The sequence below is a fragment of the Camelus bactrianus genome, chromosome 15 (genome assembly GCF_048773025.1).
Source record: "Camelus bactrianus isolate YW-2024 breed Bactrian camel chromosome 15, ASM4877302v1, whole genome shotgun sequence".
In the NCBI taxonomy this organism is placed as follows: Eukaryota; Metazoa; Chordata; class Mammalia; order Artiodactyla; family Camelidae; genus Camelus; species Camelus bactrianus.
The window spans coordinates 27,459,208-27,603,386 of record NC_133553.1 but is presented as its reverse complement, the minus strand read 5'-3'; positions in this window follow the sequence as shown (position 1 = coordinate 27,603,386).

Sequence of the window (144,179 nt, the reverse complement as noted above, 5' to 3'; positions counted from 1 at the left end):
ATTTCTGGTGTACAGCATAATGTCTCAGTCATACATGAACATACATACATTCCTTTTCATATTCTTTATCATTTTCATTATAAGTTCCTACAGGATATTGAATATAGTTCCCTGTGCTATACAGTATAAAGTTGTTTACCTATTTTATATGTAGTAGTTAGTATCTGCAAATCTCGAACTCCAAATTTATCTCTTCCCGCTCCCCTGGTGACCATACATTTGTTTCTTATGTCTGTGAGTTTGTTTCTGATTTATAAATAAGTTCCTTTCTGTCTTTTTTTTTTTAGACTCCACATTATAAGTGATATAATATGATATTTTTCTTTCTCTTTCTGGCTTACTTCGCTTATTATGATCCAGTTTTTCACATACTTGTTAGGATGAAGTGGTGATTTCCATGCTTCTTACGTGCTGGACAGGAAGCTGGAAGTCCCTTCATAGCTTTTTTAATACATAGTACATAGCACTTTCTGAGATAGTGAATGGACAGTACTGTCTTCTATGTCTAGCAGATAGCAGATGTTAAATAAATGCTTATTATGATTTATATGTTTGAACCTATCAGTCTAGTTTGGCAGGATTATTTGAACCCTGTCTATCAAACAGCTTATTAAATTGACCCTCTAACGTGGGCCAAATGAAAATGTAATTTGTCTGCCTCCAGTGTTTTCAGACATGGCATTGATTAAAAAGACATAGAGATAGGAGATCTGATCCAAGTTATCTTAGCCATATTGATCCACCCTTTTTGGGGATACATTTACTTAGTCGCTTGTATAAATGAATCTGCAGCATAAACCATAAAGTTCTATTCTCTTCTTCCCCTCAAATTTAATCTCAGCGTATCAACGAATGTGCTGGCGTAACATTGTGAGAGGCACTGTTCTTGTCCTACCACCAGACAACACAAAATATAGCCTCTATTTTGGGTTGATGTAGGAAGGAAAAGTAGCTCTCTTGTAATCAGTAGAGGGACTACCTGTAAGTTCAGATCAGGAAAGCCATCTGCTCACCGTTGCTGCTCTGCTACACCAAGACAAGGCTCGGGGTAGGACGCTGCCACCCAGTAAACTTCACATCTCACGATCAGGCTTATTTATACACTAGAAGCATTGACAGGGTTTTTATCCTAATTCCAGAATGTCTGTGTCAGTCCCTACAAAATCTGAGCATAACTCTTGATTCTCTAAGAACACTGTGAGCAACATGAGGGCAAGCACTGTATATCCCGTTGACATCCCTCCCACTCTGCCCCCTTTAAGGAAAGAAAAATGACAGTAAGAGACCGTCCCCAGAGTCTTGTGAGATCTAAGCAGGAACTGGCCTTTGGAGCCTACTGATGTTTGCAGGCCTTCCCCCACCTCACTTTTAGGTCCACTGACCCAGAATGTGAGTGAGAAACTGAAAAGACAGATTCCTCACACCAATAGAAAATATGAGCTATTGTTTAATGGGCCACATTCTTAAGCTTCCTGCCGATGCTACATTACTAAGAAGACAGTACAGTGAACACACCACACACACACACACACAGGTGTTATTATCGGTCATTACTTGTATCCTCATTTGAAAACAAACAAGTCTGCTCACAGCTTCCAGACCCTTGAATCCTGTTTTCAGAGCAATCTGCATTCCTGTGTCTCCTGCTCACCCCTCTCCTGATACAAACAACTGCATGGAGAGGGTGGCCTTGTAATTCGTTGCAAAAAGATGAACAGGATTATGTTATGCACAGTTTCCAATTTCTGCCAATCACTTAACTGCACTGCAGCCTACATACCTCCTGTTGCTTCTATTTATTCAGAAAAATAAAATAAATTCAAAGCCAAAAGTTAATCAGGGGCCCCAGGCCTGAGCCTGGAAAGAGCTGCCTCCTCTTGCCCTGGAGTTTCCAGGGTGAGTAGCCTGGTGGAGGTCAGCAGGAAAATAGGGTGGTTTTGCCTGCCAGCTTTATAACAAGATTATTTCCTAAATTGCAGGCAAGATTCTACATACCAAGACAGCATTTTTGTATACAGAATTATATTTTTACCTTATGTTGAAGTTTACGTATGATTTTGAAATCTATATATACCACATACATGAAAGAATAGACTTATTTAAGCAAAGGGACAGAGTTACTCCTCAGGTGACAAAGTCTGAAATCCCTGGCCATAAAAGAGAGGAAGAAAGAAAGAAATGTATAGATACTTAATAGAACTGGTTGATTTTAAACACTGAAGCCCAAGACTGCAATCTCACCAGCCTCTTTCTTCTTTAACATGTGCCAAGAAAGCCAAAAACAATGAAATTAAATGCTGTTGATTTCCCTCCGAATGGCACAAGAGCAGCAATTGTTAATGAAAAAGGCAAAGAAATCTAATTCCATTACCTACTTTTCTAGTTGAAGACAATAGTTTTCTTTTTTTCCCTCACATTGTTTGGATAACAAATGCTCTAATGCAGTATTACTTCCACACCCCCAAAACAAGCGAAAGGCAAAACAAAGAACACAAAATCAAGATGTAAGCTGTGGAGAAACTGTGGGATGAAAAACGTGTTGGGAAAAGACATCGGATAGTCCGTTCTGAAGCTCCAATCAGGAGCGAGTATCACTGAGGGGCTGTCCTGACTTGGTTGTTTCAGTCGTGGTAACGGTGGTCTCCACACCGCACTGCTGCACAGGGTGGACGGTTGGGTCTGCTCAGGAGCCTTTTCTCCCTACTGAAGAGGAGACCACGGATTTTTTGATAGACTCATGAAAATCCCAGTTCTCATGAAATCACTCAATGCTACAAAAGTCAAACCCATATTTTAACCTGGAGAATAATCAAAAGGACTTACTTTCAGATTCTGATCCTATAAAGAGAAAGACAGCAAAGGCAGAGAGACACAGAGCAAGAGAGCAGGGTGTGCTGCGGTACAGAACGGGGAGGTGTGGAATAGCATGACATAGTGAGTTGTGATCCTAGCGAATCTTTTACGGGAACGTTTCCACATCATCCCCAAATACACATAACTGAAACATGCACTGTTTATAGATACGCACCTTTATACACCTTGAGCTACCCATTTGCCCGTTATTATTGTGCACAGTCCTCACCCCCATCATTTAGTCCTTCGGTATGGACTGAAACCAATAGGTTTGCATCAGTTTCTTTCCAAAATTTGTGCTTTAGCTGTGACCAAAAAATCCACTGACAGAGAGAGTCTCTTTTAATTGAACTTAATAGTGCAGAAAGGAAGGAACATATAGGAAAACACTGTGAGGGTAGAAACTCAAAGCAATTTCAAATTTGCTTCCTTGATAAGTGACAGTGTAGACACCCCTAAACATCCGTACACATCCTCATCCCCTGACCTCTTACTGCACATCAATGTAATGACATGGGACCCACTTGGAAATAGGATTAATCAGCAAGGTCTTTATTGTATTATTATGACATCTCTTTGCTATCTGAATAGGGATGCTGAGACTAATAGAATTTGGACCAAAGCCAGAAAAAATTTCAACAGAAAACCTAGAGACCCATGAATTTTCAATTAATTGTTGGCTAGGGTAGTGTTGCCATTTATAGGCTTCACCTGTGTGGTCAGGAGAACAGAAAAGACAACGTGATCCATTGTGCCAGGCTGAAATAAGATGTAAGACGTCGTTCCACCTGAAACAGGGTGTGAGATGCTTTCCCTCTGTCCACCCCAGTCAGCTAGTCCTGCATTTGCAAGGTCAAATCCCCGAACACTTCTGCACGTAGCCCTGAAACCATTCACGGCTTAAATAGCAGAATGGGGATTCTTTACTTTTTATGAACATGAATTGTTACTTTAAAATTAAAAAACAGTAATAGTAATGATAACATGGAAATATTAGAAACTTCAATATGGGTATTAAACAAGAGGTGACATATATCAGTGGACTAAGAATGGGTGAAAAGAAGAAAGTTCTAGGAGACCTCAGGACCAATCACCATTAGGACACTCAGAAAAGGAACTGAGCTTGCAGAGTTTTTGATCCAACTTGAGTCAACAATGTGATGTGACTGTCAAAAAAAACTTCTTTAAATAAAATTAACAGAAATATTGTCCAGATCTATGAAGGTGGTGGGCCAGCCCTCGTATGTACCAGAGTGATGTATTCAATTCTGAAAACTAGAATAGAAAAAAAAAAAATGACAGCCTGTTTTGAGATGCTGGATTAAAATAGTTAAGGGTCTAGTTGCGTGATTTAGTGCACAATTAAAAGCAGAGAAGACATTTAGCTGGGGGAAGACGATTTGGATAGTCAATTGAAATTATATTGAGATATTTGAAAGTTATCTGGTAGAGGAGGAGGAGGGTATATTGCATGGTTCTAAGAGGCCAAAGTCCAGGCGACAGACGTTGTGGAATGTGAGTTCTTTACTCCATAAAAGGGGTCACTTCGATCCTTCTGGGGAGGCCATCAACTCCCTCTCACAAGCAGTGCTCAAGTAGAGACTGAGCATCCACTTGGGGAGGAGACAGCGTCAGATGGAATGAGCTTAAAGCCTCCTCCAATGCAGCAGTTCCCCTGGTCCTCCACTTCTCACTCAAGGTCGTCAAAGAGGGCAGGTCTTCTCCAGGAACTTTCATCCCTGGTTCATTTCCTTTTCATTTTCCGAAACTGCTGCTCTCAGCACAGGGTGCAGCCGCACACCATCTTCTCCTGAGTTCTTGCTCCCTGAGGAATGTGTTCCAGTTTGGGTAATTACATTCTGCCAGCCTAAATTATCCCTACAGTTTACATTGAGTAAGGCATTTTTCTTTAATATCTATCCTAAATTGTTGCACAGTGTTTCTGTGTACCAGTAAATACTACATACATGCCAAGGTAATAGTCAGAACCTTGGAAACAGCCTACCCTATTTATAGGAGAACAAGGAAAGATTAAAGCTAATTAAAATTTACTTAGATTATTCATACTCCTGCATGTTTGGGCCTTTATGCTGGCGGTTAAGGGAAATAGGCTTCATATAACCTGCACTTCTTTTCCTGGGTTTTGTGCATTTTTTCAGCTCCCATTGTTTTCCAATGCCTGCTTCACCCAACGAGCACCCCAAAATAAGTTCGTGAGCAGGAGGAAAGAGTGATGGGTCGATAATATAAAGGCGCAGTGAAGACGCTGAGGTCTGGCCTGGAAACACTCATCCTGGAGGGAATTTTTAAACACGGCTCTGCAAATTCTATCATGGTTATGCCTGCTCCAGTCACAGGCTATATCCCTTTGATATTTTCCCCCTTTTACTTGTCTGCCTCCTTGTTAAGAGTATTTATTCTCGTTGCTTTCATTGCTGACCTTGGGAGTTTATTGCAAATATTATTTCTCTTGTTTGCTTGATCTCCGTCTCACTCTCTCTCATGCACACACACACACACTCTCTGGTCTCTGACCTCATTTCTTTCATGGTCTCAGTATCTCCAGATAGTGTTTTTTCCATCTATGTATCATTTTTCCATCGATGTTTTGCATTAGGCAAGAGGCACATCTGGGTACACAGAAGCTTATTCGGAGATTGCGAGCATCAGTGAACAGTCAGCATATGCTGGTACTTACTAAGGTACGTGATAGCTAATTGATTAACTATCAATTGACTCGGAGGTGCAGGAGAGCAGGAGCTGGGTCTGCTTATCCTTGTCTTTCAAGAGTTAACACAAGGTCTAAAATAAATGATGTCCAGGAAATGTTATTTGAACTGATAAAAACTGAATGGAAGACGTGAACTGTGTGAGTGAGACTCCAAGCTTCAATATCCCAAAGGCCCCCTGGCATCTGCCCCATGTCCAGGAGCTCTTTTCTCTGATTCCCAAGCTCACTTTTCCTCCTTCAAGACAGAGCTTTACTTCTGTCCTTCTCTCTTCCCCGAAGAGGAGAAGCCTCTCTCATAAGAGAATGCTTTGTCCCTTTGAGATTTGGGTCTTTTTCCTCTGCCATTTATTGCTGGGTCAAGATGTGCTTTTATTTATTCATGTATTTATCCTTTCATCTGCCAAATACTTACGGGAATGCACTATGTTCCCAGAACTGTGCAATTTCCAGGAGGACAGAGATAAGAGCTGCACTCATGAAACATACAGTGTAGCAAAGAATACAAATAGTAACCAAATATTTATACAAAAAATTATTTAATTTCCATTCTAAGCATGAAGAGTCCAGAACGGGAAAAGAGTGTAATAGAACAAAATCCCATAGTCGTGACTTGAGGCAAACGGGCGTCTGCAAGCAACCTTGGGATGTTTGGAGGGGAACCGCTGTATCAAACCCCACCTGCACTCCACAGCCCTCTTCCATCCTCGGCTGGACAGCGAGAAGCAGAGAGCAGAAAGTCATATTCTGTGTGTCAGGGGACTTCAGTTCTAGCCTGGGCCCTGCCACAGACTCTGCGGTGGTCATAGGAAACTTCCTTCTTTTCTAGGCCTCAGAGTCTCAAAAAGTGAGGAGGGCAGGATGGCATCGCTCCCACTGTGGTCCTTCAGGCTCTGACATTTCATGCTTCTCCAGGCAGATGCCCTAACTTACGGTGAACAGCAGGCAGGTACGACTGGGCTGCCATTTAGGCCTGAAGTCGCTAATTAGGCAAGGAACTCTACATACGTTTTACTTCATCGGAACTTTAGGTAATTTTTGCTTTACAGTTTACTCTTTCCTCCACACAATTTCTCTGTCTATTCTGAACTGATTCACAAATGGCTGCAAGAATTTGGGGGCTTACATTGGCTGTTTTGCAATTCAGACAAGTGATTAGAATATTCCCAGCACATACACTTAATCAAAACAAGCCCAATTAAGCTCACTACTCCAGATTCCACCTCATTAGCTTTCTGTTCCTAAAATATAACAGATGTCATTGCTGCAGGCCCGGAGGTACAGACACATTTTTCAGCTAAGCACTTACAATGCAACCTAAGTTAGAGGAAGATTTAATTATTACCTTCATTGTCCCGGCTTCCCGTGGAAGCTCATTTTTCACTTAATAGCAAGCGCTTTCTACCTAGTTGCCCACTGCCACCAAAATAACGTCTTTCTCCTCAAAGAGCGAGTTCATAAAAAGAGTTCTTCCCATCCTCTCCTTTTTTGCCTGGTAAATTGATTTTGGTGGCTCCTGAATTTATCTGACCCCGAACTTTTTATTAAGTGGATGGAAAGAGGAAGAGCAGAATAGAGTGATTCCTTCTCCTTGCTTGGTCACACGTGGGCTGGCGTATTGGCTGCTCCGGCGCCCACACTCAGAGCGGTGCACAGCTCTGTTTCTTCCCGCTTCCCTCTGCACAGTGTTGTACCACTGCACTGAGTTTGCACTGCAAGTCCTTTTCTCTGTTTTCTCCTTCTCAAGGCCATCAGCTCTTCCCAGCCCGGGCTCCTAACCTGTCTTGCTCCGTAGCCCCAGCTCCAAGCACACGCTGGCATATACTGGGTAAGGAAAATAAATAAAAGAGGGAACTGGGTCAAATTCTGCTCAGTGCAACAATAGAAACAAAAATGCTTTATGCGAGAGCAAGAGTTGATAGCTGATTCTTAGGAGTGAAGTAACCAGTGATTGTCCAACAACCAGATAGCTGTGAATCTCCGTCTTATACAGCAGCCACTGATTCTATCAACTTTCTAATCAATGTCAGCACTAGGTCACTTTTTTTTTTTATTATATATACTCTTAGTTATTGTGGAAATGCCACGTTTTGAGATTCCACCATTCAGGGAAGTAATAAGCATTCCAGCATGGAGCACATCCACGCAGCCCCCGGGTCTACTCTCACGGCCCACAAGAAGTACATCGCGCCCAGATTCCTGGTCGTGGTGAATCTGGCACCTTCCACGTTTCAGAACTGGGTTTCATCTGTGGCTGTGTCTCTTTTTACTTCTCCCCTCATTTTGTGTTTCTAGATAAGTACTTATTCTCTGAAGAGGCCCTACATTGTTTTCTTTCTGGAAACAGTACACAATAAGAAAGACTCCAATATAGCCACACACCATGGATGCAGATGACTGTGGGCTTAGAACTTACAGTCTAGTGGGGAGTTAACCAGATGCATACCAGACAAACACACACAGCGACATCACACACACACAAAAAGATTTGTGATTTTAAAAACTGACAAGAACGTATACATCCAAATGAGTCTCTTTCTCTTCAACAGAGTCTCCTTGATGAGTGTAGAATCATTCCAAAAACGTTGACCTCGGTCAGAACACTCCAGAGCCTCCCTTATAAATTTTCTAAGAAGTCACGTATGAGTTAGCTCAGGCTACTGTGACAATAGACTGCAGATTGGGTGGCTTAAACAACAGGAATTTTTGTCACGATTCTGGAGGCTGGAAGTCCAAGATCAAGATGCCACCCAGTTCAGTTCCTGGTGAGGCCTGCTTCCTGCCCCCTTCTCAACGTGTTCTCACATGGCCCCATTGTGTGTGCAAAGAGAGAGGGCCACTGAGCTCCTGAGTATCTTCTTAGAAAGGCACTAATCCCACTGGACCAGGGCCTCAGCCTTAGGACTTCATTTAACCTTTATTCCCTCCACAAAGGCCTTAGCTCCAAATGTCACCCACCAGGGACTAGGGCTTCAACAGAGGAATATTTTTGAGGGACAAAACCTTCAGTCCATAGCAGGATGGTTTAAGAAAAGTAATACAAAATTTCAACCGGATTGCCTTGAAACATTGTGTTTCAAGAAGAGAAAACATTGCTTGCTCTCTTTAGTTACCCTTATTCATCTGACTTACTTGCCTGACTTGGCTTCAAATAATCTTTGGCACTTTCTAATATTGAAATTCATCAACATGGACAAAATTATCACCAGGGAAGAAAGCTGAAGAACGTATCACAGAGCCTGAAGACAACGTTCAAGGAGGAATCCAGTATTTATTTGGGAAGAGGGTAATACTGATGCAGTTAGTGCACAGGCATCCAGGTTAACGACAGCATCGTAGGGAGAAGCGTTTAATGGGACTGAAAATGTGTGGTATGTTTACAGAGGCAACCAGTGGCCTGTGTGTACAGTTACACCTCCTAGTCATAACACTTCCACAACAAACCCGTAATTAAATAGCAGCACGTCGTATAACAGGCAGCAGGGCACAGTGAAGTTAAATTCCAGTGCCATTATTTTTAAATTCCTTGAAAGTAGGACAGTATTTGTCTTGTTCATAACTTTATCTCCAGGGCCTAGAATAAAGCTGAGCAAAGGGTAGGCACTTAATAAATGCTTATTGAATTGAATTGATAGGTAATTCTCGGAAAGGCCAACTAATTGGGTTCTGTTAAACCTGAAGCCTCCTTAATATAAAGCAAGGATTGCAAAACTAGCTCCCTCGGGTTAAATCTGGCCTGTTTTTGAATGGCCTGTGAGCTAAGAGTAATTTTTACATTTTTTAAAAGGTTGGGGAAAAAAATCAGAAGAAGAATAAAATTCTGTATCACTTATATAAAATTCAAATTTTAGTGTGCTTTACTGGAACATAGTGTCAAGATAATGATTTTTATTAACAAGTCTAGATTTAGTAAGGAGAGATTTTATTCAACAGGATTACTGCCAGGCAGGGGAGTGGGGGACTACTGCAATATGGAAAGGGGAACTTTTGCAATAGAATAAAGGCTCTGAACATAAAATCACCATCTCAAGGGTTAGGAGAAAAGGGATTTTCTCTTCTAGAAGGGGATGGACAGGTTAGAAAGAACTGAGTGTGGGGAAGTGATTTAAAAGGGTGATCTGATCGGACCGCAGATGGAACAGCAGACTATTTCCTGCTGAGGCCAGCCTGTTTTCTTGGGGCAGCCCTTAAGGAGGGACTGTTGCTGGCTCTGGCTGACGGCAGCCTGAAGGCAGCCTGAAGTTCAGAGACCCAAGGGAAGCTGAGAATCTTAACCAAAGTTTTGTTTAAAACCACTTTGCTCCCATTCATCAGTGAGGACAAAACAGTTCAGCTAATTATTTATGCGGCAAAAAATAGAAATCTGGAGGCTTTGTGGCTAGCTCTGTCACCAGCAAACATGGGGCATCCCTGAGTCTTACCTAAATTGCAGGGGAAGGTGGTTCTTTGCAGCAAGCCAGTTCCTAGAAGATGGCAGGATGAGGGGTTTCCTAACCTTTCTGTTTTCCAGGATCCCACGGCTCGGGTAAAACTCAACCTTGTCGGTAGCCGTGCCCATCCATTCTGTATTGTCTGTGGCTGCTTCCGCGCTGCAAGGCAGAGTTGAATAGTTGCACAGAGCCCTATGGTCCTCAAAGCTATTTACTATTGCCATGTTACAGAACAAGTTTATTGACTCCTATATAAAGGAATTGTGGGCGGGGGGGGGGAGGAATTCTGGTTCAACTGGTAATAATTGGGAATGATGTAATATACTAAAATAAAAGTAGCTTAGCAAACTCAACCTCCCAGACTCCAGTGAGGTCTCCAGGAAGACATTCCGTTCTGACTCCTGCCTCAGGAAGTAGCCTCCTCCCGGTGCCCATGACACCCTCCTGTGCCTGCCTCCTGGCACTCACTCACTGTGTTGTTAATGCCTGTCTCCTCCCCAGGTACTTAATTCCTTGAAAGAATAAGATTTTGCCTTCTTTGAATTCTTAACACCTAGAACACCACCTGGAAATCCGGAGCATGAAGAAAACAACACAGGAACAAACAAACTTTGATATTCAAGTCATTACTAACAACCTATTGCCAAAGACAAGTCTGGCTCCAGGGAGAAGGGAGGAGCAACCTTTCATCACACCGTGCATATGCAAACAGCTCCTGTTGGAGCGCTCAGAAACACTTTGTTCTCTTTAGTAGGTTAAATATGCCTCTCCACAAACGTGTTAACATCCTTCCTTTGCTTAGCAAATCCTCTTTTCATGATCTGTTCAAAGGTAAACTTCCTCCCCAGGTTGGGTTATCATCGCCTCTGTATCTGCGTGCATGTGTTAAGCTCATCTCTCCCATTTTAAAAAGAAACTACCCTCCAGCCCCTACATTCACCTCAAATGTCAACTAACTTTTCTCTTCACTTTCATAGCCAAATATCTTTAACAAGTCATTGACATCGTCCCTCCGAAAACTTATTTCTACCTTCAGTGACTTTCTGGATACCAAGTCTCCTTTGCCAGCTCTTAAAGGCTGATGTTTCTCCAAGCTTCCAGGTGGGTTCTTTTCTAACGCTATGCAGTCTTCTTGAACAAGCTCACGTCCATGACCTAAAGGACTATCTAAGGCTCATGGTAGACAAATCAGTGCTTCCAGATCTTAAGAGCGTCTGTGAGTTCAGGGACTACAAGCACACCTCGCCTCTTAGACACCTTTACTTGGATGGTCCAAAGACACTTAAAACTTAACACCTCTACAACAGAACTGAAGCCCTCTTTCCCAGGCCCCAGGTTCTGCATCTTGGATTTCCTGTCTCAGTTAATACCACCATTGCCTCCTGCGGATTATCCAGAATGTCCCTCATAGAATTAGGCACCAAGCCTATTGACTTTACCTCCTAAATGGTCCCCAAATAGCTTCACATCTCACCATCCTGCCTGCCTCCATAGTGCTTCTCATAACAATACCTGTACCTGGTTTTAATCCCTGTAACAACCTCTTAACACGTTTCCCAGCCGTCTGTACTGCTCACTGTAGGACACTTTTTCCTTCATTCTACAACGCAAATTTGATCAAGGCACACATAAGCTTAAAAATACTTTTGGATAAGTCCAAACTCCTTCATATGATTTTAAAGAACCTTCCAGACTCCTGTCTTGCTTTTCCCCCCACTCTGCACCCTGTCACACATGCTAGCCTCCAAAAGTCCCCACACAAAAGAATTCTGTTTTTCGAGTATGTCTTTCTCTAGCCTCTAATCCTTTTTTACAGAATGTTTTATCCTTTCAGGGTCCCTTTTCCCTACCCAAATCTTCCCTTTGTTCCCCTCAATATGGATTCGTCATCCATCTCCCAGCTTAGAGATCCATTTCTCTAAGAAGTTTTCTGTGTGGCTTCTGCCCCACCACCATGTCTGCTGGGGTCCTTCCCATCTCTCTCAGAACCCTGTATTTCTCCCCCCACAGCACATATCACATTGTGCTTTAATTGCCTATATCCTCATCCAAGTCACACATAATTGGCATGTTTGCTGAAATCAGAACACATGTTTGGAATTGTCTGTCATGTATTCCTAAAACTATTACACCACCTGGCGCATAGTTGGTATTCAGTAAGTAAGTGTAAAATAAATGGAAAAATGACATCTTCTTTTCTGTGCTTCAATGGAAATTGGGGGGAAAAAAACCCTCCCTTTTGCCTCATTCAAAATAACTGGCACTGATTATTCTATAAGCGATCCATTTATAGGCCCACATCTATTGAAATAACTTGAAAAAACTAAAAAGCCTGTGGGATGTGAAAGAAGATTCTACTCAGAGAGTCACTGTTGTTTGGCTATTGTCACTGTTCGTGTTGTTTTCTAGATTAGTCCTGTTTCTTTGATTGACTTTAGTAACTGGGGATAAGGTCTTAAATGACAGGGCAAGATGTTTATAAATGCTAACTGAAGTGTAAGGATGCTTCAGAATTGCTCCATGAAAGTAACTGCCTCCCTCCTCCTGCACCTCTCCACTCTCTTCTTTTTGAAGCCCACCTGAAATGTGTTATCTTGCCTCTGCTTCCCTCTCTTCAGAACCCACATGCACGCCATAAGCATTTCATCCACTGCTGGCAAATCGCTAGAAAATTGGAACAGAACTTTTAAAAAGATACAAATCATCGTAGGTTTGGCATCCCCCACATCATCCATTTCAGCTGATTTGCTATTAGCATCTGTGACGAGGCTTGGAGGTGGCTGCCAAACCCTGAATGTCACTGAGATGGAATTTAGCTGGTGGGGCTGAAGCCAGGCTCATTACTGTTCAGATTGTGAAGCTCCATGATTGTCCTCTCTCGCTAAGCGTGCCTCCGGTTGAGCACAAAAAGCATAGATTGCTTTGCAAAATCCATCTTAATTAATCATAAATAGTGCCTGATGGGAAGATTGCTGCTTTCATCTTAGTTAAATAAAACACAATCACTAAATCCTTTTCTTGCTCCAGGTTTTCACAGTATTGTGCAGGTTGCCTCCTTACATGTTTGAGATGCTAGGAGGTCTAATCGCATCAGTGTGTTACTGATAGCCTCATTAGGCCGTGCCATCAAGAGCTGTTCCCGGCCCCTTCTCCACCGGCAGAGCCAAGTCCCAAAGAGTTAAATGGGGACACTGGAATGGCAAAACAATTCCACTCCTTCCCAGCAGCTAATTAAGAAGGAGGGTAAAGCACCGTGCTAAAGATTTCAGTGAGTTTGCCTCGCAGCTCTTCAAGGGTGACCTTGTAGCAAACGGTGAAAGTAACGAAGAGAGTCACTGTTGTGTGGTGAATGATCATCAGGAAAGTTCAAATGCTACCGAATGGGTGGCTAAGTGTGCGTGCTTTCTTCCCTGCCCCTCCAAACCCACAAAATTTCCTTTCTGTACAAATATAGAAAGCAAATAATGAAGAACTCAACAATCTACTTAAATGGACAATATATAATCAGCCTCATGCACCAATAATATAAATGCTACATATTGGGGCATAAAGACAGCAGTTTACCATGGGGCACCCATGGAATATAATGGGCCTGTGTGTCTGCATAATGAGTGGTGTAACTGCCCTTCTTTCTTGCCAGCCTCTATTTATAGAGCTAAAAAAAAAGTTAAAAATTCAATTTCCTATCTTCTCTTGCAGCTTAAGATGAGGACCTCTGATGCAGTTCTGATCAATGAAATGTAAGGAGAAATCTGCTAATACCATTCTGTCTTCCATCTTCTTCCTGCCTGAAATGAGGAAAAGTGGCAGTCCTTGGAACCAGCAAGACAAAAGCTACACACTGAGGATGGGAAGGCAGGAAGAAAGAAGGAGGCTGATTCTTGATGCCATCTGGACTAGCCTTACAAACCCTGGATTTCCTATGCCCAGATCTCTTAGTACATAGCATAAACTCCTGTGTGTTTAAGTTACTATTCATTTAGTCATCTGTTTCATACAACAGAATCCAATCCTTTCTGATGGAGAATACAAATGACTTATTATTACTTCCTGCCTTTTTTCTAAGACCTTCATATCTTGTTTACTTCATGGGTTCAAACTGTATATCTGAGTATTGACAGAACAGTACCATGTAAAAAGAGATCAGATCTAATTCATCTTTTCCTTTGAAAATACATGCATTCTTAACATTCAGGAATTAATGTCCTGAACACTTCATCCAATTCTCAAATTCACAAATCCCATTTGTACCAGCCAGAGTCCAGTCAGGAAAACAAAAACTACCCTATGTACTTCAACAGAGGGAATTTAACATAGGGGATTTAATATGAGGAAAGAAGAGCCATCACTGAGGTAACCAAGAGACCAGCAGGGAGCAGTTACCACTCCCAAAGCTGGAGGGACAAGAGAGAAGTAAGCAGAACTTAACAGCCCAGAGGAGAGCCTCAAAGAGTTGGTCAGATCTTGAAAAGGAGACACTTCCTGGCACGTGAACACATTTACGATCACACAGGATGCCAATGGAGTTTGCATGCAAGCCTCTGAGGAGGGAGGAGGTGGCCCTGCCAGGCTGCTCTGGTCCTTCTATTGGGGCGCGATGAGGCTTCTTCCAGGGGTGCTGCAAGATGCCGGGCCTACTGCTGTGGCTGGGCTAACCTGCACTGCCTGAAGGGCTGCTGCTGCGGGGGTCATGCCGATAGACCTGTGAGCACACAGGAAAAAGAAAATGCCTCCTCCCCTCCTTCTCCCTTCCACTCTGCCCCTGCAGCCTCCTGTCGGCCAGACCTAACAGGAAGCAGCTGGAGAGAGTCTGGGAAATGTAGTTCACAATGTTCCAGCCCCAGCATCACATCCCAGAACAGAATATAAGGGGGTAGATGAGCAATTGTGACACTATAGACGAAGAACTGGCACAGCAGAAAATGCAGTGAAGAATGACTGAAGCACCAAAGTGACCCCACAGTGACAGTATTAACACAAAACGAAAGCCATTTCTGAAAATATTAGGTTATTCTTCCATAAAAACAAACTTCTACTTTTCTGGTCAAAAATTGCCAATAATTTAAACATTTACCAATGTTATTCTTCTCTTTCTTTTTTTTTCAAAATTAATGCATAGTCATTGTAGGAAGATTCAAAATGGTTACGCAAAAATCAGAAAATAAAATCTATCTTCAATTTTATTATTTATATTTCTGACATAAATACTGTCAAAAAGTCCACATCTTTAATAAACATAGATAAAATTTATTACAACCCACCAAGCACCATTTTAAGTGCTCTGCATATAGCATATCTTTAAATCCTCAAAACAACTCTATGAGTTAGATATGAATATTATCCACATTTTGAAGATGACAAAACTGAAGCCCAGATAGGTTGAGACCACCCAAGATCATAAAGCTAGTAAGGAGTGGAACTGAGATTCAGATCTAGGCAATCAATCTCTAGAAACTGTATGCTTAACCATTACCCTGTATTACTCCTTTCCCTATATTGTCTTGGGTGATTTAAATTCCCCTTTTGCCACCACATATAATAAATATTTCTTTTACTTAGTAACATAAAAGGTGTAAGTATCATTATCCTTATTTCCTTAGGCTTAAATCTTAGACATGAAATTATAAAGTCAAAAGATTTGCTATATTTCAAAATTTGGAAAAATATCTAGTTATTCTTGAAGGTTATAATTAGTTATAATCTCAAAAGTATATTGTGAGAGTTCTGTTGCCAAGCCTTATCAAAACAATAATTTAGCTTTTTCACTCTTTGGTAGTTTGTGTTTCTCTATTGTATGCCCATTATACATTTTACAAATACCCTAAATTTGTCCTCATGGGTCTCATACTTTTTCTCATTAACTCCTGGGCAACTCCTTCAAGTTGATCTTCTAATTCGTTGATTTGTTTTTCTACAGAATCAATGCTGCCATTCACAGGTTTCTTTCCAGTTTTAAATTCAGCAGCCATATTTTCAACTTCCAATTAATCATTTCTGACCTCAGATTGTTTCATAATTATAAATTCATTTCCAACCAAAAGTCAGCAGAAGGAAGGAAATAATGAAGATCAGGGAGGAAAGATAAATTCATTTCCTAAGAGGTATAAAAACATTTCACATCAGGTTTAGAATGTGAATTAGACATTTTCTCAGAATTTTTTTCCTGTCTCTTATTAGAAATTATTTACAAGGATGTATGTGCTCATACTTTCTCATTATGAACTGAAAAATTATTACGTATGTCTGGTAATTTTCTAGTTACTTCTTCCCATGGACTAAGATACAAATGTGTCCAGTTATGATGGGTCTGTTTGAAATCATGGGTGCCTCTATTCAAGGATTTCCAGCAAAGATAAATGGAAAAGAAAGAATTTTTAATTTAGTATAGCTTTTCTTTGCCCTATTACAATTCTACAGCCTTTAGAAATAACAAGACCCCTCAATCATCAGCCAGCAAATACTTCACCAAAGAACCAAGAATTGTCTTTTGCACCATGAAAGAATAAGAAATGTATATATTGGTCTCTGCCCCTGGTCCCTAACAGAGAGTTCCTTTAGGAACTTACAGGGTTTTAACCCCTGTAAACAGGGGTGTTAGGAGAATCTTTCGTTCCAACATTTAATCTTTGGCCCCAGTTTCTGACACAGAGTTCCTAAATCTTTGGTATTTCCTGGGTGATAGCGCTGTCTTTTGCTCTAATGAGGTGACTCTTGGTGAGCTTCTGGATAAGGGTTGGATCACCAGAAAGACCAAGCTATAATTAGAAGTCTGGAATTTTCAGCCCCATCTCCCATTCTCCAGAGAAGGGAAAGGGACTGGAAAAGAGGTTAATAATCAATCATGCTTACATGATGACGACTCCATAAAAATCCTAATAGTATGGGGTTCAGGGAGCTTCTGGGTTGGTGATCACGTGTACATGCCAAGAGGTATGCACACCCCGACTCCAGGGGGACAGAAGGGCCTGCTCTTGGGACCCTTTCAGACCTTGCTCTTTATATCTTCATCTGGCTATCATTTGTATCCTTTATCATAGCCTATTATATTATATTGTATTATATTATATTACATTATATTATATTACATTATATTATATTATGGGTAGCCTTGTGAGGTGAAGGGGATAAAAATGAAAATGCCATTCTAAAGTATACTGATGAGACTGAGATTAAAAGCCGTGTGATGTCCATCAGAGAAGTCAAACTTAATTGTCAGGAAGCAGTAGAGAATACTGTTTTCAAAACACCAAGAAAAGTTTAAGTCATCTTGGCTCCTTGCAAGTGCTAAGTGAAGTCTGTATCTATCTTGGGTATTCTTGGATATTCTTGCTCAAGGAAACAGACATGTGCAACAGGTCTCCACTGGTAATTTTCCAAGGCAAGTTAACTTGTTTAAACATGGAATTATCAACGTGTCCTACAAGTTCCTACTTAGATCCTTCAGGCCCTCCCCTTGCCACTGAAGAATGGCTTTACTAGTCATTACTAGTAGCTGCAACAAGGCAATGTGTGATTATTTAGAAAGTATCATAAAACAAATTCCCTTAAAAGAAGGAAGGCAATGAAAAAAAGAGGAAGAATCTTTGAGGATTTAGGTTAAGGGGTCATCATGATGATATCCTGTACGTTAAATAAAAGAATCCTTTCTTATCTCACAATCTAGTCCATCTTCTCAACAAACACAAGACACATTTGTCACTAGAATTGTAGCACAAATTAAATAATAATAATGAGCTTCATAACTGTTGGAAATCTGCCCAACACTAAAGATGCAAAAGATGAAAGAGGACTGTGATAATGAATAAGAACATAAGGATAAAGGATAAACTTCAGCAAACAAAAAGCTTAAACTGGGAAAGTCACCTCATGCTGTCAATAATAAAATTGGGCCCATCATGGAATCTGCCAATGTGCAAATACAGTTGTTCATCAAACCCGCCAAGTCAAATAAGAGCTAAAATGATGGTCAGATGATGGGTACAAATCCATCCCCATTACCCACCTGGATGTCTATGAAAAGTGACTTGAAATAATGTCTAATTCACATATGCCAATAAAAGATTACTAACAGGGCTGATGCAAATCAAAGTGCATTCTCAACTTGAAGACCAGACAGGAAGTATTCTTTTTTTCTATTCTTCAGTTTAGATCTCAGCACAACTTTTACACTCCTCTGAGGGCAGTGATCCAAGCAGTTGCATTACCACGTTTATGAGAGTTAGCCCATTCTCTGAACAGATCCGGCTCTGAATGTGCCCTCAGGTACATTAAAGTTAACACTCAGAGTGGTGGGAGATGGGAAAAGGAGCAAAAAATGGGCAAGACAGGGTTTTGCTGGATTAATGTGACTATGTTAGAGTCAGGAACAAAATCATATAAACTTAGAATGTAAACTCTATCTACCCGTCTTCTGTCATGGAAATCCATCCAGTATTGGGCCAGCTGGAAAGCATATCATATACTAAGTTGAATTTCAGCGTGGGTCATGACATCTCAAATTGGGATCATATTGGTCACCTCCTTTGAAAGTAATCAGTTGGTTGGCTGGGTTTACACGGAGGAATCCAGGGTACGTAAGCCCCCTTAGCTAGTATTCTAAGTCAAAATGTTACTTTGGATCTAAACATGACATTTCAATCAGTCAGAAGCAATTATTACCCATTTACCCAAGACCTTGTGGTCAAAGAAATATAAGGATGCTCTTGGGGGGATCACAATCTAATTGATAAAATAAGAAAATAATAACTTTAAGAAAAAACAGCAAAAGCAGGCCATTATAATTCAGTTATTAGCTATGTGTTAGAGACTGCACATCGTCTTAGAGTTTAGGAAAGGTGATTGCAGCATTAGGCTAGCACAACCAGAGAAACCTGAATTGCAGTGGTAAGATCTGAATGAAGCCTTGATCAATAGGACTTGATTAAGTAGAAGGAGAGAATATTTTAGGCAAAAGAAATAACACTAGCAGAGGCAAGGAGAGAAGAAGAGGGAGAATAATTCATTTTTAAATTTTTTTTTACTTTACACTGAATAAGCACTTCCTTGCCTCTTGACTTTTCTGCATTGTTTTAACAACTATCTGAGAACTAGTTAAATGATGAATGGCCCCAGAAAAAAAAAGGTGGAGCATATAAATGAGTGATAGAAGATTTAAAAAAAGAGAAAATCATCAGGAGGCGTAACCATAAAAGGAAAATTAAATTGCTGGGACTACATAATGGATTCAAATTTTCAATCACAAACTGATATATGCAAAATTGTAACTTATTTTTCTATAGTCAAATGTAATTTCTATCATTAAGCTCCCATTTCTGCTCAGTAGCAGAAAACTGGTACCAGGTCGCTTTCAGGTAAATTTCTTCCCATTCAGGCACTTCTCAGTCAATTCAGGTTTATAATGTAGCCGTATTCAGACTTTTAAAATCACTCTCAGATTTTATTCTCTCTCTCCCTTTCCCCATATTGACTCAAATCTCTAGGAAACTTAAACAACTGCCATTGCAAAAGTAATAATGGAGGGGGAAAAAAAAAAAAAGAGGAGATCTATTCCATAGTTTCTTTATGGTTACATCATAAGCTGACCTTCTGTGAGATATACGTGGTCTTATGTGGTTATGCTGACGCCCACTGAGGTGACCAGTCATCCGGCCAAGGGTTTGGCTTGATGGTCTCTGTTCCTGTTACTTTACAGGTGTCCTAGGTCCTACCTAGAATAATTTGTAGACCCTGTATGGTTATTTGGACTCTTCCTTGTTCATATTCTCAGGTTTTCCATGCTTTTTCAGTCCTCCCTCAGCCCTTCTACACTTTTCCCATGGGCATTGGGAGGGTCAGCCTCTCTGCCGGCCTATCCTGAAGCCCAAGAAGGCTTTGAGTTGCCAAAATACACACACTTTGTTCCTAACAAACCACTGAGCATCTCTTTTCTAGAATTTCTGCATTACGTCCAAGAGACATATCAGCTATCACCTGCCTATCACCAGAACTCTGGGCTGGATAGGCAAAGCTCTGCTACACACTGATCCTGCTCATATTTGTCCACCCCATCCTCTTGCCCAAAATCCCCAGGGCAGGTACAAACAATGTCAGAGAGCCAATAAATGCCCTCTCCCCTTCTTTACTCCTTTCTCTGATTGGAAGAGTTTTGATTGACTTTATTCCAGAAGCTGGGTAGGAGAAGGAATTCGGACCTACCATATCTACACTCATTTTTAATTTTTGTTGCTTTATATCTAGGAATACCTCACGAAATTAAACACAAGGAATATGACATATTTATTATTTCTTCTTGGGATAGTTCAAAATTGAAAGTGTTATCAGCTCCTAAGATGAATGGTGAGAAAAGTATAACATACACGAAGGTTGTAACTCACCAGTCAGTCTACCATATGCAGGACTTTAAATATCAAAAAGCAAAATAATAAATTGAAATGTAATGGTAACTTCAGACTCAGAGAAGCTTTGAATATGATTTCTATTACTTTGGGAAAGGAATTCCATTCATTTGCTTACTCATTCACACTCATTCATTTATTCATTTAAAAATACTCATCAAACACCTGTGAGCGGCAAAGGTCCTGGATGCACCAGCAGGCAAGCTTCTTGCTCTTGTTAAATGAACATTTAATGGAGAAAAAGTAAACAAATAATTCCTAACAGAGGTTCCATGAGGAATTAGGACATTGGGATTAAAAACTCTGGAGGTGGGGGATATTTTAGATTCATGGTTAGAATAAGATTTTTTTCTCTTTAGCGTCTAATGAAGTCTAGACTTTTCGACCAAATAATGCTTGAGAAAGCTGTCTGTTTACTGCCTTACTGAGCTAGAAATACAGCTAATGAGAGTAGGCCCCACAGGCCTTCCTCCTCCTGAAATGGAACTCAGAAATGCTTGAAAACAAGGAGTGTTCCAGACTCTTGTTGTCGTGTGCTTTTGTGAGACTTTAATTGCTTTTGAATGCATATGAATGTCAATTCAAACCAGGCTAAATATGTCTTCTTGGAGACAGAGCATTTGGTCTTTCTTTCAACTTCTTTTGTTTACTTGAATCAGCTTTGTAGTTTAACAGATGTTTTTGGAGAAAATGGAGACATAAGCTTTTATAATGGTGAAAATTAAATGAGAAACAATACTCTTCACCTTCCCCCAAAACGCGCAACCCTGCAAAACTGGCAACCCACCTGCACTGCAGGAAATTTTCACTTTTAGAGGGTACACATTACTAAAATGAAAGACATTTTTTTGTGTATCTGGAGTTCATTACATATTGTTCATTTCTTTGGGGAGATACATAATTGAATGTGTAAGTGATTATCCCTTTAGCCTTGGGGAAGGATAGTGTTTCCTAGATTCATAAAATTTTCTCCCTTTAATTAAAAATAAAATTACCATAGGAATATGAATGCCTAGATTTTCTGGGCCAACCCTGCCTTCTGTTCTACCACATAAGCAAACTCCTTTCCCAACTCAACATACCTGCACACACACTCTCTCCATGCTTCTGCCGCCTTTTCTTATATGATGCTGCTCCCTTTAACTGTGGTGCCTTCTTCTTACCCTGATCCAACAATGAACATTTCTTGTGTGCTTCCCCCTTACTTGTGCCCTTGCTTCTCCAACATGATTCTAAGGTCCTCAGTGGAAGGTAACAGAATACAAATAGCACCAGCTTTGGAATCAAACAAACCTGTCCTAATTTTAACTCTGTAACTTTCTACATATGTGATCTTGGACCAGTCAATTAACCTCCCCTAACCTCAGTACTCAATTCTGTTAAATTTCCTTCTATCTCTCAGAAAGGCTCTGCTTGTAAGTTTCATTTTTGGACAGATCTGTTGTCTTTCGTGTGATTGCTGCAGGAGCTCTAGACTCTACATGCTCACCACTTCAAGTATATCAGACGGGACAGAATGTCCTACCGAACAACAAAGATTCAAAGTAACTCACAATGTTTATGTCACATTTCCAGAGCTGGACGTATTACATGAGCCAGAGGAACACTATGTGTTGATTTGTTCCTTCGTGTTCTCCACAGTTAGATCTGGGCGTTCTGTGAATTCCATCAGAAGCACATGTACTGAGCACAGAGGAAAGAGTGGTCTGTTGTAGACATTTTTTCAAACAATTGGATACAAAAATTAGTGCATAAAGAAATCAATTTGGTGAGTTGCAACCAAAAAGGCTTTTTGTTTTTGTTTTTATTTTTAGTAGATGGAACAGAAGGGGGCCGCATGGAAGAGAAAAATATGAAGAGAAGAGAAGAAAAACATCAGAGGATACCACAGGTAATAAAAGTAAGTATTACTTTATAAAAATTTTATTTCATATTGAACAGTGTCTACTAGGTTGCAAGGTTAAATACATTCTTATGGTAAGTAATATTCAAAGAATATGAAATCAGTGTCCTAGTGGAAAATTCAAATATGATTATCAAAGGAGATATGGATGCTAAACAAGCAAAAATCTATGAAAATTTACTACATCAAGGAAGATTATAATTGTGGGTACTCAACTGATATTTACTGAATATCTTTAGGATATATTTTGATAGATAAGCCTCTTGTCACTGAACAGAGTTTAATCACATCCCCTAGAAGGAGAGAGTTTACACCTCCATGGGGTAGAATTTCTGAAGGCGTTGCCAAGATACTCGAGTTAATGTTTAACTGATTCAGGTTCTTGAATGCCCTGGGCTGAGACTGGCATAAGGAGATGTTCCAAAACCAAAACCAGGTGACTGGCAAATGTGGAGACAGGTAGGAGTGGGGAGATTTATTGAATAAGCACCACCTGAGTTAACACCATCTCTCTCCCCAGGTTATACACTCTCCTGCCTCTAGTAATCCACTGTTAGCATGAACCCAAGCCAGGCACTGCCCTCAGGTTTTACATGCTCCAACTATTTTCATAATAGAGGTCTATAAAATAAAAAAATAACTCAAAAGCAGCAAAATTTACTCTGGTGGAAGAGGTAAGAAAGATGAGGGAAGAGAGGGAGGGAGGGAGGAAGGGAGGAAGAAAGATGGAAAGAATGAAGTATTTGGTAAGTTTTTCCAGATCATACACACCTAGAATAAGAAAATGACTCTTGGAATAAATTAATATGACAACATTAAGGACATAGCTGGAATTTTCACATTACATGAAGACCCACAAACACAGCCCAAATGAAAAAGCATAAAAGCCAACATTAGCCACAATAGCTTTGTAAAATGTAGTAAAAATGTAGCTATAGAGGAAAATAAACTCAATCACAGCATACATTTTAATTCTGGAGTCATTAGTAAATATTGGGTATCTTTGCGTGTGTATGTGTAAGAGTGCCAAAAATAACTGAATCTCAAGCATACTGCAGAAGATGAGTTGCACCATATAACTAGGTTATGAAAGATCTCTCCTCGCACACCCCCTCCTCCCAGCAGAGAATACAGTGATAGGAATCCTGGTACAATGAATGGCTTTGTGGATAAACTGGGGCAGAATTTCAGCCCACCTGAATTCTTTAATCAACTTTATCTACATCACAATCCCTTTCATTCATACACTATTTAATGAATTTTACTTAATTTGATCATATAAAGTCATAGACTATCAGACCTGGAAAGCATCCTAGAAAACACCCTGTTAAGTCCATGTATTTTATAAATAAGAAAACTAAGGCCCCGAGCAGTTCAGTAAAATTGGTTAATATCAAAGCAATTAACGTTAGAGAAAGAAGCAGCATTTGGGGTGACACAATGGCTAACATGTGTCTGCTATTACTTCTCTGCTGAAAAGGGCAGTGCAGGTGGCGATATTCATGGGGTGATAAGATTTCCTCGAGGGGAGGACGCTGAAATATGACTTGAGATTGGTCCAGTGGACAGTATGGTCCAGCAGCATCCACAACAATAATCAAAAGGAACAAATAGCCCACAAAGCAATTGTCAGGAAGAAAATTTTGAACAAGTTTTGATCAACGTATTGAATCTCACAACCACTGACCAGACAATTACAAGCATATATTTTGTTAGGACTGAACAACTATTAATCACTGATTCAGGAGTTTGTCCTCCAGTGAGGAAAGAAAGAAACCTCACCAAAATGGCTTTCTTTGCCTCTTAATTGCATTTGAGTTTTGAGGCTTGATAAATAAAATGATAATCCTCAAAAACGTTAAATTATAAATAAAGCCATGGAAGTTGCACTCCTCATTCAATTTAGAGAAAATTGCATCCATATGATGTGTTTATTTTTCATCATGAAACATATACCAAAAGGCTACCTTGTCTGATTTATGATTTCAAGATTTATGATCTTAAAATCCTGAGTATCTGGTCTGATGTCCTAGGTAAGGCATATGTAGTAATCAGCAAAGGTACAAACTTCCAGTTAGGAGATAAATGTAAGTCCTGGGATATAATGTACAGTGTAATGATTATAGTTAACAATACTGTACTGTATGTGCAAAAGTTGCTAAGAGACCTTAAAAGTTCTCATCAGAAGAAAAGTAAATTTGTAACTACATGTGGTGATGTATGGTAACTAACTTTATCATTGTAATAATTTTGCAGTATATATCACATATCAAATCATTGTGTTGTACACATAAAACTAATATTATGTTACATGTCAATTAGATCTTAAGAAAAGCAAAAAGAGGCATAACTCAGTATTACTGAAACTCATCTTTGCCCTTCCAGGGTGATGGGAGATACAAGTTAGAGCTAGAGAGAGAAACAGATATATACCAACACCAGGCAAGTTCCACAAATTTTATAAAAGTGACCCCACCAATGAAAATGGCAAAGGGTAATCAGAAAGCTTACTATACAGCAGCCAGATTAATTTGTTAAGAAGGATTCATTGTTCTGTGGAAAAGGAAGCAGGCATCAAAAATTCAAAGAATTGTCACTGAAAGTATTCTTTTTCTTCCAATTTTTTCTTCTTTTCAAGTTGGAAACCCAATAGTATTAAATATTTAAGGATGACATTTCTCCTAGACATTCAAGCGACCACATTTCATGAACACAATGAAAAAGAATAATTCTTAGAAATATAAATAGATGGTCATTTTTTTTTTTGGTCTCTGTTGGTGGTGTTAAAATTATTCAAGACACAATAACTTTTCGCTGAATGTCTCTCTTCACATCTGGGAAGTCTTTCAAACGCTAAACGCACATCTAAACGCTCCCCCAGAGCAGCATGGCACGCTTACTCTGAAAAAGCCCGTCAGCATTATCCCATCTTCTTGCTTCAGTGAGGCCCTGTGAAAGAGACCTCAAAGAACTCACAAGGATACGACCCTTTTTCATTGGTTGTTTATGGTTTCAAACTCTAGGCATAACCCAAACCCAGAGACGTATTTGCTTCTACTTTTGTTTGAGGACAGAGTCAAACATTCCAGTGGCCCTATTAGAAATCACGTGTCTTTTGTCCCTGAGTCTGCACGCTGTTTAAATTAACGTGACATGCACGGACTCTCCACAGGTGTCCACCCCTCCTTCAGAGTGTACTAGTTTCTACTATGTTGCAGTTCCAGTCTGGACATTTTGCAGGCAACATATAGATATCACGCATGACCTTGGCCCTCCTGTTGCTTACAGCGTAGCTCAACATTCAAGTATACTATTGATATGAAAGAGCTCACCCTTCTAGTATCTACTGGGCACTGTAAGAAATTAGTGTTATAAACATTCAAAATAAGGAAATCCAGATACAAAAAGGAGGTGGTGGGGGCAGGAAGACGAGGAGATTTAAGCTGTATCATTAAAGTTAGAAAAGCTGTCTCTCTCCTCTGGATTCTTTATGGGACTTACTGAATGTGCCTGCTTACAGTACCTGGATTCTTTATGGCATTTACTGAATACACCTGCTTATAGACTATAAGCACCCAGATCTATATCTCCCTTCCCTTAACATACGTGTGTGTGTGTGTGTGTGTGTGTGTATACCCTCAGGCTTATATTAAAGGTTTATATTGAAAATAATGCTAATCATGCTTATAAATCCTGAATCAAATAAATTATGAAGTCCTAGCGTTCAGCTGTGTTTCATTGCTATTTCAGATCTTATCAGCCCCTGAACATGTGGACAACCCGATTCCGATAGGATTATGTGATTTTCACATACTGCGCTCTAAACAAATACTGTTCACTACAACAAATATTTATTATTGAGCTCCTACATATGTGAGATACAACAATATATAAAACATTTCCCCTTACTCAGAGACCTTACTCAAGGAGAAAATGGAGAACTCCACTGTGGTGCCCTACGATAGAAGTACAAAGGTAGTGTTAGGAGAGCACAGAGGAGGGTCACTAAGTCCATATCGCGAGAGGAGTAAAGCTGGATGGATAAGACAGCAGGAAGGATAGGGGACCTCCGGGGGAAAGAACAGCATTAGCAAAGCCACCGTGTTTCCTAAACGAATAAGTAAACTAATGTGTGAGTGATGCATGAATGAATGAACAGAACTCTGAAGGGGAAGGATAATCCATACGGGGAACGTACAATGAGAACAGGTGTTACAGAGACAAATTCAATGACAGCAGAAGCCTTGGCTAGAGAAGCTTTGGGAGAAAATGCAGAGGACTTTATTGAGGCAAATGGGGTAGAGTTCTGGCTCTCTGACTAGAAGCCTGCTTCTGAAATAGGGCTGATGCTTCCTTCTTACTCTTAACCTATCTGGCCACTGTAGTTTCAGGGCTGAGGAGTCTGGGACTGACCAAGCCCTACTCCGTCAAGGCCACGTCCATTAACCTACAGGGTGTTTAGAGCTGTGGCTAAACAATGAGAAAACGTATAATGGTCCTCGACCACAGGAATGCCATCAACATAGGTTTGCACACAAACAAATGCACACACATGGGTACCTTTCTTTCCCACACACACACATACTAGCTTGTCTTAGGGCAGCTGTGGACTAAGGGAGTGAACTTCAGAGCAGAGGGTACTCATGCCAGAAGATCTAGAGAATTTGGCCTCTTTTCCTCACATTTTCTATGAGGCCAAGAGTGTAGAGACTTAGATCAGGGACATCCAAGTGGACCCTAAATCCCATCTAGCTAGGGTGTCATAATAATTACACCTCTAGGGATAATGTGGGTAGCAGTTTGCCATGGAAACTACAATGCAGTTGATTGCACATCACTGCACAGTGGCCAGAGCAGAGAATTCAGAGTCTGACTACTAGGGTTTGGATCCTCATTCAGCCTCTTATCAGCTAGGATTTTGGAGCATGTTGCCTAACTATTTTGAGCTACTCTTTACTCATCTGATGAAGCTCACCAATTGCCTCTTGAATGATGAATTCAAGACTCTACACTCTCTCCCAGTGGTTGTTCTCTGAATGCTTCCTCTCCCCTCTCTGGCTTCTCTTAAATCACACTGGGCTTGTTGCCTGGTTTTCTCCCCCCACCACTCTTTCTTTCTTTCCCTTGCTCCATTTTTTTTCTGTCCACTCTTTATGTGTTTGTATCAACTGGGGCTGTAACCTTCCTATCTCTTCCATCTCCCTCGGGGACTTCATTGTCTTCCATGACTCTACTCCACTTATGAGAAAGTGTTTCCTACACCTTTTGCCTCCGTAAACTCCAGACTCGTATATCTGACTGCCTACAGGACATCATCATAATCATAGCTGACATAAAGCAGAGCAGAGCTGATCTTTAGTTCCACTCTTCTTCTAGGTGTCATTGGAGCAAGTAAGCAATTAGGAGCAAAAGCTAGTTCAGTGACGCTGGGTTCACACGTCACATCTGGTCAATACAGCAGATTGAAAGAAAAGGAATCATGAAACAAACAAACAAACAAACAAAATCCAGCAGAGGAGATAAGAAAATCTGAGCATAATAACTGTGATGGAGGAAGCACTTCAGAGGATGTTCAAATGTATGAAACCCCACAATATTTGTATTTAAAAGTTGCCTGGTCATCTCTGAAAAATGCTCCGGAACCTAGTAAAAACTGGCAAATTAAGGAAAGAACCATATATTTCACCTATTTTTTTCCCAAAAGGAATTTACCTCAAAGTAAACAAGTGCTTAATGAAGTAAACTTTCTATCTCTCTAGGAAATATTCTAGTTATTGAATAAAGAAAGATGAAAGACTTAGAACATCACTATACCACATATATGGTACCATAACAAAACAATGGGTTAACGTGTTGATTATCAATGGTCGCTAACATCACAAAAATAAAGAAAAGTAGGTATGGTAAAACCCCTAATGAAAACAAATAGTTCTACTTCTGAAGTATTCTTGCTTAAAGATCAGAATTTGAATCTGGTCAACTCTCTAACTTCAACTCATAGGAAATAAAAAGGACAGAGGAAACGCAAGCAACAATTTCTGTGGTAAATGTGACAGGAAAACATAATCTGGTTTCTTCAACAAATGAATAGCAAAGGGAGAAAAAGATTTGAAATGGAAATTTTAAAATGGATCTAAGGGATATATCAACCAAAGTCAACGTATGTTCTTTATTTAGAATCTGATCACATAAACTAAAAATGATAGAAGCGAGCTAGCTAGATGATGATGCTGGTGATGACAATGACGATAGAGCAAGATTTGAGAAAATTTCAATATGTGCTTTCTGGAAATTTCCTAATATTAAGAAATTATTAGTTATTTTATATGCATAAAAATTGTATTGAGGTTTTTAAAAAATATTTATTATCTTTTACAAAGTCATACTCAAGTATTTACAAATGAAATGATGCGATGTCTGAGATTTATTTCAAAAGAATCAGGGATGAGGGGGAATGAATGAGGCAGAGATGAATGGTTAACTGTTGGCACTAGCAATGGGTATACAGAGTTTTCTTAAACTAATCTCCCTGCTTTTTTGTATATGTTTGCAATTTTCTGTAATGAGATTTTTAAAAAGTATTTGGAATAGTTCGATTGAGTAAAGGTTCAGACGCATCTGGAGGCTTGTTATAAAATCATCCTTAGGTTACGAATCAATTCTAGGGTGTGAGCATCTCTGACATTAACGATGGCTACAGGTTAAGTGGGGAACATAGGTACAGAGTATTATATGGGTCTTATGGTGCACTATGAGCCATTAAAGAGAAAGGAGAAATACTGCCAAAGAGCAACTGAGAGGTCTCTGATCCCCTCAAGTCAATTACACTTTATTAAACATTCTTGCATCATTAGAATCACCTCAGGTACTGATTAAAAATACAAATTCTAGAATCCAGTCAAGATCCAATGGGGAAGGAGCTGGAAAGCTATAGGTGTAACTAGCTCTCCAAGTGTTCAGCATCGCGATGTAGGAATCAAAGTGGTTAATTTCAAGGTCCAATATGATATTCAATTGGTAATGACTTGTAAGCAGTTGGAAGTTGGAGGCAGTTGGACTAACACTTGATGAACAAAGAGGAATACAGGTTTGGGAATCATTTTCATAGATTTTCAAAAATAATTCAGTAAAGGCACTCTCCAAAGGTGGTGGGGTGTGGTATGTGTGTGGTGGGAGCGGGATGCGTGTAATGACAGAACCTCCAGTAGTTAAAGGCACTCCTGACAATTTTGGGTGCCAGTCACTCAACTCTTGCCCCTCACATCCCATCTGAGAACACAGATAAGCAGGTCTAAAGCATCAGTTGTTTTGATGGCTATGAATGAAAGAATGCAATTTGGACCTGATGTCCAAATGGAGGTTCCTACTCTTTCCCTAGTGGGATTGAAGTTAATACACTTCAGGGAAAGAACACCTGATAATTGTGTCTGCTCATCTGAGCCTTCAAGAAGTTGCCTGGCCTAATCTTTTTACCGTTGAGGAGGTATGGGTTAAAGCACTGCCCCTTCTAATTGATCAAGGAGTTAGGCATCCAGAGACAGAAACAGAGAGTTGGTCCTGTTTCTATAGTTTTTCTGGCATCATGTGTCCACTTGATGACAGAATGGCCCTATGAATGTCAGGTTCTGCTCTAGGAAAGAATTAGTAAGTTATAGAAAGAGAACAGAAATGTGCCTTCCAACACACATCACTCTACCCACAGGCCATGGCAGGATTGAAAAAGTAACATTATTTGCTACTGGCACTATTTGCATATGCCTCTCTATCCTTCATCGATGTTTATTCAGTTTCTATAAAATGATATTAACAAATTCTTAGCATAATAAAGAACAGAAATGAATTTTTCAGGTTTATTCTGGTTACTTTCTGAAAGTAAGGAAAGCTACACAAAGGTGATAATTCTATTGAAAAAGAGCATCCATTAACGTTTTTGTTTTCCATTTCTTGCTGATTGAGATAATATATGTTATGTGCTCCAAGATGACCTGACAAATAAGCTGCTGATAAACAGCTTTGTTTGTTGTTGTTGTTGTTGTTGTTGAATCAAACTTGTTAAGGGATACAGCATTTGTGATAGAGTGTTATAGGTAAATTCGTTTACTTCATTAAACCTGTGAATTATAATATTTATTATGATTTAAAATGCTAAATCTGCCCTGCAGACTCCAAAAAATATACAGACATAGGTATGGGTCCTACATGGTTTTCAACATACGTTGTTTTACTAGTAAACAGTACAAAGTGCCAAGGTTTGAAATTTAATACAGAGTTTAAATCTAAGCCCCACCATTTACAACCTGTGTTGCCTTAAGCTGGTTCCTTGACCTCTCTGATTCAGGTTCTTCATCTATAAGATAATAGTTCCCTTGGCTGTGAATGAGGGATGATCATATTACATCTTTCAAAGTGTTGTTGGAAGAATAAATGGAATCACATTAGTAAAGTGTGATTAAAATACAAAGCTCATATAGTGTTTTAGAATTTTGAAATGCTCATATAGTGTTTTAGCACTTTACAGTGCTCTTAAATATATTGTATTTTCATTTTATATATTTTTAAATACCATGACTAAAGTAGGACAGAAAATTTTATTTACATTTTCCAACCATGAAGACCAATATTCAGTAAGTCACTTACTTGTGTTAGTTTTCCATTGCTGTGTAATGATTTTGCCACACAGTGGCTTAAAACAACTCACATTTGTTTTCTTGCAGCTTTTGTGGGTCATGTGTCTAAACACAGTTTAATCTGTGTCTCCTGCTGAGGGTATCACCTGGCTGCAATAAAGCTGTCATCCAAGATGGCAGCCTCATGTGAGGTTCAACTGGGACAGAACCTACTTTCAAGTCCATTCAAGTGTTGGAAGAATTCAGTTCCTGGTGGTTGTGGGATTGAGGATTTCAGTTTCCTACTGGCTGTTGGTTAGAGGCCTCCCTCAGCTCTTACAGGCCAATCTCAGTTCCTCACCATGTGTAGTTCCTCAGTAACGCCACTTGCTTCCTCAAGGTCAGCAAGGGAGAGAAAGAAACTCCATTAGGACGAGCACTGCAATGTTATGCAGTGTAATTATGTAATCTCTTACATCTCATCACTTTGCTGAATTTTATTGATTAAAAGCAAGTCACGGACTTGTCTACACTCTAGAGAAAAGGATCACACAGGGGTGTGGACATTAGGAGGTAGAGATTATAGGGCCACCTTAACAGTCTGTCTGCCACATTTACCCAAAGGCATATTTTAAGGGGCATAACGAGAATTATAAGCCAGTACTTCCAGTTCACATTTTATGGTTTTTCCATTTATACATTCAATAAATTTTCAGGAAATGTTTAATGAGTATCTACTTTGCACAAAGCATTATTCCATGTAAATGTAAATGTATTGTAAGGGCTGCTGTAATGAAAATTTATCCTCAAAGAACAGAGAATATAGGATGTGCCAAAATAATTATTCCACAATGATGAGAATGTTGAGAAAAGGAAAAATGAGTTACAACTGGCATACTTAGGAAGGCAAAAACTAGAAAAGTAGTTACACTGAATGAAGAAAAATATTTGGTTTGTAGAAATAGAGAAGGTGCTGGGAAGAAGTATAACTTTCAGTAAAAAAGTAAAAAGTTTCAACTTTGTTTAATAAGCAACACATAATAATTTTTTTTTCTTTTCAGTATTTGTTTTTGAAGAAAAGTCATATGTTCTACGCGAGGCTCTAGTTATTCTGAAAATAATGCTGCTGAAAATATACTGGAACCAAATCACAGTTAACTTGGCCACAATTGTCATTTCCTGTTCAAAGACATTTTCTAAATATGAAAAGAGAACTTGGTAAATGTTGGTTGTTTTAGTACTCTGTGACGCGCCGCGTAAAAAACTCCATGATAAACACTGGCAATGATAACTACAGTTATTTCCCCTTACATGTCTAAGAGCAAGAACATCTTAAGCCTTTATAATGTTAAGCCTTATCAGTGGAGGTATAAAATTGAAAGGCTTTAAGCTGGGGAAAGAAAAATGATTTAAGGGTTTGAATGAATTGCACAGGCCTGTAAAATGGTATTAAATCAGTTCTGAAAAGATTTGAAGAGGACACAACACCCTGAAAGTGTGTTACACTTTGGTATCATTAACCAATGATTGGACAACAGAGAAGAGGAAAATGTGAGATGAAATATCAGAATCACACAAGACACTTAAAGTCTTAAGAGGCAGGTGAACCATGATAGTTGACAATGGAGCTGTTTCTCCTCGTCATACCGATACTGATCACGTGCTTTCAAAGAAAGCGTGCTTTCAAAGCAGAACTCCCAGAGCCAGGGACTGACAGAAGAACTCAGAAAACAACAGTTTGTTTCTGAGTCTTGATCAACTCAAGAACAGTGCGGCCATGTGTAACTGAGACCACGTGGGAAATCAGACTGCAAGTCTGAACGCTAGACTATCAGTAAGGGAGAAAGCAAGGACGGTATTCAACAAAATGAATTAAACAATTTTTATTTTAACCTCTATGCCCAATGTCCTCATGTGGCCCCATCACCAGTGTTACTGACATTCAATATGGCTGCTTCCAACACTTGCATAATACATTTTCCCGTCAGGAAACATTTTAGCCAAAGATGATGACTAGTCTGTTTTAAACCTTTTCTTTCTATCCCCGCTAAAGATGACTGGTGAATATGGGCACAATGACAAGGGCTGATTTTCCCTGATGATCTGATACTGATGCCTCTTCCGTTCTAAATACTTTCCATGTTTTCATTATTTAAACTTATAAGAATCCTGTGAGTTTATGTGAATTTATTTTCTGAGAGGAAACTGAGACCTAGAGAGGTTAAACAACTTCTGTAAGCTCACAGAGCAAATAAGGATGGAGCCAGAATTAAGACTCAGCCATGGAGCCTAAGGGCCCACACTCTTCTCCACCACATTCCAAGGACAGCTGCCAACAACGCCACTAAAAACCCTTTACTTGTTAGCAGCTGGAGAACAAGGGGCCACATGTTAAGATTCCCAATAGATTAGAGGCCAGCATTATTTTTGAGTCATTGAGTTTCAGGTCCAGAAACTCTACATTTGACTTATTAAAATATCTGAGCCACCCAGTTCAGAGACTGCAGCTGTCTGTGTTACCTGAGCGTCTCCGCATTTCTATTCTTGGCTGATTCTCAAAGCTAGATGCCCGGGGAGCAAAAACTGCAGAAGTTGGGAAAAGGATACCATCACCCTTCCCTGCTGACATTTGAGGACTTTCACTTAAAAGCAGTAATAGATGCACATTTTAAAGGAGGGAGTTGATACTATTTGTTTTGTTTTTACAATGCCATAAGAGGAACACAAACCAACACGTCATGTGGTTAAGGAGAACAGTCAAATGCTAATTAGTCCAAAAATGGGTGCCTAGCATGATATGCCCTACCAGGGTGACTCCTTATGTCCTGACCTTTCCCACTAATAGAGACTTACGTGAGCATCGATCAGTCAGAGGCTCATTTCCCATAGATTCCCAAAAGTACCTGGAGCTAAAATGACACTTTAGTTAACTATAGAGCACCTAAAATGTTGCTCCTTTGAGTAGACATCTACTTTATAAGAGCTGATGCCTACCTCTGGGATGGCTAGATCACACAAAGGGAAGTCAAAACCAGGCCAGATATGAGTCAGAGCAGGTATCTGTAAGTCAAAGCAGTTGCAGCCGGATAAGAATGTGGTCAAGTTAAGAGAATGCATAGAGAGTTCCTGAGGTGAAAAGGATGCTGGTTAGAAGAGGCAGCAGGTGCTGGGGGCACTCTAGTTCAGGTAAGCAAATCTCAAGGTATAGAGATGTTATAGACTAAAGCTTCTCAAAAGTTGATGTGCATAAGAATTACCTGGAAATTTTGTTAAGATGCAGATTCGGTTCAGTAGGCTCGGAGTGGGGCCTGGGATTCTGCATTCCTAATAACTTCCCAGAGATGCTCATGCTGCTGGTCTCTAGATCATGCTTTGAGCAACAAAGCTGCAGCACAAACAGAAAGATGGGTCTCTGTGGCACTGGGCAGGAGAAAATGGAAGGCATGCTAATTTCCTAGCAGTAATAAAAAGGGCAAATCCTCAGCTAACTTTTGAAGGGAACACAATCATAGGATATTATCCTCAAAACCGAAGTGTGTATTCAGCTGGTTGTATTCACCCAATTGCTGGTTATTAAAGAGCTTTTATGCTGGACTCAGTCCTTGTGCAGCAAAGTCAACCCTCCACCCTCTGTAGAGGATATGTGGAGAATGGCATGAACAGGGGTTCCAGCGCTACAGGACACGCATTCAAGTGGAGTTTCCATTACCTACTTGCCATTTTGCCTCGGTCAAAGTTTCCTTTCGTATGAATCACTCTTTTTTTAGTTGTAAATCTGGCAAAATACTACCTCTTCTGCCATATTAATCAAGGAAGGCTAATCACTTTAAGAAACAAGCCCTAAGATTTAATGGCTTAACACAGTACAATTTCATTTCTTATCTGCATAACAGTTCAGTAATGGTGTCTGGTAGGTGGCTTTTGACACTGCAATTTAGGAGTTCAGATCCTTCAACCTAGTGACTCCTTTCTTCTCTATATGCTCAGAGTTATTTCATTTCAGCCCGAGGACAGGGAAAGCATATGGAGACGCGTGCAGGGGAAGTTTATTAGCCGTTAAGAAGTGGCACATGTAAATTCTACATGGGTTTTACTGCCTAGAACTTCGTCACTTGGCCCCATTTCACTTCTGGGGAGACTGAAAAATGTCTATCTTTGTGGTCAGGAAAAAGAGGAGATAAGTTTGGTGAATGTCTATCCATCCTATGCGTTCTCAACCAGAGAATGAAGTCTTAATGCCCTGTGACACCCACGATGTGTCATGAATTAACTTCTATGTATGCAGAATGGAGCTTTCTATGTACTCTCCTTGGAAAAGCTGAGAAAAGTATCATTCAGATGATTTTCTGCAGTGCTTGGCCAATCTTTGCTATACCTGCATACCACTGAAGGTGGCTAGAAGATCAAATGAGAAAATATATGTAAATACTCTTAAGCTGCTATAGGAATGAAAGCTGCTACAGAAGAGGAAAATAAACGAATTCAGACTAGGAGCAGGGGAATTAGAAGTAACAGTGGTAGGAGAGGCACCAGGCACTGTGCAAGGGAGTTTCCGTCTTCAACATTTCTTTTGTAATGCTTTAAACTTCCTGATCTACCTGATGACCTCTTAATCCTTCTAGAAGTCTCCCCCTCACATCACTTTCTCCATAAAGCTTTATCGAACCTTTCCCTCAAGCCCAATATGTTGCTAATTCTTCTATAAACACCAAGCAACATAATGCATCCCTCAATTGGTATCTTGCATGTGTGCAGTTATTTATTTATACAATTGCCTCCCACCAGGAACAGAAGTCACTTTGTATTCCTCCCTCTTTGCTTGGCACATATTGGGCATTTAATTCACATGTTCCAAAAAGATTTAGATTTTTTTTTTTGTCAGAGCAAAGAGTCCTGTTGCCTGGACTAACTAGAGGCTCCATAGCATGCTTGGATCCTCTGAGTTTCCAGGGCACGGTCTGCAGGAGCTACATCGTATTTCTTACCCTGATACAGTTCATTTGTTGGTGTCATCCTTAAACTGGTCCTTGAACATCCTTAAACTGGACCCAGAAAAAAAACTAATCCATGGGATTTGGGCCCCTATAACTGTCAAGCATAGTGATGCTGATTTCAGAAACTGGATTAAGCTGGTGCAAATTATCCCTGGGGGCTAAGATGTTTTTCTCAGTGCTTCCCAATTTATAATTCATGGAGCAATAAATTTGAGTGCATGATGGCTTGGACATGATGGAGGAGTACATTCTTCCATCACTGCTTCTTGTCTGAGGAAACAATTTTGTTTCCCAGAGTGGTTTGGAGCTGTAGTTTGTGTCTCTAGAAAGGCTCTGTTGAAACGATGAAGACAGAGGACTGCTTTCTCTACCACTCACTGCTGAGTGAAAGAGACGAGAATCTGTCTTGCAAACCACCTTTCTCAATTTAGTTACACAGAGAATCAAATAAATGTGTGCTTTATCTACTTGATCTCATGAATTCTATGCAAGCCTAACCCAGTGGTTGGCTGTGACAAGCCATCAGATATCTCTTCTTAATTTTATATTTCCCCATTTCACAACTGCTTGATAAATGATCATATCTGACAGCTTTTAATCCATGTAAGAGTGATCATTGGCGATGAGGGCTTTGGAAGAATTGTATGTAGACTGTCCTTCTCCTTTGCATTCCTCTACCTGTTTTTTAATCACCAGATATGCCACACACTGACAGAGTCTTTCATTACACGCTCTGTTCAGGGCTTCAGTACTTTTTACTGCTGGTACATGATAAACAGTAAAGATGTGCCCCTCTACTACAAAAACAGATTTATTAATAAATAGCTGACACTTTGTACTTTTGCAGAATATCAAAGCAATTAGTGACAACAGGAGAATGATTTTCAATACCTACGGAGCAAAATATCACATTGATTCAAGCTCAAAGCTTTCTCTAAATAACAGCTAAGGCACTGTCTACTGCATTTGGTCAATTCTTTTAAATAACAGGTGGTAAAGAAGAAAATATATCAGTAAAACTGCTTTGAATGTTTTTCCCCTTGGTTTGACTGGATATATTTGCCAATATAGAATAACTAGCAGACTAATGGCATCAAAAATAATCTTGGCTTCTTTTTTTATCTAAGTTTGTATATGTATTTTATTAACATATATGCCTCACTAATAACGTTCGTCATCTTTGGATTTCATGTAAAATTGAGATATTCATTTGACTTAAAAGCCAAGGGTTCACTGTGGGAGAAAATGGAACATTTAGATCATGAAATCTTAGATTCACAAAGTCATAGGAATATGAACCAGAAGAAATTCAAAGAGAGAGACCAGGCTAGCTTCTTCCCTGGGGAAATACGATGTTATTCCTACTCCCAACCTCTCCTAAAAACCGCAATATTACAGATGACACATTGAAGCCAGTGAAGAGAACCTGATTATCCAGTAAATAAAAATTTGTGATGGATCAAGAATTCTGCCCTCCCCAGTTCTTGGTGCTTTCCCCCAGGGAGTTTGCCTCCATTCATTCATTCATTCAGTGCCTACTAAGCTCTGGGCACTATTCTAGGCACTGGGGAGGGAGCAGAGAATAAACATAGACAACATTCCTGTCTTCATGGCCCTTTTCTTACACTCGAAGAGAAAGATCATAAATAAATAAGTGAAGAAATGGTATTTTAGGAAATGATAAATGCTTTGTAGAAAAGCAGGGCAAGCAGATTGGAGTACAGGGAGGGATGGGGAAATGCACTGCTATGTTTTGAATGTGATGGTCAAGGAAAACCGCCCTGATAAAGCAATGAATGAGTATGGACCTAAAGGAAGGAAGGATGGGAGTCTTGGGGCTCTCTGCCCAGTGACTCCAAGGTAGAAGCACACTTACTCTGCTAGCATGTGTGCAAGCTGTGTGCTTACTTCCCCCAGATTTATTTTCTCACGTTCTAGCCCCTTTCTACTTCTTCACTGAGATTCTTTTCTTGTTTCTGCCGGAGACTAAGATAGCTCCACAAATCATCCCCTGCTTCCGCCATGGACCCCGAATCTTGGAGCTGTGCCATTTTCAAGTCACTGCCTCCGCTTCTGTTCCAGCCTCTCAGCATAATTGTCAAACTCTCCCTTTTCTGTGCCTGGTTCATCTCGGGACACTTCACAGCTCCTCAGCTCAGGGGAGTCAGACACACTCCCTCCTGTCACATTCAACACTGAGGCTTATTTGAACCAATTCTGTCCCCTGAATTTTAGCTCCACCTTATGCCTAATCATCCTTTGGGAGAACGATGGTGAAAGGGCTATAGAATGCAGGTTACAAAGTGGGTCTGCACCTTCAATTGAATCACAAGTCAAACAGGCCTCTGTATTTGCTAATTACTGGGCACCCACCCTGCGCTGGGCTTCATGCTAGATGCTGGGGATTCTGAGATGCCCCTGTCCTCAAAGTGCTCACAACTGACTGTTCTCTCCCATAAGCAATCACCATGTGTCTGAAGGCAGTATGGGGGGCTGCCCACCACCCAGCGCCAGTCAAGTCCTTGCACATGTGGGTATTGGGGGGTGGGGGGATCCTGTGTATGTGTATATGTTTTAATGTGGCCAGCACTGGGCTAGGCGCTATACAAAGGAATGAAAAGTAAAATGCATGATTTCTCCTAAGGAACTGGCTGTTTAGTTGGTATAACAAATTATAAATAAATACCTGGAGTGTCATATAGCAATGTACCATGAAAACCGTACCTCAAAATCACAGTAAGGGTATTATAAAATGAAAATTATGGATTCTTGTCCTCCAGCCATCTCCCAACATTACCCTCACCTATTCTAAGGTCAATCAAATACACGTAAGGGATCAGGAACATTACTGCTCACAAGGATTCAGACATCCTGTTTCATCATTGTTTAAGAAATAAATTCTATTTTTGGAAGTATCCCTCTTTATAAATCCAGACTCTAATTATAGATTTTTTTAGGGAACGAAGGAGTTCATTAGCCAATTTTCATTTCTACTAACAATCTCAGCATTTTGCCTATATTTGTGTCTCTTTTAATCCTACGTGCTCACTATTTGGTAAAAGTTGTGGAAAATGTCTGATGCCAGACTTTTTGCTATTTTTAAAAAATCGTTTCCAAAATACTTCACCTCTGACCAGCGTTCCTATTTGAGACTCTTTCTCTGCCACTTACATTAGTCTCGTGTAAGGGAGGCTGTCCCTGTCCATCTCATTTCTCCCACCGCCCTGCGCACCCCTCTTAGTATTCCATCCATGTAAACCGCTCCACCAAGCTTCCATCCTGTTAAGTTTAAGGTAAATATGTAGAATAATATATTCAGGTATTAGCTTTCCTGGTTGAAAAGCTCTAATGAAAAGGAATACCTGTGCCAAAGCAGGAACATTAAAGTTAGAAATGGAGGCACAGCCGTGCCTATGTGGTGGGCCCAATTTTGCTCAAAAAGATAGGATCCTAACAGGTGCAGTTTCCAGGAGTCATCATTTATTTGCAGGCTAACTAGCAAATGTATTATTTATTTATCCTCACCACAAATTATTCTCTCTGATGTGATTTTGAACACCTTGGGCAATATTAAGTCTGAATTCTTATCTGCTAAAACCCAGGATTCTGTGTGCATGGCCATTATTAGCTTGTCCCTGAAGCAGCAGATATGGTGTAGGATCTTCAGGGGACCAGATCTTTCTAATGATCATTCCATGCAAATCCCAGCAATTGGCCTCGGATGACAAGTCAGATCCTAGAGCAGATGATAGTTAAGTTTCCTTTAGAATGTGAGAAAATCCTGATTCCCTTTGTTCGTGATGCCACGTGAACAGACGCTGCAGCTCACGGGAGGAGCCAGTGCGGGCTCTGCACCCCTGCTTATGGGAAAGGGTAATCCACTTACTGTTTGAGCGCCTGAAAATCACTCACTGTTAACTAAGTGGGTAGGTTAGCACCCTTCTATATACACCTTTCTGTATCTTTTTTTAAAAAGGTCAGCTTTCCCCAATTTTCCTTCATTAGATACATTTCAAAGTTTTAGCAAAGTCAATGTAAGTTTGGAGTTCATATTCTGGCCCTGTGACCCCACATCCCTGCATCGCCCAAGCATGGGTGTGAGGCCTGTTTACATGTTATGAAACATGTCCTCTCTGCTTCAAGTGTCCCTGTCTACACCACCAGTTCCTAGGAAGTAGCCAAGTACCCCTTGACTTTTGAGGAATGTAGGACAGCTGCTAACTTGGCAGGTCGTGCATTCTGCTGGGGCACTGTCTGTCCTCGCTGCCTTCCACAGTTTCCTCTCTCACTGTACTTTAATCTTGTGGGCTAGGGAGGCTGACAGTTAACCAAATGGTGAATTTGGGTGACACAAAGGAGGAAGGAAGGGTGCAGGTATGTGCTTGCCTGCTTCTAAATATCTTCTGTTAATTAGGTTGAGAAATTTTAACTAAGAATGTACTCTCTGCCATGCACTGTGCTAAGCTCCATGAGTAGCTTCAAAAAGCTTGGAATCTGTTACAGAAATATGCCTGTGAGCATGCCACACAAGCTCACCCATGCCTGCTGTTACCCCAGGTGCTTAACCTGTCTTCACAATCTCACTTTTTATCCACTTCATCATAATTACCACTCCCTTTTACATCCTCCCATATCTCCTAAACTGTGGTGCTTCAAATTTGATACAGTATGCCTCCAGATGGCTAACAAACGTAACATAAGATCTGTTTGTTTAGATTCTACTATTCATCTAAGCAGCAGCATTAAGTACCTAGTGGGATTTCGGGGAAATTAAAAGGAGCCCAGGTACTAGTCCTTTGTTCCAGATGTTCATAGCTGGTTGTGGGGACAAAGAGATGCGCACGAAATGTGGGCTAAATGTGAACACGGTGTAATAATAGAGGTGAGTCTCGCATGAGGCCAGACAAGGTAGAACAGGTGTGTGTGCTGGAGAGGCAGACGAGGCTGCAGGTGGATTTGGAAACTGAAATGTTCCTTGAAGAAATGTGCAGAACAGAGGAGAGGCTGTAAACTTTACTGCCTCAAATAACATTCGACCCTAGTGTGGTGGTATTTGTTGTTGTTTAATGAGATATACTGAACGTATCCTCCCATGATTTCTCACATCTACCTCAAAATACGTTATATATAACATGATATCAACATTCGGGATATTTTAAAATGATAGTTTTATCTCCTAACTTGTAGCCCTTTCTCTTGGCATTTTTTGAGGTTTTGTATTTGGGCTAATAGGTAAGACCACTGAGCATACTTGATTTGGGCACATCTCGTGACCTCAAAGGGAGAAGCCTTCATTAACTTAACAAGCATTAGCTTAGAATCTACACTTTATCTAAGACTGTGGTAGGCGCTATTAGACACCTATCAAACGAGGAGTCCTTGAGGCTGAGTTCAGCACTGGGTCTTGTAATGACTAGTGTTATCACTTTAAAAAGATCACTTAAACCTCCTCAGCCTCAGTCTTCTTGCCTATAAAACAGGGACTATTAGATTGGCCTCACCTTCACAATAAGGTTACTATAAATATTAAGATATAGCACAGATATAAAAAAGGCTTATAATTATTGAAGTGCTCTCATAAATTTTTCATATTTTAAAACCTACTTCCATAAGAGTAGAAAAAACTGTATTACCATAATGGATAAACTCTTCAGTTGGAATACACACACACACACACATAGTGTATATGTATACACATACATTCAGTTTTTTATATATTCAGATATATTCACAACTTTCTCTCTATATAATATACATTATATATATATATATTATGTGTATATATATATGAATGAAATGACTGGGAATCAATTCTAAGTTTAAATTTAATTAATATGCCAAAGCAATGACAGTTTCTGGAATTGCTAACAGATATGCAAGTAGAAGAATGAAATGTGTGGGGAGAATGATGCCCAGAATCCTTCCTGGCAGAGATACAAATCCATTCAGGTCTTGAAGGAAGGGAAGGGAGATGGCTTACCCCACCAAGCTGGGAACACATACTACTTGAACCTTGAGTCACTGGACTATGGTTTTGTGTCCTCAACCTAGTGTCCTAGTGCCCTTTCATAAGATCTATTTTTCAACATCCCTTTGGAAAGAGAAGTCAGCAGCCTTCTACAAGGCATCAGTTTCATGTGTTCAAGGTGGCTATATTCTTACATAAACAGGGAGGAAAAAAGGCTTCCTACAGAGTGATTGTATAAGGGCAGAGTCACCTTAGTTGTAGACTTAAGATTTAACTATCTGAAGTGAATTCATTATAACTCTATTCACTTAGAAATAAAATGTCATTTCTCATGACCCAATAAATGGAGTGTAATTACTGAAAGTACATAAATGATAGAACTGAAATTTTTCTCCTCCTGATCATGCTTATGACAAGAAGCAATTTCACATATCTCAATAACTGATAACTGGGGAGAAACACCCCAAGACAGACCAAACACTTTAGAAAGAAAGTTGACAATAAAGATCACATTAAATAATTAGTCTTTTGAGAGATCTTGGCTTTTGGACAACTGCTAAAATCCTAATGTTGAGTTTCACTGCCCCTTAGGAAACATTTAACTCACTTTGAAATTTATTTGAAGAGACAGAAACCTGGGAATATGACTTAAAATGCCTAGGTTGGCCCCTTGCCTTCTAAGCTGAGCTTTGACCCTTTTAAACTTTACCAGTGGCTTTCTATAGTTCCTTTCAGGAATTTCAGTCCTCTGTGGTGAAAAGATTATAAACAAACAATCCTCTGATTGCTTCTAATGAAAATATTTATAAAAGTCTTCATCTGACAGTCGAGTGAAGTCAAGTACACCATTCTGTGCTTATCCAGGAGCCACCAAGTCACTCCTTTATCTCCTTCAGCTTTGGACTATTGGATGCTCAATTTGTAAGCAATTATTAGAAAAAAAGATTATTCTGTGAAGTGCTTCTCCCAGAGAAAATCTTCCTAAATGACTTCTTATTCTTAAAATGATGCCAATTCCTTGCCTAAAACTGTATGCACCACTCAATGATATATGATTAGAAATTATCAGGCCAATTTTCCAAAGGTGTTTCTTCATTTGCATCAGCAAAAAGAGTACTTATAATTGTCCATGCAAATCAAGGACTTTCATATGCAAATGCTTATATGTGGATGTAATTATGCTGCTCCAATACACGGATTGTGGTTTAATCTGTTATACAAATAAGTGTGCAAATATGCATTTGTATTTTTAGTTAGAAAAAAATAGTATCCATATGTGTAACTATTGATAGGGACAGAAATGAAACAGCCAGCAAGGGTCACCTGTTATATTCCAGGTGAAATTATTTTCACAGCCAACACATTATGAACAGAACTGCTTCTTTCTTCTCACCCTCATGCCCTGTTGCAGATTCTTGATCACTGAAGCCAGACTTCATCTGCTATTATGATCAGTTGACTCTGTGTAAGATAGTTACCCTCACTGTGCATTTTTGTTACCAATGAGTCTACCCATCATCCAGCCTTCCAGATATGCTTGAACTCCATTGTTGAGTCAGATTCCTAGTAGATGCCTCAACCTCATGTAAATCAGACTATGCAACTGATGCTGGGGAAGGGCTGTTACTTGTTCTACTTAACAGAGGCCCAGTTCTAGTCCAGCTGGGATTCATGTTATACAAAAGTTTACCAAAAGCTGCCTCATCTGCCACGTACTTTTGAGAAAAGGTACCCTGGAGGAGGAGGGGAAGAGTTTTAAAAGGGATGATGTTTTGTTCTAGAAATCTAAGCCATTCAGCCAATACAAAACTAAAGACTCGTGTATTACAATAACTAACCACTCTCACTTCAGGGGACCTTTTTCTTTACACAATGAAGCAGTACAAAGAGACAAATCTATTTACTGGAGAAGATGCCAGCACTAATTGACTAGGTGGCTCATTTCAGTTTGACCCAGAGAGGATATTTCACTGGCTGGGTAAATTATGTAGACTTGTCAAACAGGGAACATTTCTCCTACTTCCCCTTATTCTCCCAATGGACAGTGAAAACTAATGACTGGAATAGATTTGCCTCATTTGACTACAGATCCTATCCTATTTCATACAAAATCTGAAAAAGAGAAAGATTTACAAGTAACAACTAGTGATCCTTCTTACTGGAAAACGTGATGATGTAAACTGTGACAATATTTTCAATCCGAAAGTGTAGCTCATGGTCTGAATAATTATATTTATCCTGCTTTCAGGGGCAAGAAGAAGCTGGGATGATGTGACCTAGAAGAAAGATATTAAAATTACTAGAATCTTTAAATGGTTTAATGGGGACAGCAAGACAGAAAATTGAAATAGCAGACATCATTAGACCAGTCACAACATAAGAGGAGAAAAATGGCTAATTCTAGTGAAGTTGCTAAGAACACCACTGGTCCGTGGGTTACATAAGAGATTCTGGGGTTTCACAGAACTATCTGGAAGAAGTGAGAGGAAGGATTGGTGAATGTACAATTTTTTTTTTGTAATTATTACTGAAATGGTATTCTTGTCTCCATACTGGTGTAGCCTAAACTCTGTGAATTATGGTAAGAGCAATATTGCCAATTTCTACCCAATCTGTACACTCAAACTTTCTAAAGTACTTCCATGAATAAAGCAACATTATTAATTTCTCTGAAATCTAAACTGATCACTGGACACTCAGACCTGGTCCTATTTCAATCAAATGTAACCCTGCACAACAGGACAAAGAGTTATAATTGGTTATCGCTGGAAGAGCTACAGGATTTCATGAAACTCAATAAATATAAAAATTCATTAAAAAATACTGGGGTAAAAAAAAGCAAAAACATCATTGAAAAAAATTTTATTGGACTCAGAACTTTCACTGTTGTAATCTTATCCCTGAGGCAGCAGGATCAGTCTATTATCTCATAAATCTGGGCTGGAAGCTACAGACCCCAGTATGTATGGTAAAGAGAGAGAGTTAGAGTAAAATAAAGATCAGATGGTAAATGAAATGCATGTGTTTGTCCTTTCAGAGTGGCATGCTGGATAAACAGAAATACAATGTTGAATCAGATATCGTTCTGCATAGACGTGTACATTTTTCATCACAGTGAGAGACATTTGTATTATGGTACGTTGCAGGTGATAGAAACAAAACAGAAGGAGATTTCTGGCTTTCCTATAGTGTGATACACTTGCTCTCCATGAAATGAGGGAAAACCACTGGCTCTACTTTACTAATTCAAGATGGGGAAATTATATAATTGCAAAAATACAGAGCAAAGTTAATCCCCAGTGTCTACAGAAACCTCCTCTTTTTAAGGACAGCTATGGAGATAAAAATGTATCATCTATTCTTGTCATTTAAGGAGATGCATTCAGATAATTTCCCAAGATCGTTCTTAATGGAACTATATGAATATCAGTCAAAAATATCACAAAATCCAATGTTAATCCCTTGTCTGATACAAGTTAAAAGAGAGTTTGATCTTGCATGCTGCCAACCAGCCCCCAGCCCTGCATTGTGCTCTCCCTCTGATTTCCATCACAGACAATTTTATCTCTCAGAAGAGCCTGAAGTATAATCACATTGTAATACAACAGGGGCTGTGTGTGCTTGTAAGCAAATACTTCTCTTTGGGAAAAACCTCTCTTGGTCTTATATCCTACTGGGACTGGCAGGCCCACCAGCTCCTGCCACTCAGCACAAATACATCTCAGCATCAAGCAGTTAATAGATACTGACACATGAAGTGTTTTGCCTTAATAGATCTGTATTTATATCTAGCTTGTTTCAAGTTCAATTTGCAAGGGAACCTTATCTTGGTTGCTATCAAATATGCTACTTACCCTGCCATTTCCACCTGACAGCACCTGATGGTACAGATCTCATTTCAACGAAACCCACAGCTGCCTTTCCCACTTGCTCCTGCCTTCTGGGCTATCACATTATCATGTCCGTACTTATACTGTTTTCTGTTCGCTTCCCCTCGTCTCCCTGGCCAACCCGATTTATCTTCAATGCTCAGCTCAAAAGTCACCTCCTCTGCCAACCCTTCCTTGGTCTCACGACCCTTGTGCAACTGACCACGCATCCTCTCTTGGAGCACTGCCTTGAACACATTTCAAACACAGCACCTGTGACACATTTTACGTTTATTTATTTATGACCTTGTCTCTCTCCAATTAGTACTTAAGATCTTTGAAGACAGGAATTGGGCTACATCTACGTTTGTATTCCTAGCACAAAGTACTGTGCCCACACGTAAGTGCTCAGCATATGCATCTTCATGGAATCTTTGCAAAAATAAGTTATATTTTTGCTTATATTAGAATTTAGTTTCAAAATAAACTCCTAAACCAAAATCTTTTCACATTAACAACCATTTTCTTCTGTACATTTTCTATCTTCATTTTTGTATTACATTTTCATAATATGTGTTCTCAAAGTTTTTCAAAGTCCTTAACTGGCTCCAAATAGCACAATCAACCTAGCAGGCAATATGGTGAACTCTGTAATCATTTATTTAGTCCCAAGACCAAATACTTCTAACCTTGTAGTAAAAGTCACTCATCACTTTTCCAAAAAGTACAGTTGATCACTCCTGTCACTCTACCAATTATCTGAACATTTGTGTGAAGTGAGTATGAATGAGCACATGATCTAATTTCCCCTCCTCTTCCCTTTGTACGTTAAGTCAGCAAACAACTGAGAGCCTACTGTGTTACATACACCACACTAGGCACTAGAGATTAGAATACCAATACAACAGAGTCCCTGTCCTAAAGGAGCTCATTTTCCAGAAAATGAATATTATCACAAAATTATTATGTTAGGTAAGATAAGAGCAGCCCCTATTCTAAAGGATCTCCTTGTCTATAAAAGGAGTTTATTGACACAAAACCCATTATGATATCTATGATAAGAGTTATGATGAAGATAAACATAGAAACCAAAGGGCAAGGAACAAGAGGACTTCAGGGGCGCCTTCCAATTATAATCCCCTGTAGAGTTCTTAGAATGATATCTGTGTGAACAGCAGTAACCATTTCCTTTGGCTCTTAAATCCACTTTTCAGTTAACACCAAAAGATCTCTTATGTTCACTAAAATGCTAATGGACCGATCCAAATGATAAAATAAACAAGAGTCCTCTGTTCTACTGGATATCAAGGCATTTTCTCCACCTTATTTGAGTCTATGGGGTTTCTTAGCCCACGCCATTTTAATTAATCTAAATATCACATTATTTTCATTAGTTGTGACATTGGATTGATAGTGAATCCAGATATCCTACTCAACTTAATTTCATTGTCAGATTGGACTGCTAATGGAGCAGTTCAGCTGAATGTGTGATAATCAGCCACAACATGAATGGTGATTTGTCCAGTGTTTGTCTCGGGAAGTCTAGCAATAAATACATTATCACTATACTTGTAGCATCCAAAGTTATAAAGCTGATTACTCTCTTAGTCAATGCTGGTGATGAGTCTTGGGTCAGGTCCATCATTTGGCCATTTAGGATAAGACTTGCATCTGGGAGAATCTTACCCAAGTTCGCTTATCCTAGGGGAAAAAAACCAATGCAGCAGCCATTGAAAATGTGTGTGTGAGTGAGTGCTTGTGGCGTGTATGGATGGATTCAAGTACAAGAAGAGATATTTGGAGTCTAACAAACACGAGAGGTTTGAAGAGTTTGGAAAGAGAGCAGAATCATGCCATATGGTGGTATAAATGAACCACTGACAGTGCTTGCATTTTATGTTCTCTCTAAAGCTTGAAATGTGGGAAGGATATAACTATGGTTAAATGGCTATGCAGACAATTTTAGTAACAGCTTCTGAAAATGGTAACCCAGCTTCTGTTCCATGCTTTCTTGCATCTCTTAAGCATTTTTGTATTAGGGGGGAAAAAGATCTATAAAATTTAAACTGTCAGTATGGGTAAGCTAAACCCAAGTGTAACCATTTTAGTTCATCTATTTGAACTTTTATGAGGCCAATTATTTATTTCAATACTCTTTCTTATTCAGAGACATAACATAGCATATTAAAATGGTTTGGCTGGGCTTGAGCTCCTGGTATAATATAGGAGATTTGGGTATTCAATAAACATTCTGAGTTAGTAATCTTTCTCCCACCAATAACTAGCACTGGGAGCTGATGTCAAAATGGAAATGCTACTTAATCACTAAACACAATTCCCTTACTTTGAATAACAGCTGGAGTCTGTCTTAAGCAACATGAGGTCTATAGATGTGTCTAGAAACTGTCAGAAATTGGCATGTATATACAACTTGTTCCACTTTATCTCTTGGGACCATAAGTCTTGTTAGTTAATCGTTCTCAGTTGAAGACCAATTATCTCCAGATTATGTCTCTTGTACGCTCTCATAAAAAACACACCAAAGCCATTAACTTACATTTGGGAATCCCTGAGCTGCATGAGATAGTTCTCCTTTTCTTATTCCCTTAGTTAATTTATTAATCCAATAAAATTTAAGAGTCCACTACAAGCCAGAAACTGTGTTAGGCACTAAGAAAACAAAAATGTATAAAATTCTAGCATGATGAAGTGAGGAGGTCAGTAAGTTTCCTCCACAGTAAGCAACTATGAAGGTGTACAAAAGTGTCAAAACAACCTTAACACTCTGGAAATTGACCAAAAGCATAGAAAAAACAAATATTTATTTATGAAGACGATAAAAATACAAACGGAAACAATGAGAATCTGTGATGTTGTTCCCCAGAACTGATCCTTTTCCTAGTTCTCCAGTGTGATAGTTCAACCAGTTTGCAGCAGACCAGGAAAACCAGCAGCCTCATGGCCACTGCAAAGGGTGTGGTGATCGCTTGATTTGGAGTGTTGTTGCTATGGGCTCACAAACTAGCTGGGGGTGTTAAAAGAGATTTCTACAAGACTAGGTGGTTTTGTAAGCCTTGATAATTTCTCCACATATCCTGGACGAACTCAAGGCTGTGTGTGGGTACACTACAGTCTAGAGTGGGAGCAAGCCACTAAAATATCCCTAGTGGCTGGAACCTAAATGCATGACCAGAGGAGACATGACAGGAATCATCATAAAATTAAAGCAGCAGAGAATTGAAATCAGTCTAAACTATGCATGTAGCCCCCACTCCACATAGATCCATGGATCCATCAGAAAAAAAAGAAGACATTGGTTTGAGATATTTGAGCACAGTCTCTTAAATCTGTCTCTGAAAACACAGGCCAACACCTTGAAATCTGAAATTAAGACTAAAAAAAAACCCCCAAAAAACAAAAAAATACTGATCAGATATATTAATGACTATACACTGCAGAGGAGAGAGAGTTCACTGATTTAGTCCAAGTGAGTTATGTTTATTAAAATAAAAGTAAACAAAAACAACAATCCTCAAGGGGAAGGATGGATCAGAACTCAGAGTTACTATACCACAGCATCTAAAATGTATAGTATTCAACTAAATATTATAACATGTGTAAAGAAAAAGAAAGCATGATCCATACTCAAGAACTAAAAAACAAAACAAAAAACACAACTTATAATACATAATGTTTCTGAGTATTCCCAGATGTTGGATGCAGTAAAGGTGTTCAAGTAACTATGATACATTTGTTCAAAGAACAACAGGAAATCATGTTTAAAGAATTAAAGGAAAGCATGTCAACAAATCAACAAATGGAGAATCTCAATAACAGAGAAATGGAAATTATTACAAAAATGAAAGTTCTCGAGTTGAAAATAACTGAAATTTAAAACCTACTAGAGGAGCTTAATGTTATATTGGATATGGCATAAGAAAGAATCACTAAACCTAAATATACATCAATAGAAATAATCCAATCTGAAGAACTGAGTGCAAAAAGATGAAAAATGAGCACAGTCTCAGAGATATATAGGATAATAGGAAGTAAACCAACAGATGTGTAATGGGAGTCACAAAAGGAGCACAGAGATTGGGTAAAAAAAAATTGACACAATAATAACAAAAATATCCCACATTCTCACAAATCTGAGAAGCTCAACAAAGTTCAAGTAAGATAAACACAAAAAGAATCATACCTACACATGCCATATTCAAATTACTGAAAGATAAAGACAAAGAGAAATTTTGAAAGCAGCAAGAGTAAAACAAGTCATCACAAACAGATGAACAATGAAAGAATAAACAGCTGACTTCTCCAAACCAACGGAGTTCAGAAGACATTAGAATGATATATTCAAAGTGCTGAAAGGGAAAAAATATACCTTTATTATATTGGAGGTATTTCAGATTTTGTTTGAAAACAAGACAATAGAGTGAATACTGCAATAAAGTAAGTCACACAGTTTTCTTAGTTTCCCAGTGCACATAAAAGTTATACTACAGTCTATTAAGTGTGCAGTAGATTACACCAAGAAGTACATATCTTAATTAAAAAACACTTTATTGCCAAAAAATGATACCCATCATTTGAGCCTTCAGCGAATTATCTTTTTGTGAGTGGGGAGTCTTGCCTCCATGTTGGTAACTGCTGACTGGTCAGGGTGGTGCTTGCTGAAGGCTGGGATGGCTGTGACAATTTCTTAAAGTAAAACAACATTGAAGTTTGCCACATCACAAACTTTTCCTTAACTTTTCCTTTCACAAACGATTCCTCTATAGCGTGTGGTATTTGAGAGCATTTTTATCCACAGTAGAACTTTCAAAATTGGGTTCAATCATCTCAGACCCTGTCACTGCTTTTTCAACTAAGATTATGTAATATTCTAAATTCTTTGTTGTCATTTCAACAATCTTCACAGACTCTTCACCTGGAATAGAGTCCGTCTCAAGAAAACATTTCCTTTGCTCATCCATAAGAAACAACTCCTCATCTGTTCAAGTTTTATCATGAGATTACAGCAATTCAGTCACATTTTCAGGCTCCACTTCTAATTCTAGGTCTTTTCGCTATTTCCAGTATTTCTGCAGTTACTTGCTCCACTGAAGTCTTAAACCCCTTGAAATCATTCATGAGGGTTGGAGTCAACTTCTTCCAAACTCCTAAAAATGTTGACATTTTGACTTCTTCCCATGAATCATTAATGTTCTTAATGGCATCTAGAATGGTGAATCCTTTCCAAAAAGCTTTCAATTTACTTCACCCAGATCCATCAGAGGAACTATAATCGATTGCAGCTATAGCTTTATAAAATGCATTTCTTAAATAATAAGACCTGAAAGTTGAAATTACTCCTTGATCCATGGGCTACATAATGGATGTTGTGTTGGCAGGCATGAAAACAACATTAATTTCTCACATCTCCATCAGATCTCTTGGGTGACCAGGTGCATTGTCAATGAACATTAATATTTCAAAAGGAACCTTCTTTTTCTAAGCAATAGGTCTCAACAGTAGGCTTAGAATATTCAGTAAACCATGCTGCAAACAGATGTACTGTCATCTAAGCTTTGTTGCTCCATTTATAGAGCACAGGCAGAGTATATTTAGCGTAAGTCTTAAAGCCACTAGGGTTTTTAGAATGGTAAATGAGCAGTGGCTTTGATTAAAGTCACCAGCTGCATTAGGCTCTAACAAGAGAGTCAGGGGCTCTCCTGTAGCTTTGAAGCCAGGCATCGATTTCTGTCTTTAAAAGTCCTAGATGATATCTTCTTCCAGTTTAGGGTTGTTTCATCTACATTGAAAACCTGTTGTTTATTGCAGCCCCCTTCATTAATTATCCGAGCTAGATCTTCTGGATAACCTGCCACAACTTCTGCATCAGCACTTGATGCTTCACTTTACATTTTATGTTATCAAAACAGCTTCTTTCCTTAAACCTTATAAATCAATCTCTGCTAGCTTCAGACTTTTCTTCTGCGTCTTCCTCACATCTCTCAGCCTTTAAAGAATGGAGGAGAGTTAGAGCCTTGTTCTGGATTAGTCTCCGGTTTAAGGGAATGTTGTGGCTGGTTTGATCTATCCAGACCACTAAAACTTTATTCATATCAGCAACAAAGCTGCTTCTTTTCATTCATGGGTTCACTGGAGTAGCGCTTTTTGCTTTTTTAAAAGAAGTCCTTATAAGAACTTTTTCTTTGCATTCACAACTTGGCTAACTGGAGCGAGAGGACTAGCATTTGGCCTGTCTTGGCTTTTGACATGCCTTCTTCACTAAGTTTAATTATTTCTAGCTTTTAATTTAAATACAACTCTTCCTTTCACTTGAACACTTAAGGGCCATTGAAGGGTTATTAACTGACCTAATTTCAATAATATTGTGCCTCAGGGAACAGAGGCCTGAAAAGAGGGAGTGAGACAGGGAAATGACTGGTCAGTGGAGCAGTCAGAACATACACAATATTTACTGATTACATTCTTCATCTTATATTAGTGTGGTTCGTGGCTCCCAAAGCAGTTATAATAGCAACATCATGACCACTGATCACAGATCACCATAACAAGTGTAATCATTATGAGCAAGTTGGAAATGTGAGAATTACTAAAACGTGACATAGAGACGAAGTGAGAAATTGCTGTTAGAGAAGCAGCACCAACAGGCTTGCTCAGAATAGGACTGCCACAAACCTCCAATTTGTAAAAACACAGTATCTCCAAAGTGCTAAAAAGTGAAGCCCAATAAAACGAAGTACGCCTGTAAATCAAGCAAGCATTCTATATGCAGCAAAGTTATCATTCAAATATGAAGCCGAAATAAATATATTCACAGATACACAGAGACTGAGGAAATCCATTTCTAGCATACTTAAATCACCAAAAAGACAAAAAGAAATCTTTCAGGCTGAAAGGAAGTGACACTTGAGGGTAGCTCAAATCCAAAAGAATAAATAAAGAGCACTGGAAATGGTAAATGCTTTGCTCTATAAATTTATATTTTATCATTTTTTTCTCTTAAATTTTTAAAATACAAAAGATGGAATAAAAGTAAAAAAAAAAGTTTTTGTGTTTGTGTTTATAATATATAGATATAACATAAAAATATTAGCACAAAAGAAGAAGGAGATATACTGGAGAAGAGAGTCTGTATTTTACTACAATTAAGTTAGCATTATTTTGAAGTAGATTGGGATATATTCAAAATATACATTGTAATTCTGAGAGCAATTGCTAAAAAAATAACTAAAGATAGGCAGTAAAAAATTAATATAGGAATTAAAATGACAGTTGTAAAGTATTGACTTTAAAAAAGATAGTAAAGAAAGGGGAAACAAAAAAAGACCAATGATAAACAAATATCAAAACTGCAGAAGTAAAACCAAACATATTACATTAAATGTGAAAAGTTTACACAACCCCATTCAAATATCATGGAAGTACAGACTGGGTAGAAAAGCATATCCGTTAACTGCTGTCTACAAGAGATGCATATTAGATTCAAAGACATAAATATGTTGAAAATAAAATAATGGAAAAATTAAATAAATAACATGTAACAGTGACCATTAAAAAAGCTAGAGTGATTATATTCATATTACATATAACAGACTTTCAGACAAGAATTTTTACAAAGATGGACATTTCATAACAATAGAAACATCATTAGAGATTATATTAAAATTATAAATACATATACACCTATCAATAAAGCCCAAAAATACATGAAGCAAAAACTGGCAGAACTGAAAGAAGAAATAGACAATTTAACAACAATAGTTAGAGATTTCAATGGCCTACTCACAAAAATTAAAAAAAAAAAAAAAAGCTAGAAAGAAATTAGCATTGGCATAATGACTAAAATGACACTATCAAACAACTTGCTCCAATCAACATCAACAGGACACATCAGCCAAAGTCTGCAAAATGCACTCTTTTCAAGTACACATAAAACATTCTCCAACTTGCTGAGCCATAAAACAATTCCCCAAAAGTTTAAAAGATTGAAAATATATGAATCATAATCTCTGACCTCTTGAAGTTAAATTGTTAATCTACAACAGAAACAAATCTGAGACAGTCCAATATACAGACATTAAACAACACACTTTAAATAACCCATGTGTCAAAGGAGAAATCATAAAACAATGTGAACTATTGGAACTATGAAAACACATTATATTTATGGAATACAGCTGAAGTCTTAGAGGTTCTGAAACTTTAAATGCCTACATCAGAAAAGAAAAAAGCCTCAGATCAATCACCTATGCTTCCACGTTGTCAAGTTATAAAAAAAGAGCAAAATAAACTCAAAGCAAGAATAAGCAAGAAAGTACTAAATATTAGAGTAAATCACTGAAAATGTTAAGAAAACAGGAACACAATAGAGAAAAATCACAAAACCAAAAGCTGATTTTAAAAAAAAATCAATAAAATTGATAAACCCTTAGGTAGGCTGACAAGAAAATAAAACAAAAGTAACAGATTGCCAAAATCAGTGATGAAAAATGGTTTATTAAAAAAACCTTATTAAGAGGTTTATAAGGAAATATTAGCTTAACTAAATGCCAATAAATTATACAAATCAGAATATATGGGTAAATTCTTAGAAAGATACACATGATCAAAATTCACTCAGAAAAAAAGAAGAAATAGAATGGAATAAACCTATAAAATTTAAGGAAATTGAAATAGTAATTTAAAATATTCTCACAGAGAAAATTTTAGGCATGGGGGGTTTCACTGACGAATTATACCAAAGGTTTAAAGAAGAAAAAATACCATTTTTTCACAAGCTCTTCCAGAAAATATACTGAAAAGGAGTACTTCCAAAGTCATTATTCATGGCCTGTGTTACCATGACAACATAAACTTACAAAGACATCCAGAAAAGAAACTACAGACCAATAGCCAGCATGAATAGAGATGTATGTATCTTAAACAAAATATTAGCACACTGAATTCAGCAGTATTTAGTAAGGATTATACATCATGACCGAGTGGAATTTATAGCAGGAATGCAAAGTTGGCTAAATATATGAAAATCAATTACTGTAATGTGCTGAAAGAAAGGACAAGACCGACATGATAATCCCAATGGATGCAAAGAGCTTGTGAAAAAAAATTCAACACCCTTTCATAATAATATTTCACTACAAACTAGGAATAGTGGTATCTTCCTTAAAACACACACACACAAAAAAAATCAAAACAAAAACTTTCATCTAACATTATACTTAATGGTGAAAAACTAAATGCTTTCCCCCAAAGGTGAGGAAAAAGGCAAAGATGTTCTGCTCTGCTCTCTTCATTTGTATTTAACATTGTACTGGCGACTTTAGCCAATACATTAAGGCAAGAGGAAGGAGGGGTGGGTGGAGAGGAACAGGGAGAAGAAATTAAGGGAATTCAAATCTGAGAAGATAAAACAGTCTTTATTTGCAGATGACATAATCCATATGTAAAGGATCCTACTCTCACACACAAAAAAACTTACTAGAATGAATAAATGAGTTTAGCAAGGTCATGAGATACAAGATTAATACCTAAAATCAACTGAATTTTAACTAGCAATGAGCAATCAGAAAATAAAATCAAGAAAACAATTCCACTCAGAATAGCATCAAAATAATAATAAACATTGGAAAAGGTTTAAAACAAGATGTACAAGATTTTATGTTGAATATCATAAAACACTGCTGGAACAAATTAAATTTAAATAAATGAAGACACATGCCATGTTCATGGATTGAAATATTTTCTCCAAATTGATCTATACATTTAATTAAATCTTTGTCAAAATCCCTGCAAGATTTTTTCATAGAAAATAGCAAGCTACATTTAAAATGAAAAGATTTAGAATAGCCAAAACAATTTTTCAAAAGAACAACAAATTTGAAGGGCTTAAATTACCATATTTGAAAATTTACTATAAAGCAACAGTAAAGGAGACAGTGTGTTATTGGCATAAGGATAAGCACATAGATCAATGAAACTAACTAAGAGTCCAAAAATATATTCTTATGCTTATGGTCAATTTTTTTGACAAAGGCATTTCAATAAACAAATGATATTGACTGGTATAATTAGACAGCCACATGCAAAAGAATGAATTTAGGTGCTTACTAAAAATGCACTTGGTATCAATCACTAACCTAAATGTAAGTGCTAAAACTATTAAAACTTTTCAAAGACAACATAAGAGTGAAATTTCAAGATTTTGGATTAGGCAAAGAGTTATTAGATACAAAGCCAAAGGCTAGATATATTTTTAAATATATGTATAGGTAAAATAGTAATTTATAATGTGCAATATTATATATTGTTATTTTATTATAGAAATAATCATAATTTATGATTATATAATATAATTCATTCTTTTACTATTTAAAATAAATGATATACTTCATTAAATTATACTTCATTAAAATGAGAAATATTAATACTTCAAAAGACACCATTAAATAAATGAAATGACAAAGCACAAACTGAAAGAAAATATTTGGAAGTTATATATCTGATAAAGGACTTCCATCCATAATACATATTATATAACATACTGTATAATGTACAATTTAATAATAGCATAATATTTTATAGCATAATAGTATATGACAACTCAAAAATAAGAAAAGTGACCTATAATTGATAAAAACTTGTACTGTATATACCAAATAACACATTCAAAGGGCTAATAAGCACATGAAAATTTGCTACACATTTGTTAGGAAATAAGTTAAACCTACAAAGAAATACCACTACATACCTAGAAGAATGATTATAATCAAAAAGTCTGACCATACTAAGTTTTGGAAAAGTTGTAGAGAAACGGAAACCCTCACACAGTGCTGTAGAAACATAAAGTGGTTATAGCCAATTTGGAAATCAGTTTGGCAATTTCTTAAAAAATGAAACATAAACTTACCATATGACCCAGCAATTCCACTCATAGTAATGTACCATAGAGAAAGGAAAACATGCCCACACAATAATTTTATACCCAAACGTTCATAGAAACATTTTTCTATAATTGTCAAAAACTAAACAATCCAAGTATCCATCAAATGTTAAGTGGGTAATATAATAAAATACGATACACATCCGCAACTATTTAGTAACATAAAGCAATGAAATACTGATACGTGTTGCAACATGTATAAACCTTAAGAGCATTGCACTAAATGAAAAAAGCCAGACAACAAAGAGTACAAATTGTAGGATTTCATTTATATGAAATGTCTAAAACAGGTAACTTTATAGATACAGAAAGCAGATCAATGGTTGTCTGACAGGGGTACCCTTTGCAGTGGAGAATGACTGCAAATGAGCTCACGGGGAATTTTTAGAGTAGTAAAGGATCACAGTGACAGTTGCACATCTCCATAAATTCAATAAATATCATTGATTTGTATACTTATAAAAAGTGAGTAAGAATCAGTCAGTTTCTGCTCTCAAACGTCACCTATTAACCATTTTGATGGATGCAGAATGAAGTACTCAGGTATGGTCTTACACAAAGGCAAAGAGCTAGGTTTTTAAAAGAAAACGGTAACACTAAAATTTAAATCCAGTATTGAAAATGACAAATTGGCATGTGCAAATCCAGTCAACATTATTTGAAGCCATGCAAATAGGACTTTTATAGATGCCCCAAAATATTTAAGTGACATGCTACTCCTTTCTGAAAGGACATAAGGTAATAGATGGTACCAACATTTTGAAGCTAGGTTAGCTCACTTCAGCATCCTTCATTGAGAACTGAACTAATGGCAAGGACTGTGTACGTTCTAAAGATTCGAGCATGACAAAGTTCAGCTTCCTTTACAAGTCCTGGCCTACTAAATACTCCTTGTGGACCTTGGGCAAAACACTTGACTCCCCTGAGTACCAGCTCCCCTCTCTGTAAAATAGGGATGCAATGAGAAAACATATGTGAACTGTATAGAAGGCAAACAGAAAATGTTTCATGCTAACTACATTTCTGAAATAAGTGGTAAGTGGCTGTGGTTTTAATAACTGTGGGTTTTTCAGGGAGTTGCAACTAAATGCTGGCTTCATTACAGGGATTTGGAGAAAGTAACAGATGTTCTTTGAACAGAAACCTGCTGAGATAAGCCATCCAAAGTGTCCAACCAGGTAAATGAAATGAGTCATGATTGACATTATTTCTCACCTGTGGAGTTCCACTGTTCCTTCCAAATTTGGAGCTTTGTTTCTGAAAAGAAGCACAACAGAATGTCAAGGAGCTGTTCCTCTCAAAGCCATAAAGCTGTCTAGGCTTCCTGGAAGCTCATGAGAGCCAGAGCTCCCAGGCTGGGAATCTGAAAAGCAGGGAGGAACTGCAGTGAGTGTAGAAGTGAAAGATCCCAGGAAGGGGAGAGGGACAGACGCCTGGCAATCCAGTCAAGGCACAATGCAAAATCCTGAGGACACACTAGTGCTCAATTAAACCCAACTGACCAAATATGTCTGAAGCTTAAGTTATGCCTAAAACTATTCCAGGACCTTGAGCTATAGAGTCAAAAATAAGACCTGGTCCCTCCCTTTAAGAAGTTCACAGATATGTAGAAGAGATAGATGTTAACAAATAATAATAAATGTGAGAAATGCAACAATTGGAATAGATACCGGGAAAGAACAGTCGATCACTTCAGGTTAAGCCACCCAATTTTACAAATTCTAGCAATTGAAAGGGTTTTTATGCATCAAGGAAAATTGCAATATAACAAACCCTAAAAGCTGATTTAACAATTGGGTTTCCAGAGAACACTTCTTTTTGTGCTATTAGTCAGGATTTGGGGGCTGGAAGTGCTAGAAATACAAAACCAAATTAGTTTCAACAAAATAGGCAAGCTTGGAGAAAGGTGGGGGTAGGTATCTCTGGGCTTCAGAGATAACCACATAACTGTGTGGTCTCAAATACCACCCAGGATTTCTTTCTACGTCCCCTTCTCTCTGTATGTCAGTTTCTTTCTCTCCGATCCGCTGCTTCTGTGCAACCAAAACCATGACTACTGTGACCTCCAAAATTTATGTTTCAAATTCTCCATGGAGAGAAGGTCTGACACTTGCACTTTCTAAATTGATTCAAAAATCTAAAGAAGCATGATTCTAACGTGGGTGGAGTTACCATCCTTGTGGCTGGAAATGTGAGAAATGTGGAGCCTTCACACCAGAATTACGTGATTGATATGGAAGAAGAGAATTTCTTAAAAGGAGGAAGGTACATTTCTCAGAAGAAGGGGCAGCTGTGTACAAGCAGAAAAAATAATCCTTTTCACTACATTGTTTTGCTTTAAATTCCAATCCATCCTTTTTCACATTTCTTGAATCTTGCCCCTGACCCCAACCCCTGTTCAATCCTGTGACAAATCTCCCATCTCTACCCACCCCATACGGACCTGTTTTAAAAGTCAGGCTTTGTAAGGACTAGGCAACATGATTTCTAGATCCCGTGCACCTTTGGGAATGGGAATATTAATTACAAAAGAGATCACAAAAGACAGAATTACTCCTGGAGAGGGAAGCCAAGGAGCCAATACTGGAGGAGCTAGTGAAACATGGAGGAAATGGAGTATAATGATGCATCCAGTAATTAAAGAGGCATTTTACGTGATCTAGAGAACACAAAACCCTCTTGACAGATATTCTGAGTAATCAACTTTCTTTACCAAGTATAAGCTCTGAGTGCTTCTGATAATACATTACATTTAATCATTTTTCCCTTTTACACATAATGGCACATTAAACACAAATAAAGAATAGTAGTGATTATCTTCCCAATGAAATATGGAGTAAAAACCATTTCTGCAATCCCAATGACTTGTTTGTCTTTAATAAGACAAGTGCATGTGGATGCATGTGTGTTGAGGAGGAGCAACAGGCAATATCAATCAATTGTATTCATAAACACAGCTTAGAGGAAGACCCTGCATAATTTAGACTCTCCCCTGGCTTGCTGCTCCTGCAAGCAGGCATGCTTATGTTGCATTACCATTTTGATTGAATGAACAGGGTCAATAATGTCACTTTTTCTCATCCAAGGAAAGAAAATTATTATGAATCCAATCATCAATCAATGGATGTAATCAGTCTGCTTAAAACACCTTGGATTCTCTATTTCTAGGAACACAATTGTAAAAGACGTAGTTTGGATTGACTTGTTAATTCTACTGCATCACAACTAAAATGTTAAAAGGCCACCTAGAATTCAACATGTGCTCTGCTATTAACAAGATTATGGCAAGGGATTCATTTGAGAAGTTAGGGTCTGCACTCTGAGACCTCTGGTATCTGCATTCATTTGCATATAATTGTTTATCCATTACTTTGCCATACCGTACAGCTACACTATTTTTCTATAATTTCTGGAGGTTAATGGCTTTTTTTCCCCCTCTAAATTCAAAGTCAACACAAACTGACACTAAAGTCAAGAAAATGTGCTTTCCAGAGTGCTGTAACAACAGTTGGCAGTCTGTACATTGTGAAAAATGTATTTGATCAAGGAACTTTTGCTAGCAGCATGCCAATGGATCCACAATGATTTTCTTGAGAAATAAAGAAATTAATCCTCATCTTCCATTTAGGGAGAGAAAACAGACTGAGACATCTTGCACCATACAAATCTCTGACTTAGCCTTCACTCAGCCTTTTGTGCAAGTAAATATAATTACTGAGCAAAAGAGAGGAACAAAAGAGCAGATTTTCAATCTCTCCCTGAATGGCCAGAATAATCAGCAGGCAGCTGGAGATGAGTGGGTTTCAATTGTAGCTATCATGTTCATGAATCCTCTGACGAGGCACAAGTGTCGGGAGACCTGGGCAGTGGGGCATGATTAAACGATGTGGCTAGGCAAACTCACCCGACACTGTCTGGATGTCTGCTCCTGGTACAAACATCAGCTACTTCCTCTCCTTCCTTTCAGTCATTGTGTATGTGCTTTTTGTTTCTTAAATAGTAATAGAGAAATAGTATTTCTAAAAATGTTTCAACTGAGTACCTCAATGTTGGAAAAAACAGATACATATTAAAAGTTATATTTAAACATACTGAGGCGTAGGTAAAGAAAGGCAAAATTGAGATGCCAAAAATGTTGCAAGTCATTGGTGAGCTAGAACTGGAGTCACAGAATGGTCTGAGGACATCTGCTAACATGAGAAAGCCTAAATTCAGCTTTTAAAAAATTGTTTTAATTGTGATTAAAATACAAATAACACAAAATATGACCTTTTAATTATTTTTAAGTGTACACTTCAGTGGCACTAATTACATTCACACTGTTGTACAACCATAATCACTATCTACTTGAAAATCTTTTCTATCACCCCAAACAGAAACTCTTACTCATTAAGCAATGACTCCCCATTACCTGCTCCTCCAGCTTCTACTTTTTGTTTCTATGAATTTGCCTTTTCTAGATATTTCATGTAAGTGGAATTGTACAATATTTGTCCCTTTGTGACTGACCTATTATTATACTTAGCATATTATTTTCAAGGTTCATCCATGTTGTAACGTGTGTCAGAACTTCATTTCTTTTTAAAGTTAAATAATATTCCATATGTATAAATGTGCCGCATTTTGTTTATCTATTCATGTGTTGATGGGTACTTGGGCTGTTTCCATCTTTTAACTATTGTGAATAATGCTCCCATGAATGCTGGTGTACAAACATCTGCTCCAGTCTCTGTTCTCAATTTTTTTTTTTTATATATACATCTACGATAGATCCAGAGTTTTAATGGGCCACATCAAATTAAGAGAAAGTAGGCATGGCGTGGAGAACCAATATCTGGAAGGAGCTTGGATTAGGGAGTCCCTAATAAATCTGAGACCACCAAGGAGCAATACCCTTGATAAGTGAAACGGAAACCATAAAACTCCTCCTGCAGAAAGCTTGCTTCATAGAACTTGGTTGTGAATGTATAGAACAGAGAGAAAAAGAAAAAGTAATTCAGAGAATTCCTAAACCAGAGCCCTGGGTCACATGGGTATGTGGCTGCAATTCACACTATCTATGTGGCCTGAAAAACCTTAAGCCAAATGGTCTTGACTTGATTGGGCTCTGAGTAATTAACAAAAACAAACACAGACTTCCTTTGTTAACTATAACTTTTCAAGAAACGTGAGCCAACAATAAAAAATCATTAAATAAGTGTAATTCACATACAAATAAAGTCAGCAGAAAAAACGTAAACTATAAAATCAACCCCAAATAGCTCCAGATGTTAGAAGTATCCAGTATTTTCCAGGTCACCTAAAATGTATAATTGAAGGAATGATCTAAAAAGGAAGCAGAGATAAATGAAGAAAGAAAAAGTATAAAATTGAGGTGAAGATACAGAGGACATAGAATAATAAGGGTCAACATATCAAATGAGAAAACAAGGAAAGAATACCAAAAAAATGTGAGTAGCAATACTTAGAGATTTCGTAGTTAAGAATTTTCTGCAGTAGATTAAAGACAACGATCCTTAAATTCTAGACAATCAACAAATCCCAAACAGAATAAAGAACAAGAGATCAATATCAAATTAAGCCAGCTGAAATGAAATTAATGAAGTTGTAGAACCTTTAAATAGATAAAGGATAAAAGTGAAAAACATATTTGCTTTTAGAAAAATGACAAGTAGATTGACAGCCAACTTTTAAGCACCAAAAACTGGAAGCCAGAGTTGCTGTGAGAAAATAACCTTCAATATTAGACTTATATAACAGAAATAATATCCAAAAACAAAAAATAAAGTAGATACTTTCAAACAAATAAAAACTGACAGAGGTCACAAACAACAGACCTTTACTAACAGAATAAGTAAAGGAGAAGACAAAGGGAGAAACAACATGATTCCAGAAGAAAGATCTAAGATGCAAGAAAGAATTGTGAAGAATGAATGCCATGTATTATACATATATACAAATGATCATTTTCTTTATAAAATAATGACTTCTAAGTGGGGTGCAGAAAAATCAAAATAGAACTAATGTCTTGAACAATAATTGTATGTAAAAAGCACACAAATAAAAGTTTACAAATTGTAAGTGCTTTGTTTCATTTGGGAGAAAAAGTTTAACATTAAATTTGTGTAGTAAAATATGTATGCTTTGACTGGGACACTGTGCTGTACACCAGAAATTGACACGCTGTAAGTGACTATAGTTCAATAAAATATATATATACATATATATAGCATATTTAGCAAATTTACAAAAAATATATAATACAATACAAAATATACAGGGAAAATAATACAATGCAATTTTCTATGACATATACTATAAAATAGACACAGAAAAAAAGAATAAAATCAGAAGGAAAATAAATTAATCTTTAAAAAGTTATGAAATGAGAGACAGAGAAGAAGAGAAGAGAAATAGCAAAAGCAAGACAAAGTGAGACCCCAAAATAACATGGCAGATATAAATCCACATACACAAAACCCATACTCAGTGTTTATGTAAGAGACAAATTTCATCAAACTGGACTTGAAAAAATCCATATATATATTGTTTTCAGGAGACACACTGAAAATTAAAGTGCTTTGGATAAACTAAATTGATGAACCTCTGGCAAAACTTATTGTGAAACAAAAGGAAAGAAGACATACAAATAACTAATATCAGGATTGAAATGACAGATGTAACAAGAGAGATTTTAAAAGCTAAGAGCCTATTATGAAATCTGTGTGCCAAAGAAATTGGAAATTTAGGTTCAGCGGAGGCATTCTAAAGAAAATACAAATTACAAAAATTTCCTAAGAGGAAATTTAAATCTCAGTGGTTCCTTAAACATTAACAAAATTCAATCAAGTAAATAAAAATTTCCCGTTTTGTGGGGAAACCATCAGGCTTCCATGGTCTTAGAGAAAAGTTCTAATAAAATTTCAAAAAAGCTGATAAGAATAAGAAAGATACTCTTGTGCTTTTACACATTTTTAAAGAACACAAAAAGACTACTACCCAGCTTTTTTATGAGGGTAGTAAAATCTTGACATCAAAACCAGAAAAGGACAATGCAAGAAAGAAAATCTGCAAGTTGATCTCATTTATGTAATAGATGCAAATTTCTAACTATCTACCAAATTCAGTAATGGATTTAAAAATGTAACACATCATTATCAAATTGGGAGTATGCAGGAATATATTTTTTTTAAACAAATGCAATTACCACATAGTCACATTAAAGAAAAAACCCATATATGATTATCTCAATTGCAGAAAATATATTCAAAAAATTCAACACCCAGTATTTGTTTAAAAAAACAAACTGTTAGCAAATGATAAATAAAAGAAAACTTTCATATCCTGATTATCTTAAAACCTTTGAATAGACATAATTTTTAACAGTGAAATATTGAAGCATTCTTTTTTTAAAAAATGGGAGAAAAACAAGAAGAAAATACCCACTACTGCCTTTTCTTTTCAACAGACAACTTTTTCAACTTTATAGTAAGACAATAAGAAACTAAAAGTGTAAGGATTGGAGAAGAGAAAAAATATATCATCATTGCTGATCACACAGCTGCTTACATAGAAACCCAAAAGTATATATCGATAAACTATTAGTATTAATGAAAGAAAGCATTCATTAATTATGTTTCTGGACCACAAGATAAATATGTAAAAATCAATGCACCAGCAATACACACCAACAATAAACAAAAATGTACGTTTTAAAAAGATCCCCTTTTAAAATTGCAACAATAAATATAAAGTACATAGGAATAAATCCAACAAAAGATTATGAATTATTTATGCACAAAGTTATAAAAGTTAACTTAAAAATTATAAAAATTTATGTAAATAAGGAAAAATGACATATTCATGAATAGAAGGAATTAAATAGTGCAAAGATTCTGTCCAAACTGATCTATAGCATCATTGAAATTCTAATCAAATGCTCAACAGAGACCCAGAAACAAAATTGATGCACATATGAAAAGAGGATATATGAAGGAGCTGGCATTGCCGTTCAATTGGGACAGAATGGATTTTTCAGTTAATTTCGTTGGGAAAATTGTATTCCCACATTTAAAAAAGTGAATCCCTACTTTCAAGCACATCCTGATAAATTAGAAACTTAAATGTAAATTCTAAAACCTTGAACTATTTAGCAGAAAATCACTGAAAGGATCTTTACAACTTTAGAATGGTGAGAATCTATCAAATAATACATAAAAATATTAGGCCTAAAGCAAAAGATAAATAAAAAAAAATAGATTTGACTACATTAAAGTTAGTAACCTGGTGAATGTGAATTAAATCCACACAAGATGCCATTTCACATCTTTCTCAACATCTTCATATTCAACCTGGCCCACTTGTTCCCTCTGATCACTTATTACTGCAGGAGAAGAGTTCCTGGGTCACAGGATATGCACACACTGGTACCTTCTAGCTACACCTGGCTTCAGGAGTGGAGGGTAGAGAAAGAAGGAAGTTGCTCAGTGTTACAGAGAAATGCCATACTGTTTGTAAAGCGGTTTACCTGTTGCATTCACATTGGCTTACATGCATGAGTGTTTGCTTTGCTCAGATCCTCACCAAGGCTGGGTATTTTCTAACTATTAAACACCTGGAAGGTGAGGCATCACCAGTTATCAGTCCTTAAAAGAAGGGAGTCAAATCTGTCTTCCATCACCACTTTCCCCTACGCATCATCCTCACACTCCTCTCCAGCCCAGTCCATCTCTTTTAGGTAATCAGTGCATGTTTACCCTCTTCTCTTGCCTTGAAAAATTTACTGTCAGGAAGGAGTATGTTTTCAGACCTCTGTGCCACAGGGATTTGTGAGTCTCAATGATGTTGAGACCTTCTTCAAAAAAGCAACTTGCCCATAGCAGAGGGAAAGGTAGCCAGTTCTCGGCTTGGGGCACAACTCACTATTCTGAACCCCGGTACAAAGAGTGGGAGAGCTTAAAGAGGCTTTGTCTCCATTACTTTAAGGATTAACCGTTTAGTTGAATCGGAGTTGCCATCGTACAGTCTAGTTTCATACAACACAGAGTGAGAAAATTCTCCTAGATTCCAGCAACAGGTCAACTGTCAGTCTGGGTTCTTGGTGTTTCCAAGAGTAATTTATCTTTGCTGGCGTCTTCCTAGGGATTTCAGTGTAAAATCAAGAGAGGCAGAGTGAGTGTTACCAGGAGCTACAGCCATAGTCTGCATACTCATTCTTGAAAGCAAACTGTCAACTCACAGAGATGGCTCCTGGGCCATACAGATTTATCCTAGTCCTAAAACCCATTTTGAGGAAGAGCAGAGCCTCAGGGCCACCTGCCAGCCTCCTCCTTTCTTATTACTCTTGCCAACCACATGACATTAGTTACGTGGCCTTGTCACAAGGCCACAGACGCCCCTGATTCTCTTGGTCTTCACACTCTAAAGAACTTTAAATGTTTGGCAGACATTGATAAACAGAGCACCCTGCTCTGTTTTCTTCATCAGATGAATACTAAAACCCTTGTCAAGGTGACAGAGCTATTAAGTGTCTATTCACACAGCAATCAGAAATTGGAGCATCAATCAGTAATCATAAAGTCAGGGGCATTTTCTCACAAAGTCAGGGATTCGGAGGGCTTTCATAAGCTAATCAGCAGGCATCAAATAGACAATCAATCTAATTAGCTGTTCACATTCGGATGGCAATCAAAGCAACACAGTGCGCTTCATTAGTAATGATATTGAGAACTGTGATCTGTGCTGTATTCAGCTAGGAAATGAATATCCCTTTTTGTAAATAGGTAAAGAGGATGAAGCTATACTATGCGCATCATGTGCCAATTCAAAGATGCAGGCACCCGATACCCAACCGATGCCTACTGTTCCTCTTCTACTGGCCTAAAAGTAAAGGAGGGGGTAGGGTATCTATCTGGAAGCCTGACAACAGTGCATCAGTAAATGGAGTGACATGACCCACCTTAGAGGAAAAATGAGGTGGAGGGAGGTGAAGGGGATGTCAATAATTATGGAAATTTACTGTTTTTTCATGACAATGTCATTGTTTACCTCTAAATTCAACCCCTCTTACTTTGAGATCCCACGACTGTTCTATTATGTATACCTTCTTAGGATAAAGCGAGCGCTAAAGCACTCCACGGTAGGCATCTTGAGAATCATCTTTCCTGAGCACTCCGTGCCTTCCACAGTAAGCAATGCCAGAGAGCTGCTGGCCATGTTGGCGGCAAAGGCCTTCTGAGACAGAGGCTGAGTCCTTCCTCCTAACTCAGAATGAAAACTGTGTATCACATATTTAGCCAGAAGATTTGAAGGTAATTAAACAGATAGACACAATCCCTGTTCCCCAGGGGCTCATCTTACCTTTGGGCAACACTAACCAAAAAAAAAAAAAGAAAAAAAAAACCTCACAAATTTAAAAAAAACAGTATGTTGTTAATGTCTAACTGCTGTGTTACAAACCTGCGTATTTTAGAATCTGAGAATTGAACATAAGGAAGAACACTGATATATCGAATATCAGAAGAGCCTTCTGGAAAAAGCTAGAGGCCAGAAGCTGGTTGCTTTCAAACTGGCGTATATGTAAACTGCTAGTGTTTCAAGAGAATTGATAGTCGTTTTTCGTGAAGGTTAGAATATGTTTCAGAAATCTGGTACAAAATGGTCACATAATGGAACTTAAAACACACACACACAGACTCCTACGCATTTTGCTCAGTTTAGCACACAATCACTCTCCATAAATCTCCATGGTCAATACATGTTTATGAGTGAGCAATGTTAACAATATTCAGGTACCAGTTCATAACATGCACCCAGCTGGACTGTAAGTAAATTCCATAAAGGGAAGGTTGCCTGCCCACGCATCTTGACGCATCTACATCAGAGTTGGCGGTGGAGGAGGGTCTGCAGTTAAACACCCCTGTACTTCCTGGCTCCACAGTCACTCATCTATAAAGCCCCCATCCCTGTTCCAGCTCTCCTGGAGGCCTCTCCACTTCTAACCTCATTCATACTTCCAGTTTCTACTTTCTAACTCCTACCTTCTAACCCAGACCTACAACAATTTCTTACACATATTCATTTACATTTTTGAATCCCTTTATTAGATTGAAAACACCTTTAGAGCAAACAATGTATCTGATTCAACTTTGTATCCACTAACATGTCTGATGAATAAATTAACGATTTTTTTTCCAGTTAGTTTTGGTTTATGTGAAAACTTGTTGTGTTCACTGGAAGGAAAGTCATTATAGGGATTTATCAAGAACACCTAGCGCCCAGAAGGCTGTGTGAGATATAAAACCTCACGTCTCTTGTCTCCAAGGAATTTCTGTGCCTATGTGTGACACATCACTCATGGAGTTACACCGCAGGGTGTTTAATATGAGGGTTTGAGAGAACAAGCATTCAAAGAACGAAAAATCTGGTTTATGATAAAAAAAAATCCTAAGAGGTATTCAAGGAGCTTGTTATGTTGAAAGAAAAATTTAAAAGGCAGGGAAATAAATGAGGACATGGTATCTTAAGGGAGAGAGCAGGAACAGGTCTTCCTTTATACAAAGAAGAACACCAGAGTCTGTAATTCCATTGAAGATATTCAAGCTTCTACACTCCAAGATAAAATTTTTCAGATAAAAAGTGCCACAAACGAACCAGGAAATAAAATCCCAGAGAGTAAAGTAATCTGTGAGTTTCATTTGTTTTCTTCCTTTTTGATGTCTTCTGCACCGAGCACTTGATGCACAAAGCCTGGGCCGCGCTGCCCCTGACGGCGGCGCTGAGCAGCAGGAAGCGGCCTGAGCCCGGGGCCCGCGGGCGCCCCCAGCGGCAGGCGCTGGAGGAGGTGCTGCAGGCTCTGCGTCTGGTTTGGGTTTGCCCTTGCAACACGCCCTGAGACGAGGCACAGTTCACTGCTGCTCAGTGCGGGAAACCTGGATGCTCTGCGGAGAGGTCTGTTGGGGCGCAGTTGCCCCGCCAGACACGGAAGTGCTGTCGCGAAGGGCGTTGTGTCTGGTGCGCACTAGTTTGCCAGGGCTGCCGTGACAAAGTATCGCAGACTGGGGGGCTTAAACAACAGAAAGGTGCTTTCTCACAGTTCCGGAGGCTAGAAATCCAAGATCCACGTTTTGGAAGGGTTGGTTTCTTCCCAGGCTTCTCTTCTTGGCTTGCAGATGGCCAAATTCTGTGTCCTCACGTGGCCTTTCCTCTCTGCCTGAACACTCCTGGTGTCTCTCTCTCTCTGTCTGAATCTCCTCTTCTTAGAAGGACATCAGTCATATTAGACTAAGGCCCACCCTAACAACCCCGTTTTAACGTAATTACCTCTTTAAAGGTAATTAAACTTCGAATACAGTTGCATTCGGAGGCACTAGAGGTTAAGAATTCAACATTTGAGGTGAGGTAGGGCTAAATCAGGAGTTTGAGATTGACAGATACACACTAATATATATAAAATAGGTAAACAACAAGGACCTACTGTATCCAGTATGTTGTAATAACCTGCAATGGAGAAGAAAAACCCATACACACCTTGCTGTACACCCGAAACTAGCACAACATTGTAAATCAACTATACTTCAATTTAAAAAAAGGGAAAAGTTTAAAAAAATTTCAACACTTGAATTTGGGGATACAAAATTCAGTCTGTAACAGGGAGGAGTACCTGCCCCTCAGTCTCCACCTGCAAAACTTGTATATAATGTACCCACCCCATTCTTCTCAGAGATATATTATTTCATTGATCCAATAATAAGAAAAAAATTGCAAATATTTTAAGAGGGCTTACTATTGCCAGAGATAATTCTAAGCACCCTATATGGGTTACTTATTTCATAATTACAACAATTTTTTGAAGGGGGTATGGTTATTGGTCTCATTTTATTTGGGGACTCCAAAGCAGTTTTTTTTTTAATGTTGCCTACTTTTTAAAACAGTTTTTTGAGGTATAATTGATATAAAATAAACCGTCCATAGTTAGAGTGTATAATTTGGTAAGTTTTGAAGTATGTTCTCACTTGTGAATTCATCATGCAGTGAAACGTTTCTTCCTGCCCCTTGGTAACCCTTTCCTCCTGCCCCTTCCCACAGTCCACCCACCTCATCTCCAGGCAACCATGGCTCAGTTTCTGTCACTACGGAGTTGCTTGCATTTCATAGCATTTTATATGGATGGAATTTACGGTATCTATTCTTTTCTAACTTCTCTCCCTCAACATCATTACTTTTAAAGTCATCCATATTGTCAGGTGTATTAATAGTTTATTCCTTTTATTACCGAGTCATTACAACCAGTATCACCATCTACCCACCAGAACGTAACAGACTGACAATGCTCTTGTCTTGGTTTTGAGAAACCAACCTTTATCTTGTTTGAAAACCCTTCTATGTTATCTTCATGTTTTACCTCATTGTCCCTTAGAAATTCCAAAGAGTTACTCCTTTTCCCAATAATAACACCACAAATCAAAAACTGTTAGATCCACTCCTATCAGTAAATGTAGTAACCAGGAACCAAGAGAGCTTACAATATTACTAGGGAAAAAATGTGTTTTCGGTTTTCAAATACCATGTATGAGCTGTGGGGCTAAAGGACTTGCTGTAGGCTTTTTATATCTACACATTCTTATTAATGACATAAAATCCTCTTCCTCTTCCCCAACTCTGTTTAAAATCACTGTACTTTTCTCTTTCTGTCTGTAGTGTAATTTAACCTCCTACTTGAATACAGAACATAATTCAATTGAGAGGTGTGTTTATACCACACGAAATACAATAAAGCATGATGAAGTATTTCTTAAATCGTTTGCAAATGAATGGCTGCAATAGTCCCAGGGTGCTCTCTGCTCTCCAGCAAACTAAAAGCAACTGTGGCTATTTATTAATATAGGGATCCCAAATGCCTTTTTGAGATATTTAAAAGCTGGATGATATGAGCACGACCTAATGGAAAATTCACACAGAGAGATACTGCATGGAAGATGTGACCTGAGACTGGGTCAGAATTTTTGGTGGAGAATAACAGAGGCAAACTGCTATCTAATGTCATGATAACAGCCAGATAAAGTGAGAAGAAATGACCCAGGACCCTCAGAGAGGGCCAATGTCATGGCCAAAATTTAGAGCCAAGAATAATACCCAGGTCTCCTGACTCCAAAGTCTACGCTGCACGGAGAGTGGGACCAAGAGAGAAATCAACGAAACCGAGCATCTGCTCTCTGGGCTCGGCTGCAATTAGGAGGCAACCAGGGCTCGGTCTTTTGTTATACAGAACTATCGTTCTGCCACAGTAACTCTCTTAGTACTTCAAGTATTACATTATATTTTCCCCTTAGTTGCTGTTTTCATTTTTAATCAAAATACTTTTTTTCAATTATTTCATTTTTTTAATGCAAAGTTATTCATATTTCTGATAATGGTAAATTATTGTTTCAAGACTTCCATGTAAGTAATTCTTTAAACATCATCTTAAATGCAGGAAAGGGCTGAAAAGAGAATAAGAAACTATTAGGCCTAAGTGTAGGGGAAACAGCAACCCTGGGTGGCAATCATGAGTCACAGCTCTGGGCTCCATCCACCAACTCCGTGAACACCCTTTCCACCTCCTTAGCAAATTAAGGGTAAAGATAATTTTAAAGTCTCATATGGCACAGGAGAAAGTATTTGACAAAATTCAATACCCATTCATAATAAAAATAAAGTCTCTTAGCAAGCTAGGTAAAGAAGGGAACTTGTAAATCTATTAAAAATAATGTCTATACACAAAAACTTGCAGCAAGATCAGAAACAAAACAGGGACTTACTGTCTCCCATCTTCTACTCCATATAGTAATAGAGATTCTGACCAAGAAGTCAAGAAATCAAGAAACAGAAATGTCATCCAGAAGGATAAGAAAGGAGGGAACAAGTCCATTATGATTCACAGATGATTTGATTTTATTAAAATTCCTAAGTGTGTTTAGCAAGATTTCTATATATGAAGTCAATACACAAAAATCATTTTACTCCAAGAAATGAACAATAATTAAAAGTAATCAGAATATTGTATATATATTACTAAAAGTGTAAAATAGCAAATAATAATGATATGACCAATGTGTAGGATTTCTACAAATCAAACGAAACTTTACTGGCATGCATTAATAAGAGCTAAATAGAGAAGATACATGTTGACAGGCTGGGAGATTCCATACTTAAGGCTGTCAGTTCTTTCCAAATAAATCTATAGGTTCAACGTATTGCCATTCAAAATCCAAGAAATTTGTCCAAGTTCATAACCTGACAAGTCAGTTGTACAACTTCTATGGAAATGCAAAGACATAGCCAAGATTCACTTAAAGAAGAACAAAGAGGGAAGGTCTGCTTTCCAGATGTCATATTGTATTATAAAACTCTGATAATGAGAAAAGGCAAATTGACAAATGGTAAAGAATAGAGAGCCTACAAAGAGACCCATCTGTGTGTGAACACTTGATTTATACAGGGCCAAACTGCTGAGCTGTAGGGCAGGCACAGATTTTCGACAAATGTTTCTGGGATAACTGAATAATCCATAAGGAAAATAAAATAAAATTAGAACCTGCTTTATACCATATAAAAGATATGAACTTCAGGTAGATTATAAACCTAAATAAATGTGAAAGGAAAAACAATAAAACTTCTTGAAGCCAGCAGAAAAGAATATCTTTATAAATTTGGATATAAATTGATTTCCTAAATAAAACATTTATAGTGGTAACTATAAATAACGATGTATACCAATATGCCAAAATTAAAATAATCTATTCTTTAAAAGATACCATAAAAAACAGAAAACAAACCAGATACTATACTTGTCACACATTTCAACAAAAGACTGTTATTCAAAATACATAAAGATTTCCTACAAAGACAAGACAGACAGGCAAGAGTTCTGAGAAGACACTTCATTAAAGAGGAAAGCTAAATGGCCAATAAACACAGGAAATCGTGTTCAACCTCATTAACCATCAAAGAGATGCAAATTAAAGATAAAATGTGGCACCACTTTATATGCAGCAGATCAGCTAAAATGTGAACTGCTGATAATACCAAGTGTTGGTGGTGACAGGAGCAAATGGAACTCATACACAGCTGATGGGAATGTCAGTGGTTTCAATTTGGCAAACTGATGGTATCTCTATGGGTAAGCCTGTGTATCCCCTGTGATCCTGTAATTCTATCCCTAAGTATATAACCAACAAAGTTAAGTATGTATGTTCACAAAAAAACACACGTAACAATTTTATAGCAGCATTATTTGCCAGGGCCAAAAACCAGAATACATATAAAATGTACTATTTTCATTAAAAGAGCACCAAATAGCAATGAAAATGAAAGAGCCATAGCTACACATAATCAGCATGTATAAATCTCATAATCATAACGTTAAATGGAGGAATAAAGACAGAAAATGATATGCACAGTACAGTTGCATTTATATAAAACTCAAAAACAGACTATACTGTTCAGTGACGCACGTGTATATAGTAAAGAAAAGGTCATTCTTACCCTAAGTGAGGGGGAGGAGGGAATACTGACTGTGAAGGGGCATGAGGGCTTCAGGGGAGCTGACATTGCTCTATTTCTTCACTGACATAGTGTTTATGAGAGAGTACACTCTATGATGTGTTTGTATGATACTAAACGTTTTTCTCAAGTTTTAAAAGTCCTCTTTAATCCCCATCAACAACTACTTTTGACACTTTATATATTGAATTTAACTGCCACGCAACTTGCTTTTGGCTACCTCCTTTCAAAGATCTGAATCATCTGATGTTCTGCACGATGTGTCTTGCAACTCACGTTGGTATGATACTTCTTTCTGTGCATTCCTGGGTGAAAATGCTCATTAATCTTCATGTTTCATTCATTTATGTAATTAAATTTCACCCAATGGGATGCAAACTTTTGTTCATATTACATGGAGCATAATGACTCTTTCGATCTGCATTCTCTGGCACTTTAGTTTTATATATATATATATTTTGAAGTATAGTCTGTTGGTTTATCTTATTTCATTTTTAGTTCAGGAAATAATCTTTCTGAATCTTTTGATTTGTTCCAATTGTTTGACTTCTTCCTCAGAAGTAATGATCATGTTTATCTTGGATCTTGGATCACTCCTTTCTCTTCCATCTTCTCTCATATTATTGTCATTTACTCATAAATTTCCATCTAATCTATCTAATCTAATAGAATTTTTCAAATGTATATTCCACGTGATCATGTCCGTTTCTATAGTATCAGTTCTTTTCTTTACTGCCTCCGTCGTGAATTTTGTTTCTGCCATCATCTTTTTAATCTTCTCATAATCATCCATTCTCTCCCACTTTTTTAAAAAAATCTCATTGTTGGTCATTTGCTGTCCATATGTTGCTTCCTTATTGTCTTCAAATATGGAGCAAATATGCTGAGTTTTGATGCATTTGATTTAAACATCTTAAACTATTTTCCTTTTGTTTCTTTGAATAAATGATCTTTAGAAGTGAGGCCTTCTCAGTCTTCAGGACGGCCTTTCCTTCCTGGGCCATACAGTACATTTTCATGGGCTCCATGTTGGTTTTCTCCTGTGTCCTCATCCCTGGGTGAGGAAACATCTTCCTAGGTTTCACATTCACTAAAAATCACAACATGCGAAGTTTCTCTCACTATTGCATTGCTGGATGTCCAACTGACATCAGGACTTTTCCTAACCCTGCTGGTTTGGAATACGTATATTATGCTACATATTGATTCAATATATAGCAAACTGAAATTCCCCAGACGCACTGCTATCAGTGTTTTTCCTAACTTCATCCTGTATATAGTGCTTTTGTTGGAGGTTCATGACTCCAAAATTCAGCATGCCACCATGAGTCCTCCCTTTCTCCACATACTTCATGCAGTTGTATTTTGCTGATTTCAGTTTTTCACTAAATAGTGTCAGAGAAGCAATACAGGTGCGGGTTGGGGATGGAGTTGGGATATGGGGGAAAGTGGGAAGTGAGAGAGGATAGCTTCCTAGCTCTCTCAAAAAAACAAACAAAAAGCTGCCATGCAGTAGAGAGAGATTTCTGGTGAGTAGAGAACTTGCGTTTCTAATCAGGAAGACGAAGAATGCATGAAGGAGGGAGGGATTTTCTAACCACGTTGGAATGGGCAGATTTCTCAAGAGCCTGGAAAATGAACCATCAATTACACTTTTCAATTGAGTTCAATCAACCTAATAGTAGAAATTCCTTCTAGATTTGGCAATAGGTTTACTGTCAGTCTTAATTTATCCTGTTGTGAGTTAGTAGTAATGTAGATAGAAACCAGAAGTCTCCTGCCTTATATATTGCTTTTTAATAAAATGTTCCTTTTTAAAAATATCAACTACTCTTACAGGAAGTGACATTCCAGGAACATGGTGGACTTAGCCAACAAAGAAAGGGTTTGGCTCACACACACACACAGTAAAATTCTGGTTTGATAACACATATTTTATAATGTAATCTATATTTGAGCTTGAAGGAAAGAAAGGGAAATTCCTAAGTATCATTAAAAAAAAAAAGGAAATTTAAAGAAAGCATGGTAAACAAGAAGTCAAAACTACAGTGACCCGAGTAATATCATATAGTATAATGGACTAATGGGTGTAGGAGCTTCAGGGCTGGGCTTTAGAACCCACATAAGGAGCGGATAGGTGATATTTCACACGTGTGAAGTAGGATGTGAAAACTGAAAAACCTCAGTGACAGTGAGAATAGAAAGAGTACACCCACTAGCCTAGACACTAAAAAGAGAAAAACGTGTCTCAGGAACAGTGTGTGAAAATACAAAGAACGAAAAAACAACAGACAAACCAAGAAATAACTTTACAAGATCTGTAATTAAAAGGCTAACTTTTTGTTAGGTTACATAACCTGTGTTAGGTAAAGTTGTAAAGCCTAGGTTTTTTCTACCAATATGAAATTCATATCTCCAAGTGATCAATAAATCAAAAAATTGGTTCTAGACCTATAAAGCCCCTGGATAACCTGGAAGTTAAAACAGAAACAAATAAACGTAAAAACACTCACAGCAATATGTCTATAACCAAGGGTTTATGGGACCAATTACCCTGGGAATAAAACAGTGCATATAAACATAAGATTACAGTTAAAAAGAAACACAAGAGGAAATGATCCTAAGGGAAAAACTGACAAACAGGTATATTCAATCCCAAATAACTTGAGACAGTAGAAAAATTAGACTCCAAGAATAGTATATTCAGAGTGAACACAGAGACCAAAGAAAAAAGAGAAAATATAAGAAAAAAAACTATATTTTATAGAACGTTATGAAAAAGAACCAGTAGCTCTGAAAGTAAAATTTAAATGTAACGTCTAGGAATGCAGCTCATACATAATGTTTTCCAGAGAGATTAAACATTCAATGGATAAGCAGAGCTAAAAACTGAAATAGGGAAGTAGAAGTACCCCACACTGGTTAAAATATGGAAAATATTAAAGAAAGCTTAAGATATATGGATGATAGAAGGAGACACCCACTCTATACTTAATGAATGCTTTACCAGGAGGTTAGAGAGAACATTGAAAAATCAATAGTTAGTATAATAATGTCCTAGAATTTTCCAGAATTGGTGAAAGGTATAAATCCTCTGTACCACAGCATGGCATACTTTTTAAAAAAATCCATACCTACATACATTGCCACAAAATTGCAAAACCCCAAACACAAGCAGAGAATTTTAGGAGCAACCAAAGAGGAAAGGTAGAATATTTATAAAGAATTGACAATTAGACCTTCCATTAGCAAAAACAGAGATCAAAAGAAAATGACTTCATATTATCAAAATACTACAGGAATAAAATTCTCAGATTAATTATCATTCAAGAGGGAACAATGGAGACATTCCAGACAGACTAACAATTCATAGAACCTTATGGAAACAAACAATAAAGGATGCACTTCAGTAAGAATGAAACTGAATCCAGAAGGAAGAATTGGATACACATCTCTCCATATTTTCCTTCCCATTCATATATTGACATACATACTGGTATCAAACAATATAGGCAGAGTACTTAATTCATAATAAGCATTCAATTAATGTAAAGTTATTAGAATAAATATTTGAAAATTGTGTTTTTAATCTTTACTTCCAGGACATAAAAAAATACAGGGGGTTTGCATATTGATCTTGGTGCTGGCCACACTGTTAAACTTTCTTATTATTTCTAATAACTTACCTGCAGATCCTGATTAACTTTTCTGAACATGAATTGATACATCTTCAGAATTAAAGGAATGTGGTTACTAAAGATGGAGTTCTCTAGGACTGATTTCAAGGTTTCTGGATTGAGTCAATAAATAGCACCTATGTTGAAGGTGGAAATTAAAGAGTGATTCTAAAGGGAGTCACTGGACATTTTCCCAAAGTATCTTCATTCTCTGTGCTTTTTAGTTTCCTCTTCTGAATAGGGATATGATCATTTTGTCTACCACATGGATTTGCAATTCTCTCTAGCCCTTTCATTGTCATCAGAGTGCCTAAAATTTAAATTTATTAAGCATCACATGGTACCAAGAACAGCACCAGCCCCTTATTAAACAGACCATTTGAGGAGAGCCATCAGGAGGACTCTGCAATTCAAGTGTCAATCATGAGGGCCATGATTCGAGTTCAGACTTTATCAGCAATCTTTGCAAATAGGTTGATCTTTCCTCATTTGTTTACTATGCTCCTTTGTAGGATGTGCCTATGACTGCAATTAGCAAGCAACCCTTAGCCCTATCATAGATAGCAAGGCAAAATGACCATTAGGATGGATCCTAAGGAGTCAATATCATTTCTACCAGACTAAGATTTCACCCTTACACCTGTTCCATTTCAAACATGCAGCCTCTAAAGGACTGCACATGGACAGGTATGGCTAAATTCAATTATTCATGAATATTTAGCTCATTTCTCCTAGGTCGTCTTTCAACTTCATTTCCTGTAGGATGGAAGTCGGGGAGCTGGAATAAAGTTCCAAAAGCATCCTAGGTTTCTCTATGAATTGAGATCAGAAGGATTGCAAGGACAATTCACTGTCCCTTCCCCACTTCATCCATGAGGCCCCTGGGCCCCACATTTCCTTGGGTAAAATCCTGAGGCCTAAACAGGGTGATCCCCACTGGCTTCCACTCACATTGCTGGCTGCCTCCATGACAGGACCTTTTCAGAAAACTTCACCCTTAGGCCAGATCTGAGCCTCTGTTTTCCAGACAGATGGAACCCAGAGAAACTATATTTCTCCCATCTGTTTCCTGTGGGACAAGTGCCTCAGCACAGGGGCAGGTCTCTGTGCCATTTCTATTTTGCAGCAGGAGGCTCTGAGAGGCTTCTGGCTTTGTGTTTTCCATTTTAATGGTTTTTGCCATGGCACTGGAAATAGGAAGAGGCTTGAGGAAAGTAGGTGACATAAGTGAAATTCTTTATCTTTTTATGCTCGAGACCCTTTCAAACTGTCAACTGGGACACATTTCCCAGAGGGAGCTGTCTACCAGCCGGTGGAAGATGAATCAACCAACTAATTAGCCTCAGTCGTGAAGGTGTTCCCTTCTGGTGCCCCCTCCACCGTCTCACCAGGATTTTTATCACTGTCTTTCATTGTCTGAAAACCCTATAGCGCCTGTAGCCGGCGCCCCACAGGTAACAATTGTATAGATACCGGCAGTCCTTTCCAGAAATGATATCTTATTTCCTTAACGCTACTCCAGGTAGGGTGTGGTCAAACCAACTCAGCTTCCCTGTCCCTATGTTGCCAAGTTGGCATAATAACACTTCCCATTTACGTAATGATTTGCTTCTCTGGAAATCCTTTTCACCTCTGTGTTTTAATTCTCAAAACAGGCATGCAAAGCAAGTCATATTCTAATTTTAAAGGAGAGGAAACTGAAGCACATAAATTTTGGTGGCCCATCCACAGGTCCTCACCAAGCTGAACAGTAGGAGCACTACACCCCATGACCCCTTTTGTCCACTCGGTGCTATTTTCACTGTAACATGCTGTCTCTCTGTCTACTGATTGATTTGGCTGACAAACCCCAGACCCTGGATGAGTGATATGGACCAAAAAGCACATTGCTGAGAGGCATGGATCTGGCTCCGACTAAGCTCAGCAGAGCAGATGCTGATTTGCTGGAGACAGTGAGAGTGTCATTAAGGAAACAAGATTTCACATCTGGAGCCACCAGAGGATCATATATAACCACAGACAATATAATTGTTCATTGTGGGGAACCAGCAACAGGGGCTGTGGGCTTTTCAGACAACAAAAGTCAGTGATAAAAGATGTCTAAAAAATGCTTCGAGTTGATCTTAACAGATGGGAAACACACAGAAAGTCAGAGGTGACCCGGGAGGGCAAGGAGACGGCAAAATGTGCAAAGGAAAACCATCCCGTCCTAGAGGTGGGTCTGCTCGGCTACTTCTCCCAGAGTGTGATCCGCAGGGCCTGCTGTGGGGCTGAAGGGAACAGCAGGAGGTGTCCATCACCCGCCGGGGCGCTCCCGCCCGACGCTCCACCTGCCGCGCAGCGCTCCCCGCTGGGCCTGCAGCCACAGGAAGCAGCGCCGGAGGACGTCACACCGTGAAAACATCTTGCCTCGGGGACTGTTCGCCTGTGTTCTGCCCAGCACACCTAGCAGTTCAGTGATTGTTCCCTCCTTCAATTATGTCACATAAATACTTCCATAAAAGTGAGTTTGCAGTGGAAAATCATCTTCTCATCTTGTAGCTTCATGTCAAAATTGTTACTTAGCACAATCATGAATTGGGGTCTCAAAATACCAGTCTAAGCATCTTACTTCTCTTCAGGGATAGATGTTTTGGAGAGGGAATTTTTGGAGGCCAGGACACCTCTCACCTGCCGACAGCCTGTTGAAGCCTCCCTGCTCTTAGAGAGTGTGCTGAATGGCTCAACGGTGGCTACGGCAGAGAAGGAAATCTGAACAACTGCACAGACTGAAGCTGCCCACAGGACTGGCTGGCCCCACCTCCGAGGTTTTCTCCACCTCCCTGAGGGGGCTGTGGTTATTCTGCCCACGCTCTTCTCTGCCCTCTAGTGGTCATTTCTTCTCTTGCCTGCTTTCCTTGCTCTCTTACTAACCTTTGGCTGATCCTACGTGGGCCACCAGCCTGGATAGAAACACATGTCCTCCTGTAGCCTCTGCTGCTAAAACTCCTAGAAAGAGACAGACTAGCTTCCTTCCAGACCCAAAATTTGACATTGCCACTGCTTTGAAACTTCTCACCATTTTAAATCATCTGTTAAATGGTAGGTTTTACAAGGCACCTTGAACAGTGTTTTATAAGGCACTTTGTAGGCACTGCTATTAAAGTTAATTGTTTGAGCTGCCATTAAAAGGGATGCCTCTGAAACAAAAGTCCTTCTCATCATCTCTTTTCTCAGAGGAGCTTATCATCTGTAGGCTCAGCATTTGCCTTAGAACCAGGGCTCACACTGCAGCCAGTGCCTCCTTCCTTCCTGCAGCAAAGTTACTCTGTTTAGCACAGCATCTGATGTGCATTCCTGGCCCACTGAGGTTTTCACATACATATGCTGTCCCAGATTTACACGAAGGGCCTGAAACTAGATTTAGATGGGAATTTTTCTTCGAGACTGTTTTCTCTCGTCATTATTGACAGCAAGATGCACTGTGATTTGGGGGGTTGAATGGCTTCCAAGTCCTTTATACCAATCAATTTCTGGGATTCTTTTGGAAGTCATTGTTTTATTTTGTGCCTCTTAATCACTCTAGGAAGTCGGTCCCTTTCAGAAACCAGGAAGCACTTGAGTTGAAGACACAGAGGGCTTGTTTCCAGGGAGGGACAGGGAATGGTCTGACAGAAGGCTTAGGTGCTCCGGGGGGGGGGGGGGAGCAGGAGATAAGTGGCCAAGGGACACTAGGTGAGGAAGAAAACTCTGGGCAACCAAGAGCAAATACTGACGTCAAGACTGCACTGGCCAGTTCTGCCTGCTAGGCCTTTGATTAGTAGCTTAATATTTGTTTTCTTCTAGGTCCACCTTCTCAAAACAAAAACAAAAACAAAAACAAAAACCAAACCTTAGTTCTCAGGTTGACCTTTGGCACTCAGAAGTGGCATTGCTTCCAGAATACACATTCTGGTTTAATGGCTGCTGTGTGTGACCTCAGATGTCTCACTCAACCTTCTCAACGCAGTGTTTCATTAAGTGTTGCTGAGAGACCGCCTGTATCAGATCTTTGCTAAAAGGCAGATTCCTGGGTCCTGCCACAAACCTACTGAGTCAGAATCTTCAAAGGCAGGGCTCGGGGAATCTGCATTTGTTGTAAAATTCCCTAGGTAATTCTTAGACACGATGAAATGGGCAAACTGTTCACCTAGCTCATAAGGACACTGCCACTTACGGTGCCTAAATGATTTCAAAGTACTGGGTTCAACTGAGACATCAGAGAAAGCACCATCTTGCCGTTTTACTAAAAGCCCTTCTTCCCACGTGAACTTTGTCAGAACAACCTTGAAATGCCAACATGAAAAACGAAAATGCCATTAGGCCCCACTTAGTAACTGCAGAGTTAGTGGGTAGTTTTATAGGTTTTTTTTTTCAAGCCATTGGGTACAAATTATATTTTCTACTGTGTCAGCGTTCTTCTAATTCAAGTTTCCACTGGTAATCTGTTTTGCTGTGAATACTGGGTAAACTTCATGCCCAGCAGCGAAAATTTTTGGATGCAACAACTCATTTACTGAATTCTCAGACATTCATCGAGGAATGGAAGCATGATTTTGTAGAATTGAATTTTAGAGCTCTTACGCAACTGAAAATTATATGGACCAATTTCCTCATTTTAAATTAGCAGCATTAACATGACTTTTCTCTTCCCTTCCCCATCCCTATCCCCAACTCATCATCGCTTGCCTAATTCTAAACACCCTTCAGCTCCAATGCCACATCCTTAGCCTTGCTGGATCTGCTCTTTCCCACTTCTGTGCTGCCTCAGGACTTTGTCTCAACCTTTTAAAGCATGCAGCACGTCTGTCTGATATTAGTTTCATTTATATATATATAAATATATATATATATAACTGAAAAATATATATTTTATATATATATATATATATATATATATATATATATATATATATATTTTTTTTTTTTTTTTATAGTGAATCCTTGAAAACAGAAACTGTAGCTTGTTTGGCCCTATAACTTGTAGGCAGTGCAGGGTCCTCAGTAAGTGTTTGATCAATTTTAGTCGGAAAACTTGGCGCAGGGCTTGCTGGCAGGTAGGGGCGGCATTGATATTCCTATTATTACTATTAATTGCAGACATCTATTTAGTTCTTGCCATGCACATTTCTAAGTGCTTTACAGAGGCACCAACAGAACAAATAACTTGCCCTTAATTATCGGACTGGAAAGGGAGAGTGCCATGATTTGAACAGGAAAATCTGAATCCAGAGACTCTTACGACTCTTACTCTGCATTGCTGCTCATATTGGCACAAGAGCCACTCCTTCCACAGCCCCCTTTTCATGCTGTGCACACGATCATGGTCAAAGATGGGAAACTTAAGACCACAAGCACTCACTGCCCAAGAAACTGCATTCTGTTACAAGTTAGAGTGACTGAATTTCACAACATGGCCACAGAACCATGCAATGTCAAGAACAGGACCAGAATGGATACGTGTTTAATGTCTTTATACATTTCTCATGACATGAGTATATGAAGCTTGAGATACATGAAATCAGCCCATCAATAGTTGTTAAAGGAATAAAAATTACATAAATAGTCATTTTGCCACTCCCATAACTAATCTGGGAGGAAAAGGCTACGAGAGACTCATATGGGAATGCTGAAGTCTTTCTGGGGATATGACCAAGAAAATGTGCATGAAGAGGACAGGAAACCAATGCAAAAAGTAGGCATGTGTTTGTCATCTATATAAATCTATATACTTTCTAGTCACGATCTCAGCTGTATTGACTTGGTTTTCAGCTACCAGTGGCCTCTTCTCTAACCTCCATCTGAGTTGTTACCCAGTTTTGTTGCTTCTTGTCCTCCAGTCTATTAAATCCATTTCACCACCAAGTAAGTGGTGGTTGGTAAATTAATCCAGCCGATCAGAAACCCGAGATCACCAGCTTTCTCAGTGACCTTCCATCAAGCTAAATCGCACATCTACCTGCCTGCTTCCAATATCTCAACCTCACCCAGACAGACACTGTCATTTCAGGTTTCCTTGACTCTGTACCTCAGCACAACTCAGCCTATCTGGTGATTAAATGCCACCATTGTTCTTGTTCAGCCCTTACAGCAACCTGTGTGAAACCTTACAAGCCCTGCTGGTATCATTGTCTAAACACTCCCACTTCCATATTCCTTATTATAAAATATCACAGTATTGGTGATTTTGAAGACAGTATAACTATCTGTGTGCCTGTCTTTCCCGCTTCTAGTGTAAGCTCCTAGAAATCAGGAGCAATATCTTTTTTTAAAAAACTAGTCTCCCCACAGAGTACTGAACACGTACCTTGCTTATAGAACTTGTTTAATAAAGGTATGTCTAATTTAACAGAAAACATAGAATAAAGATCCTTGACGTGAACACTCAGTGTTTACTTCTACTTCTGATAGGTTTATGTTTTTTTTTAATGGTTTGCTATAGATTTTTTTAAAAAGCCCACAGTCTTTCATTGCCCCTGTGCCCATGCTCTTTGTGATGTATTAAAATGAGATGGTGCAGCTCCTTTCATCAAGAAATGGAGTTTATTTCCTCTCCATTTGATTCTGGGCTATCTTTATAGCTTGCTTTGACATCAGAATTTAGTGGAGATGATGGTGTACCAGTTGTGAACTAACCCTCCCAAGGCCTTGTACGCTCTGCTTGCTGTTTTGGAACCCAGGAACCAGCATGAGGACAAGCCTGGCTTAGGCTGCTGGAGGACTGGAGACATTTGTCCCTGTCATCCTGTTGCCCCAGCCAACAGCCAACCCACCTCCGAAGGACTGCTGCCTGGCTGACCTGCAGCTGCTGGCAGACACAGGAGAGGGCCAAGATGCAACAAAACTGCCCAGCTGAATCAAGCCTAAATTATAAACTAGCTAAATGGCTGCTGTTTAAAACCACTAAATTATGCAGTGACTTGTTACACATTAGTCAGCTAACTGAAACAAGTTCTAAGTGTTCTTATCTGGTGATGTTAATTGCCTTTTGCAGTAAAGAAGAACCTACAGCCGAGTCCTCAGGGGCCCCAGATGCAGGCTGGACCCCACCCTGGCTCTTTGTCAGCCCTCTGGTGTTGGGTGTCAGATTACCGGTGCTCCTCCCTGCTTTGGCTTCGGCTGTTACTCTCCAGGTTTGCTCAAACTTGGGAGTTTTAATCTCATGTTAATAAATATGTGTCTGTTCAAGCAATTTGTTTGGGTATAATTATGCCAGTCTCCTAGGAAGTTACTGCCACCTAAGTTATTACAGATTCACCTTGGAGACACTGCATCTGGCTGGTTCTTGTTCAGTCAAGTGCTCCCTTGCCAGAGACCAATACACAATGCTCTAAAGCTCTCTCTGCTTAAATTCCTCTGCCTTTTTGGCATGACTCTTGCCAGCAATATCCAGCATAAAACACAGCTCTGGAGAACCAAAAGGAGCTGGTATGTCCAGAAGCATGTTGCAGTAAGAGGCTGTGAAACTTAAAAAGACAGTATTAGTTTGAATTCAAGTTTTTGTTTTTCTTTTCTTCTTATTGTCTTGAGAAAATGAAGTTGTTTTTACTTCTGTGGAATAGCCTGCCTTATAGAAGAACCGACAGAAACTTCAATGTCCTGATATTAGACATCTTTGATCCCCAGGTATGCTGTGGACATTCCTTCACTGGAAAGTCTATTTCTACCGGGGCCGTCATAGAATAGTGATCTGTGGCCATAATAAAGTGGATAACTTACCAAAAAAGACCCCTGTGCCTTCAAGCAATGGCAGTCCAAAGCCAGAGTATTGGTAGATGTCCACCCCAGATGCAAGTGACAAAAGGAAATATTGCTTGTAGAGAATTTAAAAACAATAATAAAACGGACAAAAAAAAAAAATCAGTGTGCTTGTGTTATTATCATGAGCCAGCATTTCTAAACACTGCGAGTGATAAGATACTGCTTTCCGCTGGGATTCCATCACTCTGACCTTAGCACACCCCACCTTCCGATGTGTGCTTTTCTCTTCAGAGGAACTCTTTAAGGGGGCTGCACACCTAACCTCATGATCTGGCAAAATTAGACCACTTGAGGAACCTCCCTACAGGAGCTGCCTTCAGTCATTCTTCTCAATTAACATCCTCAATAAGAAGAAGTACATATTCATTGAGGCTGGAAACAGCTGAAAGCCAGACTGTTCTCTGCTACCCCAGCAGGTAGTCAGCAGGGATTGTGAGGGTTCTTGGCCCTCCCACGAGTGGAAAAGCAAAGATAGGGAACATACCCACCCAAAGTTCCTCATTCCAAATCCAAAACTACATGTGTAATGACACAAGGAATCTCAGCAGAGAGACAGAAAATTCAAAATACAAAAGGAATTAAATAAGTCAAGTGGAAATGAAAAAAGATACAATATTAGAAATTAAGAACCCATTAATGATATTAACAATAAAGTGACACAACAGAAAAGAATTAAAGAACTATAATATTGGAACATATAAAGAACCCAAGCTAAAATACAAACAATAGTAGAAAAAATTGAACAGAACATCTCTTTAGAACAGTATTGAATGGCCTAACATATGAATAATTGGAGTCCTGGAAGGAGACATTGCATAGGTCAGCAGAAATATTTGAAGAGCTACTGGCTGAGAATTTTCAAAATTTTTTTAAGACACCAAATCATAAATTAAAGAAACTCATTGAAACTTAGGCAGGATAAATTAAAATAAAAACAGAGCAATGCATACCATCATCACACTTCCAAAAACAAAAGATAAGAAAAAATCATTAAAAGCATCAGAGGAAAGATTATACAAAAGAGAAACTGGTATAAAAAAATAAATAAAAACAAAAACAAAACAAAAAACCCCCAAACAACTAGCTTGTCACCCAAAACAATGGAGGCCAGAAAGTCAAAGAAACAGCACCTGTAAAAGGTTTAAAGAAAAAATTCTGTGTCAATCTAAAATTTTATCTTAAAAAAAAGGACGGCAAAATAATGACATTTTAGACAGAAAAACAAAGTTGACATAATTTGATTTCAATAGATCTGCACTACAAGAACAACTGGGAGAATTTTTCAGGCTGAAAGGAAATGATAATGGATGGAAACCCAGATGAGCAAAAGGCATGATGCAACTCGAATAAGATTTGTATATTAGATAACAATATTCTATCAATTTTTTTTTCGGTTTGGTATGTATGGTATTGTGGTTGTATTAAGATTTTAATATTTGGGAATTTGGAGTGCATTCTTTGTATTGTTTTTATAATTCTTTGTAAGTCTGATAAAATTTCAAATTTTAAAGTTAAAAAACAGATTAAAAGAAGGAATAAGGTTGGCACTTGATGTCAAAACTTACTAGAAAGCTACAGTAATCAGACTCTGATATTAATGTCTTGTAGATAGATTACATCTATAAGTGATACAGAGCAATAAAAGCGAAACAGGGAGTCCAGAAGGAGGCACCCACATACATGTTAGGTTAATTTATGTTCAAGGTATGAAGATAATTCAACAGGGAAAGGATCGTTTTTTTGAATAAATGGTATCAGAACAACTGGATATCTGTATGGAAAAGAAATTAGCTAAAACCCTTACCTCACACCCTACATAAAAGTCTATTTGAAATGGATCATAACCCAAAATTTAAAAGAGAAAACTATGAAACTTCTAGCATTTTACATACTCAGTGAAATGAATAATTATTATATAGGACACCAAAAGCATAAACCTTAAAACAATTCATAAGTTGGATTTTTTCAAAATAAAAACTTTTTGCTTATTGAAAGAAACAGGTAAGGAAATGTAAAAGCAAGCCCAGACTGAATGAAATACTATATATGAAAGTATCTAAATGCATCTGGCAAAAAACTTACATCCAAACTATATAAAACACTGCTACAAATCAGCAATAAAAACATAATGCAATAAAAATTTGAGCAAAATATTTGAACAGACACTTCATAAATAAATGATGTGCAAAGGGCCAATAGACACATGAAGAGATAATCAATGTCATTAATCATCAGGGAACTGCAAATTTTTAAAAAAATTTTTAAAATTATTTCACAATCACTAGAATAGCTAAAATTAAAAAACAAAAGACTGAAAATACCAAATGTTGATGAAAATTTGGAGCAACTGGAGCTCTTGTACTAGTAAGAATATAAGATCATTCATCATCTTTGAAGAACTGTTTGGCAATATCTGCAGAAGTATACACATACCCTATGACCCAGTAATTATACTTCTAGGTATTTACCCGGAGAAATGAAAATACATGCCCACAGAAGACCTGTGATAGCCTTATTCATAATAGTCAAAAACTACAGATAGGTCAAAAGTTCTTTAACAAGAATATTGATAAATTCTGGTATATTCATACAATGGAATACGATTCAGCAACAGAAAGGAACAAACTAACACATCAACATGAGTGAATTTCAAAAACATTATGTTGAGAGAGAGAAGTCAATCACAAAAGGCACATGCTACATATTTAGATGAAATCAAAGAATAGGCAACACTAAAATGATGGCAATCAGGACATTGGGAGATTCTGGATTGGAAAGAAGAAGAGAGCTTTCTTGGATGAAGATGATATTCTGTATCTTATTTTGAGTACTGGTTACATGGGGATATGTGAATGTCAAAAGTATTCAAATTGAACAGTTTAGATCAGTGCATTTTATTGTATGCAAATCATACCTCCAAAAATAGAAGAGAGGGGGAGGGAGGAAGAGAGGGAGAGATGAGAGGAAGGGAGAGCTGGAGGGAGCAGGGAAGAAAGGGAGGGCAGGATGGTGAAAACAGACCATATGCTCATATTTGAGCCCAAATGAGCCAAATTAATTAAAAACAGACTTCAAAATTCATGGTAGCAGTATTAGGTTTTTCAAAGAACAAATATTGTTACATAGTTTTCAAGTTAACTCACCATTACATTGACAAGGAAATTAACAATTCAATTGTCAAATCTGCTCTCTTTCTGTGTGTATAGAGTACAATGCATAGAAGCTGATTTTTTTTTTAATGCTGAAGTCTTAAAAATCAGATTGCCAGATGAATTTCATTCCAAAATGAGTAATTATTTCCAGGTTTGAGATTGTACACAGGAGGGCCAGTGCCATCTCTCTCAGATACCCAGTAGACAACAGAGCTTCTTTCTGCCCCCAGCAGGATGTAGAAAGTTTCCTTCAGAACATGAATTCAAAAGTCCTATTAAGAAGTTTCTGGAAACCTAGCCTAAAAATTAAAATTTCAGCCTCAGCAGCCTCTTCTCTCTCATCCTTCCCCCTCTTAAGAAGAAAAAAAAAAAAAAATCAACAGCAAGGACCTTGTGCTCTTTAGAGAAGCTCCACTTTTGAAAGTAAACACCAGGTTTAATTACTTGCAGGTCATCTATTTTAGCTTCATTATTCATCCTTTAGCAGAAGATACAGCAAAACAAAGAGAAGATTTGCTTGAAAAGATCACATGGATTAGTATATGAAAGTAATGTGAAGGTGTACTTCATGTACATAAGCAGCCACTTATTTCTCCAAGCAGCTTTTTTTTTAATTTAACTTTTCTGAAAATGACCATGATCAGTTTCTGATAATTAGATCTGGCGATTCAAGCATTTCTGTCATTTTTCTCTAAATTTGTTTATTCCTTCTTTCAGTCTCCCAAGAAGAGGGAGCAGGAAACTTGTTTTTTGGGGGTAAAGGTCAAGTGAATGACATTGCATTGATTTATTTATTTTTGGTCTGTTTGGAGAGATGGTGTCAATTAAGAGTCCTTTCTCTCCTCACTTCTTCCCTGGGGTGACAGCTAAATTCCAGAGGATTTTTCCAGTGTCTAGAAATCAGCAGGGAGATGAGCTCTCATCTAAGACTATCCCATGAACTCAACTGGTGTCCCCTGAGATACAATTTGTCTCATCTGTCTTTGGCTGTAGACATGTCTAGTTCTCAGCGACTGGCATGTCTTCAAATGTGTTTTCTGAGCCAGACCCTTCCTGCCTCTGCATTCACTGTCCACACTCCCGTCTTTGGCTCTGTCCCTCACCCAGTTTCTAAGCCGCTTTAGGCCACCAGATCTGTCCCTCAGCTAACTTCTGTCCCTGCTCAGGGGTGAACATGACTGGTTTGGCTGTGCTGCACTTTTTTTTTTTTTTTTTTTTTTTCGTTTTTCTTTGAGGGAGAAGGAGGATCTTCTGAGCTGTGTAAGCCCTGCGCCTTGAGGATGGGTAAAGTAATGTAGTGTAAAAATAGGATAGAGATTTAAAGTTGGGCTCTCAGAGATACAATCGCTGTGATTATAGGATTTAGCACATGAAGATTATTGACTGAAATCAGAAGTGCCAAATGTGTGACCTTTCAAATATTATTTATTCATGCAACACATGTTAATTGGATGTGTACTATGTGACAGACACCATTCTAGAAACTAGGGCCACAGAGAACAATGATAAGAAAGACATAATCTCTGTCCTCTTGAAACTCACCAACTAGAAGCAAAGCCAAAGAGTGGACAGGTAATTTCAGGTTTTGCACTGATTTGGGGAAGAGCACATGAAATGGGCCGTAACTCTTAGGGGAAAGAGGAACATTCAACAGTGTCCTCCCCTGGTTTTTATAAATTAATCATTATTTTTACACTGTAGGCACTGAGACTCTTAGATTTGAAACTCAGAAGGCCGACCCTATAGCAAAGAAAGGGTGATCCTAATTACAATATAAGTGTCAATAAGACTTTAATTCATGAATTTGCTAATGGTGATCCCTGCTGTTCAAAAACAGATATAAATGTGATTTTCTCTCTGCTCGATTGCCCTCTGTTCCGCCTTTCCACTGAGCTTTCTCAGCAGCATCTACCTGTGACACTCACTCACTGAAGAAAGAGCTGACAGCAGTGAGAAGTTGGACTAATCTTCTCATCTTTCCTTAGCCAGGCACAGTAGCCCTCCTGGTTCAGACTTAACCAGTGCCCAGACAGGAGTAGCAGCAGATCAAAATGCTGCAGCTCCAAAGGAACAGCAACCCTCGCCCCTTTGAGATGGCAGTCTGCCTCCTCAGCATAGGGTCAAGGTTATTTTCCCCCAGTAAGACCAAGACAACTCCTTTTTGGTGCTCCCACTATTCACAGCTGCCGTTGGCATCCCGTGGTGTCTGCTTCAGAGGTCAGGCTGCAACTTTCGATTCACACCATTTGATTAAAAAAATCAGAGATGTGTTGCCCTTGGAAATCGGCTGCAGTAAAAATAGATCAAAATACCCAGTGTCTCCAGGAAAGCTCTGGTTATTGTCTCTTTATCCAATTTCTTTAAATTTGTAAAGGCAGGAAGAGCTCTAGGTCTCTGAAGAAATTGTACAGCTAAGAGTAAATTTAATAATATAAACTTTTCTCCTGCACAATGATAGTGACTCACAAAAATCTGAACTCACTAAGCATTTACGGTTGTGACATCCTGGGGAAAAGCAAGAAGTTGGAACTCATATTTATCTTTCCATAATTAGACTTTGCTCTAGCTGTCACAAGGAACATCTCGGTGCTCTGAGACACCAACAGCATTCAAATTTAGAGTGATGCTAAAAATGAAGGCAGATTCCACTTCCAAGCAAGCTGATCAGTTTGGAGAAATATCCCAAAAGAAGGCATGTCATTCAGAGTGTTGTTTAAACTCAATGGTTTCTTTGGAGTTACTTCCACCTCTCAGGCAAACCCATCAACTTGAAAGAGACACAGGCTGCACATTAAACATCTCCAAAGACCTTTTTGGAGAGAGAGATTAATGTGAGTGGTCATTAAAAGCTGTGTCAGGGCCTCGTAAACACAGGCACCGTGCAGAGTTTACAGAGCAATCCATCAATCAGCAACTATCCTTGAGGGCCTGTTCCAAAGGCAGTGGGAGCCACAGAAGGTCCTTGACCAGATGACTGGCATATGGAAAAGGCCATCTGTCTTATGGAGATGATCGGTTGGCAATGAAGGCAGCTGGAGGGTAAAGCCAGTTAGAAGACGGTACAATGGGTTGGAGCATTTTGAGACTAACCGAGGCAGCTAACAGTGGATGTGGAATGCATGACTGTTAGAGGCCTTGAAAACAGAAAGAACAACTGGATTAGTGTTAAATGAAACACAGGGGCCCGAACAGGAGGAGGTAGGTCTGGAATCCAGACAACCATGTCCTGGAAATAAGGGAGCCAGTGAAAGCATCAGAGGTAGAAAAACCAGAACTTAAAGCAGCCTTGGGGGCAAGATGATGCAGAGGTTTGGGTAATGTCAGAGCAACCTAAGGATCAGGAGTCTTAAGTAGGAGCCTTCAATAATGAGTTACAGCTGGGGGACACAGAGACCACATATTGACTGCCCTACCCCACTCCCCCAGTCCACACCTCTCACTGCCCATTGAATTGCTCTCCCCTTAGTAACCATGGGTCTCAAAGCAGCTTCTGCAAGCCTTATTCTCATTGTTGGCTGCAATCTCCTGTGCTGAATTTAAGGCAGGGCAGAGGAAGTCGGCTGTGCACAGAGCCATCCCTATCTACATACCCCAGGCCCTCCCAAGGGAGGAAAAGCACAAAGTGTTTTGGAAATGTAAACACATTAATGGAACAGTCATCTATCAAGGCCACAAGAAGTACTGTGGATCCATGAAGGCACAATTAGCAGCTGCAGAGATGACTGCCCCAGCAACACAGCATAGAGGCATTTACAAAGACATAGGGACATGGGAAGAAAATAAATCAGGGAGGCAAAGAGCAAACTTTAACCTTTCATAGCAGAGCTCTTTTCCTACAGAGTTGGGCAGAGCAGGTCAGAAAGGTGCTTCGGTTAATTCTGTATGCTATGAGGGTCCATTTTATCCTCTGCACTGTGTGACATTATCTTTCATTATGCTTATTCTCTATGTTTAGTCATTGCTATTGTTTAATCTAACAGATGCTTATTGTATGCTTTGCATTCGACAATGCTCTGCCACGTGCCAAGTGGAGCTGGGTAAGGGCGGAGGGTGGATGAAGGGAAGTGAGAGGACAGTACAAAGGAGGAGGCAGGGTGCTCAGGAGGGAAGCTTGGTTCAAGGTTCCAGGTTGAACCCTTGATGTCAGGGTTTGAAAGAATTCAATTCTTAAAGTCCAGCACAGCAATCAAAAGGATGACAGAAACAAATGATGGTTGGAGGCAGCAGAACAAGCTATATGGAGAAGTCCCACTGGAAAGTACTGCAGAATCGAGTAGATGGACATGTCCTGAAGACCCTCAGAGATGAGGGAGAGTTCTCAGACCATGCACTGCGGATCACAGGGAACAAAGCCCTCTCACGGAGGACAAGGGAATGCACTGGGGCAGACAACGACCCCAGGGCCACCCAGCAGCTCACCTAGGACCTTAGCAAAGCCCCCTGGGCCTCAATCTTCCCAGAGGTCCAAGAGAGGAGCTGAGCTGCATACTTCCTGTCCCTCCAGGCTAGCCCTGCCTTTTATCACTCTGTTTTGCAGCAAAACAGGGATCTGCTCTTCCTGACAACATTCTTAGTGACATTCATTCTCTACTCCCAAAGGACAGTTTTCATTTCATCTTTGTCATAAAGCATCTTTTTTCTGATAAGTGAAAATATCATATGATTTTCCATCTACTCCAGGTCCTACCTGAGCTCACCCATAAGCAAAATCATAAATTAAACCTACCCTAAAACTTGCTTCCATTGTCCTTCAAAAAGAGAATCATTGCTAGAGTGAGTGATCTGTATGCATCCATCACTTCACAATGCTAACTTCCTCGGTGATCCCTCGGGAAAGAGGAAGCAGAGGAAATAAGGCGAAGGCTGATTCCTTAGGAGAAAGCCAGAGCATCTTAAATCAGAGATGACCTACCTTTGCAATATGTCATTTCTGAATTTGTTTGCACCTAATAGGAGAGGACAGATTTTCCTGATGTTATTTCATCATGGACCTGATCGTATAAACCTTAGAAATAAAACAAATATAGTTCAGTGATTCAAAGGGCTCTTTGACTCTCTAAAACCCAACTGGTGGGGCTCAATCTTTTCTCTAGGCTAGGTCTTTCTACTGTTACTCTGATCTGTCAAAAGCAGTTTCTTCTCTGTGAGACCATTTCAAGGACAGAGATCACATCTGCATGGCCTCTGTGTTGACAGTGCCTAGCACAGTAGGTGGCACCGAGCAGGCACCCGGTAAATACCCATGTAGGTACCCAACGAACAAGCAAATGAATAAATGCGGCAAGTGGGTAATGTCCTAGTTTAATAGGTCACCAACGGCTACTTTAGAAATTCAACAACATGTGCTTCCTCTGCTAAAGAACTCATCTGTGTGCCTCACAATTATTTCTAAATGGTGTGTGTGTAATAGCAAGAGCCATGATTTGAGCCTCACAGCATGCCAGATTGTGGGCTGTTAGCTCACTTAATTCGCACAACAACCCTGTCGACAGCATCATTATCTTCATTTTATAGAGGAGGTAACAGACACTAGAGGAAGGAACATAACTTGCTCAAGGTTATTTCCTGAGCCTGATTTTGAAACTCCGGACCCATCAAACTGCAAATCTTGTGCTCTAAACTACTATGATATATGCCTCCCCAGGGGTAGCTTAACAGAATAGGTCAATGTCCCAGCACATGTTACCTCACAGAGGATTTTATGTTGATGAATCAGAGTAGCCAGTCAAAATGTCACCAATCCAGCATACAGTTCAAAGTCTCCAATGACTTGCTAGGTGACCAGGATAAAATGCTTACTTTTTGGATTTTAGGTTCCTTGTTTGCAAATAATGGGTATTAAACTCGGAAATCTCTTTCCAGAATATATTTTGACTCTAACAGGCCATGTGTTTTAACATAATTTTTTCCCTCTACCAGCTTTTTCTCAATGGCTGCATCTCCTGTCACCATTCCTTGAAAATGTAGACACGCTTTCCGGTTTCAAAAAAGAAGACAACAGTAAAAACTTTGGGCTAAGCAGAGTACGAAAATGAATAGGAAAGGATTGTTAACTGAGTTTGACGTTGGAGGTGACATTGCTAATTTCTACTGCCTCTTCTGTCTTTATGAAATGCACAGAATGACAGAATATCTGTCAAGGAGTGGCAGAATTCCCTGTCTTATCACAGATCTGTGCAAATTTAAAAGCTATGCAGAAGGTCAGTGAAAAAGAGGAAAAAGGAAGGGTAACGTATGCCAGGTAATAATTAGAGCCAAAAAAGAAGTTTTAGTGGGTTTCTATGATATAAAAGGAAGGAGTCAGGACTATGAAATAAATATTCATCTAGAAAACAAGATGCAACCTCACCCTCTGGCTTAACAGGAATCTGGAAAATAATAGTAAATCAGTCAATAGCACTGAAATTTAGGCAATTCAGTTGATTGGCTACTATCATCAGTCTTCTCCTCTGTGCAAAGTACTGTACTGGGCAATTCTAGGAAAAACAGGGAAGTGTCAGCTGCATCCTGTCCTTTGGAAGCTCACAATATCATAGGTAAAATAATATCAAGACATGAAATTAACAAAAAAGTATTATTAAAGTACACGGTATGGGATGCCTAGACCCAGCACTGGACCTGACAAAAAGTAAATAGTCAAACAATAAGTGTTGAATGGGATTGAATTGAAATGGAACACACTGTAATACCAACCCTGAGTGGTTAAAGATCAGAGGATGAGCTGGTCCAGAGAGTTTCACAGAGACGATAAAATCACTTCAGGCGTTCAAGAACAGGCAAGATTACATATCAGTTGATCTTTAACATATTTAGACAAATATCTCCCAGGACTTATGGCTTTTTAAAAACCATGGTGGATAAAACTTAGAAATGTTCACCTTCCACTCAACATCCAAATTGTATATGACTCGAGACAGTTCAAGTACAAAATTCTGTGAGCATTTTTGGTCTCTTGAGAGTTGGGTAGCAAGATGCAGAGGCAGATTTCCAAGTCATCTTTTGGTTAGAAAGCTTTTGATACAGATTCTTTGTGGCTGCTCACTAAAGAGTTGCCCCTGAATGAAGGAATGAGTGAATGATTCCTTGAAAGGACAGTACTACAGAGAGTTACATAGCAGCTGATGGACAAGGCTGGGGCTAGTTTAGATCCTTGGGATGACCCCTCCCACCTGTGACCTTCCGCTGCAGCACAGGTCCAGCCAGAACTGCCTGTTCAGCAGTGACTCCCACCCCTTGTAAGTGATTGAGCCCCTTCTATGAAACACGCAGATCAACCCTTCAATAGCAAGACTGAGTCCTTGCAATTTTCAGTGGAATAAAATCAAGCCCCTGATATTATCTAGGAAGTGGGCTCCAAAATATTCCCCTTCTTCTATCTGCATCACTTACTGTATTTGTAAAATGGGAATAACAGAGCTGTTGGAAGAAACAATTATTACAAGTGATTATGAAGAACTTTGCAATATGAAGTGCTTGTTAAAATTGAGAAGTACTCCATGTACCCTTCACAGTTCCCCCCAGAGTATGCAAACCCCATTTGTAGAAATATCATAAGCCTGCCTAGACAGCGAGTATTTTGAAGCGTATGCTTCATCGTTTAAATCTGTCATCTTGCAAAGCAGCTCATTATTTCAGAAATATGAGCATTTTAAAGTTGCCGCTGCAGTTCTCAATCACAGGTTTTCATTGCTTTTATTTATAACAAGCCACCTTGAAATCTGTCTCCAAATCCACATCTTTGCATACAGGTCCAAAACAACAGTTTTGTGTGAGCACATGTGTGTACCTTTCAAATGTGATGTCTAGGGGATGTCTTTTTTAATTATCCCTGTTAGGATGGTCTTTCCCCTTTAGAATCCCCATCTGGTTGAACAGTAAGGGAGAAAATTCATTTTCTCCTGTACACTTCGTTGATATGAGCTTCAGTGGGAAGTTAACTTAGCTAATTTGTTTGCTTTGCATAATCATTATAATCACCTACTAAGTACTACCAGCAAGTAAGCGCTAATATGCTGCAAGAACATTGCAGGCACTTTTTATAAATTCTCCTTTTAGTCCAAGGAATGTATTTTTGCTTCCTTCCCTACCACAGGGAAACAAAGGGATTGAGAGAAAGTGAAGTTCAGGTAAAACCCTGAGTAAAAATAAACTCCGATTTCCCTGTGAGGGGGCAGCAGCAAGTACAAGGGAAGAGATGACAACACAGAGAAAACAGACTGAACATGGTGGAGAAGGCAGTGTTCCCTACAGTTACGTGTCCGGGCTCTGGAATCAGACTGCCTGGGTATGACACCTGCCTCTAGAACTTATCATGTAGGATTGGGAATGTTACTTAATTTCCCTGGTTCCCAGATTCCTCAGCTGTAATGGAGGACACAATAGTTCATACTTCAAATTTATGTTGTGAGGATCAAATGCAATCCTAGGTATGGAGTACTTAGGAAAGTGCTTGACTTCAATGTGCTCAAACAGGTTTCCCCAGTATGGATGGGACATATTTGGAGGGACTCCTGGAGGCAGGCAGAGGGCGCCCCCCTTTCGGGAGGAAGCGACAAGCAAAACATTAAGCCACGCGCACCCACCTGTGCACCCCACCCCCCACCCCCATGGAAGGCAGTGGGAGAAGGCCTGGTGGTCAGGTGTCCAGCTTTGCTACTTGCATTATGCCTTACGTTAGTCCAGACACCACGCCAGTTGCCTTACACTGAGACTTAATCCTGGGAACATAAAAAAGGGAAGATAGTAACGCTTACCACAGATTTGTTGTAGGGATCAGTGGCGAGGAGGCGTGTGAACGTGCTTTGCGCACTGAGAAACCAGCAGCCGCAGACCTGGTGGCGCTGGTGCTCACTGCATATGGCTGTGTCTGTCTCACTCCGTGATATATCTAGTTTCAGGTAACCCACACCTACACTGACAACAAAGTACAAGTTTTTATGGCTAATATGCCTGAGTATTCACCGCAAGCTTTCCTCCAAGGGCAGAGCGTGACACTGGGTGTGTGAGCCTTGCCCCCAGAAGCCCCTGCCTGCTGTGTTCCCTACAGAGGCCTGACGTGAGGAAGAGAGACCTCGGGAGACCCTGTCCTTGCTTGTGCCAGCTCGATGGAAGGTGTCAGAATGAGTTCCCAGCTACGGTGGGGGGTGAACATGTAATGTGAAACGAGCAGAGGCATCGGAATTCAGAATATTCATAAACAGCGGTGCTCCTGTTTGCCATTCACTGATTGCCTCGTACGGTGTCCTCTCTGGAGTGGCTGCACCTGGCTGCCCCAGAGATATGTGTTCCAGTACTGTGGATGAGGAAAGGGCTAACCCACCATTTTATTCAAATGATATTTATGAAGTGTCTGCCATTTGCAAGGGGCTATGCAAGACAGCAGGGATATGCCTGTGAGCAAAACCACAAGATGCCTTGCCTTTTATTCATTTAGCAAAGATGTTGTGATTATCGACTGTGTTCGGACACTGTTCTTGGCACTAAAAGCAACAGCAGTGAAGGGAACACAGTCCCTGCCCCGTGCTTCTTGGAGATTGCATTTCAGTGGGAGAAATGGATTGCAGACTGATTGTATAATTGAGTATTTCATTAGTTACCATACACACCATCAAAGAAAAGTAGAGAACACCATGAGAGCATTTCACAGAGGACCTGACCTGGACTGAACAGTCAGGAAAAGCTGCTTGGAGAAGACGAAGTTTCATCTGAGATCTAAAGGCTGAAGAGGCGAGCGTCGGGGGAAAGAAGGGGAGGGGAGGAAACCGTTCAGGAAACTAAACTATGTGGAAAGGTCATTCATTTTCCAAGACCTGCAAGAAGGCCAGTGTGGCTGGAGTGTGGAGAATGAGGGGCGGAGGGATGAGATGTAAGGCTGGAATGACAAAGCGGGGCTGAACTATTCGGGCCACCTAAGGCCACGGGAGGGGATTCTGAAATTGATGCCATGGAAATGGGAAACAGCTAAGGATTTTACAAGGTAACTTGCATAATAAAACCTGATTTAAAAGGCTTCTCCATATATGTTATGGGGAATTGATTGGTAGGGAAAACACCAGATGTGGGAGTCATGGGGAATTATTACAACAGTCCCAGCTAGAGACACTGTTAGGTAAGACGAGGCAGTGGCTGTCGGCATGGGGGCAAGAGGAGAAGGGAGGATATTTGAGAGATATTTAAGCGCTAGGCTCTTTGACTTTTTTTCTGAACGGGTGCATTAAAAAGACAATGATGTCAAGGATGACAACACATCTGGTTTGCGCACCTGGGTGCTCAGTGATGTACCATTCACTGAAATAAGGAACCGTGGAAGAGATCCTGTGATTGAAAATGATGAGCTTACTTCTTCTTGCAGATTTAGGTATTTGTGGACTCCCATGGGGAGATGTCCAACAGATGACCTGGAACTCAGAGGTACAGAAAGAGGGAAATTAAGATTTAGGGGTGTAATGGGTGGAACTGTGTCCTCCCAAAAGATATGTTGAAGTCCTGACCCCCAGCACCTCAGAATGTGACCATAAGTCAGAATATGACCATGTTGGGTCATGGCGGATGTGATTAGGATGAGGTCATACTGGAGCAGGGTGGCCTCCTAGTCCAAAACCACCATGCCCTTATGAGAAGAGGAAAAGACAGAGACGCAGACACACTAGGGGAGAGCACTGTGTGATGGTGAAGCAGAGATTAAAGTGTTGCAGCTGCAGGGCCTGAGGCCTCCAGGGGCTGAGAGAGGCAGAGAAGGGTCCTCCACTAGAGGCTGGAGCGGGCAGCACAGCCTGACAGACATCCTGATGTCAGACTTCTAGCCTCCAGAACTGCGAAAGAATAAACTGCTGTCGCGTTATCCACCTGTTTGTGGCACTTTGTGACAGCAGCCCCAAGAAACTAAGACAAAGAGTCATTGGCAACTGATGGTCAGTAAAACCACAGCTGTGGCGAGATCACCGACAGAAATAGCTTGGGGTAGAGAGGGAGGCTCTTAAGGTAGAAGAGGAGACAGAAAAGATGCACAGGTTCCCAAAAGATGTTTGTGGTGTCTGGCAAACAAAGTGACAAAGAGTTAAACTCAGAGGGTCAGCTAAGTGGTCCCCAAACCTCTAAGCAGCACAGGCAACAGACAGATGAAGATGACATGGGGGGTCCACTTCCTGAACCTCACATGGGGGGTCCACTTCCTGAACTTCAAGCCAGAGGGGTCAAGCATTCTTACTTTCAACCATGAAGAGAACTTGATTTTAGCAGAAAATCAAAATAAAGAATGTACGTATCAAAGTTTAATACCCAAAGTTAATTGGAGGATTAAAATTCTCATCTCACTAGTTACACAAAAATATGAATTATTTTCATCAGTCATAGTATTGAGACTTTCAGCAGGTTGAGTAGAGATTATCAACTCTGTCTCAAAATAGAGTTACCAGCAATGTTTTTTGTTTGTTTGTTTGTTTTTAAATACCAATTCCTGGAGCCTACTTCCAGAGAATTCTGATTATTTTGTCTTAAGTAGGGTCTAGGTATCAGTATGTTTAAAACCTCCCAAGAAGATTCTCATTGCAGTTGAGGCTGAGGTCCATGGGGAGCCAGGGCCCATGTACTCGGCCTCCTCCTCTGTTTCACATCAGTGGATTAGCTCTAATTTGCATACTAACAATGTGCTCTTACCCCTTTTTCTTTTCTCTTTTAACAGTAAAACTAAGCTACATATGTACATGCTTGCATACTTGTATGCCTGTCTATTTAGGTGGTTAGGTCTGCTTTTAGGTGTATACTGTACAGGTTTATTGATTTATTGATTCATTTAGCAAACACTGATTATCTATAAGGTTCCTGGTATTAGGCAAAGCATTGAAAATAAGACTTAGACCCTCACTCTGTGAAGCTCAGTCTGAGGTGGAAAAGGGATGAGAGCAGGCTGCAACAACATGCTACAGTAAGTCTCTAATCAGGGATCAGCACAGGATGCTACGGAAATGTGGAGCTTCTAATTCTGCCGAGAGGGTCAAGGAAAGCTTAATAGATTAACAGCTTAGATTACTATTGTTTTAATCCAGTGCTAGGTAAGTGAGCACAAAAAGGACATTCCAAGCAGACGGAATGCGCTGGACAAAACTGCAGGTGTGTAAGTGCAGCCTGTTACAGATCCGCCTAGTGCTCACACACATCACAGTTGGTGCATAGCAAGCGCTCAATACGCGTTATCCTTCGCTGCCAGAGAGCCCATGTAGGAGACGAAGCTAGATGAGAGATGGAAAGGCAGTCATGGAAGGCCTCGTGCGCCACGACAGAGCTTGGCTTTCATTTTCCAGACCAGTGCTCAGTCCGCCATAACAAAGTACCACAGACTGGGTGGCTTAAATGACGGGGATTTAGTTCTCATGGTTCTGGAGACTGGGGAGTCCAGCATCAAGGTGTCAACTGATGTGATTCCCCAACAAGGACTCTCTTCCTGGCTCATGGATGACCACCTTCTCACTGTGTCTTTACGTGGTGAAGACAGCGGGCTGAGAGCAACCTTTCTCTTCTTACAAGGACATGAATCCCATCATGGGGGCCCCACCTTCATAATAACATTAAATCTAAATGCCTCCCTTCCAAATACCATCACATCGTGGGGTTAGGACTTCATTCAACATATGAATTTTGAGGGAACACAAACATTCAATCCATAACAAGTACATAAACAAATCACCTGGGAATTTTGTTAAAACACACATTATGCTCCAGTAGGTCTGGGGTGAGGCCTAAGATTCTGCATTTTAAGCTCGTAGGTGATGCCAAAGCTGCTGGTCTAAGGACCATTCTTTAAGTCACAAAGTTCAGGACCACGGCAGGGAGGAGATGGTACAAGCAGATGCAGACTTTTTTTTTTTTAACCTTTGCTAAGCAAAAAATTGAAACATACAGAATCTAAGAAAGGATAATAATTTAAGTCCATAATTTAAAATTTCTGCCATATTTACTTTAATCTGTATTTTTTTCTGTAATACTTAAATGTACATTATAGTCATGATATTTTAGCAGTAAATACTCAGTATTGCACCTTCAAAGATAAGGACATTTCCTACCTAACCACAATACCATTGCCACTTCTAACAAAACTGACAGTATTGCTAAATCTCATCAAGTAGCATGGCTCAATCTGTGTCTCAGGAAGGTAATTCTGGTATCTGTGCGAAGTGATATTTTACCCCTACTTTTATGAGAAGGCATATATGAGTGCACATATGTCTATGTGGGAATATGTGTACAAGCACCCATCTACACATATGTTCACATGTGCACAGATGTGTTATCTGTGCTGGTGTGTGTTTGTGTTTGTATATGCTTAAGTAGACAGAGAAGAACTCTGTTTTAACACCAGTGATTGCCCCATCTCCCTGGCTCTCAGGTGGCAGCGGCTTGCTCTGTGGAGTCAGCTGCTCGGGGTGACCTGGCTGCTGCTTTTCTGCATGGTGGGAGGCTAAGTCATGTCTGGAACCCCAAGCGGTCCATTACCAGATGTCACAACTTCTGTGTGCCCAGAGCGTCTTAACCTCAGCAGGAAAGGAAATATGACAAGACATAAAAATGTGTCAAATACATGAGGATTTGAAAATCAGGGAAGCATCTGGAACCCAGCTAGTTCATGGTGAGCAAGCCATTTGCACGAGACGAGGTTGTTGAAGGGGGGTTTTGCAGGTGAGTAATCCAGGTGAGACTGGCCTTGAGCTGCTCTTTCCTCAAGGCTCTATGAAGGCCCCAGGGTCCAGGAAGAAAAGACCTGCGAGTGAGGTGTTCAATGTGTCTGTTATCAAGAGAGAACTCTCTCGTAGGTGGAAGGGCTTGGTGTATCTTTCTTCTCTCCATGCCTCCCCTAGGCTGCTTGGCAGAGTCATATCTCACTGAAGTCACAGCCATGAGGACTGAGATGTTGGAGGCTTTGCAGAGAAGAATTATACCGGAAGTAATGAGCAGTTGAAAGTGAACTGATCTACCATACCTAGGGAACACCGACTCTCCCCATGAGTGCCCAGAGGATAACTTCCTGTCTTCTCCAGAAATTGTTAGAAGTGGCCACAGTCCTATAGAACCAATCCAGGAGTGATTTATTGCTTTAATAATATTGGAATGAGACTAATTCTGTCTGAGGGGAAACCACGTCTAAAAGCCAATCAGCGGCGTGTTGGGGGCAGTGCGAGCAGGGGGCCCGGGGCTATGCTGCCGGGACCTCTCTCTGCCTTCTCTTAACTGCTCACTACCAACAAAACCAATGCCACCAGAACCTCGTGTGTTCCCCACACACTGGCAACGCCGAACACATAATTAAATACAGGCTTGCAAATCAAACAGATGCAGGTTCAAGTCTCAGCTCTGCCACTTCCAGGTGAGGGCTTCGGCAAACCACTTCACCTCTCCAAACCTCCTTTGCCTCTTTGTATAAGTGGAATGACAGCATTGATGGAAAAAATAACTGAGTTAGTATTTATTCTTTGGGTTATGATAATTACTATTTCAAATTGAACTAAAGCTCACAGAGGACCCTGCCTGTATCTAACATTCTTCTGTATATCCATAAAACACGGTATTCAACCCAATAAGAGTTTAACACATGCTGGTTGATGTGTTGACATGTTTGCAAAATTTTCAGTTTATTTGCAAGTTCACTAATTCAGTGAACAAACGATGCTGTGTGCTTACCTCGTGTAAGCACACTGGGGAAACAATCCAAGGGAAAGCCTGACGGGGGCTCCCAGCTGGGGGAACAATCCAAGGGAAAGCCTGATGGGGGCTCCTAGCTGGGGAAACAATCCAAGGGAAAGCCTGACGGGGGCTCCCAGTCTTCGGCTCTTTCAACCAGAGCATTTTTTCGGTTCCTATAATCCTGTTATGTATTAGAGGTAGCAGGCATGTTTTGTTTGAAAAATAGTGTTCCTAAAACATGAGCCAGGGGATGAGGGAAGAGGTGGCAACTTGATTACCTGACTATTGCACCTGCTTTATGTAGCTCTGGGTCATGCTACAATCACATAAGGCTTAGCTCCCACCTGTTGGGCAGGTCAGCTAAGGTACCTCAATTTAGCCCTATGATTAACGGGTTGCCATGATGTCCTGAACACTTTTTAACATAAAGTCTCCCCTCAACTACTGCCCCAGATATACTGAAGGTCCCATACCCCTCCCTTATGTCCCGCGTGTGAGGACTGTCCCACCGAGCTCTGGGCAGCAAGTGACTACAAGGCAATGGTTCTGAGAATCCAGCACCCCCGTGGTAGGGCCTGTGGATAAGGGACCCACTGGAAGAGCAGGGAAGAGACAGTGTGACCTGGCACTTATCAACAACCACACTGCTCACCTCTGTACAATCTAGATGACGAAGAGCCCACAAAAGGACCTAGTTTGATTTTTCTCCATGAAGCACTTCACTGTCTCTGTGTGGTTGTTTTTCTAAATCTCTACTTCCTACTCACCTCTCTTCAGTGCCCGCCACCCCCAACCCCCGGAGCTGGGAGGAAGGTGATCACTTTAGTACGTCTTCTGAGTTTGAACTTGTTAATAAGGATCATGCAGGACACCCTGGCATAGATGAGATTTTTCTCCCAGGGCTACTACTGATCAGTTTATTTGGCACAAAATGTGGGCATTATTAAAAGGACTACACAGGAAATAATTGTATCCAGGGGAATTGCACGTACTTTCAGTTTAGCCATGACCTAACACAGAAATTGGCCTGTTCTATCATTATAATAGCCAACGATCTTGACTCCTTACTGAAAATGGATTTCAAATCTGGACATATGGTTATACCCTTTTTAAAGTTTTACTCTCACAATTTAAAAAAAAAAAAAAAACACCTCAAGATACTCTAAAAACTGTATGTAACCCTTGAAACTATTCCTGGGAGCAGCCTGCTGTGATGCTGGCAGGGAGGATGAAGTGGGGACGTGCCGGAAAGGCTATTCTCTGCAGAAACTCCGTGCTGGATCCCCTTCCACTATCAGTGTAATGCCCAGACTTGGACCCTAAAATGTTTTACTCCCCAGTCATGGAATAAAAAGTGCTGAATTAGCTTTCACTCTTATATATAATTGCATCTGCTGCCATGTGACTGCTGAAGTCGGAGCAAAAACATTATGAGACCGAGAGCATATGTGACCCACAGAATGTATGGATTAGCCATTTAGAATTTGGTGAGCATGTCATATTAGAATGGCAATTTTCAGGGGACACCCACTGGCCTCTGGATAAAGAGAATTTGAATCGAATTTTAAACCTCACTTGTAACCTGAGGTAAGACATTCACAGTAAAAACAGACACTTCTTAAGACAGTGAATATATATCTAAAATTGAAAACTAGAAATACACTTAATGGCAACCGTAAGAGTCACCACTAATGTCAGAGACAATGCAAGATTGTCCACTGTTTCCATACTGATGTTTAAACAAGGGCAAGCCAATGCAATTAGGGGGAAAAAAGACAGCAGGGAAGGTATAAGACTGAAATCAAGAAATATTTCTATTATCTTGTGGATGACAGGCAGATGCTATTTTTCAGAACTCAAGACAGTCTAGATAAAAACCATTAAAACCAAAAGGACATGCTAAAATATATATAATTAATTTTTTTTAAGTTTTCTTACATGTAAAATCAGAAGACATAACAGAAGAAAGCCTTCAACTTATAATGCTACTCCCCAAAATGGAATAGTTTAAAATTAACTTGAGAAATTCACAGGATCCATATGAAGCTAAATGTAAACTACTGAGTAACATGAAACAAGACTTAGCTGCATGCCATGTTCTAACACGATAAAAAGACTCAATAATGAAAAAATACATAAATTTCCCCCAAATGAATATACAGCTTGCACATGGTCCAAATTAAAATAGCAATGGGATGTTTTTAGTAGCATGACAAATAATGCTAAAGATTTTTTAGAAGAATATATATATATATACATAAAATATTATCCCAGAAAATTCTGAGAAAGCATAGTAATGAAATGACTTAAGTCCGACTACAGATTAAAACATATTATGAAATTATCATGATTAAAACAATTTTGTCCTATTTTACATACTGGAGTAAATTTATGAGAAATTACATTACATGTAGTTAATGCTTTGGAAAAAGATAAAAAGAAAAAGCTTTATAGCACCTAATTCCTTATATCAATCAAAAAATAAACCAATACAATCCTAGAAGAGGGCACATATATAATTACTGTAACCCTGGAGTCTTAAAAATATTTCTAAGCAGGATAAAGACACTGAGAAGCCTTGGGAGAAAATGCTGATAACTATTAATACTTTAAAAAATGTATAAATTCTCTATGGAGAAAAAATGACTCAAAAAATGAACTGAACAAATTCATGTACATTAACAAAGAAGAAAACTCCTTTAACATATGAAGAGCTTCATAACAAGCAATGAAGAATGTAAGACAAGAGAAAGATCGGGAAATTACATACATATTCATAGGAAGAGAGAGACAGATGGCCAAGAAGAAATGGAAAAAGAGTAGTCAAGTCCACTCACAATTAAAGCCACACATATCAAAACAAGATACCATTTCTCACTAATTTGATAAAAGTCTATTATTTAAAATGACGATCAGTTCTGGCAAAGATATACACACGTTCTCATAGAGAGTTCCTGAGTGTGTAAGCTGTTTCATTTTTATAAAAATTTTTGAAGAACTTTTTAGCAATATACATGTCAATTTTAGGAGAAATTTTCTTTGTCTCAGAAATTTCAGTCCTTATAAATATATTTTAAGATAAAAATATCTCTAAGCAATCTAAGTGCTCATTAATTATGTGCTGGTTAAACTGTGTGACATGTATAGCAGAAGGACATGCAATAATAAAGAAGGAGGATACTCATGTATGTTAAAATGGGACAAGATCACCCAGACGTATTGAAAGAGTGTCGGAAAGAGCAGTGATCGCATGACTCCTACGTATGGGAATTTTGTGGTGGGTGGAATTTTGTAGTGGAGTGGGTGTGTGTCTGTGTGTACAGATGTGTGTGTAAAATTTTGTAAAACTACACAAGAAACTTACCCATAATTACCTTTGGACAAGGGAGCTCAAGCTAGGGGAGGCAACAAGGCCTTTACTTCTTATTTTGTACCATTCTCTGTCTGTGGCGTATTATTTCCTTTTAAACAAGGTATAAAGTAAAAGTGTTGGCCCTAAAAATAGGGCGTGTTTTGTTTTCTCACCTATTTTTATGGAAATAAATTTGTTTTATTATTTTTTTCTGAAAATAAAAAGCAATGTTGAAGTATTTGTCAGAAATACATAGAAAAATTAATACATGTAAAATAAAGGTAGAGAGAATACAGTTAAAATCCACCTATTATCCTCTCACCACTTAGAGCCCCTCTGAAAAGGTTACAGCATATCTTTCCTTAATGTGCCAAGTGTATGGAGCTGTATTATTTGTCAATGGAATCATATCATAGTTGCTGTTTTGGGGGGCTTTTTATATTTGATTTATCATAAGCATATATCTATTTCCAATGTGGATTCATTGAAGCACTTTCAATGCCTACACAGGATTACAGTGTATTGGCTGTTCCATAATTTTTAATTTTTTAAATTATGGAACCCATTGTATTAGTCAAGGTTCTCCAGAGAAACAAAACAGGCTGGCATACCCCCCAAATATACTTGATGCTCTCTCTATTATGTATTCTGAAATTGGGAAATTCCATGAGGTTGTGTCTATATTCCTTTTCATGTTTACCTGAAACACAACATTCTCTCACAATTTTAAGCTCCAGATCTTTTCCACGCCATGGTCTTTCTCTCCCCTCACTGTTTCTGTTCTCCTAGTTCATAACCTTCGGGATCAATTCAGTCTACTTGATTTCATCTCAGTCCTTTTCTTCTGATTTCCTGGAGAATTTCTCACATTCGCTCTTCTAATTCACCAGTTTGATCTGAGACAGTGTCCAATTTGCTGTTCACTTGTTCCACTGAGGTTTTTAATTTGACAAGTCTGATTCTCATTTCCATACACTCCTCCATGGTCCTCATGACTTTTTCCCTCAGCGTCATCATGCTTGCACAGAATCTTTGGTCTCGCTGAGAACACACATTTTCTATTTCTTGCAGGAATATATTTCAGCTGGAGGCCACTGTTCTAGTTTTCAAGGGTGACTTGTTTTTTTGTTTTGTTTTGTTTCATTTCATTTTTAAACCTGTAGTATTTGTTGACAGGCCTTGGTTTTTTTCCTCCTGTTTTCTCTTTTTTAGAAGGAGAGAATCTAGTGTATCCATCACCAGTTTTTAGCCAAATAGGGAATGGGTTGCTTTCTGTCAGAAATTTGTGTCCCTGCTCCAGAAAAATTAGAGAGGAAAACCATAAGTAAAATTAAATTATAACCTTCCAGTGCAGCTCAGGCAGCCTCCGCAGATCAGTGGTGACAGCTGGGCCTGAAGGAGCTCTGACTCCCTGTGACGTGCTGTGTCTCCAGACGGAGGGAAGTCACCCCAGCAAGGCACAGACCCTAGCATTTCTAGGCTTCTGCAGGGTTTGGACCTCAATGCCAGAGACAAAACCTGGAGCCACCCCTTTGCCACTGGTGACAAATGGCCTGGAAGTCAGCAGATACTAGAGGCAGATGTGCAACCCTGCCTTCCAGCCCTCACCCACCTCAGAGAGAGGGTGAAGCAGGTTCTGCTCTCATCACCCCTGTTTCTTCCGTGATACACTTTCATACCCAGAGAGGAGCCACACGCTCATCCTCTAAACTCCTGTACTATGTTTATTTTAATTGGCAGAAATTCCTTGAAATTCCTGCCTACATGTAGTTCATACCTTTTCCATGTTTCCATAGCCGGTGAAAGATTTTTCATAATTTGTATTTTCTATTGGTTATTTCAAAGGGGAGGGGGAGATATGTCATCATGTCTTGAACATGAATGATTCCCCTCCATTAATTCTCCATTTTCTCTTCTGTCTCATTTCATGGCCATCAGAAATAGAACAGCTATAATTATCTTCATTCCCTCCCTCTGCCCTTTATTTATTGGCATCACTTGAAAAATCTCTTGCCTTGGTGGAAGAATTGTCATTTTTTACCTTTATTGAAAACACCCTGGAGATTTTCCTCAAATAATTGATTAAACTATAGTTAAAATAAGTTACCACTTGATTTATTTCTCACTGTTTTGATGCACCTAAATTACCTCTTAGTTCAAATTCATCTTTAGTATTTTAGTATCTTTTAGTAATTGCATCCACATTTGATGAAATGTGGAAGAATCTTGTATTTATTAGGTTGTAAATTATTATGCAGTGGGCAATTCTGATTAGCAAAGTGCACTGTAGTGTTTTTATGGATTAATAAGGGGGAGAATGTATGGTATTACCCAAGAGAGACGAGATGAAAATTTTAGTTCACAAAAATAATGGAAACAAATGGCTTGAATGTCATATATGTTAAACTGCAAAAAGAATTATTACTAACATCCTTCTGCCACCTGGCTCCTGAGACTACTTGAGTGGTACTTTAGTATTTTTTCCCAGAATATGTAATTTATAGCTGACTAAACCACCCGTACCCTTTTTCCATTAGCTTCATGGAATGTATATTCATTTAAATATATTTTATATATATTTGGCTATGAATACAAATATATACACAAAAGAATATAAAAATAATGTTCCTAAGCATGGCTTAGTATGATCTGGGCTTGGTGAGTTGGAAATGGGGTTAGGAATATTGCTACGAGTTCAGCAGGACAGTAACCAAGTTATAAGATAATTATTCCTCTTCAATGGCTCTCACCATGACAACTCAGTTCTGAAATTCAACTATTATTCAGCTCAAATTATTGTCAAAGTTTAAAGCTTGAATTTTATTGACCTCCTTCTGATGTCTATGACATCTAATCATCTGGGTATATGAAACCAGATTGTTAACAGCAAGAGCAGCTCAAAAGATTCTTTACTGTACACACCTGGACAGTTCCTTTGTTAAGCCCAAGTGATGATTCAGTCTCTGGTCTCTGTTTTACATGTATAACCACCTTGGGGCAGAAATTGAACGTGGCATTCCCATCTCCCTGACTATCAAGCTACAAATCTCTCACAGCCCTGAAATCCCAGTTTGTCTTATAGTCAAATATAGGTTATCTTGTGACTTAAATTGCAAATCTCTGTTCAACTCTTCCGAAAAAAAAAAAAAGCACACACAAAAGAAATAGAGAAAAGAAAGAAAAAAGAACAAAAAGATTAAGAACAAAGAAATGTACAGAAGGAGTCATTAGACTTTAGTGCCAATAACTCTGATAAATCTGCTGCTGGCTTAAGACTATGTGGGCAAGTATACTACCAATTTAACCCACTGGCTGATTTTGATCTATCTCAAGAATTAAAACAAAGAAAAGAATTGTTTTCAAATGGTAAGTCCAAAAGAAGCATTGCTCCTCATTCCCAAATCTGGTCAGTAGCAGTTAGATAATATATTAGTTTTCTAGTCTTGTCATTACATACCACAAACTGGACAGCTTCAACAACAGAAATGTATTTTCTCACAGTTCTGAGGCCACAAGTTCAAGATCAAGGTGTTGGCAGGTTTGATTTATTCTCTCTGGGCTTGCAGAAGGGCTTCTTCTTGCTGTGTGCTCACATGGCTGTCCCCTCAGTCTGACACCAGTCATACTGGACCAGGGCCCACCTGATCCAATTTGAGCTCATTTTATCTTAATTACCTCTTTAAAGGCCCTATCTCCAAATACAGTCATATTCTGAGTTACTGGTGGTTAGGATATATGAATTTTGAGAGGACATAATTCAGCCCATAAGACCTAAGGAACCAGAAATAATTTTAGGGCATTTGTTTTGTAACTATCATTATAGCTGACAAGGGCTTAATTTCCATAATATATAAATAGTTCATACAACTTAATAAGAAAAAAAAACCCAATCCAAAAATGGGCAGAAGATCTAAACAATTAATTCTCCCATGAAGACATACAAATGGCCAATAGACACATGAAAATATGCTCAATATCACTAATTATCAGAGAAATGCAAATCAAAACTACAATGAGGTTATCACCTCACACCAGTCAGAATGGCCACCATTCAAAAGTCCACGAACGATAAATGCTGGAGAGGGTGTGGAGAAAAGGGAACCTTCCTACATTTTTGGTGGGAATGTAGTCTGGTGCAGCTGTTATGGAAAACAGTATGGAGATTCCTCAAAAGACTAAAAATAGACTTATCATGTGATCCAGCAGGCCCACTCCTGGGCATATATCCAGAGCAAACCTTAATTCAAAAAGATACATGCACCCCAATATTCATAGCAGCACTATTTACAACAGCCAATACATGGAAACAACCTAAATGTCCATCAACAGATGACTGGATAAAGAAGTTGTGGTATATTTATACAATGGAATACTACTCAGCCATAAAAAATAACAAAATAATGCCATTTGCAGCAATATGGATGGACCTGGAGACTGTCATTCTAAGTGAAGTAAGCCAGAAGGAGAAATACCATGTATTATCACTTACATGTGGAATCTAAAAAGAAAAAAAGACAAACTTATTTACAAAACAGAAACAGGCTTACAGATGTAGAAAAGAAACTAATGGTTACCAGTGGTGGAAGAGGGTAAGAAAGGATAAACTGAGAGTTCAAGAGTTGCAAAATACTGATATATATAAAATAGATAAACAAGTTCATACTGTGTAGCACAGGGAATTATATTCAATATCTTATAGTAACTTATGGTGAAAAAGGATATATGTATGTAAAAAAAAAGGCAAATACTATTGGTCATAAAAAATACATAGACTGCATCTTTAATAAACTTACAGACTCACTGGTGAACTCTGGCCTACATATGAGAAAAAATTAATAATTAGAGAGTGTCCAAAGGAGAGGCGAGGGCTCTGGAGTCACTCAGATTCTCCCAGGGTAAGATAATACGTTGTCTCTGTCCACAGAGATCTTACCATCTAGAAAGAGGCATTAGAGCCACAGAAAACCAATTACAACTAAGCCTGCCAATTACTCTCAGTATTTGAGCAAAATGTTGTCGAAACACAGAGCAGGGAGGTGCTTTTTCTTCTGAGTTGTTGAGGGAAGAAGGGTTAGGAGAGTTTTGCTAAAGAGGTGATGGGGTGAGTGACCACTAGGTAAGAGAAAGCCAAATCAGCTCCCATTTGGGGAGTAGCATGGAGACAGTGATCCGACTGAGTGCGGGGCATGTTCAGTGTGTGATCATGAGTAAAGCTGTCAGTGTTTAGGGCTTTGGGGATGTAGGTCGAGAGATTAGAAGTGTGGAGCCTGGCATTAAACAAAAATTTGATTGTGGAATCACAGGCAGAGGGCTGGATACTGGCGCAATGGAAGCTATGGGCAAGAATGAAGCAAATGTCAAAAACTGCAGCGCTGAGAACAGAACTTTGGGGAACATTCCTATTTAGAAGTCAAGCAGAGGAAGAGAGAAGCCAGCGAAGGGGATTCATCAAAGGGACGGAGTAGAGGCAGGCGCGCAGAGCACAGCAGATGTAAAAGGAAGTTAGAGACAAGGAGAGCAATCACCTGAGAAACAACTGCAGTGCTTCTTTAGCTGCCCGATGCTTCAAAAAGATCACACAGGTTCCAGACCAAGCAGGACATCAGCTCTGGGAACTAGGAGGTTACAGGTGATCATGCAGGTTGCGTTTTAAGGAACAACCAGGCTAGAAGCCAGACTGTAGAGGATTAAGGAGCAAATGGTCCCTGAAGACACGGAGGTAGCAGGGCCAAGTCTTGTGAAATAGCAGCACTGAAAGGAAAAGCGTGAATGGCCAGCCGGAGGTGGAGGGCAGCGAAGCAAGAAGAGGGGATAAGGAGCAGGATTTGATGATCTCCAATAAAGCCAGGTTCTGTGCAAGTAATTTTAAATGTCACCTCTTTTAGTCCTCTCAACAGTACCCTATTTGACCACGAGGAAACCAAAGCTTGGAGTGGTGACCAAGTTTGAATAATTAGTAAACAGACAAACTGAGACTCAATTCTAAGCTGCAGTTGCCAGTGTTTTGTTTCTGTCCATATCAGTGGGATTTCTAGTAAAGGGAAGAAAAGAATAATTAAATTATTTGGAATCAAAACCTTCTGAGATCCTTAATATACTACCTAACAGAACAGCTGTGAGGGGAGCTTAGGAGAAAGAAATGTCCTGACAAGTCAGGGGAATGCCTCTATCAAGTTTAGTGTGTGACCTTGTGTGTGTGAAAGTCTCCAGGAATCTGACGCTACAACCTCGTAAGCGATGTGACATGCAGGGCCCAGAACAGGACCACCATCAGTGCTAGGGGCCCCTGGGCTCCTGGTGGGACCTGGATGCCCTGATGCTACAGAACCTTCCAGTGACTCCCTGACGGTGGATTAGGGGTTGGTGGAGCAGAACCACATTCTCTTTGGACTCCACTCACTTCACCTGTTGTCTGGAGAGGCAGCACGGAGCAGGGTAATGGGCCTGGACTCTCAGCCAGACTGCCTGGGTTTGAGTCTTGGTTCTGCCACTTATCAGCTGTGTGACGTGTGCCATTGAGCGGAGGATTTAACTTCACTGTACCTCTGTTTTCTTATCTAATGGGGCTAATTGTATGTAATAAGATTGTTATGATCATTAAATCTCTTAAATGTTTATAAAGAGCTAGTGCATTTGTTCAATAAATAAATCTGAGACTGTTAATTGTTCAACCAACTTCTGTACTTATGACTTGGATAATATAAGGAATAAGAATATACTTTTTAACCATTTGCAAATTTTTTTCACACACATCCCATTAAATTCCTACAGAATTTTGTTAGCCCCAGGCTTAGATAAGGAAACTGAGGCCAAAGAAGTCAACTGACATAACTTTGGAGTGAGCCAAGCAAGTCTCTGGGGGAAGCTGGGCTGAGAGGCCTCCTGGTTCCTCTTTCAGAGTTTGTCAGCTCAAATGGACTGCTTCAAAATCTTCCTGCTGCTTCCTGCTAAGCTGGTGGTGCCTGACTGTTATATCTAACCCATTGGATGGTAGATCCTCAAAGTATATATGCTTTGAAGCAGTGTGGTGGGCAGAATAATGGCTCCCCACTAGGTATGCCCACATCCTAATCCCAGAACCCATGACTATGGTGAATACGTTACCTTACATGGCAAAAGGACTATGTAGATGTAAATTAGCTAAGGACCATGGCATGGGAGGTATTTGGCCAACACAAACCCACACGGGGTACACCCCAAGTAAATTCTGGCACTGACCACCTGGCGTTAGTGCAGACCCCACAAGTTAAAGAGCATGCCACAACAAGACTTCCCTTGTTTCCAACCTGCACAAACTCCCTCAGGTTCAATAATTTGCTGGAATGACTCACAGAACTCAGGACAGCACTCTACTTATAATGACAGTTTTTATTATTAAGCCCACTTTGGACTTCTGACCTCCAGAACTGTAAAATAAAAAATTTGTGTTCCTTCAAGACTCTAGGTTTGTGGTAATTTGTGACCGCAGCAAAAGGACACTAATGCGGGCGGCATGATGACGCGATGGTCAGGAGCACAGGCACCAGAGCCGCACTGCCTAGGCCTGACTTCTGACTGCCCCACTTGCCAACTGTCTGGCCTTTTTTCTCCTCACTATCTCCATCATATTATGCCGAGTGGTTATGATGACGGAGATTTTAGGCACAGAATGCTTAGAACAGTAAATGAAACTTAGTAGGCAGTCAGTACTACTCAGTGTATAATGTTTAAACTATATGAAGCTACTCAAACAAAAACACTAATAAAATTATCCAACTTTCCGTGGGAAATCTGGTCCTGACCAACGTCCTCCCCGCCTTTTGGCAGCCTCAAGAGCCATCCTTCTGGAATCTTGATGCGTGGTTACGTTAAAATCAATCAGTTCCCTCCCCTTCCATTCCCTTCCCTTCCTTTCTCTGCCTCAAAAGGATTCAGGCAAATCACCACGTGCACCCTGGGCTGTGGCACCCTCGGCTTGGCCGCTCAGAGGTGACCCATGCATGTGCTTCCCTTGTCCTGCACTCTGCTCTGCACTGATCTGGGCTGGGGCCCAGGGATGGCAGAGGTGGCTCTATGCCCTGTCCTCTGGGGTCGCTGAGCCTTTAAGCAGCTGCCAGCCTGGCCAGACTCTCCAGCAGCTGAGTTCTGCTGGGCTCAGCCATCTCTTGGGGCTGCACACCCACTCGAGTAGGGACGAGTCACCACTATCCTGGTGACTTCAGATGAAATTGAGCTTGGGGAAGCCCTACAATTCTGGAGAACAGGGTGCCTTAAAGCTCACCTTGGCCAACCATCTCATTTTACAGATGAAGAATATGAAAACTTTAGAGGACAATGGACTTATCTTAAGTCACTAAAATTTCTTTTGGTCTAATTCAAACATAGGCATTAGTTTAATTGTCATTTTACCGCCTGCCTCAGGTTTCAGCGTGGCAAGAAAGCACCACTAAACCTCCTGAAGAGTTGTTCTAATGAACAATCTTTAGACTCTGGCCTCACGCTATTGGCCTGTGGAGGCAGCAGGGCAGGGACTGATCCTAGACGGCCAAGCTAATGTCTCATTCTGGTCCTCAGGCCACGAATGGTTCAGAGTGATGGGCAGCCAGTTCCACAGGAACACAGCTGGGCGTGTGGTACAGTGAGGGACATGACATTTCACTGTAGAGTTTAAGCAGCGGAGAATGAGTTCCAACTACATACAAAAGAATAAATAAAAATTTTGGTTCCTAAATTTGATTTTGATTATGGGATTCGTTTCAGGGCCAGCTGCTGCATGAGTGCTTGGCATGGCTTAGCAGTAGGAAGCAGTAAGGCAGCACACAGTTCTCAGCCTCTGCCTCGGGAAGGAGCACGCCTCTCTCCCGCTAAGGCTCTGACCGATAGGTAAGCGCGAGGTCAGTAGGACTGGTCTGCCGAGACTGCAGCGAAGACCAGGCCGCTCACAAGAGTGTCTCTGCCAGTCACCTTGATGGGAAAACTGAGGCATGCAGAGATCAGCTGTGTAACAACCTTCCTCACCAACCCCCTTTGCCTTCCATTGACTGCAGGATAAACTCAAGACATCCTGCTAGCGTTACAAGCTGTAGCCTTCTCCACTGGTTTTTTCACTTCCTCCTTCAGCATTTCCTCTGTGTACCTGCCCCTCAGCTATCCTAAATGCATGGCCACTGCGGAACCTCAGCTCACCAGAACTTTCAACTTCCCTGGGCTTTCGGCCACGCTGACATAACATCCCAGAACGTCCTCCAAAGACCACATCCCCCTTTGCTCATCCACCTCATATAGACCCACTTACTCTCCGTGAACCAGCTCAAATGTCACCTCCCCTTGAAGCCCTCCCTAACCTCTGAGGCAGTCAGTGTCCCCCTCTACCAAAGAGCAGAGAATATACTTTCTTTTTTGCCTTTTTAATCCCAGTTCCAAGCACAGGGTAGGTTCCTGATCCATGTTTACTGAATGGATAAATGAGCAGTGGACACTAACATTCACTGAATTACCGACCACGGCGACGCTCTCTGCTAAGTGCTGTGCCCACATTCTCTCCATCACCACACGGCCACCATACCTGGGTCATTCTATGTGCACGAGGCAGGCCTGAGCCAGCAAAGTCTCACTGCTTTTCTAGCACTGCTTTCCCAGGAGCACCAAAGAATGAGGAAGATGGTGTAACATCACTGCCCCATTCTGAGAACTCGCAAGATCTCCCTGAGGGTCCAAGTGCATGTATTAGATTGTTGTGACCTCCTCAAGTTGCCTCATTTCCCTGAGGTGTGCCTTTTATCAGCGAAAATGCACCCTTACACCACCAGAGCAGGCGAACCGCAGCTCCCGCCTCTCTCCCCGCCCTCTGCAGAGGCCCTTGGTTGCTTCTGTCCTGGCACGCCCTCCTGGCTGCAGCCTGACTCCTGGCTTCAAAAACCAGCATTTCACCCTCAATGGTTCTCCAGGCTTCATCCGCAATCATTCGCCCCCAGTCGTCTGGCTTTCCCTGCCCTCCTTGAGGCTTTGCATCTGTCTCTTTCCAGTTTGTCTGCCGCTTCGCTCACCTACTTAGAAGTCAAAAGTTCATAATTTCACTTATTGGGAGAATGAATAGCCCAAATGGAGGCACACTTAAACATTCTAAAATACCCAAATAAGATGCCCAGCATACACATGACCTGAAAGACATTTCTAGAACGTGTTACCATCTTTCTGAAGGCTGAAGTAAAAGCAAAGCCTAGCCAGTGACTAGAGCAAGGCAGCAAAGTTCTGATCTTACTTAACTCATGACTCCAGCTGCCCATGGCCTCGCCAGTTGTGCTATACTCTTACGCATGTTCGAGAAATTCACAGAGCCTCAGAATCACTGCTCTGAAATCTCCACCATCATTTTAAGTAGGAGATTAAGAAATTTCATGTTGCTTAAACACTCTAATGGAAGGAATCTTGAATGACACTGTTTAAATCAGCAGAAAACTGCCCTGATTTCCATTTCCAACAGCCACAGGCTTGAAGAAGGATGAGGAGACAGGCAGCCAAGGTCCCCTCAGAGTGATTGACAACTGTGGCTGCATCTGAGGACAGCCAGGCACTGCAGGCAGACACGGGGTGCCCGACCTCATTGATTTTTGTAACAGGTCACTCCCACCCAAGCTCATTGTTCTTTCTCCTAGGAACACACAGGCCCAGGGGCAAAGAGAGTTCTGCATCATGTTTCAGTAAGCACTATCTGAATCCATATAAGCATATGATTCTATCTAAAACTCAATAATTCACTGAACTGGCATCCTTTTAGCATCTCTGCAGTCAATGCCTCTCAGAGAACAGCGCTACAATTGAACTAGAAAATTAGAGCTTTTAGCTGGACTCCCTGGAGGTGCATATGTAAAACAGAATAATAAATGATTGTCATTTCAGTTCAGAACATAGAATTAATCAAGGCAAAAGAGGGAGTCTGAAGTCCTGTGGGAAGAGCCACCACGGGTCACTGGTCACCATCATTTGCCAGCAACGAGATGAGCAATGGAAGAGCCTGTCTCCTTTGTAACCAGGACTGTGTGGAGTATCCGTGGCTGCATGTAACCTTTAGAGAAACTACCAACAGGAAAATTATTTCCCAGTGCATTTTTTTTTTCTGCTAAAAAATTCAAAAGCCTAGCCTCAGGCAGTAGAAACACAATCAGGCCACAAACATGATGAACACACTTGTCGCTCCTTCCAGGCAGGAAGGGGACAAGAAAGGCATCCCAGAGCCCTCAGGGAGGCATGATGAGCAAGGCAGAGGCTGTGAGAGCTTCCAGAAGCCTCTCTTTGACCAGATCACTTAGATCGCTGAAGGAGCATCAGTCCAGACTGTTTTAGACGGAGAAAACCCAATGGCCAGCTGCAACAGGAATGGCCAAGCATTTTGAGAGCTAGTTGGAACATATGTCTATGAGCACGTCAGCTCAGGGGCCTGGGATCTCTGGTGCAAAAGCTACTCAAAGTGCGGTCCTCAGCATCCGCATGTAGAATCTCAGGCTCCAGCTTAGACCTACTGAATCAGAATCTTCATTTCAACATGATCATCGAGCAGCTCCCATACGGTGAATGATGGTTTAGCGCTGGTTTAGAGCACTGTTCACAGCTTTCCTGGTATCTGCCTAGATGAGTCCTTATCAAGGCAGGAGAAAGATGTGTTTCTGTCCAAATAATAAGTATGTATTGCAAAGATAGGTCTGTTCTCCTTGGCTTTCTGTTTGGCCATTAATGCATATATGCACAGTGCTGTGACCCACAGGTTAGTGTCATAGAGAAGAGGTGACCCCTACTCACTAGTCCATTAAGAACGGTGTCCTAGAAAAGGGACTTGACCTGCAACTCAGTATAAAAGGCAGGTGGGGAACAGTCTTTACAGAGAGACTCCTAGGTGGGAACATTTGGAGTATCCTCTGGGAAGTGGCTGTGTCTGTAGGAAGTGGCTGTGTCTGCAGGAAGGACACCCACAGTGGATGTAGGCAGAAAGTTCTCCCAGGGGAGCACTGGGAAGAAGAGAAACATATTTCCAACCTTGGACCTCTGCGTTTCCCCTGCTCTCAGGCCCTAGTTCTGTCCCCACCCACAGCCCTCCCTGTCCCCAGATCCCACCGTCACCTCCCAGGCCCCTCCTCCAGATCCTGTGCCTTCTCACAGACCAAAGCTCCCTCCAGCCCCACCTTCTCTGTCTGCTCATCTGCTACCCCACCTAGGCTCTAAAACCTCCTTCATTTCTCAAAGCCCATCACAGCCTCTACGCCCTCTCCTGAGGGACAGCACTCCTAAGGCAGGGAAAGGATGTGGGGAAGGCCTATCTAAAACCAAAGAATATCTCCCAGAGGCTCCCCAAGTCTCCCCCGAGCTTCCCCACGTCACCACCAACCGCCCCCATCCTTGAGCTTGGAAATGCTACTGAAGCTGAACTGAAGGAAAGGCTGCAAAGAAGGTGGAGGAGCTTAAGTGGGCTCTGTCTGCAAGCCCAGACCTCAAGCGAAGAGGGTCCCAGGGAAGAAGAGAGTGCCCCTGCCCAGTAAGCAGACTTTTTCTGGCATCCACCCACAAAGCGGCTTCCTGACCCTTTTTAAAAAAACATTTGCATTGTTATAGTCTCAGGCCTGGCAGGAAGAAGGACTGCAGGGGTATCATTATAGAACTGAATGTAACCAAATACGCTACCACTCTTCTGAAGCCTCAGTGCTTGGAACAACATTGGGATCAGATACATTGGGGTTTGAGTCCCACCTTCCCACTCTGTGAGTTTTGTGAGTTCAGGCAAGTTGCTGAACTTCACTTTGCCCTTAATGCCTCCTCTGTAAAATGGAGAACAGTATTAGTGATCTTATAAGGTTACTTTTTGATGAACAAAATAACAATATATAGTCTCTGGCATTTCAGAAAGTAATATTTTTTATTTCATTAATTATATCAAAAAGAGAATGTCTCCAAATGTATTTCCTGCACATTGGAAGTTGTTTCCTAACTTCATATGGATTTCAGATATCTAAAGGCTAAAATTTGAACCAGAAGATTTATTGGTTGAATGGTAGGGATAAAGAATGACAATGACTTCAGACTTGGAAAACAGATTAAGATAACTTTTTATCAATATAAATTTTGATAAAAATAGGAACATCAGAAGAATAAACTGGTTGAGGAAGGAGAGGAGACAGAAGCAGAAGCATCTGTGACACTGTGTTTCATAAAATGCCTCTAGCACAGTAAGAACCAAAGGAAATCCAATATTAACATCATGAAATGGCAACAGCATCATTAATCTTCCTTTCTTTGCATGACTATTATCAAAGCTAGGCATCTTGCTTATAGGCAGTAAGTCATTAAAGCATTTGCTGATTTCAACTCCTTGGTACTAAGTGTAGTTCTTGGGTAATGCAAGCATAATTTTTAAAATGCAAACATATGCAAACATTAACCCTAAATTCATTAAAATGGAATCTACCTGCTTATATCAGCACCCCTGGGAATCAAATCCTACTCTTAACATTTAGATAAATCATCTCCCAGTTAACAGTATCTATCAGCATTTAGACTTTGGTCATAGTTAATAATACATAGGCTGAAATATTTACAAATAAATGTATGATTTGCAATAAATGATTAAGAGTCAGATCTAAAAATAAAGCATTGTATTTGTGCATTCATGAAATGAATAAAATGTGATAGCTGAAAAGTATATTTTGGAAAGTGTATATATGTCAAAAACAACCCAAAGTTCAAACATCATTCTTTATTGAGTTCAATTCAAATCAAGAAATGCCACTCCTAGAGAGTCTAATTTTGGGGAGTTTTCACCTGAGGGGAAACAGGGTCAGTCTGAAAAGAAGCTCAGATGCATTTTCCACTGTAGTGTTCGCTGTTGCCAACATGACAGCAACATGTTAGAATTTAAGAAGAGGAATAACAGAGAAAGAGCATGAGCACAAACGCATCTAAGGGTTGCTTCAAACCAACACTATGTCACCAGCAGCTGCTCTCTCTAGGGACACAAGGAGACAGACAGGTGTTCTCAACCTGGGCCCTGAAAGAAAAGCATTAACAGTGGAGTTCGCTGCCTTAAACTCCTGTGTTCACACCTGCCTATCTTAGGGGCTGAGTGCCTCCTGAGGGAGGGACTCCTTCTCTTAAGAACCCTGTACTTTATGTGTGAAAATCAACACCTTCCAAAGGAGCTCTTACCTATACGTGTGATGCCCCAGGCTGCAATGTGCACTGCTAGACGGGAGAAAAGGGACTGAAGAGGACCTCTGGGAGACTCGTAGCAACCCATTTAGAATATGCCAACCACAAATATTCACCAAACACCTAGTGTCTAAAATGAAGCTCTGAGCTGCGGGGAGACAAGGAATCAGAGAGCACCCACTGCCCACGGGGAACGCGCAAACCAGTAGCTGATGGACTTTCTCCCTTTAAATCCGTATGATCAAAGAGAATTTCTAAGTATCTCTTCAAGTGGGCTGAGTAACTGTATCTTTGTCCAAGTGTAGTAGAGACCGTTCCATCAGCCACCTCTGCAAGAAAAACAATGTTAATAGTCCCGGTTTATTAAGCCTCTGCCATCTTAGTTCCTGGAAAGGATTACTGTGATGTCATGCAAATTCAGTTCTGGTACTTAGAGGTCTGAGGGGGTTTCTGGCAGGTGAGATGTATGTTAATTGGATTTCAGGTGACATGAATGGGAAAACCTGAAAGAAGTTCCTTATTTCCTCCAAGGACAGGACAAAAGGTCCAGACTCACTTCTAAGACGCTTCAGCCATCCCTGAGCAAAGCAAAATCTTCTTCAAAGATTATTTGTTCTAGGCATCCTTCCAGGGGCAGAAGACAGCTATTGATGAAGGCTCCCATGGTTGCTATGGACAAAAGACCCTCTCGCTCAGAACACCGCTGCCATAGATATATGGGACAAAACCTCTGCCTTTAAGGAGCTATATATATATCCCATTGGTTTTACTTCTCTGGAGAACCCTGATGGACACACAGCAGACGCATGACGTGCCCAGACAAGAAGAGGAAATCCATGTGACAGACGTTCAGACAGTGGTGGGATATGGAACTTTAAGGGAGGTTGTCACAGTTATGAAGAACCTTGTAAACCACACTCAGTAATTGGGATTTTACCCTAGAAGTGAACAGGGGCCAGTGAAGGTTTTTAGGCAAGGACTGCCAAGCCTATTAGAAGAACTCTCTGGTCACAGACATAAAAAATAAACATGGTTACCAGGGGGAAAGAGGATATAAAGGAATGAATTGGGGTTCGATATTTGCAGATACTAACTACTACATATAAAATAGATAAACAACAAGTTTCTTCTGTAGAGCACAGGGAACTATATTCAATATCTTGTAGTAACCGATAATGAAAAAGCACATGAAAATGAATATATGTATGAATGAAACATTATGCTATATAATAGAAATTGACACAACATTGTAAACTGACTATATTTCAAAAAAAAGAAAAAAGAAAAAGAAAAACTCTCTGGGAGCCTCCAAATAGAGGATGGATGGGTTGGGGCAGAATTGGTGGCTACGGAAGAATGGCCTTATAGACACTATGTCTATCAGTCTGGGCCCTAGGATTTAGCCCTCGCTGTCACTCCTTTGTGTCTATTTCACTCAGTAGTTTCTTCACCTTGTTTTTGCAGTGTGTGCTAGGTGTGTGTGCAGCATGTGCTAGGTGAGGCATATGAGCAAGCCAGGTGGTGCTGGCCACCAGAGTTTCAGGCCATCCACCCCTACAAAGGGCCTCAGTGAGAGACCCGTGAACACAGGTGCTTTGCCTGTCGCCTGCCCCCCACCCCCAGGCCCATCAGTGTTGCAGTTGTTACCATCCTGAGTGACACCCTTGGAAATTCATCACCATGTCACATTTGGCAGCTGAATCAACGGGCACCTTTTATTTATTCACGAGCTGAGCGCTGGGGAGCAGTGAAGCTCCATCTCCAGATCTATAGGGCTGTTGATTTTCAGAGAGCAGCCTATTTATTCAAAACCATCCTCAGCTGCGTGAGACCTTTACACATTTGTAAGTAAATAGACTGGGATTGTTCATGCTCCCCGTGCAGACGCCCATTCATTGCCTTCCCTAAAGGCCGTGGGCAGTTCCACAAGTGAGAAGGTTCCAGCCAGTCGGAAGGGCAACATTCATCACCAGGTGGTTTGCTTATTGCCTTTCACCTAAAGGACTCCCAGCTGCATCGTAGAAGACTCACTAACCTGCCAGAAAAATGTGGCCACCTTCCTGCTTGTGCTCGGGAGACAGTCCCCTAGCAGGGAGCACCAGGGGTTGAGCAGGGAGGGAATTCAATACCTGCCTCTGAAACAGTATCACAAAGGGCCACCCAGCCTGGCTGCCTCCAGAGTGCACAAAATCTAAAGTGCCTCCTCTTGATTCCCCAGAACAACAAGCCTCCAGGACGTCTTTCCTCACTCTGAGGCTCTTAAAAGGGGGTGGGGCCAAGCTAATTGGATTTGGGCACATGAAATACTAAGAATGGAGCTTAAAATCAGACTCTAAAGTAGAGGGATATTCAAAACACTTTTGGCCTGTGTTTTTCTTTACTTTATCTCTTTGGGGAGGGTGTTTATAGTTCTCTTAAGAATTAGGTAATCTTGTAAAAATCTGAACCATTTTTTCAGACAAATCCAGGCTGCAAGGAATGACTGAAATGGGTTGCTTAAAAAAAATCTGCCTGACCGTAGAGAAGGCAAAAATATGACCGAGTGACAGACGTGTCCTCCAAAGATTTGGATGCCTTCTGTTTCACCAGCAGAAGCTTAGGGGCCCACCTCCATTAGCTCCTCCATCACTGGGAAGAGAGGCGGGGGATCTAGAGCATAGCGTGGGCTTTAAATTGGAGACACTTTTGCAGAGTTCTAGTCTGTGATTAACAATTTGAACCTCTGCTCTTGTCCAGCAAACAGCAAACCAGGACTCAGGTCTTTCAACGGAGCACAAGGTGGAGGCGGAGTGCCCAGAACCCTGTGTGACCCTGAGAACACTGTAAAACAGCAGTCAGGCCCAGTATTTTTCAAAGAGAAGAGAAACGTGGGGCAGCATGGAGATGTGCAAACTCTGCCTCTTGCCCTCCAAAGCCCAAGATGCGCAGCCAGCGTTTCCGTCTAAGACGTCCTTGTGGGAGAGCTGTTGGCTGTTTGGCGTGCTTGTTTTGTTTTAATGACCCTTTCTATACTGTTTGTTAGTGTGAACTAAAAGCAGCACATGAGTGATGCTGGGAGACAGTGACAAGCATTATGCTGCCTCTCAGTACTTGTCTTGGAGACGTCATCCTCTCCTCTGCTCTAACCTTCACTGCCCACTATTGATCTTTTCCCAGACACCACCTCTGCTTTGACCACGAGCCCAGAGAAAGAAAAGCGTAATTGATACACACACCCGCTCTGCCTGGGAGGAAGAGGGACCCTGTCCTTCCTCAGCCACTTGCCCCTCTACTCAATAAGCTACTTCTACGGCACTTATTATAAGTGCCTGCGGTCAGGGGTTGTCACGTAAATTGAAGTGTACAGGTGCCGCAATCTGCATACGCATTTTAAGACCGCGCAAAAATCTGCCAAAGCACAATATATTTTGCAGATGGGTCACGAATAATGCAAATGTTAAGGTGCTTTTTATAAGCATAATTAGCTCAGGGACCCACTACAAACAGCATGTGAGACATAGACATTGAAGGGGTTTTTTTTCTAATAATAGAAAGAAATGGAAATGAATTATCATAAAGTTTCCACATTGTGACATTCTCAGAGAATAGTTAACTTTACTTAAAGTAGCTTATGACCCCTACAAGATAAGGCCAAATGAGTTAATTCAGTAAGAAAATAGTTTCAGAAAGAATAAGCTGCCATTCCATCTTAGAACTGTTACTGTTCCTAAAAATAAGCAGGAGGTGGTGTGATTTAGAGGACAAAGCACTTTCATTCTCACCAAGCCCTGGGTCCACCTGACCTTGGCCACTGGCCGTAGTTTATTCATCTGATACTGAGGGCCTTGTGCCAGAAGGTTCTTTGAAGAACAGAGCATTAGGAAAAGAAATTTTCAATAGGGTAAACCCTAAGGAATGGGCAGCAGTGGCTAGAGGAGACACTTGCATAAGACCCATGTCTTGGAAGTTGTTGCTGAAAACTAGAAGGCTCTGACTTGACTTTAGTTGGTAGTACTGGTCATATTGGGAGCTGTGCCCCAGAACAACAAGGGGTAGAAGTCTGAGTATGGCTGGAGATGGCCCAGACACATGGAGGCTCTAGCTGGCAAGAGTAAGTAGCTGAGTCTTGTCACCCACTTGGTAATCACTGTAACTGCTACGAGTTGCTCTCGGAGGATGGCTAAAATGCAAGCAAAAGGGAAAATTTAGTGGCTCTTTTATTGAATGTTCTCGAAGCATCTGTGGAGTGCTCTACATAGGAGGATACTGAGGTGAACAAGATACCACCCAACCCTTGAGTTATCCCCAGTCTACGAAGATGACACACGTGCAAGTAATTACACAGAGACAGTAAAGTATGACAGCATCACCTGGATGGAACTTGAAGAGACTGGTGGAAAACAAGTATGGAAAGAGTCTGAAGATAGATGACATTGGTACGGGTTGATGAGTTAGAGTCTGATTTTGTGTAAAGCAGGGAAAGTGAATATTTTAAATACAGAACTAGAGCTCTGTGTTTATGTACAATTGCTCTGACAGAGTCTGCAATGGCTTGATATAAGGAGCGGGTATTTGACAGAAGCAGGATTGATAAGAGATCTATGGCTGATACAGTAGACCAGGAAAAGATGGTGAACGGTGGGGTGAGAGTGAGAAAGGAGAAAGGAGATGGGCTCCAGAATCTTTAAGAAGTTCTGCAAGAACTTGGTGAGCAGGTGATCTCTAAAGGAAGCATTCGATAACAGCTATGTTTCCAGCACATAAAAGTGACTTGGGATATTCAAGAAGAGGTATGTAGGGAAATGGATCAAGGGGATGGAACTCAGGAAAATGGCCTATTTGGAAGATCAGGATTCTGGAGCCCTCAGCCCATGGGCGTTGCTTGAAACTTCAGAAGATCAAACAGCACACAGTACACAGCTTTGCCAATGGCAAGTCCTAAGGGCCAAAGCTGGGAAAGCAGTTCCAGGGGCTCAATCCCTACTCTTCCCTTCCCCATATTTTGGGAAAACTTCAAGAACATAGGCCCCCATTCCTCTCAAAGATAGCCACATTCTAATCCCGATGGCAAAGGGAAATTTAGGTTGCAGGTGGAATTAAGGTTCCTAATCAGCCAACCTTAAAATAGGAAGATTATCCTCAATTATTTGAGTGAGCCTAATGGAATCCCAGAGGTCCTTGTAAGTGGAAGACAGAGACAGAAGACAAGGTCAGAAACAGAGAGGTGGCAGTGTAAGGACTCAGCCCAACCTCGATGGCTTTGAAGAGGGAGGCAGTAGACAGGAGCAAGAAATGCAAGTGGTCTCCAGAAGCTAGAAAAGGCAACAAAGGATTTTCTTTTAGAGCCTCCAGAAGAAACTCAGCCCTACCAACATCATAGCCCAGTGAGACCCACTTAGGATTGCTGACCTCCAGAACTGTAACTCCCTCTCACCTTTTCTTCTAGGCGTTACCTCCTTCCCACGTCTCTTTCTTTCTCTACCTTCAGTGTTCCCTCCCCCTGGACAAGTCCCTGGAAGCAGCTGCCAAGACAGCACCATGTGAGAGCAGCAGGCCCTTGCCTGGGAAGGACTCGACTGCACCTCCTGAGAGCCAGCCTTGACAGAGAATCCTGCTGAGAATGTGCAGCCTGGCCATGAACGTGCCCAGGCTGCAGGTGCTGTCAGGATCAACACCTGTGAGGGAGTGAAGTGAGCAGGACTGACCAGAAGGCTGAGATTCTGTCACAAAGGCCTCAGACAATCACCTTGGAGCTCAGGAGCTGAGACGGCCCTGCAGAGCTGTCCCAAATTGGAACAAAAGCACCAGGCATTTTAAACTCTTTATCAACTAACCATTAGATGTGGGCTACTCCTGAAAAACGTGACGAGGCGAGGCAGCTCTCTTCAGCTGAGAGTAATGGTGAGCAGGGTGTGAGACTCAGCTGGCAGCCACCAACATCCCCATGGCTGGGAGACTGAGGGCTTCAGTCCTGCAAGGGGGTATCTGAGTGGGACATTAAGTAGCCAACATTTCCTCCACCATCAGGGCTGCCCCAGTTCCCCTCCACCCACCACCTCCACCTTCAGGGCTCAGCCTAGACACCACCATCCCACTGCACCCCTTCCTGAGCCACAGGGCTCCTCCCTTCCTTAGAGACCCCCTATGGGCACCGCACTCCCCTCATTAGGAACTTTATGTGACTTGCTGCCAATGCAATTTGCTGGCCAGTATCCTTTCTGCACCTGCATCAGCTCAGAAGGCCCTAAAGGGTTTCCTTTGCTTCTTTAACACTGACCCTTTCCCTGTCTTTATCTGCTCAGTCCCCAGCCCTCCTCAACCACAACACACACACACACACATACACACAAGGCAATGTATCTGCTAGCCCTTATAGTGTAAAACAAGCCACATCAGTGTAGGCTTGTTAGATATTTGACTGATGCACACGAAAGAGAAATGGCGGTGGTGGTGGATTTAGTCCCAAAATAAGGGGAATGAGCTGGGGGGGGGGGTGCACATTTCTGGGGGGTGTGATAAAACCTTCCTGCTTCTAGTGCCCGGACTCTAGGAAAGCTGCTGCTGCTGCTTCTGCCTGAGCACAGAAATCTCTACCTGGTTTTGCTGCAGAGTGATCATACCACCACTAGATGAGCAGCAAACTCTAAAACCAGCCAGCACCAGAACCAGAGCAGTTCAGATGTGGGGCTCCCAAGTTTGCCCCCTCCACTTCTCAGCCACGCGCCTTCCAGCTAAATTGCCTCTCAGTTATATGTGACATTAACTTGCAGGTTCCTGGTTCCCTGTTAAATAATGAGACAAATAATGGCCTTAATTGCTTGTAAAAGACCAAGAAGATTTTAGAAGGAAAAGCTCACAAAATAGGAAGAGTTCTGGATTGCCCGATCAGGATAAAGACCCCCACTGGCTTGTAGCAGGTGACTTCTGATTTTTTGCTGTATCTTTCTTACCTTTTCATTTTGTTGGTTACAGCTGTAGGGGTGACAGAACAGGGAATACCACTTAGAGAGCTGTTATTGGTCTGAAACTGTCTTACTGCTTTGTGGAAAGAAATTGCAGGAAGAATTTTTAGATATTGATATCTGTTTGTGAGAGAAAAGTACAGTCATTCATAGCAGGGTTTTGACAGGTCAATTTTGGAGAGAGATTCACCCACCTGGAATCTGCGCTTTCTTATCTTCAAATGTCTGGCTTTGCCCAGATTCACAAGATGGGCTCTGGAATCTTTGACCATCTTCTCTCCCAGCCCAGCCCTGCCCGAAATTTGGGGAAAATATTTCCATTTGCTTTAGATCAGTGTAATCACTCTTTCTCCAATTGATTTCATTTGTAAATGGGAACCTCGCTGATTGTGTTATTCTGCGTTATTAAACATTGTCTGTTTCCAGATGGTCTACAGAGCAGGTCTGAGCTGAGAGAGCGTGTCGTTGGGCTGGGTTAATCTATCACTGGGGGCACATGTTCTGCAGGTTCACTTTCAATAACTGGTCTGTGTTTTTCCAAATGGATTTACATTTTTATGTTCGACTGATGACTTCTCTAGAGACACATACCATGAACGTCTGGCTCACTATTATTACATGTACAAGTCATAAAGCTATGTAATAAGACTCATAAAAACATGCAAATAGTCCTTTTCCAGGGAGAAAAGGAACATGATTAGCCCTAAAATCAGAAGCTTTGCAAAGCTGATTGCTCTGCTAGGAAATGACAGAAAGGAAGATGAAACTTCCCCTGGGATGCCCATTCCTAGATAAATGATAAGGTAGACAGAGAGACAGACCCCAAAACTACAGAATTTTGTGTGGCTGGGAAGCCACCTCTAGTGGTCAGGAGAAAACGGGTCCTGGACTGTCCTGCCGAGGCTAGAATGTGCTCTCCCTGCTCCCCACCACGGACCCCGAAGGCAGCCTTCTCATTCACACTCTCCACCTCTGGGAACTCAATCTCGAGGCCCACCTCTCCATTTCAAATTCTTTTTTCACTCCTCCCGTCCACAGTGGCCCCTCTCTACTAGAGCCTTCTGACTCATCATACTCGGCTCTTGATTTTATATTCAGCCTGTGCTTTTTCTTCTCTGGGACGTTCCACGACTATTTCCTCAAAAAATTTTCAAGCTCTTCCAGGATGTATAGACTTCTTCCTCATTCAGCATCCCACTCACAGGCCCTGCATTTGCGAGCGCTCATGCAGTAGCTGCTCCAGTCAGCAGACACTCAATGAAAGCCGCACGCATTATGTGTTCAAAGCCTGTTCACAGTGGATTCTCTGCGTCCCTTCATGCTACCTTCAATCCATTCTTCATGCTGCAGACACAGCGAATTTTTTAACGCAAAGCTGATCACATCACTCCCCAGTTTAATAACCCACCTGACAAAGCCCTCCTAAGTCCTGCTGAGTCTAACTCCTGCTCCTCCCTGGCTCACCTTCTCTCTGTCACAGCTCTCCCTGCTCCACACACACACAGCTGCTTTCACTCCCTGCACGCCAGGATCCCTCCTGCTTCAGACAACTTAGTCAACTTCTGTCTAAAGTGCTGTTCTCCCGTCTTTCAACAGTTAACATCTACTAAGTGATCTACTCATCATTGAATTCTCAATGATTAAATACCCTTCTCTCTGGAGTTCTTCCCTGATCCTGTAAACCACCTGAAACCCTTCTATTCTGCATTCACACAGCACCTGATACTTCTCCTTTGTAGTAGTTTGCACAGTTATAAGCCATTTATATATGGGACTAATTTCTATTGACCTCTGGGTCAATGACGGGGACTTTACGTCATTTAGCACTGCAGCCTAGAGCCCAGCATAGATTCTGGAATGCAACAGGCCCTCCATAAATACTCTTTAATAAATAAAAACCCCAATATGTGATACATTTTAATTTGCCCCTCCATCCCCGGTCTTCTTTTGGCCCAGGCACCTTAAGTCTTTGGAAAAATGTTGACCACAACGTCACACCTACAACCACCAAGCCCCACAGCTTCCCCTGGGATGTCCAGATCACTCTCAGTATCTGGTCCTTATAACCTCCCTCAGCTACGTAAGTGGACAACAAGGAATCCAGAAGACCTAAAGGGGTGTGGGGGGGCAGTGCATGGGAGAGTCTTGACACTGCTAAGAGATATTGTCTTCTGGAAATGTCCTCTCTGGCTGGCTGCACTGCTACCACATTCCCCTGGGCTTCCTCTTCCTCTTCTGACCTCTCCAGCTTCCTTCACAGGCCCATTGACTGAGCTTTGTCTTTGAAATGCTAATGATCTATTCTCAGACCTACTCTTAGGGCTCTCTCTTGTCACTTTGAGCCTCGGGCCTATGTATGTCCAGCCACCTCCTGCAGCTTTCCTACAGACACCTCAGTTCATGTCAAAGTAAACACTTCCTCTTCATTTTCCACTCACAAAGTAAGATAGAATAAAAACCCTTCTCCCTACACTGGGTTCCTCATTTCAGGGGATGAAATCACTTTGGGTTCTTTGTGAGTCAAGGCACCCAACTCTGAGTCATCCTCGACCATGTCTCAATCCCTGCAACCAACTCGTCACCAAGTCCTACTGGTACAGCCTCCTACATGTCTCTCAGATCTGCCGGGTTCCCTGCCATGCCCACTGCCACTACTCAGTTCGGCAGCAGCATCTCTCACCTGGACAACTGAGACAGCTTCCTGCCCAGTCACTCTGCCCCTTGTAATTGCTCTAAGTATGAACCAATTTCCACATTGCAGCCAGAGTGATATTTCTAAAATAAAAATCTGATCATGCCACTTCCCTGTCCAACCCATCACTGACTCTCCACTGCTTTCCACATTAAATTCTGTATCACAGCACGGCATTCTCCTTCCCCTTCCTCCCATCAGATGCTGTGCTCCAGCCATCCTGAACCACTCCCTTCCTCAGCCTGACTTAGTTTTACATGCATTCCTCCCTCTGCCCGTGCATTCCTACTTGATCTTCAGGCTAACATAGATAACTACCTTTTCTGTAAAGACGTCCTGATTCTGCCTGGATTAGGGTCGCTATTCCTCCTCTGTGCTCTCACAGCAACCAGCCACCTGCATTAACCCCATGCTTACTCCAGGAGTACTCACTGTTTTACTTTCTGCTTGTGATCTTCTGCTCTCATACCCTCCCCTTTGTGCTGCTAATTATTTAGAGTCCATGTTGCTCTGGGTTTACACCAAAGGCAAAAATCCCTTTGCTCAAAAATCTACAACCTTAAACTCATCAAGATAAAGAGGGCAAGCAAAACTGATAATAGGTAAAAGGGCAAATTAAAATGGTTTCTGTGCATTAATGCTTATTTAGATTTAGAAGATACCAGTGCAGACCTATTTCACATGGACAGAGAGGCAAATGATAAATTGTGGGTAAGACTCTGAAATGGAGACAGATGTTAACACAACACCCAAGGCATGTTATGTGATGCTCAGTGCTGCTAGACTGTGGCCAGAGACTCTGTCTGCCTTGCTCACCACTGCAACCCAGTGAAATAGTTGTTGAAAAAATGGATTTTAATTGTAAAAGCCACATATAATTGGTAAAAATCAAACTGATGACTCCATTGAGTTTGAAATATCTTTTTCCTCAATACCACATTGATTATGTATATCTTCTGAAACAAGCGATTTATGGATGAAGGATGAACAGACTTAGCTAGGGCACCTCTCACAAGGTCAACCACGTGTCTGGGTGGAGCACTGGGGGAGTATGGAGCTGAATAAGGAAGGGCTGTAGAGTGACAGACAAACGGGGAGCTAGATGGCTCCTCCCTGCAGGACCTTCACAAGTCTTTCTTTCCTGCAACTTGTTTTCCTTTCCTGTAAATCTGGGATAGTCATACTTACCTTGTGAGGCTGACATGAAAGGTGAAGGAAGTAACATTTTTGAAATCGCATTTCTCTCAACAGATGCTCATAAATATTAGCTTTATTATTTATTTTATAAAACATGACTCCTTTCCTTGGCGAGCTCAGCAGTTGGCAGGAGAGATAAGCACATACCTACATAAACCGAAACGTAATTCGGGTGGGATCCGAGCCTCCAGGGCAGAGGAGCAGGCACCTCCCCAGAGGGGCTGTGCTGAGATTCGTAAGCAGTGTCCAGCACTGCGGTGGGGCCGACCACCTCCCGGGGTGTCCTTTCTCCTGTCCGTCCCAGGCTGGGCTGATGAGCTGCCTGCCCTCTGCTGCTGCTTCCAATTTCTTAGGTGGGAAGTGTAAAATATTCCATGTGAAACCAACAGAAGCCTTTCTAATATCTCCATTTTTATTATATTAGTGAGTCTCCCTTTGAAATATAATTTTGTCTACAGCAATAGGCCAAACTAAGAAGTCACATCATTAAATAAGATTTGGTGCTCTGACTCTTCAGATGATTCCTTTTGAAGTTTATCTCCTTAGCAATCTATCTTTCCTCCTGCTCCCTCCCCACAACACATCCCTCCCCCAGCTTCCCCTCCTGGGCCAGATGCCTGGCCTTGGGAAGAATATGAAGCACCCTCTGCACCCCAGACACCATCTGCCTCGTCTTCTCTGTTAGGAAAGCACCAGGCAGAAGAGAGAGCTTGTGCAAAAGCCACAGCCCCACTCCAGCAGGACCAGCACTCTGCAGCCCTGCCTTCTCTGATTCTTTAGACTGAGATGTGCCCCCCATATCACATATACCACCCCTTCCTGGCCTCCAGCTACCCAAGTCCACACCCCACCTTTGCTTAATGGATCTCTATTCATCTTTCAAGACAGAACTTGTCACCTGTTCTAAGAAACTGTCCCGAATTCCTTCTGGGAGATGTTATTCATTTTGGCCAGTCTTTACCAGCCTATGGGTACAAACTAGTGATATTCACAGTAATGTCTAATATTTTGTTTCCTCACACCACCATCTCCATGATGTAAAAATCTGGCCTCCTGCTAAGCATTCCCACCAAGATTTCCCCACGCAGTATCCCACAGCGCCTCATATATGCTCTTGGATAAGTCTACCCCAGAGGGAATTCCATCTCCACCTGTACCCTGGGCAGCATTTCTATTGTTTCCATCAAGCTCCAGGGAATTTCCCCTGAGAGCTGTGGTCTCCCAGGGTCACATGTTGCTCCTGCGGACCCCACAGCCTCTGCCCTGCTCTGGAGACACTGCGATCTCCACCAGCCCTTGTTCACTCCCCTCCTCCCCCACGTACCTCTGCTGATGGATTTGAACAATGTTCCCAGAGTGCACTCCCAAGAGCAGTGTTCTTCAGAACGCCAAATGTGCACCATACATTTTTTTTTAACTGCTGGATTCCATAATTATATAAATTGAGGGATTCTAACTTGTTGCTTTTCAATGTGTGGGCCTCTTAGACCAGCAGTATCAGCATTACTTGATAGCTTCTTAAAAATGCATAAACTCAGCCCCAATCCAGACCCAAATTTTAACAAAATCCCCAGGTGAATCACACACACACTAACGTCTGAGAAGCACTGCTCTAAATTAAACAAAATTAAACATGTTTCTTTATGAAAATCCCTCAGAGCCTTTGATATGCTTGTATGCATTATAAACCAAAAGAGGCACATAAAGCATACACGGGTAGGGTTTGGCGCTACACACTTTGAAAATTCATATGTTGGAACTTCACTGTGCCCAGCTATCCTGTGGTCTGAGACTGCCTGGGAGACACGATCTCTCACTCTGTTGGTTACTTCTGTTAGTGGTGTGCTGGTAAATATTTACTAACCATCTTTCCACGAGACAAAATAACCTTATTTTCTTGTCAATGACCATGGTGTAAATATTCCTACCATGGGCAATTTCAAGATATGGGCAGTCAGCTCTTAAGACCCAGTAGGAGTTGGCTTGAGGACTCTGTTATTTAGGGACAGTCTGGCTGTGCTGCTTGCAACGCGATGATTTATCTCGTCTGTTTATACTTCTGTCCCCCACTCACTCTTTAGTGACAGATGCCAGACTATACTCAGAATTATCCTTCCTACCATGACTAAGGTTTTCGTAGTAGGGCAACCTCACTGTGCCATTTCCTCACTCAGCCCTTCTCCCAGAATGAGTTCTTCCATGAGGTTCCTTATTCTCCCAAAAGATTTTTGGAGTACCAAGCCCACCAACTTGACAGACGTGGTGTGAAAGTTTGACTCAGGCTGAGAGACACACACACACAGAGTTGGAGCTCCCCCAGCACCACCTTGGCTTCATGACAGCACAGCTTTGGTACATAGTGTTACGAGTTCCTTCAGGGCAGAGACTATATGAATCCACTTTATATCCTTGGTGTCCAGAAACTGGCACATGGTAGGTACTTAAAAATGTTAATAAATGCAAGACCGCAGGTTCATGGTATAACCTGAACTCTTACCCTCCCTAATCCTAAAGCTCACTCCCTACACACACAGTGTTGCTGCTCTAGGCCACTATGGCCAATTAAAGAAAGCAGAGGTGGTGCTTCCTCACTCCTGGCTGTTTGAAGACTACTCAAGACTTTCCCAGCAGGTTGTGTGGGGAGTCAAGCACAGCCGCGGGACACATATAATAAAAATGGAAAAGTTCATTTCCCTTTTCATCACTACCAGTTTGGAAAAGTCTTCTGATTCTGGCTGGCTTGATTTCTTTTTTTCTGAAACATTTAGCATCTCCATCTCTGTGGGATTTTTAAGTTGCCTTCACTGCAAAGTCTGCATATAAAGCATTGTTCCAGGACAGAGAACCAAGCAGATGGAGGAAAATTAAACAGGGAAAAGCTCTGAAGGGCTGGGATAGCTCCTATGAGGCAAATGGTCTGTTTCCCAGCAGAGCTTCGTGAACTCAGTAAAGCTTGAGTGTTCCAGGGATCTGAGATCAACCACAGAGCCCGAAGAACACTGGCCTATCTAGGAGGGCCACAGAAAGGCCAGCTCCCTGCAGTGAGAGCACTGGACCTCAGCAGCTGCCTCAACACCAGGACTCCTGAGCTGCCTTCTGCATCTCCCGGAGGGCTCGGGCTTACAGACGGAGCACTGAGCTAAGTCTCAGTTATCTGCCTACATAAGAATCTGCATATCAAGAACTTCCACCAGATCCAGAAAATGATTAGATGGAGAGTGGCTGGGGATCCTTGGCTGCAATACTGCATCATCAGAGATCAAGGGGGTGGTTTACCCTGTGGCTTTTATCTTACATCCTCTAAGCCATGCCTCCTCAACTTTGTGGGCCATAAGGGGTCCACTCTTAATTGCCATTACAGCTGTCATTCAACACATATTTGCGAGCACCTACCATGGGCCAGACCCCCCAGGCTACACTGAGATAAGTAAGAGTCAGACTCATCCCACAGGGAGCTAGAGTGGGAAGTGGCATGGCCAGGCTAGCACACAAAGGCACAGGGTGGGGATAAAAATGGAGACTTCTGGACTCCCAGCCCAGGGTTCTTTCTTCACAGATTGCTCTTGGGATGTGCCCCTTGCATAACTGGTCATGTTTATTAGTTCTCTTTGCATGTACATCATTTTGGATCTTCTATAGCCTCTCCTAACAGCCCAAATAGATGTAATTCAACTTACAATGTATATTTGCTGCTTCCAGACTTTTATGAAAGTAAAACTGGAATTATGTCACCACCTTCTTTTTTACAAGAAGGGAAACTTTCATTCATTCACTCAACAAATACATATTAAGTACCTACCATGTGCCCAGTATTATCCTAGGTACTTGGGAACAGTAGTGGGGAAGAAAAATGAATCTCTGTCTCTTGGTGTTTATACTGTAACAAGTATAGATAGAAACAAACAATAAACTTAATTTAAAAGAAGAGTGTACATAATGTCAGAAGGGGATAAGCACTATGGTTTTACTTTTGTCATCTGCCCACCTCATCCAATTATCCAGCAATCTGCTTTCAAAGGAACTTTGAAAAATGCAAATCTCACCATGGCACTCCTCTAATTAAAATCCTTCAGTTGTTCCCATCATGTTCAGGATAAAACTCGTGACTCTGACTCCTGCTTAACACTTCATTAGAAGACACAGAGCATCATGGTGCTCTTCTCTAAGGAAGGCACTTTTCTCCCCCTCCTGACAGGATTTATATGATTCTGTTTAATATTAGAGCTTAAGAACTATAAAACATTGATAAAGGAAATCAAAGATGACTTAAAGAAATGGAAAGATATCCCATGCTCTTGGTATTGGAGGAATTAATATTGTTTAAATGGCCATGTTACCCAAAGCACTCTACAGATTTAATGTGATCCCTGTCAAATTACCTAGGACATTTCTCACAGAAGTAGAACAAATAAATAATCCTAAAATTTATATGGAATCACAAAAGACCCAGAACTGCCAAAGCAATCCTGAGGAAAAAGAACAAAACTGGAGGAATAAACGTCCCAGACTTCAGACAACAATACAAAGCTAGAGTAATCAAAACAGCATCATATTGGCAGAAAAAGAGACATGGATCAATGAAACAGAATAGAAAGCCCAGAAATAAACCCACACACCTGTGGTCATTTAATCTTCAACAAAGGAGACAAGAATATACAAGGGAGAAAAGACAGTCTCTTTGGCAAGTGGTGTTGGGAAAACTGGACAGCTGCACATAAACCAATGAAGTTAGAACACTCCCTCATACCATATACAAAAATAAACTCAAAATGGATTAAAGACTTAGATATAGGACAGGACACCATTAAACTCCTAGAAGAGAACACAGGCAAAACATTCTCAACATAAATCATAGCAATGTTTTCCTAGGTCAGTCTCCCAAGGCAATAGAAATACAAGCAAAAATAAGCAAATGGGACCTAATTAAACATAAGCTTTTGCATAGCAAAGGAAACTATAAACAAAACAAAAAACAGTCCACAAAGACAAAAAGACTGGGAGAAAATATTTGCAAACAATGCAACTGACAATGGATTAATTTCCAGGATATATAAACAGTTCATACAACTCAATAACAACAACAACAACAACAACAACAACAACAAAACAGCCCAATCCAAAAATGGGCAGAAGACCTAAAACCTAAACAGACATTTCTCCAATGAAGACATACAGATGGCCAATCGGCACATGAAAAATACTCGATATCACTAATTATCAGAGAAATGCAAATCAAAACTACAGTGAGTTACCACCTCACACTGGTCAGAATGACCATCATTTAAAAGTCCACAAATGTTGGAGAGGGTGTGGAGAAAAGGGAACCTTCTTACAGTGTTAGTGGGAATGTAATTTGGAATAGCCACTATGGAGGACAGTATGGAGATCCTTAAAATACTACAGATAAAATTACCATACAATACAGCCATTCTACTCCTGGGCATTTATCTGGAGAAAACTCTAATTAAAAAAGACACATCCACCCCAATGGTCATAGCACCACTATTACAATAGCCAAGACATGGAAGCAACCTAAATGTCCACTGACAGATGATTGGAAAAAGAAGTTGTTGTAGATATATACAATGGAATACTACTCAGCCATAAAAAAGAATGAAATAATGCCATCTGCAGCAATATGGAGAGACCTAGAGATTATTATACTAGATGAAGTCAGACAGAAAGACAAGTATCATATGATATCACTTATATGTGGCATCTAAAAAAAAGACATAAAATGAACTTAATTACAAAACCAAAACAGGCTTATAAACTTAGAAAACCAGCTTATGGTTACTAAAGGAAAAAGGGAGGAGGGATAAATTAGGAGTTTAGGGTTTGCAATACTAACCATTATATATAAAATAGATAGACAACTAAATACACAACAAGGTCCTACTGTACAGCACAGGGAACTACACTCAATAGCTTGTAATAACCTATACTGAGAAAGAATATATATGTGTAACTGAATCACTATGTTGTACACCAGAAACTAACACAACATTGGAAATCAACTACATTCCAATAAAAAAAATAGCTTGCCACCTTAAGGAATACTCTTTAAGGGGATTGTAGCAATGGGCATTTTTTAATTGCATTCTTCATTGCATCGAATATGTATTTGTCACGTATGTACTACATAATAATCATCAGTATAATGATATTGCCTATACCAAGCTCAATACTTTAAAAAGTACTCTTGCAGGTCAGATTAGCTGGGAAGCAGACTCTGAGACAGAGATTAGCATACAGGAAATATATTAGGCAGTGCTCTCAGGACCAATATCTGTGGGGGAAGGAAAGGAAGCAGCTGTGGAGAAAGGGAAAATTTGGCTGCAATGCAGTCACAACAAAAGCCACAGCTGGCCCCACAGGGAAATCTGAAGCCAAATCTTTCAGAATTGCCCCAGTCAGGGTGAGAGGGATGGCCTTTATGCCCCTGCAATGACCAGTCCTTGGAGGCACCCTGCCTAAGGGAAGGGGGATCTCCACAGTAGAGGGTTCCCGGAGAGGGCTGACAGCTGAAGGCTAGAAGCTGTGGGGAATAAATCCTCAGTCCTGAGCAACAGAATTCTGCGTTTACTACAGATTCCCTTCATATAAGTTCTGAGATCAGCTACTCTAGGATTCTTGGGCGCCATTTTTCCTGGAGTAAACTTATAAAAGGAATGACAGTGGGACAAATTAGAGCCTTTGTTGCTTCCGCTAGTCTCCAGGTGCTACGAATCGTCCCCCTCCCTTGCTACATAATCTAGAAGCCCTTTGCCCTCAGCTAGCACTCTGCTATCTGGGTGGCATGACTCAGACCCTCCTCCCTAACGGGTCTGAGCTTCAGGTCATCATGCCTCTCTTAGGACATGGCTGCTACACAGTATTTGTACACAAATATACATTTACTATTAAAATTAGGCAAAGGAGTGTAAAGTAGACCCAAATACAAAACACATTTTCCCTTGTCCTCTGTGTAACAGCAGCCTACCTCCTCCTGATTCATCAAGTTCAAGTGCCCCTGACATGATAGTAACTCCTCTCCTTGCTGCTATCTCCTGGCACAGGGAGCAAAAAATGCCTGGGCAGCAGCTGAAGCTCGATGTTTAATGGAACTCTTGTTCTGTCCCCCAGTGCAAGCTTGTCTCCTTTGGGAATCAGGATCTCTAAATCTACAGAGCCCAGAGTTGTGGGCACAAGAAGCACTAATTCCCCTGAATAGTTTTCTGGAATTGATGGTGAGATGGGCCTTTCCTTCTCCTCTCTCTTGGTTCCCAGACCCTTGTGTTTTTCCTACTGGAGACACAGCACTGATTTGCCACTCTGACTAGAGTTTTACCCATGTTCCTTCTGAGCACCATGCCCTAGACTCTACGATCTGGTGATCTTATCACATTACTATTAGTGAACCTACTTCTCTAAATTCTCCAACTCCCAGCCATCGTCTTTAGAGAGAGCTACCACTGAGTGCTGGGAGACACTGGTCCCCTTTTTTCTAGTACATCTCTTGCTGCTTTGAGAAATGGAGCATCCTCTGGGTCCTCCCACTAAATATAACCAGCTGGTGAGCTTTCCAGCTTTACATGGTACATTGTATTTTAGCATGCTCTAGACTTTTGATCCACCATCTGCACAACACTTCTGGCATTCTTGCCCAACTTAAGGCATCACTTTCTCCATGCTTCTAAGAGCTATCCTAAGAGCCAACATGTTAGCAGCATCTCCTGGGGGTCTCTCCAATTTGTTAAGCCTTGTATCACAGAAGAGTGTGTCTATACCAGTAAGTTCTCCCTCATCCAACTTTATGTTCCATCCCCCTGATTCAGTACCTTCAGAATCTGCTCCCATATGTCTGTTACTTTCCTGGTTCGCCTGGGTGTATAATGCATCTTACATTTGGTATAATCTCCATAGTCCCTCTGAACTTCCTTGGCCAATGTTACCAGACTTTGGAAGCAAATAGTAGATGAAGTCTGCCTCCAAAACGGGGAGGGTCAGCAACCTGGGGGGAGAGGGCTCTTTTCAGCCAAGGGCAATGCCTGGAAAAAGCTAACAGCTAAGGGCTGTCAAACAGCAGAACTCCCATCCCTCGGAGAATTAAGTTCTTCCATGGTGAAGGGGCTAGTTCTCAGGGGCACAATCCAATACCACCGCAAGTGCTCTCCCAGCGTTCTCCTCTATGCCTGGATATAAGACGTCCTGGAGAGTAAGACCTGCTCCAGGAGGTTAATTCCCGGCAGCAAGAGATCTAACATGTATAAACCTTCTCTAAGGGGAAATTTTGTTATCAGATTATTACAACAGAAAGAGACTTTAGGCTCCATTCTATATCATGATGAAGGAGCTAATGCTTGGAGGTCAGATGACTTGCCCAAAACTCACAGATGGTTGTGGCTGAGACTAGACTGTGGATTAATCATCCATCCTGCTCTAGAGATCTCCTCCTAGCAGCTCTCATCTTCAGTTTGTCCTTCTGTACCCTCCATGTAATTTCAGAGTGATGACATCTTGAGAGGAAGACTCCTGGGGTCCCAAATCTCCACACAGTAAACTGCTTACACCAGTGGTGAGGAGAGATTAATTTACCCATCAGCATGCTTCTCACCAATGGCCCAAGTACTGCATGCAAGTCTGACAGCCCAACCAATTGTGTCAATGCTGGACCCTGGTAGCAAGGTGCTGGCTAACTGTCTTGCAAGGACAAGCTTTCCAGCAAAAGTGGGAAGGAACTTGACCCTCTCCAATCTCCTCACTTGATAGGGGCAAAGGATTTGTCCTAAATCACACTGTGAGAGCTGAGGACAAAATGAGAGCTGGAAAAGGTAAAGTTCTTTCCTCCAGGAATTAACTAATTGCTGGAGGCAACACATCAAACGTCTGTAATGGGAAACTAGGAATATAAGAGTAGAGATGACACACTGGAGCACACCTGCAGGTAGAACCCAAATGCTGTTTCCTGCCAGCTAATAGCCCACTGCTGGGCAGATTAACAGCTGCTGATGGTGTCCTACAAGATGGGAAGTGTTTCCCACTGACTCTGTGCCAAGGGGTGTGTGTACGTGCATGCATGCGTGCATGCACGCATGCAAGTATGCAACCATCAGCTGCCCAGAGCTGTTCTCTTCCCTGGGTCACTAGTCTCATTCTCTCATATATAAGCCAGCCCCCAGTAGCCATCCACAGCAAAGTCCAGACTCCTTTACTTCATGTTTCCCAAGAACAGAAGGCTCCTTCAGGGTGACCTTGCAGGTTGGATTATCACACTTTAGGAACAAGTATGACACACCTGTAGGAAACATGAGTACACAGACGAAGCTTGCTCAGGTGGGGGTCCCCGGGATGGGGGAAGATCTGAAACCAAAATCGTGATGGAGTCCTGGGTCTAGGGTGGGTCAAGGGTGCTGGTTTCAGTTCTCTGAGGAGTAGCTATGGAGACCCTTACACGTCTCCAAAGGGCATGAGTTGGAGTTCCAGGCAGGCAGCTCTCAGAGCTTCCTAACATGTGGCTTCCTGATGCCTAGAGCTATTTAGTTACGCTGAATGCCATAATCTGTTCTTGGAAGTAAGAAGTGAGTTTCTCAGCCCTTCAGATGTTCAGCAAACCAAATGTCAGTAACATTATCAGTGGGGTTTCTAAATTGGGAGGGAATTTTCAAGAGGTGGAGGCTAAGGTGCCTGCCAAAGAGATTCCTTAGTGCTGGCTGACTTGATGGAGAAGCAGAGGGCAGATAAATGATACAAGCCTCTTCAGACTCCCGCTATTATTAACAGAATATTCTTCTCGATCTCTGACCTGTGACTGGCATCCACCTGGGCAGCATTGAGCTGACATTCAGTCGTCTGCACCCCTGTTTACAAACCCCAGGAATCATGACTTCAACCCCATCAAAATGTTGTGGCAGTGCCCCTGGCTATCAACTTCCCTTCTTATGACCCAGAAAGTACCCCCAGAGTCACCAACATTTCTCCAACTTTAGATGTGTTCATTTGTCAATTTAACATGAATTTCAATGGCCACTATGTTCTCCCCTCTCTCACACAATACCCTGTGACTTGAGCTAATAAAACAGAGAATTCAGAGGCCATATTTCAAGAGAATAATACATCCAGGCTTCTGCTGACAGTGTTCATTTTAAGCACTAAATGTTTATGAAGAAAAGAGTTGATCACTTGGGAATATTCCAGAGTCTAATGACCCCCTGTTAGGCAGTCTCAGGGGGAAAGTGGATTCAACCAAGAACTCAAGCCACACTTACTCCCACTTGTCACTTGCTGGGAAATTACCTTACAGGGAAAAAAAAAAAAAAGATCCGTTACTCCTAAACATTAAGGTAATTCAAACAAAAAACTCATTAATTAAAGCACTGGGGAAAGATATGTTGCTGGTAGTTTGAAAACTAGGTTTATGAGGGAGGTATAAAGGGAGACAGGTGACCTAAATCAGAGTCTGCAGACAGCTAAATCCCCAGTGCCTACAGATGTCTCACTCCACAGACAGTGCTGTGGTGTTGAGAGTTGAGCTAAGCTCCTCCGTGGAACTGCTGCCTAGGCATTTGTTTTGCTTGGCCAGGTAGGCTGCAGGGGCCTTAAACTGACACGAGCCCCTCATGCAAGCATATGCCCTAGAGAGCAGCCACAGAGGCACAAGTAAATGGACGTGCCCTACGGGCATTCCCCAATAGCCCTGTGATCTACAGTCCCCCTGCCTCTTGGCCCGGCTTGTTTGCTTAATGCAACCCCATGGGACTCACCAAAAGCTCACCTTTTTGGTTTGAATTGATCAATCCAGCCCTAGCTCAGGAATCCCAAAGCACTCCGTCCACAGACCCTAATAAGGGCACGTGCCCCAGGTCCTGCTTCTCTGCCCATCCGCACTCTGCCCTCATCTCCCCGTGTGGGACCTCTCAGTGTGCTGGCTACTTCCTCCAGGACCCAGGAGGAATCAACCTCTCTATCCCATGTTGTCTTTTAGTCTGTTGTTGAACTGTTGCTCACCATCCAGTACCTTGTGCTCCACTTAAAAAACGTTAATTTAACAGAGTCATAACCCTTGGGCAAGGGGCTGGAAGCAAGTCACCTGCAGCTCAGGGTTCCTGAGCCCAGAAGACAAGAAGCGTCTACCACTCAGCTCAGCCCCCAGTTTTATAGAAATACGGCTGCTTCTTCGAGTCATAAAGCACTATGTGAAGGACCCTAAGAAGCTGAGAGCAAGTCCCTCATTTGACAAATAAGGAAACCGCTTCGAGTGGGATGACATCTTGCCAGCATTCCTAAGGGAGTAATTGGCAGAACACGACTGGACCCCATTTTATCAGACCCGAGGTCGGCGTGTTTAATCCATCATACCACAGCATCTCTCTAAGTGCCGCTCTGGGTAAAGCTGACAGTTTAGACAGCGCTCTAAGGTAACGCCACAATTATATGTATCTGCCACCATTGTACCTCCCTTTCCTTGACCCTCTCCCACATACAGGACATGCTCTGCTTTCTAGCAGTTTCCATGTTCCCTGCAGCCCTGCCCAGGCCAACTCTTCTATGGGGGGCTGGCCATTAACCCTCTCCGGTCTTCACCCAAATATATTTCTAGAAGGGAATAGACCTAACCAGGTGATTCTAATAAATCTCACTAAGGTAGGAGCTTTTCTGAGCTTAAACTTCCCCCAAACTTGTTAACACAAATGTATCCCTGTAGGTAAAACACAGAGCAACTGTGGAGCAGGGGCACCTGGGACTTGTGGGACTTGGGGACAATTGGCCCTTGCCAGTCCCCACACTACTCCCCAGTCGCAGGGGTGTGACCTTTCAGATTTCTCTTCCACCGTGCAGAGCATCACTGCCAAGACCAGCGCCACCAAACAAGAACTGTGACTAAGAAAGGGGCCCTTGGAAGCTAGCGTCTGCCTTCCCCATCACTGCCCGGGTGGAGCCAGGAGCCAAGGAGAAGGAGCAATCGACTCTCTCAGGAGGCAGCTGCATGGCAGTCGTGTCTAGAAAAGAAAAAATGTCATTACTGCTCGTGAGGGAGCATAATGACCCAAATTATGGCCTGTCAGATGAGACAGCACCTGCCCCAGGGAGGCCACTGCAGCAAGCACAGCTCACAGAGCAGGTGGGAAAGAGAAATGTGCTCCCGGACAGCCCGGGGGAGCGGGGACGTGGGCTTCAGACTCCAGCTGCAGGCTCCTGCTCTCACACTCCGAGGCTATGCAAAGTCCCCCGGGCCTCCTGGGGGTGGCATCAGGGCACCTGGGGCTGGGCCAGGGAGGGATCAGAAGCAGTCACATACACAGGCTACCCTTCAAACAAGGCCAGGGAACCAGTAACCAACCTCTCAACCAGAATCCTTAAAGACTCCTTTTTTTTTTTTTTTTTAATAGATTTTAATTTTGTGGAATTTTTATGAAGGATAAAATCATATAAAATCCCTGCTGCCCCGAGTGATGACGGGTGGATATGGTTAAAATCGCACTCACGCTGGGGTCAGATGGGGATGAGTCCCACACCCAGTTTTAATCCTGGGAAGACTCAGGCAGCGTATTTCCCTCTCTGGGCCTCATTTTTCTCTTACTATGACTTCATACAATGACTCTGAGGACTGGGCCTTCATTCATTCAAACAGTATTTACTGAGCATCCGTTCTATGCTGGCGCATACTCCAGCAAGTAAGTACTGGTAATAGTCGTTGTAATGAGAATAGTAGCTGTTATCGCAGCTGAAGAAACTGTAGAAGAGTAGTGGGAATACGCACTTATTAAGCGTCAGACGCAGCTGCAGGAACTTTACATTACTAGCTCCTCTCAGACCCCGACACCCCTGTGAAAGAGGTCCTAATGGTAGGCGGCTTTCCATAGTTGAATAAATTCATAAGCCAATAGGCATGACCACTGCCTTCAAATAACTTACATCCTATGGGAATAAGAGATGATAAGCAGATCACTATAAAATTACAACACAATACACCAGGCCAGAATTTAGAAAACAGCAGGCAAGACACCCAGTTAGATCAAGAGGTCACGAAGGACCCCGAAGCCAGGGCTGAGAAATGAGAAAGTACCACACAGGAGAGAAGCAGGGAACAAAGCACGGAGACACCCAGCACACTGTCCAACACAGGGCAGTTGTTTAATACATGCTAGTCCCCCCTCCCTTATTAACTCCCTGCTATAGAAGCTTGACATGAATATCCACTAACATGTTTACAATCATCGTGAAAACCACCACATTCCTAAGAATGAAAGAAAGGATGAAAACCAGAGCAGACTTTACCTTTGAGCCAGAGAGGCTGCATGAACATATAAGACCAAAGGTGACT